Source organism: Cucumis melo, chromosome 2, assembly GCF_025177605.1.
Source record: "Cucumis melo cultivar AY chromosome 2, USDA_Cmelo_AY_1.0, whole genome shotgun sequence".
NCBI lineage: Eukaryota > Viridiplantae > Streptophyta > Magnoliopsida > Cucurbitales > Cucurbitaceae > Cucumis > Cucumis melo.
Genome location: NC_066858.1, coordinates 22,571,383 through 22,707,537, shown reverse-complemented (window position 1 = coordinate 22,707,537; position 136,155 = coordinate 22,571,383). Strand labels below are relative to the sequence as shown.

The window sequence follows — 136,155 nt, the reverse complement described above, 5'->3', positions numbered from 1 at the left end:
GGTTCAGCTTAGTTCCCGCCAAGCGGAAGAGTTCCTTCCAGAAATGGCTTAAGAAAACCTTATCCCTGTCAGACACTATCGATCTTGGATATCCGTGAAGCCTGACCACCTCCTTAACAAATGTTTCAGCCACCATCTTGGCCGAAAACGGATGCTTAAGCAACAGAAAATGCCCATATTTACTCAGCCTATCGACCACCACGAATATCACATCCCATCCCTTGGATTTTGGCAGTCCTTCTATGAAATCCATGGATATATCACTCCATATTGCGTATGGAATCTCTAAGGGCATCAGTAACCCTGCTGGAGATAAAGCCGATGACTTATTACGCTGGCAGATTGCACATTCTTCACAGTACCGCATGATGTCCTTCTTCATTCCCTTCCAGTAGATCTCTCCAGTCAACCGTTTATAGGTTCTTAAGAATCCTGAGTGCCCTCCGAACACAGAGTCATGGTATGTGTGTAGTATCGTAGGTAGCAATGTAGACTTGCTTGGAATCACCAACCGGCCTTTAAATTTCAACACCCCTTGATGTAGGGTGTAATGGGGTATCTCCATCCCTTCTTGGATTAGTCGGGTGATTTCTTGCAGCGCGGGGTCAAGTCTTGTTTCGTCCTTAATAATTTCCACGTCTATCATCGGGGGAGCTGTAATTTGATTCAGGTGTACTGCTGGAGATACCCTGGATAACGCGTCGGCTGCTTTATTTTCCAGCCCTGGTTGGTAAACCACTTCAAACGAGTACCCTAGGAGCTTTGCTACCCACTTCTGATATTGAGGCTGCACAACCCGTTGTTCCAATAAAAACTTCAGCGACCTTTGGTCTGTTTTCACTGTGAATTTCCTCCCTAGTAAGTAAGGTCTCCATCTTTGGACCGCAAGAACTACAGCAAGTAATTCTCTTTCGTATATTGGTCGTGCTCTGTCTCGCATACTTAGGGTCTTACTGAAATAAGCCACTGGCTTCCGGCATTGAGTCAGCACAGCCCCCACTCCCACTCCCGAAGCATCTGATTCAATTTCGAAAGGTAGGTTGAAATCTGGCATGGCGAGCACAGGGAGAGTCATCATGGCCTTTTTCAGCTTGCTAAAAGCGCCCTCGGCTTCCGCATCCCATTTGAACGCTCCCTTCTTAAGTAGCTGGGTGAGTGGTGCTGCTATGGCTCCATAGTTCTTAACAAATCGCCTGTAATAGCCAGTCAGGCCAAGGAAGCCTCTAACTTCCCTCACATTGGATGGAGTTGGCCAGTCACTCACCGCCCTTATCTTTTCTGGATCTGCTTCCAAGCCTTGTTCCGAGATGAAGTGTCCCAAGTAACTAATCCGTGGTTTGGCGAAACTGCACTTCTCCATATTCACATATAACTCTCTGTCTTGTAGTAGCCCTAACACCACTTCTAAGTGCTGAACATGTTCGTCCATCCCTCGGCTGTAGATTAGGATATCATCAAAAAATACCAGCACAAACCTTCTTAAGTATGGCTTGAACACTTGGTTCATCAGCGCCTGGAATGTAGAGGGGGCATTCGTCAATCCGAACGGCATTACCAAGAACTCATAGTGCCCTTCGTGAGTTCTGAACGCGGTCTTCTCGATATCTTCAGGGCACATCCTAATTTGGTGATACCCGGCTTTGAGGTCTAACTTGGAGAATACGCTAGCCCCCTTCAGTTCGTCAAATAATTCTTCTATCACTGGTATGGGGAACTTGTCCGATATCGTGACATTGTTCAGCGCTCGATAATCTACGCAGAACCTCCAACTCCCGTCTTTCTTCCTCACTAACAGTACAGGGCTGGAGTATGGACTCTTACTCGGCCGTATGATCCCTGAAGATAGCATCTCATCCACCAATCTCTCCATTTCTTCCTTCTGATGATGCGCGTATCGATATGGCCGTACGTTCACTGGGTCAGTCCCACTCTTCAGGTATATGTGGTGTTCAATGCTGCGCTGGGGTGGGAGGGTCGCGGGCCATTCAAACACGCGGGCAAATTGCTTGAGCAGGGTCGCTATTGGCTCCGCGATGACCTTCCCCTGCTCCTGATTCTGTTCTTCTTCCAACTTCCCGCATTCTAATGTCCTGCATTCAACTAGGAATCCCTGATCGTCAACTCCCCACGCTTTCACTAGATTCTTCAGACTTACCCTCGTTTTGATCAAACTTGGATCCCCTCGTATCACAACCTTCCTCCCCTGGTGATGAAAAGTAAGCACTAACCTCTTCCAGTCGACTTCGGTCACCCCAAGCGAATGAAGCCACTGCATTCCTAGGATCATGTCAACTCCCCCCAACTGCAGTGGTAGGAAGCTATCGGTCACCTTCCAGCCATCCAATTGCACTTCAACACTTCGACACATCCCCTTACCTTTGACTGCTGTTCCTGAGCCCAGGATTACTCCATAGTTTGGGGTCTCCTGCAATGTCAATCCTAACCTGGTTACCAAGTCCTCTGCGATGAAGTTGTGGGTCGCCCCACAATCAATCAGAATCACCACTTCTTCTTCTCCCACCTTTCCTTTTACTTTCATGGTTCCCGGATTGTTCAGTCCCACCACTGAGTTGATCGACAGTTCAATGTTTATATTCTCCACGTTCTGCACTTCTACTGGTTTCATCTCAGTTTCGGCATCAAAAAACTCTTCCTCCCCAATCTCCAGTTCCTCCCCTCCTTCTTTGACTACCAGCATTCGCAGCTCCTTATGCTCCTTTGTCTTGCACCGATGCCCTGCGAAATACTTCTCCCCACAGCGAAAACATAACCCCTTTTCCCTTCGAGCTTGGAACTCGGCGTCAGATAATCGTTTTGTCGGCCCTTCCCTACGGTTGTCTCCCGTACCCACCTCTCTCAGTGTTATCGTTCTCATTGGCCAATTTCCACTGACCGTTCCCTCCTTCGTGGCTGCTGCGATGGGGCTTCTAGCCTGCTGTTGTTTATGGCCGGTTTTGCTGTCATAGGCGCTGACCAGCCCGCATTCCCTTCGGACCAGCTCTCTGTTTTCTATCTTCAAGGCCAACTTCATCATTTGGGCCAGCCCAATGGGCTCCAGGGTTTCTACCTCCGACTTCAACCATGGATTTAACCCATTCATGAATGTCTCCTCTAGCACCACCGTAGGCAGGGAAGCCACCGGTGCCAGTAGTTTATCGAAACGGTTCCGGTACTCCTCGACAGTGGACTCCTGCTTGATCGTTAAGAATCGACCCACCAATGTACCTTCCCTGGTCGCGCGGAACCTCACCAGCATTTTAAGTTTCAAGTCATCCCAACCGGTGAAAGCTTCCCTCTCTTCTTGTGATCGGTACCAGTCCAACGCCGGCCCATCGAAACTGATCACTGCCACGGTAAGTTTTTCTGAATCCGTCAAGTTATGTATCTTGAAGTATCGGTCTGCTCGGAACAGCCACGAGTCAGGGTCGGTCCCGTCGAAGACTGGCATTTCAACTTTCTTAAATTTGCTCTGATCCACTGATCGCTCCTCCTCTGTTTTTACTTCTAACTTCGGTTCTTCGGCAGTCGCTGGATATATTGCTTCGGCCATGGTGACCTTGCTCGTGGACCCTTCTTCGGTCCTTCGTCCAGGAGAATCATCCTTAACGATTCCCTCAATATACTTCAGTATCACTTGCTGCTGCTGCGCCTGCTTATCGATTTGAGAGTTCATTTCCGCGATGCTTTTGGCTAGTAATGCTATGTTCTCCTCGATCATCGGCAGCCTTTTCATTTCCATCTCAACCGTCTCCAACCGTTCATCTGTTGCCTTCGTCATTGACATGATCTGCCCAGGTATGATGCTCTGATACCACAAATGTTAAGACACTACCTCGTCCCTTTTCTTTTACTTTCCAAAACCAGATTACAGCACAAAAATCAAGTATTAAGACACTTCAAAGATTAATGACAATATCCTCTCCAAGACTTGACAGAACAAAATTAGCTGGTGAAACAAAACACACACAAAATGTAACAACAAGGACACAGACGAAAAACAAGAACTCCCTCAATCCTTCCTCCCCTTCCTCTCCAACCTAAGGCTATTTAAGCACCAAAAATAAAACGGTAACCTGGTGTCACCCCTCCCCTTTCTGGAGGTGGCTGCTCCTGCCCTCTCTGCACCAAAAACATTCGTACCCCTCTCTGCCCTCCTGTTCCCTTTTTATTGCCCACGACTAACTAACTGTGGGTCCCACTTTCTGGTCCCCCTCCTCCTTGCTTTCTTCCCCTTCAACACGTGTTACCTCGGGGCTGGTCTCATGGCCATGATCCTTCTTGCCACTTGTCTCTCTTTCATTGGCTTCATGTTTCTTCTTATTTTTCCTATGGTATGTAAATAGGATTGGTGGCCTAGCAGAAGGTTGTTTAAGGCAGGTTCAGTTAAGTTCAAACTCATAGGATATCCTGAAGAGGTCTAGAATGATGCGTGTTCTAAAAAGAGAAAAGTTAATGCATTAAGGTTTGGACCGGCTAGTTAAATCTGTATATATCAATGGAAAAATTACTAAGTTGGGTTTGATCTTGCTCTTTGCAACATTTAGCATAAAAAACAATCCTAGCACCGTCGACATTACACAGTTGAAAAGTGTGTGCAGAGGAAGAACTTGTACATAATCTCATTTAATGACTCTCAAAAGGAGATTAGTAAGTTTAGTTTCTAGATGACAGTGCTATCTTACTTCTTGCATGCTTAACTAAACTATGCTCTTTATATACACTTATACATTATAGTATGATAGATTCGACATCGCACTAATGTGAGAATCTCTTATGCATGTTAGTTTGTAAGTCATACCAAACTAAAGAAGCAAATCAAAGGTCAAGTTCTTGAGGGGTTCATGATGACAACCGACCAAAATGAGATACAAGCACGGAAATATAAGGGTCTCAATTTTATAGAAATATCAATGTAGATGAAAATTAAGATAGTGACAAATATAACAATTAGATTCAAAATAATTAAGTCTATACAAAATTGTATATACATAAGAGTTTACCAATGATAGAAGTTTACCGATAAATAGACTTTGCTATATTTTGATTTTTTTTTAAAAGTGTTAGTTATACACTTTATTATCTCTAAAATTGTTATCTACAGTGATTATCTGAAAATAAATATAAAATAGAAAATTAGTTCTAATACATTTTTTTTATCACATAGTTTGATTTTAAAATATTCTTCTTGTAAATTTTTGGCTAAAGATTGAGGTGTTAATGAGTTAGAGGTATTGTAAAAGTATTTAAAGATACAAAATTGAGTTATTTGACTCAACAAGTTTGCTGAGTTTCTTTCTTTAAGAAAAAAATGAACTTAGCTGAAATCATCTTTTACTTTAAAGGTCAATCCCAACCGTGACTATTTTTATAACAAAACAAATAAAATTGTGTATCAATTAGACTAAAAGTACCAAAATTAAAAGTCAAAATCGAAAGAAATATATGATTCCAAATAATACTTTTACATAAAAGAAAAAAAAAATGGAAAAAGAAGTTGTTAATCGTTCTTACTGTGTTCAGTTATGGGGACTCAAATTAAACCGAAAGAAATGTTACACGTTACGGCCATCCGCAGCTCCGCTCCGAGAAAATTGGTGGCCGGAATCGAGGCCGGCCGTCCCTGTAATCAGAACCCTTCTCCATCACCCACCCGCTTTCCTTTCAAACTGAACTTTTTTTTACTTTCACAAACCAAATTTACGAATCTTCTCGTTGAATTTCATTCTAACCCACTTCACACCCTCAACATTCTCCCGTTTGCGCGTCTTTCTTGCTATGTTTCTGCTCTCTTTGACTGGTTAGGCCCATTCTACTTATACCCTTTTGTTATTATTATTATTATTATTTTTATGTATATACCATCAAACGTGCCTATTGTTTGTGAAACCTTTGTGTACAGAAAAGGGGTTTGTTGAAAATAGAATCTTTCAAAACTTATCGAAGAAATTAGGTCAATATCTTCTGCGAATAGGAAATGGGGTTGTGTTTTTTGAGATTTTGGGGTTGTTATTTTTTTGGTGATTTGTATGTGTAGAAGTAATTCGTGTATTGTTGTATGAGTGACTGATGAGATGATGACTTTCACTATAGGGATTCTTGGAGATGGGCTGCTCAATTCATATCCTATTACTTGTTTTTTCTTTGTTTAGTTGCGCAAGCCCATGATTATCCGTCTCCTTCTGTTAGATATCCTTGTGAAGATGTTAATATGTATTATGCTAATGTAGCACAGTTTAAAGGTGAACCTCTCAAACGTAAGCTAAATTCAATTGTTGCTGCTCATCATTCCTTGTCCTATAAAGAGGTGCCTTTTGTTTTTGGCAGAAACACATTTTGGTCCTTGAGGATTGAGTTGGGTAGTGCTTAGGCCCTTAATTTTCAAACTTGAAATTTTAACTACCATGGTTTGAAAATATGGTTTATTTTGTCCATGACATCAGTTTTTTTTTAACTGAGCTGATATAGTTGCCGTTTCTTTCCCTCCTGCATTGGTTGCTGGATTCCACTCACTCCTCATTGCCGACCTGAAACGAGGGAAGTCTCTTGCCTGCCCTTGCCCACAACTCACCTTCAAACGAGGAAGAGTTTCATATCAAGGGAAAAGGGTGAGGCAGGGTGACTACAGGCAGTGGCACCCTGGCAGGAGAGTAGTGGCCGATGGGGGGACGAAGAAAGAAGAGAGAAAAAAGATTTAAATTCTTCTTATTTTAAAAAAGATGTATTTTTAATAAAAAAAAAAGTCATGTTTTCATTGTGTTAGCTAATTAATGAAAAACTGATGGAATCTGATCGGTGTTTTCAAAGTGCAAGGTGCACTCTAAGGCGACAAACTTTTTAATCGCCTCAAGGCGAGAGGCAATAAAAAGGTGTTGCCTGTTTAAAGTGAAGCACAGTTAATAAAATAAATAATAATAATAATATAAATAAAAAATGCGTAAGATTAAAAATAAATTAACTCAAATAATCTTTGAGGAAAAAAAGTATTTGAAAAAAGAGAGAGAAATAAAAATAAAATTTTTCTACTTTGACTCTTTTTTTTCTTCAATTCTTCTTTCTTTCTTTAATTCTACGTTTACAAAACTTTGATACTTCTTTCTAATCCTATTAGAGAAGAATGTTTTTTTATCTAAAAAAAAGTTTAAGGAATTTAACCGGGCAAACACTTGGCCACCTTGAACGTATGCTCGAGGCAATTGAAAGGTGCAAAAGGCGAGCGTTTATTAGAGATGCTCGTCTTGGGTAATTGCAAGGCACTAAGACCTCGCCTCTCGCCATAGGCGAGCGCCTGGCTGCGCCTCGACGACACTAAAGCCGATAGAGACTAAATAAACCATTTTCTGAAACCAACAGAGTTAAAATTTCAAGTTGAATACTCAGGGACCTAATTGTTATTGAAACTCATATTCCAAGGACTAAAACTCCCTTTATTCTTTATGATGAACTTTTAGCTCTAGCTTTACTAGTTCCTCTTCTAGCTTGCCTATTTGGCATCTAACGCTCATCTAAGGGGATTTGGTGATTAGGTCTGGGATGCCCTCAAGATTCTTGATGCTGCTGATGTAGACAAACCAGAAGCCTCATCAGCAATGTAATTCTCATTACAGCTAAAACCACTTCAATATTTTTTGGTTTGTAATTTCCATTCATACAAATTTAACTATTTCATGCCATCATAACTTTTCCCGTTTTGGTGGGGCGGTCGTTTAGTTGGCTTGCACCTTAATATTCTACGTAGTTGATGAATTTTACTTGATTACCACAGAGTGGAGATATACTCACAAAGGATTGTGTCAAAGTCTCTAGCAGGGAAACCTGAGGGTTGGAACAGTAAGTTCCTTTGTAGAATAGTTTTTTAACTTACTATGCCATATGGTACATTAGTTTTTGAACTTACTACGCCACATGTCTAAACACCTTTATATCATGTCCTTCACTTTGATCTCCTGCTCTATAGCTTTCATTTTAATTAAACTTTCTTAGCAATTTGAGTACAGTATGACTGTTGCACACTTATTGTCGAAGATAGAACAATCAGTATGTGGTATACCAAGGCAAACTAACTACAGTATTTAGAGATGAAGAGTTATTTTTCCTTCATCTTTCCATTTTGTTATTCAGGGGAGCATTTGTGGCCTCGTTCTTATGGGCTTAGAAGAGGTCCATCCTTGACAGATTTGCACAATATCCATCCAGCAGATGCAAATGGTAACTAGAGAATTTTCTATCATGGCAATAAGTTGATGGAATTAGTTTGATATTAGTAACCAACTGAAGTTCGTGCAGTGAATTCCTCCCGGGGAAACAAATATTTTGGAGAATGCCAAGTTAAATCCCCTGAATGCTTGAAGCCAGCCTCCAAAGAAGCGGCTTCCGACACTGAAACCGATAAGGAAAAATGGGCACCTCCTAAGCGCGTAAGACTTTTTGTTTAAATTTTGGCAATACTGAAGATGGAATTTTTTCTTTCCCAGGAAAAATTAGTATTGATTCAAAATATTCTTTGATTGCTTTTTATTTATTTATTTATAAGATATTGGCATGGATTTGGGAGATGATCTCATATATTATAGAACATCCATGGCATATCATATGTTCTTATTCAGTTATTTGGGTGAGGAAATTGAAAATTTGCACTGTTATCCTTGAAACCTGAGAAGTCTCTGAATAAGTATACATATCACTATCCTAATTTATCGAGACCTCAAACACAGCAAAAATTATTAAATTTAGAAGACAGTGTTTACTTGAGTTGGCTTTTCTTATATATCATGATTTCCTTGTCTGCATTTGTTCACTGGCAGGTTAGAGGAGATATAGCAAGGGCAGTAATGTACATGGCAGTCTCTTATGGGTTTCACCTTTCTGATTCTCCAAACAAGGGTAGGATTCAAGCGGGAAAGAATGTAGTAATAGTACTTGCATTTTTTTTTCTTTTTAATTAATTTATTTTTATTTTTATTTTTTGCTTTTCTATTGTTTATGCAATGCTTTAATCTTGCATATACATTTCAAAAAATTAATTCTTAAGATTTTAATAGTGTCCCATTCATCCTTTGTAGGAAATAATGAAATGGGCCTACTTTCCACATTGTTAAAATGGAATGAGGGTGATCCACCATCAAGAGAAGAGAAGTTGAGAAATGACAGAATATGCAAGTTTTATCAGCACAATAGAAATCCTTTTATCGACCATCCAGAATACGTTGAGCTAATATGGAAGCAAATTTCTCCAATTCGTGAAAGCTCAAAGTTTCTCAAGGGAAGGCAATGATTAATGTATCTGATTAACCCACAAGGTGAGAGTTTCTTGTGGAGGAGATGTTCCTTGGTGATATTCATTTTTTTGTCTGCTTATTAAAAGAGAAAATCGTTAAAGTAGCCATGAAAAAAAGAGATTCTGATTTATATTTATTCACAACGTAATATGTATAATGTTAGGCTAGGCTTAGGGTAGATTTATTCTGTTTACTCTATCCTCAATGTTCCTTCTGTTAAGTGGATTTAGATGCAAGTTTAGTTATAAACTTATAATATAAAATGACAGCGAAAGATAAGCTGTTATTTTCTTCCGTTTAATAATTGTAGTTCTCATAGAATATGAAATCCTAGTACTACATTTAGTTGTCAAGGGGACTTGTAGAATACGTAATCCTATTTAGTAGTCATCATGCCTTGAACTCAATGTCTCTAAGCCCTTTATTATTTAAATAGCAGTTGGCACTTATTGACTAATAAGCCAACCTAGGGTGGTTAACCCGTTTAAAGTCTATTGAAGTCTGGAAATCTAAAATAAATATTCATCACCAAGAATCTGTAAAGTTAACATCTATATCTTCAAAAATTTGAATGCACTATCTCAAGATGGAATGTTGAATTGATGTAGTAAGCCTTATATTACTACGATTGCACTGACATGTAAAAGGTTGAAATGGAGGAGCAGTAGAAGAAGAGAAAATTAAATCAATCTTTTTTGTAAGAATAGTCTAACTTACTAGAGCGGTTCTCATGAAAATTGCGACACACCTATACCTTGTTGACATAAAAAACGAAGACTAAGTTAAAACTATATGATTGTTTCAATTTCTCCTCCAATGTGATAAAAATGAAATGGCTTACAAGTGAGAGAGCAAGTTTCGTTTCCATGACAAAATAGGCATTGGCATTGCCTTCACTGTAAAGGAGATGGAGTGGTATCTGCATAACTACTCAACGATAGATCTCTGTTCCTTTTGTGCCTTCTTTCTAAGAAAGCTGGTTTTAAAGGCGTTTGAACAATTTCAAACTTGTATGTTAGCATGGCAACAATCTCAGACATTGCAGGTCTTAGATTGCCATGAGGTTGAAGGCATAACAATGCAACTTGAATTGCATGTGCTACATTCTTCTCCAAAAATCCACCCTCCTTCATCTTTGGATCCACAAGTTCGATCAGTGCTGACCTCTCATATAGTTTCCATGCCTGCATATTAGTATCATTAAATACTCATTATCTCAATGCCTTAGAAATTTATTAATATTGGGCAATAGTTGTGGGATTTTATGCATACATATTCAGGAAGATACTGCATTTCGGTTGGTAAAGAAAGATTTGTGTTTTTCCTGCCACTGATGATTTCAAGCACAAGAACTCCAAAACTGTATACATCTGCCTTCTCTGACAGTTCTCCCCTAATTGCATATTCTGGCGCTGTGTAACCTCTGGACAAATGAAGAACGTGTGATAAAGCTATTAGAATTACAGAATACTATATCAAATTGTGTAGACTAGCCAGTGATTTATAAGATGTGGCCACGTGAAATCAAACGGAAGGCTTACAGAGTTCCAGCAAATGTAGTGCTTAGGTAAGCTTGGTCATCAGGGAAGAACCTGGCCAGCCCAAAATCACCAATCTTCGGTTGAAATTTGTTATCAAGAAGAATATTGCTTGCTTTGATGTCTCGGTGAATTATTCTTAGATGGGAATCCTCATGAAGATACTGCAACCCTTTGGCAATGCCTCTGATAATCTTTAATCTGGTGTTCCAGTTGAGGATTTGGTCACTTCCACCTGTTGTGTAAGAGTTGTGATGTTCAACTTATTATATTTGCAGGTAAACGGCAGGGAAGATCACATCAGATAGAGAACTACACTCCTGTGATTTACCATATATTATGAGATCTAAACTCCTGTTCTCCATGTATTCATACACCAGTAGCCGTTGAGGCCCATCGGAGCAACAACCAAGCAGGCGAACAAGGTTCTTGTGTTGGATGCTTGTTATCAGTCTGACTTCTGATAGAAATTCTGCTTCTCCTTGTTGGGATTTGTTAAGTGAAAGTTTCTTAATTGCAACTAACCTCCCATCTTCAAGTGTACCCTATAAAACATAAGTTCTCCTTTAGTTCTAAGCTAAATTGGAAAAATGAAGAGACCTCACAATTTAACAGGTGTTTGTTTCAAAAGTGAAAAAAAAAGGTCAAATCCAAGAATGGTGAACTTTAAGGCCACCATCTTGAAAGGGTATGTTAAGGATCCCAAACTGAAAAAATGAGGAGACCTTGCAATTTTTACAAGACACATCGGGTTAAGCATTTCATTTTCAATTAGTTTTGTAATGAAATCTATGTTTGTCTAAAAGAAAACCATACCAGATAGACAGGTCCAAATCCTCCCTGGCCTAGAAGATTCTTTGGGTTAAAATTCTTTGTTGCCTTTTTCAGTGTGTGAAAGTCAAAGTAACTTAAAGAATGCAGGTTATCGCTTAACAAATCTGTTGATGCTGCAACAAGAGATAAAAACATTTACTTCTTCGCAATTCGATAAGCAGTAATTTATAGTTTCTTCTGATCTTACAATTTAACTCTGTTTTGTTACCTTGAGTTGTTCCACTTTGTGTTAACAACTTCACCACTTTATTTTGTTTAAGAGACTTCCTAAAGATCAATATGAGAATCAGCAATATAACAAGCACAGCTAACATCCCAAGGAAGAAGCAGAAAACTGGAGACTGTAGCAGAGATGAAGAGCTCTTCATCTGATCTTTAGAGCTTCCTGTAACAACAGCATATGTAAAATCGAGTCTCTATGACATATACTAGAAAGTGGCTCCTACAATTTTGAATTTCTTGCCATGACAGAGGCCAGAGTTAATGTTCAGTTCCATATGTGGTAAGAACAAGTGTCAGAATGGGTGTGGAGTTTATAATTACCTTGAAGTATTCGGCGAGGCATCCCTGAGTTGGCCTGCAAAACATAAAGGAAGAAGCTTTCAATCAAATATTCAATTCAGGTTACCTCTTCTCTGTTTTATTGTCTTTGCTTTTTTAGGGTTGGGAAGTGGGCAGTGAAGCTGTGTGCTGAAAATGCTTGAGCTGAACAGATGATGACACAAAATCAACATAGTTTTTGACGAAAGAGGTAAACTGTGAAGTTCCCTTGGATATTACAAATTCTCATTTGGGTCTTATTAGCAGTTGGCACCTTGATAGAATTATAAACACCTTGATAGAATTATAAATACTCAAACTTTTCTTTTCCTTTTACTTTTTATAAGAAAATTACATTTTCGTCAATGAGATTTGGATAATAGATCAACTTCGTCTCTAGGTTTAAAATGTTAAAAGTTGCAAATTTGGTCCCTATAGTTTGTTAAGATCATAAATAGTCTCTACGGTAAGACTGATTCTAAGAGTGAGAACTATTAGCACTAGTCTTTTCAATATTTTTGGTTCTTACTCGCATGCTTTTTAGGAAATCGTCCAACATAAAATTGGTTCAAGTTCAACATGCTTAATTTTAGAGTATTTATGATTGAGTCATCGAAAATCTTTCTTAATCCATATTCTCATATGCTCATAGCTTCTCTCATTCGAATGTGTTCTCTGTTCATTCATATACCTCTCTTGAACTAGAGTGTTACAACTTATGAAGATTTTACTAAATCACGTGACTAATCACGAGACTAAATTCTAACTTTTTAATTCACAGGAAAGAAATTTTAGTTTTTTCCGAATCATAAGGATCAATCAACCATTTTAAAAGTCATAGACTATTGTCTTTAAAGTTTAGGAATTAATCGATTTTGGTCCGTGACGGTAGGTTTAAGTTAGTTGTTTGAATTGAAAAAGGAGGCAAAATATATTTATTTGATATCGTAAAAATGGATAAAAGGAGGATAGGGACATTTGTCTGTGGTATTGGACATTTAACTATGATGTTAGTAAGAATTTGTAATGTTATAAATGTGAGACACAAATGGGATTTGTTGTTGTCAACAACAGCTAATTGAAAACAACAAGGAATGTGTTTCATAATACGGCTATCTTCTTTGTCTTTCTTTCTTTCTTGTTCTTATGTTTCTAATATATATATATATATATATATATATATATATATATATATATATATATATATATATATATATATATATTAATTTAGTATTACATATATATAATATAGCAATTTTATTTAAACATTCCATATGAAGTAGTTGATCTTGTAGCCCTTTATTGACGTGGAAGAAAAATATGACTATTTGGGAGAGTTGGAATGGCTAAGCTCTTCCCCTCAAAGTTAGATTATAACAAAATCTTAAAAGGTGATTGTCAAATATAACAAAATTTATCAACGACAAGAATATATTTCAACTAATTTTCAAAATATATACATATAGTTTTTCTTTGTTCATAAGTTTTGGAAAATGTGTAACATCTTGACGTGAGTTTTGAATTTAGTTTCTATAGATTTCTAAGTTTCATAATGCTACGTTACATTTTTATCTTTGCATTTTGATCGACTTACTTTTATTTGGTGACTGGATTTCAATATACAGCTTATAATTTTGTTGGCCTCTAAGCAAAGCTCACTTACTCTTTTAGTTTTTGGCATTATATCTTATTTAATGAGTTAGAAAAATTATCATAGGAAAAAATAGTTTAATAATGATAAAGTTTAGTGAAAATTAATTTAATTTTTTAGAATTAATTAATATACATTCTCCCAAATAAAGATTTAATGAAATATAAAAAATAAAAGCGTAAAGCTTTATAGATTAAATGGTGATAAAATTCAAAACCCAAAAGTAAAAATGAAATAATCAATAAATAAAAAAATTCAAAACTTCAAAATAAAAGTCAAATATTTTAAAATTTAGGGAATCCAAACGAAAATTAGACATAAAAGCATGGGGACCCAAAGGGTAGGATACTATTCTTCGAATATAAACCACAATCAAATTCAAACTTCATCATTACAGAATAATTATAACTATAAATACAAACCATAATTCCAATATTTAAATATAGTATTTTTCTTTGGCATTGATGGGTTTTTCTTTATTTATTATTTCCAAACCATATTTCATAATGAGAGTATTTGCTTCAGTCTCTTTTTTTTTTTCTTTTTTTTTTTTTGTTGTCGTTGGGTGGTCAAAATATATTTTCCATTCTAGTAAAAGAAAAGGAAATTACACGTTGGACAGACACATAATGGTCAATGCATTGACTAAAACCAATGAGATTAGGTCAAAGTACAAAATTCCAAAGGCTTTGACTAATCATTTCATGAAGTCAACAAACTTGTCAAATCCAACATTGTTAGTGAAGACTTTCGACCGTAGGTTACACTTCATTTCTTAATCATATTTTTTGATTAAAACGTCAATCCCAATTAATTATCCCCCCCCCCCCCCCCCCCCCCCCCCAAAAAAAAAATCATCAAAACCAAATGATCACTTAATCATATATGATTCTCTCTTTCTTTGGATTGTGTTCATGTTGTGTCCCCTACAACAAAGCTCCTTTTTGTCCACGGCCTCCTTTTCATTAGGATCTCGAGATTTAAGAAGTTAAAAGAAAAAATTCCAATACTCCAATGATATAAATATCAATCTCATTCAACATTTAGCACATCATTAAATAATATACATCTTACTTTTTTTAAAGTTAAATTATAAATTTATACTCTATAGATAAAAGAAAATTAGTTCATATAATTTTATTAATTAAAATTTAATCCTTGTGATTCGATAAAAATCCTCATAAACAACTTCTATCATAGAAATTAATAAATTTTTTTATCAAACCCACGAATTCTAATTATAAACTATATGGTCAAATTAAAATTCTAACTTTCCCCAAATCGGTTACTTATGAGAATGTTTATCAAACCACATAGACTAGATTATTTCTCCAAATCACTTACGAGGATTTCACCGAACCATGAAGATTGTATTCTTATCGTAAACCATATAGATTCAATTCTCAACTTTCTCCGGATCATAAGGACCATTTTTCTAATATCAACACCCAATGAATTAAGATTGGAGCTAAAATGGAGAGAGAGTAAATGGGAAAAGTAATTTTTTTAAAAAAAAATTAGTTTATAGAAAAGTAGTTTGGAAATTGAATGCACACTGTCCACAGTTGTTTTGTCAGCTGCAACAAAAAACAGATTACTATTCAATTCCCTTTGTGTTTACAAAGTAGAATTTTCTAATTAATTTCTTTCTTTTCTCTTTTCCTTTCTGACCCATTTCAATTCAATGCCATTTCCCAAATATGGGATATTCATATCATATTGTTGAGATTTTCTTTTCAATTTTTTCTTCATATTTTCTTTCTCCTTAAAGCTTCCATCTGCCCTAATTAACTCCTTTTCTTCCTATCAACTTTAACTGTAATCACTTGAATGGCTGAAGGGGAATAAAAAGGGTGAAAGCAACAATTCATAATTCGAGTCTTTTTTTTATTTGGAACAAGAAAATCTTGTAAAAACAAAAGAGCTTTCTTGATTTCACTTCTTACAGAAATTAATTAGATTATATCAACAAAAGGAAATGAAAATTACAAAAACAAAATAGCTAATTAAGAAACATTTATATATATATATATATCATAATCATGCATGATTATAATCAAGATCAGCATAAACTATAATATTATATTATTGACTTTGATCTTGATCACTTGTTCTTTTTTCTCTCTACTTAATTGTGAAGTGGGTTAGGTCCAGTAGGAACAACCCTTTTATCTTCAAAATTGGTGCCATTATTATTATTGATCATCATCATCATCTTCTTAGAGCTCAAGAAGAAGCACTCACAACAATGGAGGTCGTTAGCGTTGTTCTTCGAGTACTTGCACCGGTTGATTGTCGTCTCCCCCGGTGTAGTTGTTAAGCTGTTTTTGTTGTCTCTAACACCGTTGTGACCCAAAAACAACGGCTTCCGAGCACCCGCGACGGAGGTAACACAAACGACTAAAACCGAAAGCCAAAACACCAAAATGCTAGACTTGGATAGTCCCATTGCACCGCTCATTTTGAAGAAAGTGAAAATTTGATGATTTGGAAATGATGGTGATCATGTGAAAGGGTGAAGACCCACAAAATAAAAAAGGATGATATATATGAGATTTATAGTTCTAAACAAAACAAAACAAAAAAGAAGAAGAGAATGGAGAATTTATAGTTGAAAAGTGACTTGTGAAGGGAGAAATTAAAGAGAGAATGGAGATTAAAAATTATAAGGCAAAAGGAATTGCGAGAAAACGAGAGAAAGGGAGAGTAGAAGAGGGTGTGAAGAACATTAAGTAATGAATAATTATGATATATGGTACCAATAAGAAGAAATAAACAGTAAAAAGGCCTTTTTTTGATACATCAAAATCTCTTGTCTGATCCAAAGAAATAATAATAATAAAAAAAAAAAATTCAAAAGGCCTTCACCAACCCTATTAATTGCCATTGGTGAAATATATCATTATATACAAAATTAAACAAGACAAGGATTTGTAATTGGGAACTGCAACAAAAGCTCAAAACACAACATTCTGTGTTCTCTCTCTCTCTCTCTCTCTCTCTCTCTCTCTCCCTCTTTGTTTTTAATTGTGAAGCATTATGATAATTTGAAAAAACTCTCATTTCAAGAAAAAAGCGTTTTTTTTTGTAAGGATGACCTAAACTTGAAAGAGATAATAATGTTGTTTGTCCTGGTTTTAGGAAGTAATGAAGAAGTTGATTCTTTGTCAATGCTAGTGTGGCACCAACAAAGTGTTAATTATACATACTACCTGTCGCACACCATTAAATGATAGTTGAGAATGACAAGCAAAAACATGAACAAAAAGAGGAGTGCAAGTGCAACAGAGCAGTATTTAGGAGGAGTGCGAGGGAGGAGGAAATGCGAGTATGAGAGTTCGGGGAGGAAGAAACGTTATTCTAGTTGTTTTGACCAAATGTCGTTGTTGTTGTGTCATGGAAGACTCACTACTTAGAAAGCAAAAATTTGGCACAACCTTATTGGTAAATCGTGCATATAAACACAAAGTTTATCTACTTTCATCGTAAATATATTTGGAAAGTTCTCACGCAAAACCTTCAAATATAAATCCTTTCGATGAATCAAAATAATTTTTCAATGTGAGACAACGTACTACTTGTTTTTTCCTTAAAATACTTTTGCTACATGACGAAAGCTCAAATCATTCTCAACACCAGCTAATGTACAAAATAATCTTTCATGCTTACTAAAATTAATAGATCATAAGATTCATACAGTGTATATAATTAATACACTCTTAGGGAGTTCTAACAATATAATATAGGGTCATATATATTTCATTATTTTTTACAACTTCGGACAGAAAACCCTCATAACAAGAAGTATATGTATATATATTTGTATTTATTGCTGAAGTATACTAATATATTTGTGTGATGTTCTCATCATATGTATTCAAATAAAAACCAACCCACAACCACAACCCTAAACACAACAACCCTACTACTTCCTACTTCTTCCCCTATCGTTTTTCTTATATATATATATATATATATATATATATATAAAAGGCATTAAAATGATAAAATCCTCTAAATAACCATTGAGTTATAATGAAGGAAGTTAGGATGTTTCAATGAAGGATTTTCACCTGCTCCCAAAGGAGCCATTAAAACCTGACATTTCAGACAAGAAAAAAAAAAAGAGAGTGCAGATTAGGGAAAGAATGGGGGAAGACGTTCATGGAGTTAATGAACACATAATAATTTTAATTTGCTTTGGTTTTGCATTAATAGTGTGTTGTTTATTTTGAGGTTTTCGATCGGCTTAGCCTCAATGGTGAATATATATATATATATATATATATATATATATATATATATTCATGCCACAATTTTATAGCATGGATATATCATCTAAAGATGGTTGTTTTAATTTACTTGAAATTATGTTTTAGGCAAAATTAACAACGATAATAAAAATAAAAAATAGTAATATGTGAATATGCATCCGGTCTATGTCTAATAGTTATTTTTCTATTTGCCAAATTATGATAAGATAATTTGATGGAAAGCACGAGGATAATTTGGTGAAATGTCTGAGTGTTTTAAGGATAATAATCAAGAGTATAATAATAATTTTTAAAAATTACAAATATAGAAAATAATATATTTCTTATCCCTCGAATATTCTTATAGTCTATGAGTATTGAGAGGCCAACATTTATAATATAGTTGATCAATATAGACTTCAAGGTTAATGGACTTTGAAAGTTTTAATTTGTTATATTTATATACGAATACTTTGAATTTAATTGTTTACAACTGTCTATTTAATATAATATTGTCCAAACTTGATCTTCCTTACTTGTGGATTTGAAATATGACAAAAATCCAACAAATTAGAAATTAACATTAATTGGGAAGAAAATTAACGATGCGAGCTTGAATACAAAACTGATCTATCTAGACTACCTACTCCAATGCCATATTAAATTAATCGATTAACCCAAAAGTTTAAGTTCGTGGGTAAAAATAAATTTAATATAATACAAAAAAAAAAAAAAACACACACACACATTGGTTAGGAAAAATATCACAACTTAATTCAACATTATTATATTATAGTATGTACTTTCTATTCATATATTATATTATAACTTTTTTCATTTTCCCCTGCTAGTCAATATATTCTTTTATCAAAAAGTTAAAAGGTTTTAATCTACCACCTATTTTGTGGTGTCCGATCCTCTAAAAACAAAACGAAACAAAATAAAATTATATATATATATATATATGAAACTTATAATAATTACGTTACAATTATATTCTTCACATCATTCATTAATCACTTCTTAAACGTACTAGAAGAAGGGAAAAGAAGTTACATTTGATTCTCTCGAATGGAGTATTAAAGCTAGCTAGTAGGTGATCAAACTTTAGAATCAATTTTCTCTAACCTAATTAAACATATGAAAAAATTAATAAATCATAATATAACTTTACCTATGGTCATAGGTTAAGCCAAATCAAATTACTTTGTGCCTCAAACTATTGTTACCTAAAATCACTCAAATTCAATGGGAAAAAAAGTAGAGATCAATTACCCATGTTCTTAGAAACCTAAGTGCTTTTAACTCATGAATCAATTATGTCCTAAGTTTTCATAAAAGTAATTTTATTAAATAGTTCAATGTGGCTCTAAAAAGTTACTTTTTCTCTCTTAGGGTAGTGGGTTACTAATTACTAGACATTAATTTTGATGTGGAAAATTTTGAGAGAAAGAGTAAGAAATAAAATATAATTTTTTTTTTTTGTCATTCAACACTAAAATTAATTTTAAAATGTCCTTACCAATAAAATCAAATTATTTTTTTTTCTTTTTAAAAATGAAAGTGTGTTTTAAAAAAAGCTGGATTCTTAAAAACTAAATAAGTATATATATAAATATAGTTCATTAAAATTTCTTTTTTTGAAAGAGGGTGTTATATATTTTCCACATTCAATTAACTAAGTTATCCCAAAAACTCAAAAGTAAATAAGGTTTAATTAATTAAGAGGATGTTATTATAAAAGGTGAGTGGGTGAGATCAGAATTTCTCTTTTCATTAATTATTTCCACAAAAAGGCAAAAAAATTAATTATTAATAGAACTTAATTAGCTCCATTTCAGCTGCAAAAATGATTAATATTTCTCTACAAGCTCTCAATTTCAAAGACAATATAGAGAGGCTTAGGGTTTGAGTTAGAGAAAATAAATGTGCTAGGGCTGCTATATATAATTCTTCTCAATTATTATATATTACTAATTTTCATAGCTTTTCTTTTTTAAGATATCCTTAGTGAAATCCATCATTTATTTTGATTTTATCAAAATTTACAATTTATTACTTACAAAGACTTGGATGTTATTGATGTAAAGAAAAAGGACTTAAGAGGGATATTTATGTAAGACTTTAAAGAATCGTTTAAAGCTAGAAATAGTTTTTTACATTATAAAAAATATCAATAGAAATAGATGAATTTTGAACCACATAGTCCCCTAATCGATAACACATATGTATATATATATGTTAATTGATCTATGCTTGTTTTGATAGTAAAACAAGTTTTATTTAAATGTTTATGAAGACAAAAAAGAGAATGTCCCGATTTTAAGAAAATACGTATGAAAATATTTAAAAGATATTGATGTGATAAATTTATTTTAAAAAATTCAAAAAATAAAAAGTTTATGAAAAAAAAAACATTTTAACTCACAAATAAATTAATTGGTACAAAATATTCTTGAACTTTACATGTAACATTTGATTTTTAGAATTTTCAAAAAAAATATTGTTCACGTTAGAATAAATTAAGAAAAATTCAATGAAAACTAATTAATAAATGATATAAATTCCTATATCTTGATTTAATTATAATTTTGTTTCTAAGATAGAGAAAAAGAAATGGAAACAAAGCAAACTCTTCCACTAGAGAGAAAAACACAAAGTATTCCTTTGTTCATGATTAAAAAAGAAAGAAAGAAAAAAAAGAATCAATAGTAATTGAAAATTTAATATTACTAAACAAATTGATATAAAAAAAATTACAAAATAGAAGGTCTGATTGAATTGATGATGTTATATCCTTTTCAACAAGTTAATTAGTTTTTCATTTTAAAAGAAAAGGTGATTCGATATTTTTTTTTATATAAAAAAACTCATAATTGTTTGGCCAAAATTTTATCCTGGAAAATTTTTAAAAAATAAAACAGATGAAATTACTTGATTGAATATAAAAAAAAAATTGATAAATTTAATTACATCACTTAAAAATGAATTTGGAGGTAATTAATGAGACAAAGTCACAATTTAATTAGTCCTTTTGTGGAGGCAATCATTTAAAATCAAAGAAAAATATTGGTCCCTAAAACCCAAAAAGTCTTTTTGTTAATTAGGTCTATACAAATTAGAGTAAGCTAAATAATTCCCACAAACTTTATAGAATAGCAAAATATTCACTTTATATTCAATGATTCAATAAGTCTAAGTTAATTAATGGCTCTAAAAGTTATTATTATTTTTAATTTACAATAAAACACAATAGCCCTCTCTCATATATATATATATATATATATATATATATATATATATATATATCTTTATAATATGATAGGGATATACATGATTCACCTTAAATTTTAGATTTATTTTATTCTATTTTTAGAATCTATGAGAAAAGTTTGATATCGTTTTCAACTTGATTTATATATTTGTTAAGATCTTTATTTCTAATTCTAATTCATATGAAGCTATATTAATTATTGTTCACATTTGAAAGGATGAAGATTTTATAATATATTTATTTTGAAAAAAAGAAAATAGAACAGATAATGACTAAATAGAACTAAAGAAGAGAATAAAAAAAAAAAAGTCAACTTATTTCAAGGAGGAAGAATGTCCATGCATTAAATAAATTAATTTAAATAAAATAAAATACCCCCTAGGTAGCAAAGGGGGGTAAGTTCTTTGAGGAAATTTCATATGTAATATGGACAAAGAAAATTTCATACCAAACTTCTCATAAAGTGAGAGAGAGTTGGCAAAATAGAGTCATGTTATTAGATTGAAGAGAAGACTAGCTATGATTTGAAAAGTCATAGTCAATATACACCTTCTAAGAAAAATGTATATATTATGCAAATGATGAGTGCAATATTTTTATAAATGAAATGAAATTTAAATATGAAATAATTGCAAATATAACTCTTCATGTCATATCCAAAAATATTAAAAAAATATAGAATATTTTAAAAAATATATGAATAAAACAAATTAAAATTTCGATTCAATTGTTAGAATCCATTTGTGATAGATTATATCCACGATAAAAGTCTATTAATGATAAATTTTATAACTAATAAGAACATTATCGACAAGTCTTTAATATTTGTAATTCTTTAAGAAACTAATAAATAACTTCATATATTTGAGAGATGTTAAATTATAAACTTTGTTACGCATATAATAGTTTTAATTGATTATTATGTAATAAAGAAGTTTCTTATAAGTCCTTCACCACAAATTTTCAACTAGTCAAACCGACTTTAAAAATCATTAGTTGATTGGAGTCTGTTTTTTGACCAAACCCCCACCGAATTGACTAAAGTCGGTTTAGTAAATGTTCAAACTAATCTTGACCATAGATGAGTAAATATTGGTCGGTTTAATTTTTTGAAATTTTTCGATTTAGAACTTTTCAACCAACACCAATCGTCGACCGATCCCTCTTGTTCTCCATCCGACCGAGACTTCGATTTGGTTGGTCGACTCGACTTTTCATTGTTTAGTGTGTGTGCTTGTCTGTGTCATGTCAAATATTTTAGATGGTATATAATTAAATTTGTATATTTTTATTAATTTCAACCGATTAACTAGTAATTTAAGATGATATCGTAGTAAATGGTCTAGTTTAGTATTCAATACTTTTGCATATTTCAAACCCTACAAGTGAGGGTGTGTTATAATATATATAATTAAATTTACCTTATCTACTAGTTTAGATGGTGTGATTTAAGAAAAATTACAAGTTCATTGATTTTGAGCTTTTAGCTTCGTGTTTGATTAGTTTTTAAGCTTTGAAACATATTTAATGTTTTCAAAATATTATAAAATGAATCAAAATATTTATAAATAAAGTAAAATATCATAATTTGTTTTTGGATAGATTGCGATCAAGTAAGTCAAACTACCCTGTGTCTATCATAACACATAAACACGGATAGTATGTCACAATCTACCATTATCTACTGCAAATAAACGATAATATTTTGTTATATTTATAAATATTTTTAAGAGAAATTATTATAAATAGCAAAATTTTGAAACTACTTACAAAATGTACCGAAGAAATTTCAAATGAGAGAATTTAATAATTTTACTATAGTTTATGAATAATTTCAATCTTTACTATGTTTGAAAATGTCTCGTTTTTTTAAATATTTTTTATTTCATAAATACTATTTAAATGTAAAGTTAAAAATTCAGAATACTATAAGATAAACTGCCTAATGCATGGTTAATTAATTGGAAAATATAGAAAATTGAAACTTACACGATAAACATTATATTATAAATATAAATGCAATAGAATATCTTTTAACTATTTCATAATTTGATATCGTTAAAAGTTAATTTTATTTATATTTATAAAATATAACAAAATTTTAGATCGTAGAAAAATAGATTCGGATAGAATTTAAAATTTTATTATATTTTATAAATTCTTTTAGTAGTTGTGTTATTAATTATAATTTTTTTATTTTTTTTTATTTTTATTTTAAAATTTTTAAAATTAGTGGATAAAATTGAAAGTTGATTAATTAAAGGCTTAAAAACTAACATGATGAAATAGAAAGTTTAAAATAAAAATTGATACAATAGGATAAAAATTAAAGAGTAAAAATATAAGTAGTTCTTTGTTGACATACCAAACATGTTTGTCAACTATGAAATTAAATGGTTTAATTTTCATTAAATTCAAAGTTATAGTAGCATTAAGATTGGAGAAAAAATTTTGATCTGTGCATGGATGATATCTAACTAAGGAAATTTTGATCTATAATTTTTTAACCCCACATTGTATGGTATAGTGTGATCCTAAAATTCATACCCATGTCAGTAAAAATCGAGGTTAAAAGTCTAAATATTAGACCTGATAGATCAAATTAAAACAAAATAGGCATATCAAAAGTAAAATTGTAATATTTGAAATTTATGAACTAGAATGATGTTAAACTCAAAACTTAAGGATTAAATGTGTAACATTTTGAAACATATAGGAATTAAATAAAAACCATTTCTGAAGTAGGATCGAAAGATTTATTGCAGAGTAAACTTTCTAACGCTATTGTAAGAATAATCTCATTTTAAAATATATGCATATAATTTTAACTTATTTATCAGAAGTTATCATGTGTCTTAATCAATTAACTTTAACTTGGGTTAGTAATAGATATTATTTCTATGAAATTTGTTTTAAAGGACAAAATTGTTGATAATATTTAAAATATAACAAAATGTTACGATCTATTATAGTTTATCACTAATAGGCAGTGAAATTTTGCTTTAATTATAAATATTTTGATTTATTTATTATATTTGAAGATCACCGGACTAAAAACAACTATGAGATAAATACTATATCATTTAAAAATAATTTACTTCAATTTTTTGTTTCACATTTTTAAGAATAAAATCGAATTTAATTTGATTTTGAATAATGAAAAGAATCTTTTAAAATGAACTTTTTTCTAAAAGAATATTAATGGTAGGGAGAATTAGAATGTGCAAGATGATATCTTTAACTTAGGTTGACAGACTTTTAACGTTTTCATCATACACTAAAATAGAAGAAAAAGATAATGTCTTAATCACAAAATTAGGAACGTACAAGGGGATCTAGCTAGAGAGGAGCTCAAAATTAGATACAAGACATACAATAATAGTCGGTAAGAAGAGACTATAGAAAAATCTTCTAGTTGAGCGAAATTAAGAAACAACAAAAAAATATAATATATTTTCGACACAATGGTTTCCTATCATTTTTTAAAATGCGGTTATTTCTTCCATGCATGAAAGGACCATACTTTTTCATCAGCAAAACACGACCATTTTAAAATGACTTTTAAATGACAAAAACGAGATTTTAATTATTTTGTTTTTGAATTTTAACTTTACAAGTGAAATCTATATACAAAAATTGCTTTTATCAATTGATTTGTATATTCTCTTATGAATTTTCAAATTTTAATTTAAATTTTTTAAATAAAAAGCAGTTTAAATTTTTTTTTTAAATTTAAAATTTAACTAAAAATTCATATACATCCATAAAAAATGAAAGAAACAAATTCCATCCATTGGATTTCTTTATTTTATTATCTACTACATATGATAAAGAAAATTAAAATTAAAAAAAAAAAAAAGAGTAGGAAAATAGTTTTTATTTTGAGAAATATTGTTAAAATTTGAAGAAAGTAAAGAAATGTTGAACAAAAAATTCCAAAGCCAAAAATAAAAACATAAAAAAGAAAACAATTATCAAATAACTCATACTTATCTTATAGGGGATGGACCATAATATATATCGAATAATGAAAACATTATTTCTCTATGAGCTTTTATTTATTTATTTATTTATTTATTTATTATTACAATTTTCTTTTACGAAAGAAAAGAAAAAAAAAACACATAATTTTACAAATAAAAAAGACAATATTGGCGATGATTACAAGGAATAATATATAAACACATACACACACATAATTATAATTTGTTGACATTATATATTTGGTCAAAGATTAGGTGCTTAATATTCAAAAGGCTTTTACCATACCAACCCATAAGGAATTTCCATAATCCCAAAATTAATATGAAAAAGAAAAAAGGCAAATTCTTTTTAATCTTTTTTAACAACAACAACAACAACAACAACAACAGCATATACACACACCCAAAAGTCCAAGTTTGATTTTAAAAGTTCCCATTATCAAAATTATATGTTTCAACTCAAAGATAAGAATATATATATATATATCTATATATATATATATATACACATTATTTCTGGCTTATTTGAGACCACATAGAGAGTGGGGGAAAAAACAATTATGGTCCAAAATTGTCCTTTCCATGAAAATATTTTGCAAGGCTTTTAAACCATTAAAGAAATAAAAGTTTCTGGTCCAAAATTGTTCATATATACATACCATAAAAATATGTATTAACATTAAATTTTTTGAAGAAGAAAACCATAAATACTCACATTTAGAGAGAAAAATTTAAAAATTGGTCCAAATTGTAAATAATAATAATAATAATAATAATGTTGAATTCTTGAATTTAATTCAACTACTAGAAGTTATTGTCCTCAAATTAAATTTATGAAAACTAGGGGGGCCAAAAAGAGATCAAAATTAGACCCAATTTCCCTCTCACTTTTGTTAGGTCTCATAACCCTAAAACATTTTACAATGTCATTCTTTTTAAATTTTCCTTTATCTACATCCCTTCTAAACATTATTAATTCAATTTAACTAACTTTGAAAAACCCAATTAAACCTCCCACAAAAAGAACTTGAATTTAGTTGTTATAATTTTCAAATTTAGAGACTATTTTCAAAGATTTTATTTTGGAGGATTTAGAGCTATTTCTAAATATAGAAAAATAAACCAAAATCTTTATAATTTTTTTTAAAAATAAACTGCAATATTTTGCAAATTCCTTTTGAGATCAAATTTGCAATTTAAGGAGAGAGAAAAATCTTTTTTGGGGGACTCGATTTTTTCAAGAATATAAAATTTTGAGATGATTTATAAATGATAATCTAAAAAAGGCCGTATGTTATTATTTGAATTGAATTATTCTTTCTTTGCTGTACTAAGAACACACAGCCGGAAAAAGAAAAAAAAAAAAAAGAAAAAAAGATAGAGCATTGTATTAAATTATTGTGGCGGAGAATTGGCGTCGACGGCGGCCGCGGTGACGGCGGCAGGCGTCCTCGTAATTTGGTCGCATGAAGGGCAAATAGTGAGCGTCGCGGCCTTAGGCAGCTGAATATACAATTGTGAAGCTCCAAGTTTAAGCGATCTTAATTCATTTAATTCTTTCTTCAACCTTCGATTTTCTTCGTTTAATCTTTCACAACATTTCTTCAAGAACTCACAATCCACTTCTGTTTGTTTCAGTTTCGTCCTGTTCATGAAAAACAATGAAATCTTTTTAAGAAAATTGGGTGAAAACAATTTCTAAATTTTCCAATATATTCTTAAATAAAAGGATCAAAGTGAATGGTAACAGAAACTGATTTTAGAAAGGGAGATAGATATAATGTTAAGAAAAAGAAATTGTGAGAATACCTTGCACGTCTGTTTTGAAACCAAACTTCCACTTGTCGAGTTTTGAGGTTTAATTGTTGGGCAAGTGCCTGTTTCTGAGCCTGCAAATCCATGCAGAAAACAACAACAACAACAATAATAATAATAATAATAATAACAATAACAATAATAATAAAAGATTCAATTTTCTCATTAGAAAACAAAAAAATAAAATAAAATAGGGGTATTCGACAAAAGTAGAAAGAATGAAAAAAAAAACAGGTAAAATGGGTACTAATTTTTTTCTTTTCATAATGGGTATTTGATAAAAAATGGAAAGAATGAAAAAAGAAAAAGTGAAATGGGTATTAAAAAAATAAAAAAAGATCGAAATTTTTCATAAAATAAATTGATGGGTATTTGATAAAAATGGAAAAGAATGAAAAAGGTGAAATGGGTATTAAAAAAAAAAAAGAAAATATAGATTTTCTTTCACAAAATAATTGATGGGTATTTGATAAAAATGGGAAGAAAAATAAAAAAGAAGAGAAAATAGGTATCGACAAAAGAAAAGGGCATACCGGATTCAATGTGGTGTGAAGTTTGAAGCTTTCTTCCAATAAAGTGGATTGTTCTTTAGAAAGCCTAAGTTTTTTCCTCTCCCTTAATTCTGATCCACTGCTACTAATCCCTTTATAATTATGATTAGTAGAATTAACGATATCGTTGTTGTTGATGTATTGATCTGATGATAATCTTCTAATTGATCCGAAGGAAGAATCTTGACGATGATGATGATCATAATTAACAATATTATTATTGCTTCTAATCCTCTTCATCAAATGATGATCATCATCTTCTTCACTTGAATTAACTTCATCATCATCAATTTCCATATTGTTGTTGTTGGTAATTTCCAATTCTTCTTTAGGAATGAGAGTGAAAGAGACTTGTTGTTGTTGATGTTGGTTTTTTTGAATCTTTTTTGGGACATATTGATCACCAAATCCCAAACCAAGGCTAAGCCAACTGATATTGCAAATTTCATCTTCATGATGATCTTCCATGGCAGCGATCTTGAGGAGCAGAAGAGAAAGGGGTAAGTGGGGGATTTTAAGACAGAAAAAAAAAAAAGAATTGGTAAAGAGGGAGAGAATGAGAGAGAGGTTTCAAGTTGGAATAATAATCAGTTAATTATTGAGGTTTGTGAGTTTAAAAAAGAGAGAGTAATTAATGACTTTTTTTTTTTAATTATAAAAAGAAAAAAAGAAAAAAAAAAAAGAGAATTTAATTAGGAATGAGAATATAAGAATTTTGGAAAGAGTAAAGGAGCATGCGTTAGAACTATGACTCCTAAGATGAAACCAAAATCTTCCTTAAATGCATTTGGACCCATATCTTTGTTTGACTTTATGTTTATTTTATATAATAATTTTTATATAATAATATATAATTTTGTTTTCTTTCTTTTTGGCTTCTTTAATCATTTTCTTTTTGCTGTTTTTAAGCATTTTCCAATCCACCTTTTACCCTCATATATACCCTAGGAATCATATGGTTCCTTTTCCCCTTTTCTTATCAATATTAATTCTATACAGAAAAAAAAAGAAACAAATTGGGTGTTGTCAAGTTGCATGTAGGTCCAAATAGTTGTCGAGAAAAAAATTTATCGCAGATACAAAGATTTTAGAAAAATCGAATTGTGTTTTTTGAGGAGGATGTATACGATGATAGAGATTAGATGCAACCTATGATTGTTCATGTGTGAAAAGTAAAAGAAATAAATTCTAAAATTGAAAATTTTGAATTTACGATAATTTTTAATTAAAAAGGGTTCATTTTAAAACGAAGTTTATTTTCGTTAATGAAAAAAGCTAAGGAAAAACTTCCAACTATATCACTATCGTGATAGAGACGTTACAATGATCGAAGATATAGTAATCGTAGAAAATATATAAATGATATGAATATAATTAATAATGAGTTTGCTGAATAAGTCATGATTTCACATGAGGGTTTTGTGTGTTTTTTTTTTTTTTAAATTTATTTTCTCCAATTCATTTGTAAGCGTTTTTACATTATTGGTTTGAAATAAAGAGTTAAATTTCAACAGTTTAAAAAATGGTAATTAGATGAAAACTGCCAAATTTAAGATTTTTTTTTTTTTTTTTGACTAAATAAGTCTCTTTTTCTTTCTTTGAAACTGACTTTCAATTATAACTTTTGATGTTTTGGTTTTTCTTTAAGTTATTGGATTTCAACTTTCCAACTCCAATATTTATGAGAAATTAATTATAATCCACTTATTTTAATTTCTTTTATTTTTCTTTGTTTTCATATTTGAAACTTCTTTTTTGCAATGATTAATTATATGCTCATTATATAATGTTTGTATTCCCATGGACATGTTTGCTAAAATACAGATTTAATTAATCTTAATTTAATGTTTGCTAAACTTTTCTTAGAACCATATTTTACGGTCTAATTTCATTAAAAAAATTTAGCATAGTTGATTTTTAACTTTTTGTTTAAAATATTTGCCGTGTGAAGGTTACGATAAACTTAATTATATGGTCATCAAATGAGATTGACGATTCAAACTCGATATGAAAATATATACTAGAATCGTTGATCGATATAAAGAAAAATGAAATATTTTGTAAATACATAACTTCATATGAAAGAAGCACAAATGTACACATACAAAGTTAGAAGTTTGTTATGTATATATATAAATTTATTTGATATGTGATATACTCTTCATGTAGTAGTAGTATTTTTGAAACTCGATTGATATATATTTGTTGCTAATATACATAAAATATAGGAATAGATAGACTTATATACTTTTTATTGGGTAAATCAAACAATACAACATCTCTAGACAATAAGTAGTTTTTTTCATAACAAAATTAGTTGACAATGAGTAAAAAACAAAACTTTAAACCTAAAATGATGACAATCGAAGAGAGAAGAAGATTCAAGAATTCAAAATAGTTACTAGAACCAGATTAAAAAGTTGATATTTAGGTATACATATATTTTACCACTGCAAAAAGTTGAAAGCTCAAGAAAAAATATGAGTGTGTGAAAAGGACAAAAATGGAAATATAGAAAAAAAAATTCAAATTTGAAACTTTTGTCATATAATGCAATGTTTCCGATGTTTAAAGATGTCAAGTATTTAGTTTGCCGTTTGATATATATTTGGGTTGTTTTCAAATATAACAAATAAATTAAAATATTTACGACGGTAGCAAAATATCAAAACTTGAAAAGATAAGATTTCAAAGATATAAGATGTCAGTTAGGGATCCTGTCTTGTCGGCCACTCTTTATGTCTTTCCATTTTGTAAGATTATTGTTGATACGTGTATTATATGGATAAATGATATCTTGGTGGAGATTCATTTATCTATATATAAGGAAACGTTATAAATATTTTTCAATAATTTTGTTATTTAAAATAATTTTTAAAAAATTATTTTAAATTGTAAATATATTGAAAAAAATATGTATTGAAACTACAACTACACATTTTTTAAATTATTTAATAAAAAATCTATATAAGCTTTCTTTTTCTCTTTTTTTATTAAAATAAGATAAAAAAAATTATATATTTACGAATTTATTTAATTTATCGTATCGTTAGTAAATTAGAAAATGTTATATTTAATTAATGAATTTGTATTAACATCCATTTTACTTGATTTAATTATTTTTATAAATCAAGCAATGTGAGCAGATCTTTTGGTCAATATTATATATATGAATTAAAAGAAAATTCATTAATAAGGTTGATTGCAACTTGATTTGAATTAATTGATACACATGTTTTATTTTCTTCAAATTAAGCAATGTGTTTAAATTATTTATTTGTTATTTCACTATCAAAACACTTTTTAAGATTAATAAAAAATGAACTTATTAAATTTGACCTCTCTATTGCCCACCCAATAAATTCTGTCATATATATGACAACTTTAAATTCTTTTTTGTTGGAGTAATTTTGTTCTTTCTTTCTATTATGAATAGAAAAGATACAAACATGATTTTTTTTTTCTTTCTTTAGACAACAAAATCTAGTTGTTGGATCGGAATTCGAACCTTTGAGACTATAAATTTGTTTAACCAACTAAAGCTATGTTCAAATTATAGACAATATTTGGCAAAGAAACGTATTGAAAAATACACATGACAAATCTCCAACATTATATGTTAAATAATTTTAGGTCGAAATGTATTAAAAATGTGCTTTGTGACAAAACATTTAAAATATATATATACTTTTCCATAAAGTTTAAAAGATAAAAAGATTCTGACCCAAAAGGGGAAATTTATTTAAAATATACATAATGAAACATCTTGATTAAATCCATATATATTCGAAACAAATTCTCTATTCATCACATTATTATCGTTTACAATTATTATTTGACTTTACCAAATATATTCTTATTTTTAGTTTTTTCTTACACAAAAAGAAGAAGAAGAAGAAAAAAAAAAAGGAATATGATAAGATTTGCAACAGAGAGTAAAAAGAAATTGGAATATATACAATATATAAAATATGTTTTATATTTTTAGGGTTCAAAGTGAAAGATGTGATGTTTGGTTCTTCAATTACGGATTTTAGACATCAATTATTCGATTTATTTTTTATTATTATTTTAAAAAAAAAAACAATTATTCGATCTAATCACAAAATTAAATTGCAAATATATGGAATATTCAACATAAAGTTTGGTAATAAAAATAAGTGAATAAGCCATAGATAATAATAACTAACCTTAACCATATAAGGGTTAAACTATTCAAACCACATTCTCTTAGTCTATTCCATAAAGATTAAAGTTATATAAATTCTAAATTACAATTGAAATTTTTTATTTTTCAGAAATTAATGTTGAAAATTTAGGTTTTAAAATTTGTGTCTACCTGGACAAAGAAATAAAGAAATAGAAGATCTAATAGATAAATTAATTTTTTTTAAAAAAATAAATTTTCGATATGAAATAAACATTGATTTCAAAACTTAATAAATAGATTTTTAATCAATGATATTTGAGAAAATAATTCTTTTTTTTTTGTCATAATTTCTTCGTTATAGCTAACAAAATGTCGAACTGGGTCTTTTATTATTCTTGTTGTACATTATTATTATTATTATTATTATTATTATTGTCATCATCGATTTAAATTGGCATACATTTTTAATTTAATTTTTTAAAAAGATTTATACTATAATAAAAATAAATAGTTTTAGTATTTTGTTATGTTTCTTTTTTTTTTCACTATCTTCTTTTTTCTAAAGTCATATTTATTTTGTCAAAAAAGGAAAGAAAAGAAAAGAAAAAAACAAGAAAAACGAATTTTCGTTTAATAAATTTAAAATACATCTTTTTTTAAAATGCGATACTCTTAGAAAACATAAAAGGAGAAAATTTTCTGTATTTTTCTGCATTCATTCTTATAGATCAAATTAATAAGTCCATACACTTCTCACAGTTCTTAAAGCATTTTCTTGATATGAAATTTGAAAAGAGTAGGTTTCGGTTGTTTGTTCTTCGTTTTAATTTATCATAAAAAAATTTTGAATGGGATTTCTTAATACATATTTTTGAGGAAATAATAACCAAATGTGGATAATCTTAAGAAAAACAAAGCAAAGGATCTTCATCATCAACAACTACTTAGTTACTTTTAAAAAGTTAATTAAATTTCTTAATCATCTAGTAAGGCCATTATAGGTATTAAATAAAATTAAGGGATAAGTTTAAATCCAAAAAAACAACAAAAAAAAATCCTTTTGGTCAAAATTAAAATCAGAATATATTATAGGGGTCGAGATTTGATAATATCTCTCTCACTTTACAAGATCATTGCGAGGTAACCCTTTGGTGTTCTTTTCTTCTTCTTCTTCTTCTTTTATATATATCTATATATATACCAAAAAAATATCCTAAAATTTTAGTCTAATCTCTATCGTTTTCTTCAATTAACTTTAAAATTTTACATTTTTATCTTTGTGTTTTTTAGAGTGTAGTTTCTTTTCTGTTTTTAGATTTCAAAAATATATTTGTAGCCTTAAATTTAGAATTTTGTTTCTTGTTAATCCTTTTATTTCAATATTTTTAAAAAAAATCATGGGTGAAAGTATAAATTTGGAACTGTTGTTGCAATTTGCCTGGTAAAACATCTGATGATCGGCTCGCGTAGTGCAGAACAGAAACATGTTATTTTATTCTTGTCTTCCTCGCCCGACCAACGACATTCGTGGAAATATTGACGAACCTACATTTATCTATCTCCTCACTCCTTCCAAAACTTGTATGTTTTTAGTGCCCAAATCCATGAATGAATGTATGGGTTTATAAAGTACTTCTACATTGTTTAGATAACAGTAACATAGAGATTAAAACTAAATATAACATTTTGAAACTAAAACAAAAAATTAAAATTAAACTTAAAATTTGAAAATATTATTTTTGAAACTTTTACAGAAAAAATAGGTTTCTTAAAAAAATAATTAAAAAAAAAAACAGGCTACTTATACTTCAATTTTTTTAAAAGAGTAAATATTTTGTTTATTTTTTCAAATTTTCAAAAAAAGAAAAAACTATTCCTTTTTTTTCTTTAATATTTTATCAATTATGGTATTTGAAGACTATACCTTTTCCCCAAAGGTTAGATTAGCAAAAATCAATGAGAGTTGATATGCATCTTTTTAATTGTGAATTTTAATCTCCTAAATGATTCTTCTTTTCAGTAATTATCTATTTTGTCATTGAAAAATCTTATATAATATTGGTTGGTTTTTGTCTAATGCTTTATTTGGGTTTTTAATATTCTTCAATTGATATAAAATTAAAATGACTATTTTCAAATATGACAAAATAAATTAAAATATTTACAAAATATACCAACGACTTATATTCTATCGATAAGAAGTACAAATAAAATTTAAAATTTTACTTATTAGGTAAGTATTTTTCACCAATTTAACCATTTACAATAAATTTCTAAATTAAAAAAATTTAAGATTTCATTGTTCATAAAATTGAAAATAGCATACAATAAATCAATTATTAAAAAAAGTTCGGTAAGTTTACATGAAAACAACAAAAGTAATAAATATTTACAACATTATAACAATTTAAGAAAAGCACACGAAGCTAATTACTTTTCATAAATTTCATATTTGTCCTTATTGAATTTTGATTATTGTCGAACGATTGTTCAGTTCTTCTTCTTTTTTGTGATTTATTATTCTCTTCTTCACATATTATTAATTTCTTTATATTATTACTTCTTCTTCTTCGTATTTCCACTTCTTATTTGTGATTTCTTCATTTCCTCTTCCATTAATTTTTCATTCTTTTTCATCTCTCATCTTTTTTTTCTTCTTAGTACAAGATCTAAAGGATATTAGTAAGATCCTGTACCAATATCTGAACTATCGGTTGTCTATCACAGATAGATAGAAATAAACCACTATCACTAATAAATCGTTTAGACTAAATACAAGGATACAAGATTATTTAGACTAGGTACAAAGTTACAAAATCGTTTAGACTGAATACAAAATCATTTTTTCACACGTGTATAAATATTCTATACAATATAAATATTATCACATTTTGTTCTATTTTTGAAAAAACCCAAAAAAATGTTTGCTAGGTCTTCTAACAAAAAGAAGAAAAAAAAGTTGATAATCGTATGGAAACAAAAAATTTAAAAATTTACTACACTTTCAAAAGATTAAAACTCTAACAAAATTCAAACATAAATTTATAGCTTCACTATAATATATATATATATATATATATATATATATATATATATATATATATGATAAAGATGTTAAAGTGATGTGCTATCTTCTATCCAAATTTTTCAATGCAAAAAGCTGCAAGTAAATAAATAGTTAATAAGTATACAATCATTCTGAAATGGAATATAATAATTATTAAAAAAAGTATTCACTATTAGAAAAATATTCCAATGCATATTTTGGGTTATTATAACTTTGTGTGATATCTCAAACTCCTTTATTTTCAACTTTTTTTTTTTTTTTTTAAATAGTGTAGAGTCGGAGTAAATTGTAAAAAGATAACAACTTAACTTACACTAATTATTAAAAAAGACAAAAATATATCATAAAATTTGACCATCATAATTAAACTTAGCTCAACCGACATTTGAATCTACTATTCTTAGTTGCATGTATGCGATTTTACGGCATAATAAAAATCATGTTTTTGTTCTAAATGTCAATTGCTATCTCCTTTTTTATTATTATTAATTTCTTTGAAAAGGTAACTTTTCTACATTGAAGGTTAAAAATATGGGTTTTATTTATTTATTTTTTTTTGTTCAAAAAATTGAGTTACAAAATTGTTTGGTTAATTTGAATTGATATATATAGTTGGTAAATAAAGCAGATTGACTGCATTTAAATTACTTTTATTAGGACTTAAATTCACATTTTTTTTAATATGTTGATTATTTGAATCTTATTCTTATTCCATATTACTTTTACTCACTACATTTTTTGTCTCCTTATTTTCAAACATTCCATTATACTTTATATGACTTTTGCAATAAAATTTTATTTAATCTCTTTTATGAATTATTTAATATAAACCTATAAAACGATTAAACATGAAAAAAGTTTCAAAAATGGCATTTAACTTTTGGAAAGAGTTCAAAAATATTATTGTCGAAAAAATACTATTATCGTTAGTTTTGCAAGTTAAAGACCATATAGTTTAGATTTCCACTGATATATGCGGATATTTTTATCGATATTTTCACATTTCTATGAGTTCAATATGATCAAGGTGACGACATCGTAGAAAAATCCTTGAATCACAAAGAATAAACGTGAAAAAGATACTAATATAAATAATAGACATGTTTACTTACTTGAAAATAATAAAATATTTATTTACATATTTAATTTTATTTTTTGAACTTTTTTATAATTTTTTTCAGAAATATTCATCGAAATCAAAATTTCCGTAAAGTTAAGACTTCAATATATCAATTAACATCAATATTTTAAACATTGATTAAAACATAAAACAAAGTTTTCAGAAAAAATCCTTAAAACATATTAGAACAATAACTAGCTAGTCAAATAAAAAAAAAAAAAAAAACCTCACACTAGATCTATCAAACTATCACCATGTAGTAAAATATATTTTTATCGGATAATTAACTATACGTTAATTACAATAATAACTATTGAGACTCGTGTTGTGTTCATGAATATCTATCATTACGTATTAATAGTCAAATAAATTTAAAACTATATTCTTAACATATTTTGATTTGGTAAGAAAATTGATGTAAATTAAAATTTGGATGTTTTTTTTTAACTTTTTTTAAGACTAAGAGTTTTTTTTTTTTTTTAACTTTGAAATAGTTTAGTGGTATTTTGAAACAAAACTTTAATGGTTTCTACTAAAAAACTAACGATAAGAGTATTTTTGAATTATTTTCGAATATTTTTAAAAAAAATTAAAGTTTAAAAATATTTTTGACACAAACAACAAAGTTGATGAGAGTTTTTTTTTTGTAATTTAACCTAACATTTATGGTAGATTTTATTGTTTAGAGTAATATGTGGATTATAAGAAGTGTTTGTATGCAAGAAAACACCAACGTAGTATCAAATAAGAGGGGATAAGATGGATAGATAGATAGAAAATAGTAAACATGCTAACGAAGAAAGATTTCAAATACTATTACGTCAGTTCACTATGATTTATAATATACTAACCAACCTAGCCCACTCGACTCAATTGAAGTTGGGAACCAAAAGACCCCTACACATTAAAATATCAAAGTCCTGATTTTATTGAAATATCGATGAAAATATAATTTTAGAAAATTTTATGAAAATTGATGAAAATTGTTATAATTAGTCTGCGTGACTTAAATAGACTATAATTGATCATTTCATAATTTCTATAAATAAGACAAGATTTAGATGTCTATTTGTCTATTATAAATTTATGCGTAAACATTGATGCGAGAGCAAAAGTTCTAAAAAGATTGGAAAAATAAATAGAATAATATAAAGTTTATGGATACCTTGAGATAAAATGACGTGAAAATTATTAAAGTTTTAGATGGTAAGAAAAACTCACATCCGGTGAAATGATGTAAAAGTTCTACTAAAAAAAGTTTGAACAACGTTAAAAACAAATATATCTCTTTTTGTGCTTTTTTTATTCTATTTCTCTATAAATAAAAGTTTCTAGTCGAAAATAAAGCTAAAATCGAGAAAAGATGGGAATTAGAAAAGTACACATAACAAAATTTAATCCTTTAATGGAAAATGACATTGGTGTGTGAAGCTAAAGATTCATGTGTCGTCAAGATTAAAAATTTTGAATTGGGTTCATGATTAGTTAAAAAAGAAAAATCAAAAGTTCCTCAACATATCATAAAATTTTCTAAGTTCTCTCGAAAACTCGTAGTTTCGACGAAATGGAAAAAATCAAAATTTTCTCAAAAGAGTTTGGAAGAGTAAAATTTCCTCAATCAAAATCTTAAGCCTTTCAAAATCTCAAATTTTCGAGATTTTGGTGGAAATTTTAAACCATGCTTAAATTCTCCAAACTTAATACATGGATAGCAAATAATTCTAAATCTCATCCTTCAAAATTTATAAATTAGTTAATGGAAAACTTTTTCTCAAAAGAGGAAAAAAAACAAAAACAAAATTAGATGGTGTACTACTTTAAAGATTTATTGAAAGTGTGTAAATTAAAATGGAACATTTGAAAGCAAGGAGAGACATCGTGGCAACGTCCCAAAAGTTCAGCATCTTAATTATGCAAGATGGTTCAAAATTATGAAAGCTACTGTAATTCGATGTGGTTTAGAGTTGGTATCGTTGATCCTCTCTTCGGTAGACTAGTCCCTCCACTGTCCACACCTTTATCATGGTTTGTTCGTGGGAGGAGTTAGGCCATGTGTTGATCATTCTTTAAAGAAGTGACATGCTCTTATAGGTGAGAATTAAGGGGAGCTAGTGGGTTGTTCATGATCAATTTTTCGGAGATTACATATAAAATCGCCAAAAAAGAAAAGATTGGGAATACATTGTTATAGGGTTTGAAAGCCATCAAACTAGAGTGGATTGAGGGCAATCCTCCTTTTTGAGGTGGTGTTATTTTTGTTAAGATTAAGATTCTATAGTGGCTCTGATATACTATCAAAGAAGAAAAAAAATTTAACATTTTTCCAAATAGCTTTAAAAGTTTAACACCCCTCTCTCGATTTTTGATGGGTGTGAACCACTGAGGGTTGTTTGTTGTGGTGTCATGCATATTCTATGTCTCGAAAAAATTAAGAGTGTTTAGTAACTAAAGTGTCAAGAACAGGCAAAAATATGTAGTTTTCACCATGTTCCAAGAGAAACAAACTGAGTTTAATTTTCTAAAAACACGTGGTTTTCAGTCTGTTTCGTTTCTAGGTTTACTAAAATGTAAAGTATAGATACCAAAATAGTATTTTAGCATGTTTGTAGAAAATTCATAAACTAAAACAAAATATGTGAATTTGGAAAACGATAGGTTTGATCCTTATTAACTTTTACTTGAAGTCATTCATACAATCAACCCAATTTACCTAGCCCATTATATAGTTCACTCCCAAGTCCCACCATCCAAGCAAATTGCCAAAAATATCAAATCAGAACTCTTCTGTCAAAAAATTAGAACCCTTAGTACATAGTCTGAATTGAAATACAGAACGTCAATCTTTCACGAACTAGTCCATATCTATTTATTATTAGATAAGTCTTGTCATTAGAGTAAGAAATTACAATATCACAAAGGCATGGAATTTCAAAACTCAGATCTGAAACTGCTCACATTCATGGAAATAAAACAAAAGAAAGTCATGTCATGAAGTCTGAACCGATGACACACTTATATCAGCTGATTAATTCACATTACCACTTCCCTTTCAAATCAAATTGTCACAGGGAATCTCCAGTGTAGCAATAAGTGATGTTAATCATGCAATAATCAATCATGTTTAAGAGCTGTAAAATGCTCACCTCTTTCAGTTCCATACATTTATTGCATACAGCACCAATTATCTCCCAAGGCTTCAAGATCCCGTTTTCTTTTCAAATTTACAAGCTTTACAACCTGAGCAGATTAGATCTCATAACAAAATTCAAAAAGTTCTGATCAATAGAATGGGTACAAAGTTGAAAATGACCCATAATTCATATTAGAAATGTACAGGAAATGACAGACATATTATCCCCCCCTTCCTTATTTTGTAATGGAATCCAAATATATCCTTAGGTGAAAAAAAATTGATACAAAGATAGAGTGAAAAGATTTTTTTTCCCCCATTTTTCTCTTTTATCATGAAAAAAAATGCAGGTTTATATTTCTAGAAAAGGGTATATATTACTCTGAAACTGACAGGATAAGGGAGGAGAGAGAGAGAGTCAAAGGGTTAGAAGAACCAAACCAAATGAGATAGTGAGGACAAAACAGGGACGAACGATTTGGCCATGAGTGGTTCTGTTTGGCATGGAACAAACACGTGAAATTTTAACATGAGTTAAGTCGGCCAAAAGAGTGTTAAATGGCTTGAAGCGGAAGTTGTTATCTGCATTCTTGGTTGGTATCGAGTCTATTTCATTTTGAATTAGCAACAAAATCATAAGCATGGGCTAGTCTTTGTCTCCCTTCTGCCATGGACCAATAATTGATTTTTCCCTCTCTCTCTTGCTAACTCTCCAAATGAGAATGCATAAAAAGCTCCCTCTATATAACGCAGCAAACCTATCTCTTTCCATCCCAAGATAACCTTATCTTTATTTGAGCAGATAAAGTTAGGAAATGAGATCCTCACAATTTATTTTCTTTTGCCTTCTCTTTACTTTCTTCTATCTTCGTTCAATGGATCTTTTGCATTCTCCACCTCGACTTTTCACCTCCGAAGGAAGACCTGCAAGAAAGTACCTTGGTACATCATTTTCCAACTATCCCAAATCCGAATATCACGAGGTATGCTACTTCTTTGTTTATTTTCTTTATATATTTATTTATTTCTGAATCTTTCAAGTACTTTTGACAATGGATTCCACCACCCTAAACATGCACTTTTGAGATTCCTTTATTTGTGGTCATGAATATGCCAAAATGCAGGTTCATGAAGACGAGTTCAATAGACCGTCTCCAAAAGATATGTCCTCCAACACACCTGAACATGAAGCAAGTATCAACAGCTTGGGGGAACTTATATACCACATTGACTATCATGGAGTGACAACACATCCGAATCCAACACCAAAACATCCATAGCCATAGGAAACATATCAACTTCTAAGATGAAATGAATTATTCATACATGTACTGCACTTCAAATACTCACTTTTGTTTTACAATCTATCAAATGCTAATTTTTTTCATGCTACAATTATATACAAGGTGTAACCTTCCCCCCAAAATCGACACCTAGTAGCAACAGGCTCCTTACCCAGAGAACCATTGCAGATAAGTCATGGTTGAGCGCCTTGAGCTTGCAACTTGCCAAAATATATGTGATTCTGTGAACATGAACCTGAATTGCTTGAAATAGGAAATGTCGTTGGGAGAGAACCAGAGACATTAATCACTCGTAGTTCAATGCAACGAAATCATTCCATTCGTATATTGACTTCTGACCTTTCTAAACCTCTTGAGCAACTTTTGGTAGCACTCCACAGCATTCTTAAATCTTACTTCCCTACAAAATCTAGATTTTACCTCCACAAATGTAGTTCCTATCTGTTCTCTATGATTAACACAAGTAGATAACAGATCTCTAATACCAATTGAAGGCATGGTCCATTTATCATCTTTGATGCTTTCTTTTCCATCTACGTTGAGAAGTCTGAGCCATCTCATGCGATGAAAGGGGTCTTCGTCTTTCTCAACTGAAATTTTTAGAGCAGCAAGCACTTCCGAGAATTTTGACTCACTACTGATTTTATCTAACAATCTACTGAAAGTAGTCTTCTGGATCAGGCCAAGCCTGTCATTAGTTTCTGAGGGCAAAGAACATGCTGCTACCAAGCAAGCCTTTCGAAAGTTATGATCAGAGACACTAATTAACCAAATTGCAAAGTGCAGTAGTTGTACAGACATAGTTCCAAACAAAGTATCACATTGCTTTGGGTTATGACTCCAATTCCAAGAATAGACTGCAGTATGAACAAATCCTTCCCACCTGAAGTAGGATTAGAAGGGTCAGAACAAAGTAAATAAATGATAAATTAGACTAGTCAATTCACTCCAATTTTTTGGGGCTTTTATGTTTCAAAAAAAAATTATCCGACTCACAAAATAGAGACCTCAAACAATTCAATAAATAAAAAAAGCTGAGAGATTTTGATGTTCATTGAAGTAGTGGTCTACAAGACAACAGGCGTCTTATTTTATCCTTGGTTTAAAATACAATCATTCTACCAACCTAAGCCAGCTAAAGTTTAAGAACAGAACAAATTAATAGTTTTGGCATATAACTGTGCAGATACAATAATAATAATGTAAAATGCACTTCCCAGTAAACTGAACTATCATAAATATTTACACAACCTGGAACTAGCAATGCAGCAGTCACAACAAACTTTAGGCTTTTACAAGATCAGTGATATATGATGATTATCAGCTTTCACAAGAACACAAACTCATAAAATAGCCCAAACATAAACATTTTTAATAATATGCATTTTTTGGCTAAGAATCATCATTGTAAAGAGCTTAATGATCATATGAAGGTTCTCACTATAAGACACTTCTATAAGCATAATAGCTGTCTGATGAAGTCCCATGGGGTCCATAAATTCAAAGTCCAGTTTTAGAAAAATGGAGAATCCAACATGCATTATGGGCGTTTATGCACAAATAACCATTATCATTGCAAGGAACACCTGCTTTTCCAGAAGCATTGGGTCCAAAAAGTTGTTTGTGTCCCATGGAAACAGGTCAAGGTTCCATACTTTACAAAAAGCATGTTGTCACAGCACATGACTTGTTCCTGAGTTGTCAGACGGTAAAATATAGTGGTCTATCAAAACAGACACTTCAAAAGATATTTGAACATTTTAATTATTTAACCTATTTGCTTCAAATTTAACACTTAGGACACACCTAAGTAAGTGATTTTCTTTGGAAAAAAACAATATCTCGATATTAGTGATGCAAGATGTCTCCGCTATTGTTTTCTAAAACTCAAGGTGCAATAAAGCGCAATGGACTTTTCACTTCTGGGGCTACCGCAAGAAAAAAGAAACAGGACTTTTTTGTGAGGTGCGCTATGTATAAAAGTACTACATAAAGAAGAGAAAGCATAGTTGAAGTGGAAAAATGAAATGAAAAAAATAAACCTTGAATGCAAGAAATTTGCTTTCGGGCTTAGTAAATTTAATTTTTTTAAGTTAATAAAGAAGGAAAAACTCTAATTATTAATATTTTCTAAAAATAATGAAAAAGCCTCAAGGCTCAGGGCTCGGTTCACAAAAGGTGTGCACCTTATATTGTGAGCCTCACCTTATGGCTAGGCACCAGAGATCTACGCCTTCACCTAGGCATATGCCTGAGAAAGCTTAATAAAACGCCGATCTCAGCCCCCGCTCCCTGAGCTGATTCAAGAGGCAAAGACCACTAATTCATTACAAGAATGCAAAGGCCACATCTTGAGTCATAAGAAGACCGGTTCATACATTATTAGCCAATAAAATACAAGGACAACAAGGACTAAAGCTTTAGACTGAAAAAAAAAAAAAGAGAAAAAAAATACTTTCATACAAGTGCTTCAAGAATATGAGAAGTAAGTGTAACTCGATATGATATTAATAAAAATAATAATAATTAAAAAAAAAAAAAAACATGACACTGGCACTAAGGAGAACACTGCAGTAAACTATACTACAGGAACAGCACACATGATCCAAGAGCAGAAGAAAAGCTGATAGAATTGTCACTGTTTAGCGTAATCAACAGAATATTAAGCATTCATTACTAAGTCTGAAAACATATGTTTTCTTCTTTCTCATTTATATGTCATACCCTTGATCCTATAAGAATGAAAAACGATTAATCTCTAATGGTTATAATGACCTGAAAATGTTAACCTTCAGAACTTCTGGCCAGTAACAGTCTAGACTTTTACATCATATATGTAGGCCGGCCCTCGATAGAAGTACCTTATAGTATTCACCAAATCAAAATTGCAGATGACCCTACAATATTTGGGTGTCAAGGTAACTCGTAGGAAATAAATTCCTACGTAGACAACCACCATGGATTGAACCCATGTCCTCTTAGCTATTGAGATTATGTCTCCTTTTTTACCACTAGGTCATCCCATGATGGTTATGACCTTAAAACACTAGTAGATTTACAAACAGGTAATCAAATAAGAGAACAAAAACTTGCGGAGATATCAATTTCAAGAGATTTTGAATTTAGTGACCATGTAAAAACTATTCAGGGAACACATCAGAAACTATTTAGAATTGAAAGACCCCTCAAGTGAATCGAGGAACTTAAATACAATCAATCCTCCTAGTTACTCGTAGGACTTTAGACATCCATTCAAGAAAACTTCTCCAATTTGTAATTATGGCATCTCAAAAACTATTCATCGACTTTTTCAGATTAAAGTTAATGTTAAACTACATGAAGTGAAACGTAATAGACCAAAAAAAAGCATAACTATTCAAATCATCTAAAATTCAAACAGAAGTTTCATTGACTTACTCAAAAGGAGGTTCAACCTCAATACCAAATGTAAGGTGTAGGGAAGACCCATCAGGACCACCACTTACAGTACGAGCCTCGTGAAGAAATCCTCTAGGAATATATAATACATCACCCTCTCTTAGGAAGAATTGTCTTCCAACTGCCAATGCACTCTCAACTTCCGAACAACTTGGGAATTCATGAAAATCATACAAGCGAGGTAAACGAATCCTTGGTGGACTAAAAACTGTCCACTGCTTGCTTCCAGCAAGCTGGCATACAAACACACAATGATCATCATAATGACGAGTCAAACCTTGAGAACCTGGAGGTGTCAAGTACATATTAGCACCTACAGATGGTTGACCAAACAGAGATGCTAAAGTATTTGAAATAGCAGCAATCTTCTCATGCCGAAATTCCATGCCACGCAGAGCAATTGTATAACCCTCTTTAAAAGCTTCTTCACATTTTAGAGCGTCATGTAACTTTAAGAAATGAGGACCCTTTATGCAGCATGGCTCAAAATTCTTCTGAAAGAAATGTATCTCTCTTTTCAAACACTGATCTGTTCTGAGGACCCGTATATCTTGCTGATAAATTAAAGGAAATCCCAATTCAGTTCTTGCCTCCTCTAAGAAATTATGTATGTCTAGCTCATCTGAGGCAATAGGACTACAAGAAACTAATCTTCCAAGCATTGGTGAAATAAAGGAATGAATTTTCTCAATTGAGGTTATGGACCCAACAAATGACCCGATAAAATCAGCTTCTTCATTTATTCTTGAGGATTTCTGCATGAGGCATGGTGAAGCTTCCCAGTGACTCGCCATGAATTCTTCAAAGTTTGACCCACTTAAACCCAATAAAATTTTAACCTTCTCCACAGGAAAAACTCTGCTAATTTGATCGGTACTCATGGAAAGCCTAAAAATACTCGCAGCCAAATCATTGGTGCTAATGTTGCTCATATCAAATTGCTCCTGCGAGCACTCAATTTCGTTAATTTGTATCATTTTAATACGCACTTCTATCCATAGATTTTTCAAAAAACCCATGAATGCTTTCAGATGGTAGCTTGGTATCTTTTCCAAATGTTTGAAATGACAAGTATTAATCAGAACTATAGCTGCATTCAGAATTGATATTAAAAGCTCATCTCCTTCATATCCTGCCTTCAAAATTGCAGAATTTTCGACATATACAGTGCCTATGGAAACCGACATCCCTGTAGAAGCTGAAACCTGAAGAAATGAAAATCTAGTAGATCTTAAGTTCAGTTATCCAAGAAAATACCCTAAACTAATCTAACTCTGATTGGCATCATTAACTACCATAACCAGCCACTCGTAATACGTGTCACCTTAATCATATTGGAAATGAATTATAGAGAAGCACAAAGTTCAATTTAAGTCATAACCTTTTTCCCCATGCGTTTGTTTTGAAATGCTTAGACGCAGGGTACAAAAACAAAATGATAAACGTAATTAAATCATAAGAAACAAAAAAAAAAAAACAAAAAAAAAATCAAGAAATGGGGAAAAACATGGGGCAGGAAGAAATCAGAATTAGACTCAACAGCAATAAAACACTTACATAAGACGCTGGATGGCAGAGAACTCCACCAAGCGTTGCCGCCCAAACGACGTGGTGGACAAATCCAGAACAGCATTACAAGCAGCCAACGCAACCCTTCTCTTAGAACACCCCAAGACAGAGATCAAAGCCCTCACAACCCCATCATCCAAAGCAATCACCTCATTCGTACGAAGGGAGAGAAGCGAAGCAGCACCCACGATCTCAGCAGCACAAGAAGCAATCCCTTGGCGCCTGCAAAAAGAAAAGGGAAAAAAAGAACAAATAAATTAAGAAACAAGGGGATAGAGATAGTGCAATCCAAAGGGAGCCAAGAGAAAGAGGAAAGAAATGGGTTACTCGGAAAGAATGAGAAGAGGAAGAAGGGAAAGGATTGGAGAAGGAAGAGTTTGAAGAGGGTGAGGGGACTGAGGAAGAAGAGCGGAATGGAGGTGGGTTAAGCATTTGGGAAGCAAGAAAACAGAGTAGGGATTGTGAGGAGTAGAGACGGCGGCGAGAAGAAGAGAGAAAGTGGTATTGACATCAAAATCGAAATGGGGTTGTCTCTTTCGTTTGGTTTTGGAAGTAGAGATATGGCTATGGCTATAAAGCTTCTTCTTTTTCTTCTGCTGCTGCTCCATTGGCGCACTCTGTGATTGTATGAATTGCGAATCCCGTCGGTACGAACTGCGTCTTCTTTATATATAAAGACCTCGTCTCGCCGTCGCGGGTAGTAGATCCCATTTCTTTTTCCTTTTCTTATAAAAATTTCAAGTCAGCATACAAATTCTTTTTAAAATAATAATAAAATAACAAAAATTCTTATACATAACCAAAAAAAATTTAAAAATATAAACGATCGTATCCCCTTGTCTAAACGATCTCGTAGTCATAAATGACCTTTGACTAATCTTGTATCCGTGTATAATAAATAATGTGAAGTAGTCTTTTTTTTTTTAATGATATAATTTAAAATAAAAAATAACCTAGTTTCAAAGAAAATATTCGTTATAATTAAGAAATTTTGTATCCGTTACAACTTTTCTTTTTTAAAATATTAAGTGTTATATAACTCGTTAAACTTGAAAATGTTAGCTTTCGAATACAAAATCCTTAACATTGTCACATTTTTCCTCTTTCCTTTTAGGTTAAAATTTTTTTATTTCAATACTTAATAATTTGTAGTAGAAATTTTTTAGTTTATAATATCAATAGTTTGAAAACTAATTAATATTCTTACTCCTATGGTTAATTACTATATATAAGTATATCAACGATTATGTTTTGTTTATTTTTTCTTTTTTTGATGTTTTTTTTTTCTCTTTGTATTTTTTCTTCTACATTTAAATATAGAAAGAAATCTTTAATAATTAATCTACCTTTTTTATACTCATTCTACTTTTTTTAGCAATTTTCTTTACTTCTTCAATTATCTTTGCCTAAATTTTTAAAGAGAATCTAAAATAAAAAAAAAATAATAATTCAAAGATGAATGTGACGAATCATAAAATAGAAAAATGTTTGAAATATTACGAACATCGCATGTTAAGTACTAGTATTTAAAAATGTCCCTAAATAAAAGTTGTATTATTGCAAATTTTCTTTTTAACGAATTTATCTAGTTGATAAGTTTTTTTTTAAAATAAATGGTTAGCCTGAACTAACAATAAAAAAAATTATTTTCTTCACAAACGTCAATTGAGATAGGCTCATTTTGAAAAAAAAAATGCCAACCATATGCTTATGTTTATTAACTACTTGTTATCAAAAAACAATCTTTTTTTTAGATCAATTATTAAATATTAGTTTATTGTTAGATAAATTTGATTTTTCACATTTTAAAAAACTAAGCTAAAAATAAAAAATTTCTTTTCTTCCTTAAGAAAATAACTATTTGAAGTTTTGTTTTCAATCTGTTTAACGGTTAGAAATAGACTATTTCTGATCTTACCTAAATCCTTACTATTACTATGAGAACTTCAACATAGATAATAGATCATATGCGAAAAAACTGCAAAAAGTACTTTAAATTTGTACTCAATAATTCCCTAAAAAGATGTAGATATTTTAATCCACACCTATAACAACTTCATTAAATAATTTTTCATCGGGACAAAATAATATCATATAGTGGTCAATTTATCCTCGCATTGAAGAATATAATTAATAAGCAGTTGATTCAAGCAAAAATACAATCTGTATGTGCAAAGATATCTGCTTAGAATTGAAGGTACGATTTTAGAGATGAATCACCTTATCCTATTCCTCAATACCCAGGAGTTTACTCAATTCTCCACTCTCATATGCTTCAACAGTATCTGAAAATCAAGGTCTCAATGAGTTAGAAAGTACTTTGGAGAAAAATATATTACAAACAATAAGTTGCCAAAGAAGAGCCAATTACCATCTGATCCACCTATGTGTTTTCCATCGATAAAAACTTGAGGTACAGTGTGCCTTCCGACAAGTGCACTTAAAGCATCTTGAATGGCACTCCCATCATCTACGGGATAAAGATCCAAATTCTAGGAATTAACTAAACTAACTTTAATTTATGAGTAATAGAAAAGCATGGAGAGAACAGTAGGATATAGAAAGACATGGAAACAAGAGCTATGATATGTATATATGTCTAATGGTAACAGTTTTGCCAGACCATTTAGGGAATTGATCCCAAAGTTTCAATTCGATCCCCACCCTGAAATGAAATGAAAGAGAAGAGAACTAAACTAAAGAAGACAAAGAACCTGTATGAACTACCAAAAGATAAAATAAGATTTTGATAATTTCTTACTAAGAAAATATTTCAAGAGTTATGGTTGAATTTGTGCTCAAAGTAAAGTCTAACACGAATTGGACTCGTAATGGACAAAACCAAACCCAAGGCCGATAAAGGCTAAACAGAGTCAACCAGGGCCAATCAGGCCAAGGCTAAGGTAAGTTTGTTGGCCGAAGGGTGTGGAATTTTTTATCCACATTCCACAGGATTTACCTGGCGAGAAGAAGCTGATCTAGATCATCTTAATCTGAGGAGGAGAAGAAAAATCCAAGGTCATCCCAGTTATATGATGAAGGGGTAAGTTAACTCTCACTACATTCTGAATCCACTAAACTAACTTAGACATCAAGGGTGGTTCATTATATTTTGCAGGTCACCTCGTTTCTGAATCGAAAAATTGTCCACATGTGCAAGTTTGGTGAATCTTCCTTGCCAATATTTGCATCAACACCAAGCCACATTAATTGGTCGTACTTTTCCTCTACCATCAGCGACTTTTTGGCCCCTTTCCTTTTTGAGGATCTCATATTTGAAAGATGAAATAACTGTAAGACCTTAATAAGACACAACAGTTACTTCTTTCATTGTCAATTGGTTTTGAGATGAAATTCTATATAATTTAATATAGTATCATGGACCAAGACCTTAAAGCTCATCCAAACAAACTCAAAAATGGTGAACCCAAGACGACCCCATCTTGAAGAGCATGTTGTGAGTTCCACATTGAAAAGAGAATTTTATCCAAAGGGAGTAGAAAAGTCCCTAAACAAAATGTTTAGTTTCGAATTGGCAAAGCGTTTAACAAAGGATCACATCACAGGTCTTGATACAGAAATATTGCAGCTCCAGGTAATCCTCATTGCGAGAGGTTGGAAGCAATACTAAAACTAAGACGGGTTCTCTTACGGTTTTTGCTGTTCTTATTTCTAAGTTTCACTAAAGTTTATCTCAATCATTTACCTAGATAGTCTCTTTGAATAATGAAACTGAACCAGAAAATAACAGAAAATGGAAGGAGAAGTGAAGCAAAGGGATAACAAAAAAGTAAAGGCGGCATTTAGTTAACACACACTTGAGCTTTAAAAATCTCAAATATACAAATATCAACTGAAATATCAAACTCCAACATTTTCGTAACTTGGAGTGAATAATCTAGAACAAGATTTTCAAATATACTCAGTTTCAATAGATTCAACCCAAATTCTACAGTAATAAAGGGAGTTGTAACTGTTACTTTTCATAATCATAGAGTAAACAAGAAGAAGGGAAATTGAGTAAATACCCCTCTGATCCAACTCAACAACATGAGGAACTTTGTTCAAATCCTTGAAAACGGCTTTTGCCGTTTCACAATACCTGCATTTTACAATTAGAAATAATTAACACCAGGAATTTCAACGATTCGAACAGAACTTTGAAAAAAGCAGAAAATAACCCTTGATTCATTAATCAACCCTGAATTTGAACACACACAACAATATTAAAACAATTGACGAGAAGAAGAAGAAGAATGAAGATACGGGCAATAGGATTTGGAGAAGATGACAGTCTGGTGGGAGGCGATGGTTTTCTTGACGAAGAGTGATTCAGGTGAAGATGAAGCCATGGCGCGTACCGTGGGTATCATCCTCATCCTCATTGTCACCACCGTGGCTGCCATTGATACAATACGATTTCCCGGCTGCAACAAAGGTTTTCTCGATAAGGCTGCTCCCGTCGGCGATTAAATTTGGAATTTGGTCAACCTAACTGTTGACCTTTTTTCTTTTTCAATTATTTTTCTAGTGATAATAATATTGCTTTGCATTTTAGAATTGATTTTTTTTAATTTTGAAAAAATATAAACAAAACCAACCATTTTAATGATAACAATATTGTTGTGTAATTTATTATAAATGGATTCGTTAACTTACCTTAATTTTTATAAATATAACAAATTATTAGAATATTTTAAAGTCAATATTGTTGTGTAATTTATTATAAATGGATTCGTTAACTTACCTTAATTTTTATAAATATAACAAATTATTAGAATATTTTAAAGTCTTTCTCCTTTTGTTTTTTTTTTACGACCGGATAGTAAATAAAAAATTTTAAAAGAATCGTTGATTGTATAACAAAAAGAAAAATTAGAAATCGGTAACCAAATATATTAGTTGACGGGGCATTTTGATATTTTCCATTACGGGTATTTTGGTATGTTCCATTATCTCTGGTCTTTAGGTTTTCTGTTTCTATTTTTTATTTCTTATGCCTTCATTTTATCATTTTTCGTAATTTAAGTTTCAGTTTAATAGCATAGAAACATAATCGTAATTTTCATTTAGATCCTAATTTTTTCCCTAAAATTAACTCTCATCTTTTCTTTTTTTTTTTTTTTTCTTTTTACGACTGGAAATTTTGAAACCCAAATAGGTATAAAAGAAAAGGCATTTGCTTAAGAGAGAAGAAGGAAAAATGTATGATAAAGAGATCAGGTGACAACATGGGTCTCAATTTACAAGGCTAATAGCACCATCATGAATTTTGTGGGTACATGTCGGAAGCAACCATGATAGATCATGAGTAATTTATAGAAACACTAGATTTGAAGTGTTCATTTTGAATCCTTAAAAACCAAATAAACATCATAGACTAAAAGTAGGTCAAGAGTAAGCAATTTTTATGTTATATATATAAAAGATAAAATGTTTAATGCAAAAGCTTTTTGGTAAAAGAAACTAATATAAAAATTATAAATTTCAAGATTATGTACAAATAGTCTATAAACATTATTACGGTACTTTGCACTGCATAATCAACCATTGATTGCTAGGTTACCTTCAACCACTAGCTACGGAGATATAATCGACAAGAAAGTTAAAAGGTTCAAATCCTTGCTCCTAAACCGATGTCGATAAGGTCAAATCAAAAACAATTTTTTGAAACATTCATATCAAGAGTCGTTCAAAAGAAAGGACTTTTAGGGCAAGTAGAAGAAAAAAAAGTACACAAAATGGAAGGACCAAAAGAAACTAGAGGGGCAAAAATGGTTCAATCTATTGATTAGTGTTCGAAAATCCCCTTACATTAAAAGCAAAGTTATCACTGGTTTGATACCCCCCTATATCAGAGACAATTTATCCTCCACTATTAAGAGTTAAAATTGAACAACTAATCCAAGCAAAACATACTCTGTTGGTGTAAAGATATCTGCTAACAATTTGAAAGTTTGAGTTCAAAGATCGGCTTTGTGGTCTTCCTTGATGCCTAGTAGTTTACTCAACTCCCCACTCTCATATGCTTCGACAGTATCTGGAAATCAGGGTTTGAATGAGTTAAAACTATTTAAAGGAGAAATATATATTAGTAAAACATGGGCATGTTTGATAACGTTCTTGTTTTCTGCTTATCAAACAAGTTTGTCTCTTGAAAAATGAAAAACTAGAACAAAAAACAGAAATGTTATAGACAGTTAGACGTCAAAGAAAAACCAATTACCATCTGATCCACCAATGTGTTTTCCATCTATGAACACTTGAGGTACAGTCCGCCTTCCAAAGAGTACACTTAGAGCATTTTGAAGGGCACTGCCATCATCTGTGCAATTCAGATTCACATTCTAGGGACAGTTAACTTTTAGGTTATGAGTAATAGAATAGCATGGAGATAACACTGATATAAACAGATATGGAAACAAGAGCTAGATATACGTCATACTGATAATCGTTTTGCTTTATTTTTTTCTTTGAAACAATGGCTTTTCCTTGAAAAAGAACAAAAATAACAAAAGAGCATATAAAAACCTAAGCTTGCATAAACTCTTAAAGAAACCACTGCTTTCGTTGATAATCGGTTTTCCAGGCAGTTCAGAAAATTAAACTTTGAACCTCCATATCAAATAAAAAAGAAGAATTTGAGCAACAAAAGACATTTGGTAACAGTCAACCCATGGTAGCACTTGAACGGATAATATTTTTTTTTGCATTATGTTATATCTACTAATACTTTGGGCCTGATTGCTATATTTACAATTGTCCCTTGTCTAAATTTTTCTTAGTAAATTAGACGTTTCACATTTTAAGCACCAACTAACCAGACACACTCGTGTTCACCGTTACTCACTTTCATTGCTGCTTTCTTCCTCCCTCTACCATCTCCCACTCTTTGCCCTCCCTCTCTTAACTCTCAAAAGAACACACATAAATTAAAAGGAATTTCCTTCCAGAAGGACACACTTCCTAACCCATTGTTCAGGGGGTGGATCTGAGTGTGTGATTCTGATTAGGTAGCTTAATTTGTATCTTTTTTCATCTTAAGTACATTAACATGTGCAAGGTGGGTGGATTCAAACTTCGGTGAATGATATACTTCTAGCTGTATTCAAATCGACTGAAAGTATTTGAAAGAATGGATGATCCCGAACAAACATGTTAGTTTCCAATTTGGGAAGCATTTAACAGACCATCAGGTCACAATACCTAATACATAAGTACTTCAGTTAAGGAGTCACCACTTCAAGACGCTAGCGGCAACAAAACTAAGCACAGATTCTCTAACTACTCCGTAACAATTAAGTAGAACATAGTAAGGAGAGAATAAGCCAGAACAAGATTTTCGTATAAAATTGACCGACCATCAAGATATAAATAAAGGATCTCAAAGACAAGAAACAAGCACACTTAGTTTCAAACAGTAGCCAGTGGAGTTATTGCTATTTACCACAAACAGAACAAGAAACAAGAAAAAGAATGAGGAGATTAAGCAAGTACCTCTTTGATCCAGCTCAACAACATGAGGAACTTTGTTCAATTCCTTGAAAACAGCTTTTGCCCTTCTACAATACCTGACATTACACAACGACAACAATTCATTCATCAATCCACGATCTGGTTCTAATTTAAGAGCAACGTTATTTAGATCTGCATATTGGGAGTATGAACAAATCGATTTAAGAGAAGGAAGAGAAAGGAGAATGAAAATTACGGGCAATAGGACTTAGAGAAAATGACGATCTGATGAGAGGCGATGGCGTTTTTGATGAATGATTCTGGGGAAGATGAGGCCCTGCATAGAGACGCTATGGCTACGGCGCAGACCATAGCTGCTGATGCCGTCAAAATCTTCCTCATACTCACCGTCGCCGCCATTGATCCAAATTCCGGACAACAACTAAACTTTTTCCGGTCAGGTTATGCGTTCGGCTTCGGCAATTAATCGCTTCGTGAGTGTACTTTTTTTACTGAATATCCCTTTGTATATTTATGAATATTCAAAGTTCAACTTTTTTTTTCTTAAGTTGCAAACAAATAAATAAAATGATATTATTTTTAAATACGAAAAAATGAACCAAAATATTTATTACAATGAATCGTATTATTTTAAAATATTTAAAAATATTTTTAATAATTTCATAACTTAAAATAATTATTCTAATATTTTCTATATTTTATGGTAATAATAGAAAGTAAAAAGAAAACTCAATTCATGACTTAGTTATGTGGTAGTAATAGTAATTAAAAGAAAAGAAAAACATATTCTCAATTACTAATTAAATAGGTTATAGGTTGAATCCATAGTGTCCATTTATCTAGAATGTTACGGTTAAACAGATTATCCCATGAGATTAGTCCGAACACTCACGAATATAAAAAAAAATAATATGTCAAAAAACAAAAAAAAAATCAATATTTTCGATTTCTATCCTTTTAACCCTAGATGCTAATGATAATTACCGATTTTAATTTCAAACTACAATTTTAATTTTAAACTACAATTTATTTTGCTAAACTTTATTTTAGTGATCTAATGAGTTTAAGGAGAATTTTACATTGTTGTTTGTCTAAATTAGTTGGTAAGTTATACAAAGTTGAACTCAAGGTTAAAACTACAATATTTCTATAAATTTATTGTAAAAGTAGATGAAATTAAGAATTTATGGTCTAAATTGAAACTTAGTCTAGTGTTTGCTTGAGACTAGTTTTATTAAATTAATGGATGTAATTTAACTTTGTTTGTGGGTGATGCAATTTTTAAGGAGCTGAATGGTTAAATTTAATGCTATTTTATTAAAAATAAATGTTATCTACTTTTTGTTTTATTTCAATAAAAACAATTATGGCCTAAAATAATGAATTCTTTCTTTTAAATTTTTTGAGTAACCCTAGACTATCTTTGACGACCACCTCAAAATGATGGAAGATCTAACTATTTATAAAGTTATGTGTAGTGTGGATTGGGCTTAGTTGGCGAAGGGTCTTATAGAACTTGATCAACATTATTTGTTTTGTGTTTAGTCAATTTGAATTTTGACACTCGGCCAACACGTCATGGATGAACTTTCAAGGATCAAAGTGTTCTTTCTGAAATTTCATACACCAAATAGATACTAACTTTAAAAACAATTTTTCATTTTTATTTTTTATCTTTTCATATATTGTAAACTTTATAAATAATAAAGTTTATAGGGATTTTTTTCCCCTGTTATTTAACCTTTTTCGCCTCAAGGTTTATATAGCATTTACAAATTTAATAGTGTTTTGAAATAATACATGGAAAACATAAGACTAATTTGTAATTTGTAACTAAGACTAATTTGGAAGGTCTTGTATCTTCGTCAACATGGAATTGATAAGGTATTATATAATCAATAAAACACAATTCAAGGAGGTGATAGTCCTTTGGACTATGTTTGACATTGTTTACCTAAATTTGCTATGAGAATCAAGTGTGAGTACCACCATTTTTTGTTGCACCCAATCATGATATACGCTCTATTTTTTTCACTTTACACCATTTAACCTTTTCTCTCTACCTTCATATTTTATTGTTTACCATTTGTTAAGCTCTCCCTCTTGCTTCCCCTCCACCATCTAACTTCTCTCTTTCGCTTTCCTCTCAATTTTCCTTCCTCTTCAAACAAATTATATAACAACTCCAAATAAGGGTGAACATGATAGATCGAAAAATCGAGTCGACCGACCAAATCAAAGTCGGTTGATCGAAAAACAAGAGGGGTTGGTTGGGTTGATTTTGAAAAGTTTCGAATCGAGAATTTTCAGAAAGTATTTGTAAGTGTTAGAATAACCCGACTGACTGACCCTTACTCATCGATATCAAAGTTGGTTTGACACTTTACTAAACCGACTATGTTCAGTTCGGAGTCCATTTTTAAAAAACCTTCACCCGACCTATAGTCAGTCCTAGCCCCAAGTTTAGAAAATGAGAGGAATCATGAGGAAAAAGAAAGTATGGTTAAGAAAGAATTAAAAGAATTGAACATTTATACCTATACCAACAAGGTGAACATCCTTTTCGATGGTTTGATCATATAAAATCTAAAGTTAAGTGTCCTTAGCTTATAACAATTCTACGTTGATTCCTATGATTTATGTGACAAATAACAAAAAACATGGTGAAAGAATCAATAAGATAGCATATTCTTAGGTTGCAAGGGATGCATGAGAGTGTCAGGACGTTACAAATACCCTCTAACATTACTACTTTCTCCTCTACAATCTAAAAAAACAAAGTACTTGTCAAACTTTATACACATTTTTTTCTCTTCACGATATTGCACTTTCCATGAATTGTTAGAAATGACTTATGGGCTTTTGCCCAAATAGCAAAGTCGGGTATTTTGTCCTACATTGATAACCTTTGAAGTGAGAAGTGGGTATATATTCTTAAACCTTCAAAGGAGATTTCAAATTAAGTTGGTGGTGTTAATATAACCTTGTCACCTCATGCACTCCACCATCCGTTCGATTTGATGGATGAGCTTGAGCTTGGGCTTGGGTCATTGCTACATCGTTTACACAGTTATGATGACCAGCCCGATTTTTTATGTTCAATGTGCGCATCGACATTCACTCCCCTCCTTCACTTCTCTATAAATTGGAGGGATCTCATATGGTTTCAACACAACAAAACGTTCTTCCAATTCCTCTTCTCTTATTTCATCTCTTATTTGGCTTTCCTCTCCACGTTTTGAGCATTTACACACGGTTTTTTGTCTCTATTCCCTGTTCCGATGAGTACACGTCAATACTCTGAAGCTGTGTTAACCTTGGGGAGCAACCGACACCACGATCAGTCGAACTTGCTTTCAGGGCAGTGGTTTGTCATAGCACAACAATTATTTTGATCGATAGTCTCAAATTTCCAATAATCTAAAAGCAGATATGTCGATCAAGACCTTCAACAAAATTCTACCTAACCTGTCTAATCTAGAGCCACTTGACGAAACGAACTACTGTCGTTGGTCCAAAAAATTGTTGATCTTTTTTTAGCAGCTAGAAGTCGACTACGTCCTTACCACCAATCTGTCGTCTGATTCTCCAGCTATCACTCTAGCACCTTCTGATCCAGAATCATCCACAAGACCTTCTACTACTGCCACTGACCAAGTGAAGAAGGACCTAATGATCGATCTTGATAAGTATACAAAGGACAACAAGACTGTTCGTGGGCATCTGTTGAACCATATGTCAGACTCGATGTTCGACCTTTTCGTAGCTCAAAAATCTGCCAGGGACATCTAGAGCACCCTGGAATCTCGGTATGGAGGAGATGATGCTGGATGGAAAAAATATGTTGTTGGAAAGCGGCTGCAGTTCCAGATGACAGACGACAAACCAGTTGTGGAACAAATACATGAGTACGAGAACCTGGTGGCAAACGTTCTATCTGAAGGCATGATGATGTGTGAAGTACTTCAAGCAAATGTCCTGCTGGAAAAGTTTCCTCCATCATGGAATGACTACCGTAATCACCTTAAGCACAAGAAGAAGGATCTGAAACTTCAAGAACTAATCAGTCACATGCGCATAAAAGAAGCCAACAGACTGAAAGATAAGTTAACCTCAAAAAATTTAAATTCAGTTAATGCTAACTTAGTTGAATCTTTTGTTGTAAATAGAGATAGGACCATGCAGGATAAAAGACATAAGGGGAAAAACTCAGAGAAAAGACAATTCAAGGCTCCTAGGGGACAAATCAAGAAGAAGAAGCTAGCTTGTTATGTATGTGGAAAAGGACACAAATCATGCCAGTGTAACCAAAGGAAAGGGAAACCAAACCAGAAACCAACACCTCAAACCAATCTAGCAGAACAAGACGATGACGTCATAGCAGCTGTTATGGAGGCCAACCTGATAGAAAACAAGACTGACTGGATTCTCAATACTTGAGTCTCGAGACACTTCTGCACCAATTGAGAACTTCTCCATGACTACAAAGATACTATAGATGGAGAATGCATATTCATGGAAAACTTAGCCACTGCAAGAGTAATCGAGAAAGGGAAAGTTATTTTAAAGTTAACTTCTGAAAAAACTCTATCTCTTAGTAATGTTCTATATGACTCTTCCCTGCATAGGAACCTGGTGTCTGGAAGTCTGTTGAATTAGGTTGGGCTTAAGATTGTACTGGAAGGTGACAAGGTTGTCATCAGCAAAAATGGAGAATTTATCGGTAAGGTATCTGTCCAATGGTCTGTTTGTACTTAACACTGTTTTCATGAATGCAAATGTTTCTAGTTTCACCTACATAGTTGAATCTATTAATTTATGGTATGGTAGACTAGGACATGTGAACTTTTGCATCAATTAGGAAGCTTGAAGACATAAGACTTATTAATACTTCTGAATCGCATAAAACTGGTAAATGCCCTGTTTGTGTAAAAAGTAAGTTCTATAAGAAACCTTTCAAACTAGTCGAATCTAGAACTACTAATCTATTAGAATTAATTCACTCTGATCTGGCTGATTTTAAAAACACTACTAGTAGAGGTGGTAAAAGTTACTATGTATCTTTTGTTGATGATTTTTCTAGATTTACTAAGATCTACTTAATAAAAACAAAAGATGAAGCTGGTAGTATGTTTTTAAAATTTAAAGTAGAATCTGAAAATCAGTTAGGAAAAACGATAAAAAGATTAAGATCAGATAGAGGTGGTGAGTATTCTGATAAAACTCTTAAAGATTTTTGTGAGTCAAATGGCATTGTTCATCAATTTACTGCTCCTTACTCACCACAACAAAATGACATAGCATAACGAAAAATAGAACTCTTAAAGAAATGATGAATGCCATGTTGTTAAGCTCTGGTCTATCTGATAATATATGGGGGGAAGCTGTGTTGTTTGCGTGTTTTGTTTTTAACAGGGTTCCCTACAAAAGGCTAGACAAAACTCCCTATGAACTTTGGAAAGGACATGCACCAAATCTCTCCTATATGAAGGTCTAGAGATGTTTGGCTAAGGTATCATTTCCTGCATTGAAGAAATCTACGGTAGGGTCTAAAACCTTTGACTGTGCATTTATTGGCTATGCTCAAAATAGTGCTACATATAGGTTTATGTGTTTAAATGATAAAATTATAAATGAATCTAGGGATGCAGAATTCTTTGAGCATGTGTTTCCGTTAAAGCAATCTATGTCTGTTCCCTACCTATTTAGAAGTATGCATGATCCTGAAAATCCCTTAATTGTTAGTGAAACACCTGTTTCTGAAACTGCTAATACTTCAAACTTAGGATGTGAATTAGAACCTATGAGAAGTAAAAGACAGAGAACTGAGAAAAGTTTTTGTCTAGATTCCTAAGCACCTTTATAGTGGAAAGGCGCAATGAAATTGACTATAATTTCACAAACTTGTTTTTAAAAGATGAAGATCTTAAAACTTACCAAGAAGTCCTGAACTCTATAGAGTCAAGTATGTAAAAGAGGCCATTAAAAGTGAACTAGATTCACTAGTCATGAATCAAACATGAGACTTAATGGACCTTCCAAAGGGAAGCAAGCCAATTAGGTGTAAGTGGACCTTCAAAAGGAAAACAAAACCAATGGGTCAACAGAAAGATACAAAGCTAGATTAGTGGTGGTAGGGTATACTCAAAAGCAAGGTATTGGCTACTTTGACACATATTTTCCTGTAACTAAGATAACCACAATTAGGGCCTTAATTGCATTAGTTGCCATAAATGGTTTTCTTATTCACCAAATGGACGTAAAAATTACCTTTCTAAATGGTGACTTAGAAGAAGAAATTTATATGACATAACTAGAAGGGTTTAAAATTCCTGGTCAAGAAAACAAAGTGTGTAAACTTAGAAAATCTCTATATGGTCTCAAGCAAGTTCCTAAACAGTGGTATGAAAAGTTTAATAATACTTTGATAAACAATGGATTTAAAGTAAATTCCTCAGATATGTGTGTTTATTCAAAGTTATTTGGAACTGATTGCATATTAATATGTCTATATGTTGATGACATGCTGATTTTCAAAACAAACATGGAGTTGATAAATGATACTTTGTTCCTTTCACCACACTTTGAAATGAAAGACCTAGGAGAAGCAGACGTAATTCTTGGTGTTAAAATCAAGAAAAACAAAATCGGTCTGTCCCTATGTCAATCTCACTACCACTACAAGAAATATCAGCAACAATAGCATCAACAAAACGCTATAGATGATTTTCGATAGCATTTTCGAAATGCTGTCGTAGCCGATGTTATTGAAAGTCCATGACTTTTCATAGCGTTTTTTCAATGCTATGCAAACAGCTATAATATGTCGCAAGCGATAGCATAAATATTATGCTCTAAATGCTTTTTATAACGTGAGGAAAAACGCTATCGAAACGTTTTTATAACAGTTTTTATTGCGTCGAAAAATGGCTATAAACTTTCAATAGCGTTTTCAATAACATTGGAAAAATGCTATAGAAGACGTTGTATAGCGTTTTCATTTGCGTTAGAAAAGCGCTATAAAAAGGTTTTAATAGCGTTTTTAATAACATTTCAAAAATGCTATAAAAGATTTTGTGTAGCGTTTTTTGTTACTTTTGAAAAGCGTCATCAAAATCATTCAATAGCTGTTTGGAAAAATGCTATAAACAATTTTTGTTCCGTTTTATTATGAAGGTTGTCGTCGCAATTTGCCATACTATGGTCTAATTCACATTCATCAAAATATACAATCATAATTATAACCAAAATATTCAAATTTATAACATACAAAATCATCAACACTAAGTTTCAAAGTCTTTAACTATTAGAACAAGTAAATTGTTAATTCAATTAAAATGACTTCATAACATCAACACTAAGTTCTAAAGTCCCAAAATTTTAAGAGGATAAAAAAAAGATGTTCAAATTGTAGCAATTGTTAAACTAACATCAACACTAACTTCATAACATCATGTATGTGTTGCTCCACTATTTTCTTCACACATCAATCACCTAACAAAAAAAATAAAAAGAAATATCATTATCTAATTCTAACAATAAATTATTAGTTGAAGAACTTAATAAATACCTAATTCACAAAGTAAATAAAATTTCTTACATAGTTTGACTTTATCCATTGGCCATGCTACAGTAGTGCCCAGAGCATCATCAATAACAATAATGTCAGAGGTAGCCCTCCATAAGAAGGAATTTGGTATTTTTCACCGTATCAACCCACACACGAACTGCATTGGGGCCAAGAGGTACATGGTGAACAAGAACAGATGGATCATTGGAAGACCATCTACCTTCAGCAATGACTTCTCCTGAACCAAGACAATCTAGTAGCAAGCACTTATGGGGAGTGTTGGTAGTAACACTCTTTTTCAACAATATTATGGTTAGAAAATTCTCAAACAATAATAATTTAAAATAGCAAAGATGATTAGATTTACCGGTGGAGAATTTATGATTGGAGTAGGAGTATGAGTACGAATATGTGTCGATGATGGTACTCTTTTAACAAGATGATTAGAATTGTCATCACTTGTTTTTTCCTATATAAACAACAATGTCAAAATGTGCTACAAACAAAATTTAAGAACTTTTAAGAGTGTTAAGACAAATTTACCATGTCCTTTAATAAGGAAACTACCACACTTTTCAACTCATCTACATCCGAAGTAAGGTTGTCACATTTTTTTTCAAGAGATGTAATGGTTTTATCTTTGTGAATTGATGTAGACACCTTCGATAAAGTCACACCAAATCCTAGTCCTCTTACATAGCCTTGATCGGGCCCAAGAACTCTACTAATTGCACATCAATTATACTACTTGAAGAAGCCACACGATTTTGTTCAATACGCTCCTAACCAAAAATCACATTAAGTATGCAAAAGTCATGGTGGATGGGGGGTGGGTGGAGGGGCATAAGACAGTCACAACAAGCAAATTACTTAAAGGAAAAAATCTACTACTCAATGAACAGCAACTACTCAATGGCCAGCAAGCTAACAAGAGTTTAAACATAAAAAATGGCAGCAACAACACTACTCAAAGAAGCCATACGATTTTCCTCAATATGCGCCTAACCAAAAATCACATTAAGTATGCAAAAGTCATGGTAGATGGGGGGTGGGTGGAGGGGCATAAGACAATCACAATAAGCCATTTACTTAAAGGAAACAATCTACTACTCAATGAATAGCAACTACTTAATGGCCAGCAAGCTAATAAGAGTTTAAACATAAAAAATGGCAACAACAACACTACTCAAAGAAGCCATACGATTTTCCTTAATACGCGCCTAACCAAAAATCACATTAACTATGCAAAAGTCATGGTAGATGGGGGTGGGTGGAGGGGCATAAGACAGTCACAACAAATGGCAGCAATAACACTTAGTCATAATATTAACTATGCAAAAGATGTGGTTACCCATCTATAAAATATGGCAATAACATACTAAGAAAATGATAGCCACTATGAAGTATGACAGCAACTATAAAATATGGCAGCAACTATAAACAATACAAAAGATAAACCAACCAGAGTGTCGGCCACTTGCGAGTTCATAGGTGTTCCATCTTTCTTCACATGTGCCTTCGTCCAAACATCTACTCGTGTAATCGGAGTTTAAGGAAAGTTTTTCTACATTGAAACACAATAGTAAGTTATATATTAGCTACATATATATGCTAAATATAATAATGTTATTAATTACATAAAATTATACCAAATCTTCAGCTAGTCGAGCATAGCGTCTACGACTACATGTGTGAGGAAGTTGCTTCTGTTTCATATCTTTAAATTTCTTGCTCTTTGCCTAAAAATCATACTCAACGAGATATGAATGAAGATTTTAAGACAACTTGTTTCTATACCTTGAACCAAAGAAATAAATGGCATCCACTTTCATACTACAAACATACCTTAAAGGTTGCACTGGTTTATGTTTGATGAAGTTATTCCAATCATGCATTGAAGAAATGTTATCTGGTTTGAGTTTATTCAACTCCTCGTCATTTGAGGCTTCCCCAATCTTACTCACTAGGCAAAATGTGCTTGCTCTCCATAGTCCACCCATCTTTTGGAATAAAAATTTATTTCACCATTCATCAACATTATATCGTGCCTGAATAATAAAAGCAATTAGGTAGTGATCATATAAAACTCATTATATAAATATATAACTATAAATTACGTACTTGAATAGAATGCCACAATATTTCTTTTTGTCTCGTTGAAATTTTCTTCCAAGTTTCAACATTCACTGACACCACTTCTCTGACTAATGTACCCAAGAATGAGGACAACCCAACTGATGTTTCTCCAATAGGTTGTCCATATCCCTTGTACCTTATATCTAGTTTCATTTTTGGCTCCATAGCTATTGTTTGCATCTTCGTACGACCTCTAGTCTTTTTGGGACTTGGTTCCTTAGAATGAACTTCCTCACAATCCACATTTTCATTTTCTTCCAACTAAGATTCAACCTCTTCAACGGGTAATTTACGAACAGCTGATCTAGTACGACCAGCAGGATAGTCTAACGGCCTATTTGGTGGCCTTCTAGCCAGTGGATGAATGATTGCATTAACATGTGAAGATGGAAGTGGAGTAGTAGCTTCCTTAGGAAGTGGGTCAGGAAGAGGTAATGTTTCCCTAATCTCTCTCTCTCAAATGAAGAGCTTCTCCTTCATTCTCCTCGTCATCAATAGAAGGTTGAGTAAGTCCATATTGCATGACTTTGCACTCCATGATGTTTTGACCAAGGTTCGATCTGATCGTCGCCGTTCTAATATATGTGTTGTGGAACGAGGTTTTCTCGATTTCTTACCAACGGTTTGTCCACTTTTTTCCTTCTCAAAATCCTAAAACATAAAGCATTGAAATTAATATAATAATATATGTACATATATGATATTTTCTATATAAATATATATTTAAAGATAACTTACATGCATATTTGACTTCATGTCTTAGTCAATGGTTGAAGCTCCCGACTCAAATAGTTCACACACAACCTGAAAATAAAAAAACACTAGCATGCATAGTAATGGTTCAAGTCTAAAATATATGTAAAGCGCTACAAGTCGTAGAATAAAGAGAACACTTATATATATTGATTATCCATATAAAATATATGTAGAACGTTACAAATTGAAATAGTTCATAATGCACACAACCTAGCAATTGTCTGTACATATTTAGAAAATGAATGGCTAACACTACATTCACAAAAAACCAACTAATATTATAAAATGAATGGCTAGCACTATATTCACACAAAAAGCCACTAACTCTATACGAGTGTAGATTCATAAAATGGCCAAAAGTGATGTGTTAGTGCATATTTACAAAATAACCGTAAGCCGTAAGTTATCATAATAAGATGCCTTTACAATCGTCCCGTGAATTGTTGCGCATTCAAACTCATCATCAATATCATCAAGCGCTAGGGAGGATCCGTCACCCACAAAGCTTGTATTAACATTCTCATCATATTTGTCTAATTCATGAAATCCTCTCGGTGGTGCTTTCAATACAATATACCAAGGAGAATTGTCATTTTCTCTTGCATAAAAAACTTGTTTAGCTTGTGATGCAAGAATGTATGGTTCGCTTGAGAATTGACTTTGGTTTTGATGCAAATTAACAAGTGTAAATCCATCGTTAACTTTAACACCATTATGGATTTTTGCCCAATCACACTTAAACATTGGAAGCCGGTAGACATAGTAATCTAATAAAATTATTTCGGTTAGGACTCCATAATATGTAACCACATCAATCTTTGGAGATCCATCTCCATCACTTAATCTACATATTGCACTTGCATCAATTGAAACATCACTATTTTGAGTCGATCTTTCTATGCTTTTAATATGGAACCTTTGACCATTTATAATATAACCTGAAAATGACATTGCGGTCTTGTGTGGTCCATTTGCAAGCCATTTCGATATATCTGAGTCTTTTGTGTTACCAACATCCAATGAAATCTGTTCCAATGAAAAGCTATATATTTAGATGAATTCATGATTGAGACCATTACCATAAGTAAGCAAAACATTACCTTCTCTTTCAACCAAATAGGAAATTGTTCTGAGTGAACCTTCATTACTTGAGTGTCATCATTTGCAAGTCTTTTATTTGAAAGGATCAACTCGTTCCTATGCATTCTAAAATATTTTATGTATCACTAATTAACATTCGAATACAATCTTCAAAGGATGATAAATAGTGTATAATTGATACATCACTCACTCTATGTATGGTTCAACTGCTTTTATGTTAAACAAGACATATTGATGTGCAAGGTTGAGCACTTCATCAGATAATGTAATTCTCTTTCCAGTAGATATTGGACGTCCTTCGAGAATGATATCATTATTAAATTCTTCATTTCGACGTTGTTTATCATCAAGTCTTGTTGAACCTTGAACACAATTCTTATAAAAGAGGATGCATTCTTCGGTAAAAAACGCTCTGCAATGCACCCTTCTGGACATGATTGATTTCTAACAAACCCTTTTAGAGTCTTCATGTACCTAAGGTTAATATCATAACTATTATAAGATACTTAAGACGTTTAGCTGTAGGTTACCTATAATAATGTATGTTATGAAAATAACATACCTTTTGAATGGATACATCCAACGAAATTGAACGGGTCCACACAAACGAACTTCACGACCCAAATGAATGACCAAATGAGTCAAGATGTCAAAGAATGAAGGAGGAAAATACCCCTAAAAAAGGCATAGTGTTTCGATTACCTTCTTTTCAATTTTCAACATACTTTCTCGATCAATTACACGTTGGTAGATTTTATTAAAGAATCCAAAAATTCGTGTTATTAAATGTCTCGGGCCCTTTGGAAGCATTCTCCTAATGACAACCGGTAGAAGTTGTTGCATTAGCACGTGATAGTCATGAGATTTTAATCCCATTACTTTGGTTTCCTCCACTGAAACACAGTTCGAAATGTTTGAACTATAACCATTAGGTACTTTCAACTCGTACAACCTCTTGCAAAACAGTTATTTCTCTAATTTAGACAAAGTGTGTAAAGCTAGATGAAGGTATACTCGACTCTCGCGTTCTACTGGGTGCAAGTCTTGTCGTATATTCATGTCTTGCAAATCTTTACGAGCATTGTATTCATCTTTTGATTTTCCATTAATATCCAACAATGTGCCTATTATGCTCTCACATACATTTTTCTCAACATGCATGTCGTCTAAGTTGTGGCGTAATACAAGTTCCTACATTAGCGTAAAACAATTCAGTGCATTACCTAATGTACAATGGAAGACTAGTCAATTAAACGACATTAGTGACAAAATGTACGTACCTTCCAATATGGTAAATCAAAGAAGATGGATCGTTTTTTCCACATTCTTTTCAACTCTTTTTGTCTCTTTCGTTTTTTCTTATCAACTTTTTCCATGAAATTTTGAAAATCTTTAAGTTGGGTATCGATTGCATTCTCATTTGTAATCCTAGGAACTTGTCGGTCTTCAACTTTGCCATCAAACCATGACTTCTTTCTTCTATACGGATGAGATGGAGGTAAAAAGCGTCTATGACCCATATAAACTAATTTCTTATTGTGGTACAACTACTGAGAATGTGTGTGCTCCCCACAAATTGGACAAGTCGTCTTGCCCTTCGTTGTACACCTAGCAAGATTTCCATAAGCAAGAAAGTCATTGATTGTCCATATAAGCATAGCTCTCAAATTGAAGTTTGATTTGTTAACTACATCGTAAACTTCAACTCCATCCCATAACAATTTCAAGTCATCAATTAATGGTTGCAAGAAAATGTCAAAGTCATTGCCAGACTGTTTAGGACTAGGAATCAGTAAAGTTAGCATTATATTTTCTTTTGACATGCATAACCAAGGAGGTAGGTTGTATGTCACAAGCATGACTGGCCAACAACTATACCCACTACTAAGATTAGAGAATGGGTTGAAACCATCAGTTGCAAGACCGAATCTCAAGTTTCGTGGATTATTCGAAAAGTCGGGCCACTTTGCATCAATTGAGTCCCATGAAACAGAATCAACTGGATGACGCATCTTTCCATCACAATTTTTATGGTTCATATGCCATGTCAATAATTCAGCTACATCATGCATTTGGAACATTCGTTTCAATCTTGGAATCAACGGAAAGTATCTTAACACTTGTGTTGGAAAACCCCGTTTCATTCTTTTCGTGCGTTTATCCACCTTCCATCGAGAATGCCCACAAATTGGGCATGTCTCTAAATCTTTATTCTCTTTCGTAAACAAGCAACAATCATTTTCACAAGCATGAATCTTTTCATATCCTAGATCAAATACTTTTAAGAACTTCTTTACTTCGTAAGTAGATTATGAGATAACATTGTTAGGGGGTAGCATATCGTGCAACAGCTCTAAAAGGCTTGTGAAACATTTATCGGTCTAAGCGTTAGTAGCCTTTATCTTATATAAAGAAACCACAGCTGACATTCTTGTATATTTTGTACAATGAGGATACAAGGAAGTGTTTGCATCTACGACTTTTTCATTAACATCATCGTTTACGAATGGTTCATCAACCTTTTCATCGCTCATGAAAGAAGTGCTACAAAAGGGTTGACCATCAAACATACACTCTACTGGCACTTCTTCACCATGATGGTACCAAAACCTATAAGTAGGATCCATTTCTTTTATAACCAAATGTTCATATACAACATCAAAGGTTTGATGATTCATGTTCCTAGATGTCTTGCATGGACACAAAATTTTGTCTATTCCACCCAACATATTCTCTACTTGTTTCACAAAGTTCCATGCTCCCCTCAGATATTCATTGGTTGCTCTATTAAAAAGATCCAACTTTGCAATTAATATAACTAAATATATTAATCTATTTTAGTTACTTAAAAAATTGACTTTCCCTTGCTTGTTCAAATGAACTCAATCTTTTTGAAACATCATATCTTCAAATTATTGCTACAATAATAATGTGAAATGTAATTGAGAACCAACTCTACCCAAGGTGAAATTGAAGCAACTAGCATACGAAGGTAACATCAACAAATAATCACCATTAACACCAACAAAGTAATAGTCACCATCACCATTAAAAAAAAACTATCATAGTAATGACAAATAAGCAAAGACTATATCTAAGACTTTAAATTCAAGTGCAGTCATGATATCTAAAAGAATGATACAAAATAAGTTCCAGAATTTCCACAAAACTCAACATTTATTTATTTGGGACCTATATGCACATATATTTTAAAGTAAATTTCAGATCGAGAGTACTAAATTATGCTAACCCAAAATAAATGTGGACCAAAAAAAATGACACCAAAAACAATCTTATGTTCGTATAAACACTTTTAGTCAAAATGAGATAAAATGATAAGCAGTAGCATACTTCATGGATATAATCATCACAGAAAGGTTTGCTGTCATCATAAGTATAAATGGATTGGTTAAGGTTGGATCTTTGCCTTCTAATTTACTTAACTTTAGGTCGCGGGGAGAGGACGGAGCTTACTTAACATAATAATAAATGATAAACGCAACGAAGCCTCCACATTTTGATTGTATGATATATCCAGTTTAAACATAAACACTTGTGACTTTGCTTTTGGAACCACTCAGAAAACCTCATACAAGTGAAGGCGATTGTTCTCGTTTATATACCTATGACCACTCTCTTCTTTCTAGTCAATGTGGGACTTCGTTTGCAGCAAACAACAAAAGTGATTGATTATCGTTATCCCACTGTTTTGACAATACTTTGTCAACTAAATTACAAAAAATAATTATCTAACTTTTTCCTCATTCTTTCATATGATGTACTCATATTCTTTTAACCTTTAACCTTGTATAAACATTTCAAAACTACATTTAAAATAGAAATTCACTACAATGTTAAACAAAAATTAAAACTCAAAGTACAATCATATCATTTTAGGTCATCGTTACCCTCAATTGAAGTCTCGACTTTTTTATAAAACTAGATTTAGAGATTTAAAATAAGTGAGAAAAGGAAAAATAGAAGCATTGATATTGGCCCATAGGATGGGTTACAGATATTCGACATCACCATAACGTTGAAAAATGAAATATGAGACTAAGCTTACCTAACAAAACATGTCTTCCCATTCTGTCCCAAATATTGTTAACATAAAACATTGATTACATCATTTCAAGTCCAAAATCAGATAATGCAATTGGAAGACATAAAAGAGAGATTAAACATAATGTATCCCAAACTAAAATACAACAAATATCAGAACACACACATATACAGTTTCAAAAATCTACATGCAACAGTTATTCTATAATGTAATTTTAATGAAATAGCCTACTCTATAAATAGTTATTCTACTAGCAGCTGACAACTCTCTTCTTATTCAACATATAATTGGTAAGTTTTTTTTCCCTGTTTGTTTGTTTGTTTTTTTCCATCTCTATCAAATCATTTTTATTGCTCTTTGGTATATCTAATCTACCTATACCATATCCATGGCAAATGACAGAAAATTGATGAAATTGACTAGTCATCTTGGAGTAGTCCTTCCATTTTGGATATCATTCACTTTCATGATTCTTTTGTCACTTTTCATAGATGTCAACAAACTTTTTTATTGTCCATGTTTAGTCTTGCTCAAACTTTAGAATAAGAAGAATTAATGAGATACAAACAAAATTATCATAAAATTAATGAAAAGTGAGAAATCAACTTTCTACAATTTTACTATTTTTTCAAAAGAAAACAAACATTATATTTTAATTGAGTGAAATCTTGAGAGGATATATTACAACAAGATATCTAATAAATATAATAAAATATAAAAAGTATTATATGGTACCTTTAGATTATATTTTGTTGGCAATGGCGGCTAACTAAAAGTATATTGAAGAAAATAATCAAATGTTGCAGTTAGCAAAACAAGCGAGCTATTAAGAAGAATCATAAATTATAGCCTTAACCATGTAGAAAACATCATTCTAGCTTCAAGAAAATGGAAAGAAAAAGAGGAGAAACATTCAAAGTTGACTGAACGAAGCTAAGGTTTTGGCAATTTTGTGTTTATTGCAGAGTTTTCTAACTGGGTTGAACATGTGGGTGTGGAGACAATGGAAATTGATGGTGTTTTCTCTTTTCTTCTTCTTCTTCTTCTGTTTTTTTTTTTTTTTTTTGGTTGTTTGCTTTGCTGCCATCAGGACAGAATTGTTTCTCTGCAGATCACTGCTAGAAATCAATGAAATCACAGATAAATAAACATCTTTTTAGAAGTTTGCACAACAAACTTTGGTCATTTCTGATACTTTTCTCCTTCTCTTTTTATCCCAATACTCATTCCAAGTTGAGAGTTCTTGTAGAAATGACCTTTAGATAGGCAATATCACTATGATAATTCCATAGATAGTTTTAATGCCTCATTCTTCGAAAATCAGCATTTGTTTTGAACTTCTTGACCTTTTCTTTGTCGAATGAGTTTGTAAATTACCTTCAGTTCTTGAGTTCTTTTTACATTTATATATTTAGGTTCATTTTGATTCATATACTTTCAGCATGTATTTTCTTATACTTTGAATTTTAGTTCATTTTGGTGCTTGATTTTTTAAAAAAGTGACAATTTTGGAGGAAAATTAAAATGAATGGATTAAAACAGAGTCATTTGTTGAAAGATTAAAACAACCATTAAAATAACACATATACACATCTAGCTTCTATGTATACATATGCATACCTAATTTCCATAAGGGTTCAAGAAAAAACAAATTGATACAAACATAAGTCTTGGGAATAATCAACATCAACTTAATTTTTTTTCACAAATATCCTTGCCAATACTCAAACATCAACTGAAAGGTTTTCCATAAACATCAAACAACTAAAGACAAAATAACCTACATTATATTCAACACAAACACCAAACAACCACAGACATCAAACAACCACAAACAGAAAAAAAGATAAACTAGTCAAAGAATAGACAAATTAGGGCAACGGAAAGATGATCGAGCATACCAGATGAAGATGGATTGATAATCCGGAAGATCCCTTCGCGTCAAACTTATGCTACTCTACCTTATTATTTCGTGATAGGCAGAGGGACTTCTAGAAATAGATGGAGCTTGGAAACGAAGGTGATGGACTAAAGAGAACAGAGAAGACGAAGTAGGAGATTTGAGTTGTCGAGAAGAGAAGAGAAACGATGGAGAGAAGATGATGGAGAAGAGGATGGAGAGAAGACGATAGAGAAGACGACGGAGAAGACGATGGAGAGAAGAGAGCCAACGGGAGATCGATTACTTTTAGGCGTTTGAGCTCCAAGTTATTTTTTCGCCCAAATCTTTAATTTCCCGCTTTTCTTTTATTTTTCTTTTTAATAACACTTTGGTTATGTTTTTAATTTCATTACTCTTTTTTTTCTCTCGCCCGCTTTTCTTTTCTTTTTTTTTTTATAACATTTTATAATACATGTTATTAAAAAATGTTATTGAAAGCCTAATCTGTTGTAGTGTACGTGGAGAAAATATTAAAGAAATTTGATTCCTTTGATGTTTCTCTAGTAAGAACTCCCTATGATGCTAGTAAACATCTTAAGAAGAATAAAGAGATAGTGTGTCTCAACCTTAATATGCAAAAATCATAGGTAGTTTTATGTATTTAATAAATTATACTAGACCTGATATTGCATATGTTGTTAGTAGATTGAGTAGATATACACATAATCTTGATAGATACCACTGGGATGCTTTACGCTATATATTGAGATATCTTAAAGGGATGTTAAATCACCGTTTGCACTGTAACAAATTTCCTGTCGTACTAGAAGGATATTGTGATGCAAACTGGGTCACAGACAATCATGAGGTTAACTTTACTAGTGGGTATGTATTTTTGCTTGGGGGTGGAGCAATATCTTGGAAGTCTGCAAACAAACTTGTATAGTTAGATCCACTATGGAATCCGAGTTTATAGCATTAGAGTTGGTAGGATAGGAGGCTGAGTGGATCAAAAGCCTACTAGGAGATGTACCATTATGGGGGGCATCTATGCCTATGTCCATACAGTGTGATTCACAAGCTGCCATACGTATTGCCAAGAACAGCGTTTATAATGGCAAAAGTAGACATATACGTCTTAGCATACAGTTGTGAAACAACTGCTGAAGGAAGGAACTATTTCCTTAGAATTTGTTCGATTTGAGAAGAACCTGGCTGATCCTTTAACCAAAGGACTAACGAGGAAAGTGGTTATAAATTCTTTAGTGAACATAGGCCTAAAGCCCTTCGGAGGTCCATAGCACTTGGTAATTGGGTGGTCTATTGCGATAAACTTGATGGTCTGGAGCCCCTTATTAGGTGGTCTGTTGCGATAGACTTGATAGTCCATAGCCCATTGTGTGGACAATCCTTAAATGAACTTGATGGATGATACAAAAACCTTTGTTGGGTCTATATTTGGTATGGATAATATTGAAATCTCCATAGCTCTTTTTGAGTGGTTTGATTTGGCAAACTTGATGGAGCATACAACGTGATAGTGAAGGTGGGGCCGCCTTCTATGAAAAAGTTTAAAGGTCTCTTTCTAAAGCTCTCACGTCGACCCGTGGTTCATTCTATGTGCATGGCCATAAAGGCACAAATCTACATTGCAGAAACAAAAACTGTAACTAGGGATAGAGCGTGTCGTAAGGGTCTCAACCAATGTTATAGGGAGTTCAAGATACAATTTACTCTTTCTAACAAGGTTGTTGCCTTACTTCACTACACATCAATTCAAATATTCGGATATTTGTGTCTAAGCTTAATATCTCTTCTATGCTCAGAACAAATTCCAATGAAATCTCATTCTTCTTAGCCTACCCGGTAACTTTGCTACTACAATCATTTGTGGGGGATTGTTAGAAAGGACTTATGGGCTTTAGCCCAAATAGCAAAGTTGAGTATTTTGTCCCACATTGATAATCTTTGAAGTGGGAAGTGGGTATATATTCTTAAACCTTCAAAGAGGATTTCAAACTAAGTTGGTGGTGTAGTATAACCCTGTCACCACGCGCATGCCATCCCCGCCGTCCACAGTTATTGATAGTCTCAAATTTCCAACATCCCTCGCTTTAGTTTCTTCCAATCACGAATTTGAGTTCCAATTGATATGTGATTTCATCAATCAATTCCTTTTCGCTCTTCCTTTTGGGCTAATTCTTGCTCTTACCATGCCTTGCTTTGTATTTTGAATTCGAGTATTGATCTATATAAGATTTCATTGCCGTCACACTATTACTTCAATTTGTACTCTTTTGGCAGAAACCAAACATGCATGTTGAGTACTTCTTACTCTAATTTATCATTATATTGCAAACCAATATTGTTGTTATTTTATATATATTATTTCATTGTATGTATTAAAAATATGAATCTTTAGTTTTTAAAAAATATATATAAGAAAAGATATTACGGTAATTATTAAAATCATCTCTAGTAAATAAAAAGGTGTATAATTATTTAACTAAATAGAAAAACCAACCGACCACCCAATCATAGTCTTATGTATGTGAGCATAAGTCACCGTATTATTTATTCTTTTTATAGAATAAGTCTTCATAATACATTTCTATCCGTAAAATAAATGAAGTGTAGAAATTTAGACCATACTTTAATACTTGAAATCAAATCAATTTCATTAATTATGTGATATGCATTTGAAGATTTGAGGGTGGACTACATTGTTTAAATCCCAAACTTAGAAGGAAAATAGAAAGGGGTCTTTTTAATCAATGCATACTTAATAACAAAATTGTATAAATTTTCAAAGAAAAAAAATTAAAGAAATGAGGTGGAATTTTAGTTGAGATTAGTCAACGATAATGATAATTATGATAATGGAATAAGAATTACATAATTGGACGGCTTCTCATGTTTTCCTTTCTCCCGTGATGTACGGTTTCTTAGTTTAAAATAAAATTGAGACCTCCATGTGATTTTATTTCTTTTGGGAAATAACAAACCAAACAAACAACATCTCATAGATATTATAAGAAATTTGCATCAAATAAAATCCACACCAATTTAATTGTTATATAATTCAACCATAGATTAAAGAAAACCCTAGTGGGTGTCTATCCATGTGCTTAAGAATCGTAACCTATAGTACCAATTTTAGCATTTTGCTTTTCCAATCCATATGGTTGACTCTTTAATTACCAATAAACTAATACCCAACTTAAATGGATCAACTAATTTTTATATATTTGCTTTTACTTTGGTGGGTAATTGATATAGCTTCCCTTTTAGATGAGAGTTAGATAAATTGAGTTGCTTACATGTGTAGATGATATCGTCGTTTTTTTTTACTTCTATATTTAGATTGAGTTGGTCGTTGAACTTTCATGTGTTGTTAGGATAGGGAATTCTTCGATTTCTTAGCAATGTTTGAGCCTCCGACTTATAGACGATAGAGCGATCGAGTTGTTATAATAATTCACACTCCATATTTGGGATGACTACAAATTATAATTATTACGGATATTTCTCACTAAGACGATTAACTTTTATAGTACCATTTCAATACCATGTTTATTATTTTTTGATAAACCATACTAAAATAATTTGAACTTCAAATACATATTATTATAACTTTCAAACTATAATATAATTCACTTACTTATAATGTAAGTTGGATAGGTATAATAAATATGTGTTCATGTTCTTAATTAAAATAATGATGAAAAAAAGTAAAATATATTTTATAAATTTAGTTCAAATATAAAAATGGAAGGATTAAAAAAAATTAAAATAAAATAGCATAAAATGAATTAAGGTACATGTGCATTTAAATCATTAGAAATGCATTAAAAAAAAAAACACACATATTAATATATGGTAATATATTGAAGACAATATATGTGATATAATTAATTAGTTTGTATTTTTAATTTCTCTATGCATTTTCTCACTATAAATTTAATTAATAATTAAACAGGTAAGTGAATGATCAGGACTTGAAGAACCTCACAAATAATAATTAGAAAATGGAAAATTTACTTGTGTGCATCATTTGATTGGGATATATTATTGTTGTTCAAATTGTCAATAGAAAAACTATATAATAATTAATTTCAAAATTTAAAGAAAAGGTTGAAATTTTGGAAATAAAAGAAATTATTGATTAGGTAAAATAATTAGTACATCAATGATTTGAATTATATGATTCACGTAATTAAGGGAATAATTATTGACTTACATATATTGTTTGCCTCATAAAGTTTCTGGTTTAATTAAATTACCTATCTGGTCTTTATAAAAAGATTAGGTTGAATAAACTCATTTCAAACCAAATTACTATTTTATCCTAACATTTAATTTAAAAAATAAGTTATTTTAAAAAAATTAAAGTATTTGAAAGTTACTCTAAATTATTTTTTTAAATGTATTTTAAATAATTTTTACAAAAATAAATTAAAACAAAAAATAGTTTTTTTGAAAAATATATCTTTTTAAATCAATCAAAACGAACTCTTATTCGACTCTCGAAAGCTTTAAAAGCATAGAGACCAACGTGTAATTATTGATTACACACCCAAATATGAAGACCAAAATGAGATTACAGCCAAATAAGAGAACTAAATTGGTAATTCCACCTCTCCAAAATAAGAAGAAATAATTAAAAAAGCATTCAAAGGTTATAAATTAATAATATGAGTTTTTTTTTCTTTTTATTTTTTTGATAAAAGAGTAACAAAATGAATATTCTCAATTTGAAATTTAATTGAAGGATTGAGGCAAATGGGTTGACTTTGTCAAATTGGGCCAATAACAAATGCCTACACAATTATTCTATTCAATTAATATTTAAATATCTATATATATTCCTTTTAAATATAAGAATTTCTCTAAATATTATTTAAGATCGAACTTCAAAAATTAAAATTTTGCTATATTTGGTATATATAATCATACAAAAGACACCAAATATAATTGATAAAAGAGTAATTTAGTTTTTTTGAAAATAAAAAATCAAATTAGTATTTAAATATAATTTTTTGAGTTTAGTTTTTCTTTAAAAGAATAAATTAAATACGTGGGAGTAGGAGAGGTTTATTGTTTTTTTGGCGTTTGACAAAACGTCAGTCACGTACCAAAGTTTCCTCCTCCGTACGTCTTTCTTCCTATTTATATTCTTCTTCTCTTTTCTTTCTTCCTTCATTCATTCACTCACCGCTTTTTCTTTTCTTCTTTTCTCTCTTTTCGGCAGAGAAAAATGATGTATGAACGCCATCACTTGCAACAGCATCAACAGCAACAACAAAGATGCAGAAAGATTAATAATAATAATAATAATCTTCTTCATCAACATCATACGACCATGAATAATATGAAGAGCTTCACAAGTAATGAACTACTACTCGGTGATCATCATGAAGCAGCAGACAAACCCTTTGAGATGGTGGATTTAGACTTGAGTGGTTTATCTCTCCATTCTCTCCCTAATCCCACTATCAATCTCGCCTCTATTTCCCATCTCGATCTCTCTAACAACAATCTCCAGGTAATATATTCTAAATAAATAAATAAATAAATAAATAAATAAACTCTCTCTTATCTTACTGAATTACGTTCGAATTTCGATGTTCTTTTTTCTGATAAGGACAAACTCCGTTGAATCCTCGCTGCTCTCCTTCTAATAATGTTTGTTTGTTTTCGTCTATTGTATCTTTCTTTTGATAGCCACACCCTCAACTCTCATCTCTTTCATTAGTCAACATTTGCATTTATTTCCATCTCTTTCCTCTCTCTCTCTCTCTCTCTCTCTCTCTCTCTCACACACACACACACACACACACACCTTATAATTTTCTTGACTTGGGCGCTCATGTCGATGTCTTATCTCTTACTTAATGAAACGATTTTGATTTTCGTAAACCATTGAAATTGTGTGGTTAAATTGTTATATACTGTCATGACTATCGTATATAGTTTTCGATTGATTAAGATGTATAACGGTTGATAAATAATTAGGGTTTTTGATTTTGAAGGTGATACCGGAATCGTTAACGGCTAGATTGTTGAACTTGGTGAGCTTTGATGTGCACTCAAATCAACTGAAATTTCTCCCAAATTCCATTGGTTGCCTTTCAAAACTCAAAATTCTCAATGTTTCTGGCAATCTCATTGTCTCTCTTCCTTCCACCATTGAAAACTGCAGGTAATAATTAATTTCACTACTCTCTTATCATAAATTTATTTAATAAGTCTACTACATGTTTTTAATTATTATAATACAAAGCATGTATTGTTTGTTATAATTAATATATATATAAACAAAAGTATATGATCTCAACTTTTAGTTTATAATTATTTCATTGAAAAATACTCTTCTCTTTTTCTTTTTTAACAAAGAAAAAACAGAATTATTATAAAAAAAAAAAAAAAGAGAGAGAGAGAGAAATAAACAAAGAAAGCTTATCACCAAACCCTCAAGGTTGTATTCATTTTTGTCCAATCTCCCCCAGTTATCTAATCATAGTTGATTATGTGGCAAACTTCTTTTTTTTTTTTCTAAATAAGAAACTAATTATGTAATTTATAAATATATATATATATATATATATATATATATATATATATATATATATATATATATATATATATAATGGTGTCTTGTTTTCAACATTAATGGCTTCTCTTTTTTGTTAACTGACACATCAGCATCAAATACCCTAAACCAGAATTTGTTTCTTCTCTTCTCTTGCAAAATATTCTTAAATATCTTTTTTGGCCTTTTCTTTTTCAAATATCTAATATATTTCTTTATTTTCCATTTCTACTATATGTTTTTTTTAAAACATTTTGTTGATAATTAATTGATATTTTTATGCTCCTATAGTTTAGTTTCTAATAAAATTTCCTCCCTTCTATAATAATCTTTATAATAACTTAGAAACATAAGCTGTTTGTTACAAAAGATATATTAAATAAAATTGGAAATGAAGGGAAAAAAAAAAAACCTAGGAACATTATCTATAAGCTTTAAATTCATGGTATGACATCAAATAATGAGTATGCCGGCAAGTAAATTAAATTACCTAAGTCACATATTTCAAGTAAAAGAAATTGATATTTATATTGCATAAATAATTTAAAAATTAATTAACAAATCGTAGGAACAAAGAAATTTTTATTCATTGGGTTTATGGATTTTTCACACCTAATTTAAATTTTAAAAAATGGAAAACTAAAATTCGATGGCTAATTTGTGTCTAATAATAAAGCAATAAAATTTTAAAAGCACCGAAAAATTCAATAAAAAAAAAAATTCAAGTCCAATTAAGATCTATGAAACAACACAAGAATCTCTAATGACTTGTGACTTATCATTAATTAATCATCGATTGCTTGCTAAAGATGATTACTCGTGATTGAGTCAACTAAACACTAATTAATTTTAATCCTTCTGTTTCTTCCCTATATTTTTGTATATATTTTTTATAATTTAGAATTTACATTTTAATTAGTAATTTTTTAAAATTAAAAAGATTTTTCTGCAACCCATTTGAGATAAGAGTTTAATTTTGCTTGTTCATTAAAAAATATGACTAAAAATTTATTGAAGAGAGAGATTAATATATAAATAATAAAATATGGTGTGTTCTTAAGTGTCAAGAAATTTGTCGATATGCTTTTATGAATTTTCCATGCAATTGAATTAATTTGCATCGGTGGATGTGGGGAAAGAAAACGCCATTTAATGCTAATTTTAATTCTTTTTCCAAAACAAAATATATTTAAATATATATTATTAAAAGTGATAAAGACCAAAGAATAAGTCAAGAAAAAATTCGTTGTTTTTAATTATTACGTAACTTTTCCTTTATATATGAAAAATTTATAGACCAACAATGATATTAATTTCCATATTCCCTAAATTTAATTTTATTTTTATTTTTCATTTAGTTTAATGAATATATTTGAAGACTTGGTTGCCGTCCATTATATTGTATTGTATTCATTTATTTCTATTTCTTCTATCTCTATAGTTTTAATTTTCTTCTTATCAAATATCACGAATGTTGACCATTATTAATTTTATAATTGACTTATATTTTCAAACATTTTTATTTTAATTTAGAAATCCACACTTGTTGTCTAGATTTTTGTACTTCATTTAATACAAACTTATTCGGTGGCTAAATTTAATATATTAATTAAAATGTAGTATATGATATCAAAAGTTAAATGATAATTGTTTCTTTTTTTTTTTCTCTCTCTCTATGGACAGATCTTTGGAAGAGTTGAATGCCAACTTTAATCAACTAACAAGGCTACCAGACACCATAGGCTTTGAGTTGACTAATCTCAAGAAGTTGTCGGTCAATTCCAACAAGCTTGCTTTTCTCCCCCACTCCCTCTCTCATTTGACCTCCTTACGGGTACTCGACACACACCTCAACTGCCTACGATCGCTCCCAGATGACCTCGAGAATCTCATCAACCTCCAAGTTCTCAACATAAGTCAAAACTTTCAGTTCCTTCAAGCTCTTCCATACTCGATCGGTCTTCTCATCTCTCTCGTTGAGCTTGACGTCAGCTACAACAGGATCACCTCCCTCCCAGACTCCATTGGTTGTCTCAAGAATCTCAAGAAGCTCAACGTTGAAGGCAATCCTCTCACTTCACCCCCACCTGAGGTTATCGAACAAGGCTTAGACACTGTGAGAATGTACTTAACCGATAAGATGAATGGAGTTATTCATAAAGACTCTCACAAGAAAAGGTCGTGGGTGGGGAAGTTGGTCAAGTATGGAACTTTCAGTAGCAGGGGTAACAAGGTTAGTCGAGAGGAGAAGGAGGGGTTCATCATGCCAGAGTATCGATCAATCGATGGTCTAGCATCACCGAGGTACATGGGGATGTTCTCACCACGCCGCCTGTTCTCACCTCGACACTCATACTCAAAGTGAACTCAAAAAATCATTCAAAGAATGTTTGAAAGATTCAAGTGATCAAGTGATAATGAAGTCAATAAGATGTTGTATAGGTAAGTTAGTGATAAAGAGTGTGATAGTTATAGATACCAAAAAAGTAGGGTTTTGAAGTAGGGAAGTGTTTAATTTTGTTTGTTAATGTTTGTTTAATATATAAATGCATAATTGAAAGACAAATGTTGTATATGATCTTTGTAAAACTTGAACAACTATTTGTTCCCTTTTGCCAACATCTTGATTTGTATTGTTTTCTTCCTAAATTAATTAATCGTGCGAATTTATTTATTTTTCCGATTGGAATTTGTTTAGGTGTAATTACAATTATTAAAACTAGTTTTTATTTATTTATTTTAAATATGGTTTAAAATAACAATATTTTACATTTGGAGAGAAAAATATGACATGTCTATGTAAAAATATAATAAATTAAAAATAGAAAATAAATCAACAAATTAAATACAAAAAGATGTGTGTAATTAAACATAAAATGTCAAACAATTGCATCTTTTAGGTGCACATAGTGATGAACATGATGTGTGATTTGTTTCCCCAATTTTCTACTACTTTATTTTTTTGTACTTTCTCTCATTTGTCAATTTTCAAAAGTTTGAAAATTGAACTCTAAGGTGCTTTCATTGAAATGAAAAACCCAAAGAAAAATATATCATTTTCATATCCAAACTTTTCACCCAAAAAATCATCCTTTTTTATATATATAATTAAAGATAATTAAATTAAGAAAAACCCTTTTGATTAGGTAATGTATTGTTTGAAAGATTTCAATTTTCTATGTTCTATATCCCCAACTATTTGAGAACTTGAAGAAAAAAAGCAATTATCGTGAAACACATTTTAAATTAAAATTTTCAGTATCCTACTTTGATTTATTATTTCCATTCGTTTTACTAAATTTAAAATAGTAAATTATCAAAAATAGAATATTTTAAAAAATATTTTGTATCTTATAAATTTTATGTAAATAGTTTGTCAAACTTTTTTATTTTTTAAAAAACTCTTAAAAATCGTTATTTTATTGACATTATTTTAATTAATAATAATTTTATTTTGGTGTATATATATTTTAAGAGATTCTAAGTTTGAAAATTATGAAAAGTTAATTTTTCAAAAAGCAGATCTTTTAGAAAAAAAAACAAAACAAAATTCAAACAAAAAATTGAGAAAATTAAACCATTACCCACCACAATTTTTAAGAATAAAAAAAAAACTAAAAACCAAAGCTAACCTAGAAAATTGAGTCGATACATTTTTTTATATTTACAATTTTTAAAAAAATTGTCATACAATTAATTTTTATATCGTTAAAATTGCTAATCATTATAATTATTATAAGTCTCGACTAGACTCGATATTTTCTCTCTTTTCCAAAACGATGGATCTACGACAAATGAAAAGAAGATTTTATTTGTTTATTATTATTATTATTAGAGTTAAATATGGGATAGAAAACAATGATTAAAAATATCAAAATTCCATATTTGTTGCGGTTGTGATAAAAAAAATAGAAATATAAACGAGGGGCCATATTTGAATTTAGAGAAAATAAAGGGGGGGGGGGGGGGGGGGTCAGGGAAAGAAAGAGAGAGAGAAAAAAGAAAACGTAACGGCGGACTTTTCCGTCAAATAACAACTTTTGTCAAACGGTTGAGAAAAAGATACAACGGTTCATATGATACTGTGGGCGAATCCAATCTCATCTCATCTCATCTCATCTCATCTCATCTAATCTAATCTTCTTTTATTTCCATTTATTATTATTATTATTATTATTATTATTATTATTATTTAATTTTGTTTTTATCAAAAGAACATGAGGATTTGACTTTTAAAAATATTCCTTTTCATAAAATAAACTCAACCTACTATTTTCTTTTTCTTTAATCTTTAAAACTATTTTTATTACATTATTCCCAAGTAATTGTAAGGTTTCATGATTCTTCAAGTTACTTTAATTAATAAGCTTCTGCAAATTAATTATTATTTGCAACTTGAGATTATTTTGAATTATATTGTTTTAAGTTTGGAAAATGATTTAATTTATTACTATTCAAAATCCAAGTAAGTTAGACCGGTAACAAATATCAATTCTAGTATCATGGAGTATAATACCTACTACAATTGCTTTTCATTATTTGACATATCATGAAAGGAATCGTTAATTTATTTAATTTTTGCTTAAATGTTATTTTTGACCGCATCGTGGAATTATAAATTTTTTGGTCAAAGTATAAGTAATTTTCCAAAATAAAGAAATGGATGTATGCATTTTTTTTTTCTTTTTCCATAATGAATTATGATGGAAAAGACCTACTAGCTTCAAGGATTTTTTTTTTTTTCCTTCAATTATAGTCAACTTGTTCAAACTTTTTTGTACTGAATATCACCCAAAAGAAAAAGAGAACAAAATTCTAAAGAAGCACTTTCAATCATGAACATGGGTGGATATCTTTTACCATCTTTATTTTAAAAATGATATCAAACTCATGGCAAAGACATATTAAGAATAAGTTTAGATCATAATAGAAATCAAAAGTTAAAAAATATGGTTTAGATTTATGAAATAATTTAGAAAGTTGACACAAATTTTATATTGGGTGTTGGGTAGCATATATGTTCAAATGATTGATATTTAACTAGCTAGTAGCTAGCATCATCCAAAATGGAATATCTCACACAAATATATGTTTTGTCGTCGGCCAATACACTCTACTACTGGATAGATTAGTTGTGAATTAGCTAAATGATATCGATGAAAACAATTGGACTTTGTAACATTATCTTGATTATGGCAATGGGTTATGCTTATATACCAATACCAACCGTGTTCTATCTAATTGAATTTTGTCAAACTCCGTAAATGGATTGGATCGTACATGTTATAAGGGAAAGATCTCTTGAGATTGTTACTCCTACCCCTTGACAATTGTTGATGTCTCCTCATTTGATTAAATTAGTCCATAATATAATATTGTAACGATAGAATTCAAATTCCTAGTTATCGAGATAATAAATAGAAATTACGTGGAATATGAATAAAATAAAAGATTGAGTATAATAATAAATTGATGATTTGGAGAAAGACATGGTTGGTGCTTATCCATGTGCTTAGAACCGTACCTATATTGTACCAATTTCAATTAATATTCCAATTAGTTCCACCAAATCCTTTTGTTTATGTTTGTAATTTTTTTTTTTTAATTTAAATTCGTTTGCAATAATATATAATAAATTAAATTAAAATGATTGACTCTCTATGTATATTTGAAATAATTATGGATTATATTACATCTTTTTAACTACCAAATTGTCATTTATAATTCAACAATCTCTATTAATTCCATTACTTTGACTAATCATCTAACCCTCAACCATAATTAAAATATATTGGCCGTACATAATTAATTTTATGTATAGTATTGTTTAATTTATTACTAATCATAGGTTTAAATTCTCAATCATCATATACGTTGAGAAGTAATAATATAAAATCAAGAAAAAAGAAAGAAGTTGTCATTTGATATTGGAGAAGTGATGAGTTTGGGATTGCTTAAAAGTATGGATGACAATGTCCCTTTGTTGACTTTTATGTTCAAATTGAAATGAATGTGATAAAATCTTATTTGTCACAAGTTTGTCTAGAATGGGAATATATTTTGTCTTTTTAATTTAAAGTTAAAACTAGATTTAAATAACTAATATAAACATAGTTTAATTAATTAAAGATATTATTTATTTATCAAATTAATTGGTTAAAATGCAAAATACAAAATTGATTAAGATCGTTAATTTCTTTTAATTTCAACAAAAAAAAAAAGAAAATGGAATTAATAAATGTGATCACTTCTTTTAGTAAGGCTTGAATTAAGGATGATTCATATAAAGTTCTTCTAATAATAAACTACTAAACACAATATTTATTATTGTTTAGTTTTACAAATTTAGTACATATATACATTTAGAGGATGGATAATTCTAATTTTGGTTGTGCTTCTTTGGTAGAAGGCCCCCCACCAATCTGTCTAAAAGTGAACTCTATGTATGTATATATATTGCAAATAGTTTCACGTATCGTTGTAACGGTTTTTCTAATAACTTTGATTTAGCATTTAAGAGAAATCAAATGACCTAATAATTACTCAAATAACTTATACTATGTACACAGTCCAAATCGTAAAAATTCGATTGTGTTAGTTTTAGCTATTAGTATATGTGTGACAAATTTAAATATTTTAAGTTATTAAAAATTATAATTAAAATAAATAAATAATCCGATGATCTAATCTAACTCAAATTTCAATGGTTAGATTGAGTTGGACGCCCTATTCAAATCATCTAAGTAACCAATTCGATCAACCGGCCAATATTTTGAATTGTTCCTAGAAAAAATTCAACTCAACTCATGTACACATTCAATAACGTTTAATCCCATATCACAAAGGGATTGATGAGAGATTCTTTTATAAAAAAAAAATTGATTTTTGGAAATGACAAAGGTGGTTGACTTTGAGAAGTTGGAAGAGTAAGAAACGCCAACAGGATAGATTAAGTAGAAATATTAAGGAGATATATAAAGTGAAGATGAATGTTGTTTTATTAATTGTTTGTTTTGATATGTATTGACATAACACACCTCATTTTCTCCCTCTCCCTACATTATTCGTTTTTTTAATATTATATATTTATTATCGATGACACGTGGAACAGGAAATTCACTCGCAAATTTTGAGATTAATAGTAAAAGTACACGTAAGTTTTGTTATACTTATTATGTATATTGATATCACTTAGTCGCTTCAGTCAATCACTACTATAATTTGAAGTAACAATTGATGTCTTATATGCTCAACTTTCTACTAACTCCACGGAAATCATCCATTATATGAAATTGGACCTTGTTATAGTTCGAAGGTGTTCAATGTTCTCGTTGATATATACAACTAGGGTACTACTACATGGATCCTTTATAATGCTACCTAGAACTTAAGTACGGTATCCCTAGACATTACCAGAACTTTCTTAGTCGTACTACTACATGCAAGTTCTCCACTATATCTCTAGATACTACTAGTCATCTCCACGATACTAGCTAGTATAGGTTTTTCCATGTTACCACTAGGGTAGTAGAAGATCTACGATCTTTGATCATAAACAAAAATGATCAAATTTTTCGATTTATACATGGTTTTAAACAAATTGAAAGTAAAATGGACAAATAACCGAGAACATTATCTATGAACTCTAAATTAATCATAGCATGACATCAAATGCATATGCCGGCAAGTAATTAAAAGAAGATGTCATTTAAAAAATATATATATAAGATTAAAACATTAGGTAAGAGACAAATCCAACAAAATAAACATATAATAATAAATTAGTAAATTAAAAAAGACAAAGTTTATGAAGTAACACCAAAACCTCCAATGACTTATCACTTATCATTATATTAATCATTGATTTTATTTACAAAAGATAATGTTCCTGCCGTGATTAAGTCAACTAATTAAATGCCCTTTTTTCTACCTTAATATTGATGATTAGTATTATATATATATATATAAACAAAATATTATTATTTTTTTATTTAATTTAGCTTTACGTTTTGAAATGAGTTTCATAGGAACCATCTAGATCAAAATATTTGATATTTTTATAACTTTCTTTGGTTATATTTTTCTAATATTATCATTGGATCTAACCTCGAGTTTAGAATTTGGAGACTGTTTAAGATCTTAATAAGTATGATTTAAATATTTTTTTTTCAATTTTTTTTCCACTTTATTAGTCGTTGTTTCTTGATTATTCAAATTTTGCTATTTATTTATTTATTTTTATATAAAATCACAATATTTCTAGTGATTTTTCTAAAAGTTTTTTGTACATGACTTTTTAAGTTTTTTGTATGAAATTTAGAGCATGATTCGGTGTTTCAATTCTTTTTCGACAAAAATGGTTGAATTGGCGACATATTATTGGACGAGTTGAATGCAATTTGAGTTAACTAATCTTAAGAAGTTGTCGGTCAACTATAATAAACTTGCCTTCCTCTCCCATTCAATCTCTTTTGTTGCACTTCGGTCTTCAATGCAAAAAATTGTTCAAGTCCGGCAAATAATGATGATAGAAACGAGCAGCAACTGAACGGATTGTTAAAAAAAAAAACAAAGACTGCAAAACAGAAACTGGATTAGTGAAAGGCTAAGTCGCGGAACACGCTCTCTTTAAGACGTTTCGCGGTTCTGCTCTGAATCGTGCAAACAGAATTATGACTCGTCGTCCTCAGGATAAAACAACCATTTTTCGTCAATTAGTTTCAATAAGTTTTGCACAGAAACTAATTAGAACCGAAACACTCAAAAAAGAACAGCTCGAAAAACTTAAGCATGACATTATAGAGACAGACATTGCTCGATGAAGATGTTTTTAAAAAAATTTCAAGTGGGGGATTGATAGTAAAAAAATTTCAAGTGGGGGATTATTGGATGAAAAATTATAAGGAATTATGAAACGTTTATTACAAATTAACTTTGTAACGTTTAACGGTCAAAAAATTAATTTGTAATAAACGTTTCATAATTCCTTATAATTTTTCATCCAATAATCCCCCACTTGAAAATTTTTTACTATCAGTCCCCCACTTGAAAAATTTTTAAAAACATTTCCATCGAGCAATGTCTGTCTCTATAATGCCGTACTTAAGTAAAGGTATCTGGTTGACTTGAACCTTTACGTAGTGACAATAGTTTAGAGTATTGTAAAGTAACTCGTAGTTTTGAACTTTATTTCTAACGCTATTGCACACACAACATTATTTGAGTGAATTTCTAAAATAGCCCGTGCTTTATGGCCTTGCACGTATATCCCAGTTTAGTGAATGCTCTAAGAATCTGCCCAAAATTTCATAGGAAGCGGCCCTCACTTCCACATTCACAAAGGTGAATCTATCAAGAGTACTCCTGTAGCTAGGTACCTTACTTGATATCAAGTATAGATTTCATTAAGAACAAAGTTCAGCCTCATCATACGCTTCAGGATGTCATGCTAATCACTAAACCATAAGAATGAGACTTTTAAATATTTAGCATGATTCTTATCTTATTACTTGTGATCAGTTATTACCCATTGAACTTGTTTCTTGGGATCTCCAATCTTTCAAGTTGGGTTTACCTCACAGTAATTCAAGTTTTAATAGACTTGAGTCTCATTCTTTCTTAGGTTTTAAAAACCTTTTCTCTAGCAAGTCTTTTCGTCAAAGGATCAGCCAAGTTATCGTCAGACCGTACATAATCCACTATCACGCACCAGTAGTGAGCAATTCTCTAATGGTACTGTGCTTACGACGTATCTGTCGTCTCTTACCATTATAGTAACGATTTTGAACTTTTGCGATAGCTGCAGTATTATCACAATGGATTAGTATGGCTAGTATCAGTCTTTCCCATGTGGGAATCTCTGATAATAAGCTTCGAAGCCAGCTTGCTTCTTCACTAGCAGCAGCTAGTGCTATCATCTCCGACTCCATCGTTGACTAAGCTAAGATTGTCTATTTCTTGGATTTCCAAGCCACAGCTCCTCCTGCTATATTAAAAATATAGCCACTTGTAGCCTTTGAGTAATCTGAGAGGGAGTTCCAATCAGCATCGTTGTAACCTTCAAGTACAGCGGGAAACTTGTTATAATGTAATCCTAGGTTTTGGGTTTTCTTAAGGTATCTCATTACTCTCTCTATCGCATTCCAATGTTCTAGACTGGGTCTGCTGGTAATCCTACATAGTAATCCTACGGCGTAAACTATGTCTGGTCTAGTGCAATCAGCAGCATACCTCAAACTACCTATGATACTAGCGTACTCGGTTTGGTTAACACTGTCACCAGTGTTCTTGAATAATTTCACACTAGAGTCATAAGGTGTACAAGCCGGTTTACTATGAAGTAGTTATACTTCTTTAGAATCTTTTCTATGTAATGAGATTGATCTAAGAAAATTTCATTTTCAGTTCTTGTAATTTTGATGCCTAAGATTACATCAGCTTCACCTAGGTCTTTCATGTCAAAATTTGCATTCAACATAGATTTTACATCATTTATGACGTGCAAGTTTGATCCAAAGATTAACATGTCATCTACGTATAGGCATATGATAATACATAGCCTACCTTCAGTCTTATAGTAAATACATTTTTCACTTTCATTTACTTTGAATCGTTTTGACATGAGTAAGTTGTCAAACTTTTCGTGTCATTGCTTAGGAGCTTGTTTTAGGCTATAGAGGGATTTATCTAGTTTGCAAACTTTGGATTGAGGCCGTGAACTATGAAACCTTCAGGTTGTTCCATGTAAATCTCTTCTTCTAAATCACCATTTAGGAAAGTTGTTTTAACATCCATCTGATGGATTAAGAGATTGTTTAGGGCAGCTATAGATATCAACACTCTAATAGAGGTGATTCTAGTGACCGAGAAAAAAGTATCAAAGAAGTCTATGTTTTCCCTCTACCTAAATCCTTTTGCTACTAATCTAGTCTTATACTTATCTACTGATCCATCAGATTTGAGTTTCTTCCTTAAAACCCATTTGCAGTCTATAGCTTTACATCCAGGGGGTAAGTCAACTAGGTGCCAAGTTCTATTGGATTCAAGAGAGTCCATTTCATCATTGATAGCTTCTTGCTATAAATTGGCATCTATTAATGATAATGCTTCTGTTAGATATTTTGGATCTTTTACGTTGTACATTTCGAAGTCTTCTCCAAAGTCTTTTACTGTTCTAGCTCTCTTGCTTCTTCTAGGTTCAGGATCTTCTTCCTTGTCTTGAGTTTGGATCCTAATTGAAGGTAGACTACTGGAACTTGAGCCCCCACTAGTTTGACTATATAGGCCCCCACTATTTCTAGATTTAAAAGGAAATTTGTCCTCGAAAAAATCTACGTCATTCGATTCTATAATTACTTTGTTTTCTAAGTCATAGAATCTATAGTCTTTACTATTTTCAGCGTATCCTATGAAGACATATTCATAGACTCTACTTGCTAATTTCCTTCTTTTTGGATCAGGTATTCTAACATAAGCTAGACAGCCCCAAGTTCTAAGATAAGTCAAGTTTGGTGTTTTATGTTTAAGGACTTCGTATGATGAAGTTTTACTGTTAGATTTAGGAATCCTATTAAGAACATAATTAACAGTCTTAATTATTTCACCCCACCAAGATGGTGCTGCTCTTGACTCAAGTAAGATAGCAACTACTAACTCAGTCAAAGTTCTATTCTTTCTTTCTGCTTTTCCATTCATTTTAGGAGAATAAGGCGCAGTAGTTTCATGTATTATTCCTTTTGAGTTATAAAATTCATTGAAAGCAACTGAATCATATTCAGTTCCTCCATCACTACGAAGTCTCTTAATTCTTTTGTTAAACTGGTTCTCTATTTTAGTTAAAAGACTTTGAACATTTCATAAGCATCACTTTTATTTTTAAGCAGATAAATAAAAGTGTAGTCAGAACAGTCATCTATAAAGGTAACTACATACCTTTTACTGTTTCTAGTTAAAGTGCCATCAAATTCACATAAGTCAGAATGAATTAATTCTAAAGACTCTGTTACTCTAGTTACAGACTTATGCGAGGTTTTAGTTATCTTAGCTTGACTACAACATGCACATTTCTCAAAATCATGCAGAGATAACTTAGGTATAAGATTTAATCTACTCATGTTACTAATTAATCTTTTATTAAAGTCTAGCATGCCAAACATTGAAAGAAGTCAACATGTAAGCAAAAAATGCAATCTTATTAATTTCTAGATTCAATTTGAACATGCCATCAGTAGCGAAACTCTTCTCCATAAATACATTGTTTTTAGTTAAAGTAAACAAGTCTGATCCTATGGTTTGTGTGAATCCAGCTTTGTTAAGGAGATATCCGAGACCAAATTCATTCAAATTTCTGGAGTATGCAGAACTTCCTTCAGCACAAGCGTCTTGCTGGATGTGAATTTCATTTCTACTTCTCCAATACCAGCCACGTTGGTTGTGTGATGATCTCCTAGAAGAATATTTGTATCCTTAAATTCATTATATTTTCTAAAAAGACTAAGGTCGTGGCAGACATGGCGGGATGCACCGGTGTCTAGCCACCAACCTTTAAACCCCCCAATCACATTAACTTCAGATATCATAGCTACTAATTCATCTTCTATCAGGTTTGCCTGCGCAGGAGGACGACTCCTGTTTCTACAATTTCTAGCTAAATGACCAGGCTTATTACAATTATAACAAACAATTTGTACCATACTTTTGGACTGTGGGTTGTTTTGTTTGTTAGATTCTCGTTTCATCTCGTTTCCTTTCGGTTTCAGGTCCGGTTTCAGAACTGCAGTGAGCTTCTTTCTGAGGATAGCGTTCACCTCTTCTTTTTTATCATGCTTCCTTGCTTCCTCCTCTATCCTTAGCCTCGTGATTAGACTTTCTAGTGAGAACTCCTTGGTTTTGTGCCTTAGAGTGTTCTTGAAATCCTTCCACAGTGGAGGTAATTTATCAATAATAACAGCAACTTGAAATTGATCATCGAGTGGCATACCTTCACTGATAATCTCATGGGCTATTTTCTAGATTTCATGTGATTGTGCCTCCACGGATTTGTCATCAGTCATTTGATATCTCAGGTATCGACTGATAGCGTACTTCTTCGACCATGCTTCTTCAGTATCGTACTTCTTTTGTAGCGCGTCCCACACTTCTTTTGCAGTAGTCATGGTACTGTAATAATCATATAGTTCATCAGTAAGACCATTAAGAATTAGGTTCTTACAGATGAAGTCAGTTTCTGTCCAGGTGGCGAGGTTCTTCAGTTGTTTTTCTGTAGGATCTTTTTCTAAAACCTCCGGCTTTTCAGTAGTACAAGCAGTGGCCACCTTCTTCAGCGTGAGGAAAAATAACATTTTTTGTTTCCACCTTTTGAAGTGTGCTCCTTCAAAACGGAATGGACGGTTGAGATCAAAAGACATCAAGTCGGATTGGATTTGTCCGGCCATCACAGCAGAAAAGAATGTCTTAAAATTGTTGTTGCACTTCGGTCTTCAATGCAAAAAATTGTCAAAGTTCAGCAAATAATGATGAAAGAAACGAGGCAACAATTGAACGGATTGTTAAAAAACAAAGACTGCAAAACAGAAACTGGATTAGTGAAAGACTGTGTCGCAAAACACGCTCTCTTTAAGACGTTTCGCGGCTCTACTTTGAATCGTGCAAACAGAATTATGTCTCGTCGTCCTCAGGATAAAACAACCCTTTTTCGTCAATTAGTTTTGCACAGAAACTAATTGGAACCGAAACACTAAAAAAGAACAGCTTGGAAAACTTTTAAGAGAATGAGAATTTGAGAGAAGATTGTTTGTTGTGTGTTGTGAGAATGAGAGTGAGGAATCTATTTATAGTGGTGGAGAATTAGTAACTGTCAAAAGAATTTAATTATGAAACATTATAAATTTTTATTAATAAAACTTTAACGGTCAAAAAATTAATTTTATAACGTTTAACGGTCAAAAAATTAATTTTGTAATATTTAACGATCAAAAAATTAATTTGTAATAAACGTTTTATAATTTCTTATGATTTCTCATCCAATAATCCCTCATTTATGACTTCCCTATGGGTGCTCCTCCTAAGTCACCTCTCTCCCAAACTCTATTGGGCGTCTCAATAAGCTAAACAAGGAAGGAAACCCTCTGGGTTCACCCCACCTACATGATCAAGCAGTGGATAGATGCAAGGAGGATATAGTAGAGCGATCAGATGAATGGAGTCCACCGAGGGTTGTAAATGAAGAGGTTGTGGGTGGTTAAATTGGTCAATTATGGGATTTTCAACGACAAAGGCAATGTGATGAGGAAAAGAGACTGGAAGAAAGAATGGTTGATCATGCTAAAGTATCAATAATCTATCAAATTATCAATGGTCTCATGTCGCCAAGGCACATGGGAAGTGTTCTTTTGTTTATGTAAATGCAAAGGCAGTGTGTAAGCAGAATATATGATAAACTTGAAACTTTGTGAAAGTTGAGCTGATTGGTCCTTTATGGCAACATAAACATTTTATTTCTGTTGTTTTACTTCTTAATACACATGAAATATTGTTTTAGAAGGATCCAACATTTTGCGTTTTTGAGGTAATCCTGTCGTTATAATTATCAATAATCTAACAGATATAATGGCATTCCAACGTAAACTTACATAAAAGAAAAACGCACATTTGCGGTGAATCAACTGACATTGAAGTAGGAAGTAGCAAAACAATTCCCAATTTTCATGAATCTAAGCTTTAATTGTGTAACAATTCAATCTTTCTATGTTCGTTTATAAGCATATTTCATCCTTGTTTATTGATCTACATCAGTACACAATCCTATCAAATTGTATGAAAGCAATTATAATCGGAGTTAAATCGTTATAAATTTTATAACACATAGACCAATTTGAACCAATAACAATTAAACAAAAAAAAAAAAAAAAAAAAAAGTGGAAAAGAGAACTTTGATCAACTGAACCAATCACTGAGAAAAAGAACAAACATATAAGATTCATAAAGAAAATCAGTCAACAATACATCCCTTATTAGTGAATCAAGAATCCTAGGTTCCAATTTTATGTATAGTACAATGGGAGTATGAGGATTTCAACCTCCAATGTCAGTAAGGAGTACTGACGATTGCAGTTGGGTTAACGTCCAAATTTTTAACAAATACCATTAGGGTTCTCTGCATACCAAAACTATCTGATAGCAATGGTAAAAAATTCAAGGCTCCCACTGGAAGATGAGATCAAATTCAAATAGAACTAAAAATGAAAACTCAAAATGCTGCCATTTCCACTCGTAACTAATGTAATCAACACTCTTCACTAAAACATTTGGCTGAAAGAGTGGTGCAGAAATGCAAGAAAAAGTGTACAGAAAGAGGTATCTAAGGAGATGAGAGATCAGTCTCCTAAATCCTAAACATGAGTTACAAAATGGGCCATGTGAAAGGTTTTGACCATGGAACATATGCAAGTAACTTACACTGCCAACACAATCTTCTATCAAGGTCAAGATGTCATTTACATGATCGAATAGCAAAAAATCATTGCTTTAAATCAATTAAGAGTTAAATCATATGGTTTAGATATCACTGATATAACAAATTCGGAAAGATATACATTAATGAAAGCAGAACAAGGCTTTAGCCAGTATACTTTTGAAAAGAATTTGCTTACTCTTCGAGTTATACTTGATAAAATGTATTTGACAGTCCTTTTAACTGTCATCTATAATTCTATAATGCTAATGACAGATCATACAGGTAACAAGTCAATTACCTAAACAACAAGATCACATCAAGCTATCATACTCCAAGGAGAAACAACATAAGCAATGCATCAAACTAGTAAAAATAAAGCCTTTAAACCATTATTAGTCTAAAATGTTTGGTTCATATCCTTCGTAGAGGTTTTTGAAACACATTATCAAGGAGACAAGAGTACAGATAAGAATAATTCCAGCGAAATGATAAGTTAAGCAAGCTGAGGAGGCTAGAAAGAGCCTACAGAACAAGATTTCATCTTTGTTAGCACTGAAATAAGTCGTATGCAGAAAAACTCGGCTTAATGTGTTAATAATGTACGCACATTTACATTTTCACATACTACAGTATTACAAACCTGATTAATCATAGAATAGCTCAACCAAATCAAAGCAAAGTAAACAAGAGCCAAGGAAATGATTCAGACAGCAACTTGCTCTTAAATAAGAAACACATAACAAAAGCCTAGTTCATTGATAATGTTATAATGTGTAACATCAAATAAGGCTTCCTACACAGAGAATATCAAAAGCTGCAAAAAAAAAAGTTCTTTCATTCCTCGAGACAAAAGGGGGGTTTCAAGTAATCCGACGTAGATCCTAAATTTCTCTACTATATATCAACGAAGGTAAGCAGGGATCTTAATGCGGATGAAAAGCATACTCATTACATATGCAAGAACAACAGAAGAAATCCCAGCAAACGCATACGAAACCTTGACGCTCTTGGCGCGATTCCGATCAAGAGCAAGGTCCATCATCACAATTCCGATTCCACCCAGTACGAACATGAACCCAGACGAGAGCCCCTCGATGATGTATTGGCCATTGACGCGACCCGGAAGAAAAACCACGGGTCGGACGGATCCGGTCGCCGGGTCTTGAGTGGATCCGATGCCGGGAGGCTCGACGATTACATCGTAGACGAAACCGGAGACGACCATGAAATAAGTGAGGAGGACGAGGGCGTAGACGGTCATTGGAGAAGGGAGGGTAAAGGTCGGAAGCTTGAGGCGGAGGCGCGGAGGACGTAGGAAGGAAAATGGGAGAATACGGAGGATATGGAAGATGGGGTCGACGGAGGAGATCGGAGAATCCGCCGATGCGGCGGAGGAAGAGATCTGAGCGGAGGATTCGGATTTGGGAGGCATTTTAATCGGCTGGAGTGGATTCAAAGATCCTCCGCGGTGGGATTTGGTGGTGTGTGATTTTAGTTGGGGTTTCTTCTTCTTCTTCAACTGCGAGTGTGGCAAATAATTGTTGAAATTTAGCCTTTGTTTTCCGTAATTGTAGAAATTAATTTGATAAATAACACTTTTTATAAACTAATTTGATAAAAATCATAAAAATAAATAAAATGTATAGATTTATTTTTCAAAAAAAAAATCAAAATGGCTATAGAACGAGTCTAAAACTATTTTAACAAAAAAAAATGAATTTTTTAAAATCTGCATTATTCCCGATATACAATATCACTAACATCTACGAAAGTTATATTAGATATTTCACTAATGAAAAAATAGTACATTTTCAAATCCTCTAATTGTCTATGCGATATTAGTGAAATCATTAATAGACTAACATTATTTATATCATTAAAATCAATGGCATCATTGATACATGGATGTAATCGATGAACTAATATCATTGGTATCTATCATTTCTATTGACAGCACCAACGCACATAAATATTATCAATAGACTATTGATACCTAATAAACTCGCTTCACCTAAACACTATAATAAATCAAAACAAATTACTCACTTGGATGCAATAAGATATAAATTGCAACCAACTAATATTCATGTTCAAAAATATAACAATGGATGATTGAACCAAATCACGATAAAATCCATGGTCAAGAATGAACTCATAATCACAATCAACGTGTTGGTCCTGAGCTAACCACCTTTATTAATAATTTGATTTTGTATTTTAATTTTTTTAAATCAAGTTTATAAAGTCTATGTCCACTTACAAAATTGTTTAGCTTGTTATTCAATTTTTATCAATTTTTTTTAAAAAAAAAAATCAATTAAGCACTTTTTTTTTTTTGCAATTCTATCATCTATGTTGTTATAATTATGATAAAAGTAAAAGGATTTAAATCATAAGTCTTGTGGATATTAACACATTGATAAACCAATTGAGTTATGTTCAGTTTGACAATTTATCACTTCTACCATTATTATTTTGCACAAAATGCATGGACAACATTTTAAAAAAATTACAAATATAACAAAATCTATTATTGATATGTCCTTATGATTGATAGACTTTTATTGGTAATAAATTTTTATTTATGAGTAGATAGATTTTGATATACATCCTTTTGAAGAAATGCAAATCACCTCCAACATTTACCTAAACCTAAGTTACACGTCAGATTTGTTAGCAAGTTTTAGTAATTAATTAATTAATGCTTTTATCCAACATTTTTAAGCAACTCAACAAATTCATTTATTTAGGCAATGTTTAATCATATTAAACTAAAATCCACACCAATCAATAATTAATCAAAATTTCTGCCACTAATTAATAATTAAATTGTATGAACCTCTTCAATTTAAAATAAAAATGATTGAATATATGAACGTGTTAAAATAAACAAAACTCCCATAAAATTAGATAAAAAAGACAAAAAAGTTTAAGATTTAAAAAGCACTTCTTTTGAAAACTATTCAAATTCCTATAAAGTGAAGGAGGGAAGTTTTCTTTTAGAGCCTTCATAGTGTAACACAGTTAAGAGAAGCTCTGGATGGTTGGTAAGTCAGCTAAAGTGCTTTCAAGTTGTTGCAACAATTGAATTTTTCAAGCAATGATTTGCTTGTTAACAAACTTACAAATAACAACCCTTCTCTCAAGCCTTTTGGTTTAACAATTGTCAAAAAAGAATCCAAAGCCTATCTATCTTGAAATGATAACTAACGTCTTTATTTGCTAAACTATTGTCCCATTAACCTTCCTTTATAACATTTGAAATCTAAAATTATCTAATGTATAATGGCCCTCAAACTTCCTAATGTAAAAGAGAAAAATTAAGCTCTTAAAAGGTTTTATTTTGATGGAGTGATGATCCAAAGTTTAAGGTAAAATTTCAATAATCCAATTTTCAATATTAATGCAATATTTTTTATTTTCTTACGTGGAAAATAATATAGTAAATAAATCCATAGGAAAAAAAAAAAGGTTGGAAGTTTGAAAGGAAGGTGTGGGCTATGAAGAATTATCCGGCGACAGCGAAACGAAAGGCGAAGGCGCGTGAATTTCTCCGTCTCTTTCTCAGACAACTGCTTCCAATTTCCGCCATTAACGCTCTTCTCTTTCCCCACGTGTCTCTTCTTCTTCTCCTCTCTCTCTTTCTCTTTCTCTTTCACTTTCACTTTCACTTTCACTCACTCATTCATTCACTTCACTGGGCTTTTCCCCCTTTTTCCCAATTCCTCCTTTTAGCTTCTTTGTTTTCATCTATTCTTTGTCATCATACACATTCCAACTCCATTTCAAAAACACCCCATTACCCATCTTCTTAAATCTCACCCAAATCCCATCTCCACCCTTCACATGCCTCTTCATACCCCTCATTGAGATTCATTAAGCTGCAGCCGCCTATTGGTTATTTTCGTGATGTTCATCAAATTCTTATTCAAAAAGGATGTCCGCAAGATTCTCAAGCGTAAAGATAGCGATGCCGGCCAAAGGGGTACTTTATCTCTTTTATCCCTTTTTTTTTTTTTTTTTTTATAGTTTTGTGGATTTCCATCCTTATTTTTCGGAATTTTGCTTATCAACTGCTTGTTCGATAGAGTAGAGCGCTTTAAATCAATGTAGAAAGCCCCCAATTGGGAAAGGTTTTGCTTTTATAGAAGTATAACCACTTCTCAAATTAAGTGCTCTCCGTCTCTTTTTCTATCGCGATGAAGGGCGTTGCGTCTTTGATCAGACTGGCTAAGGGCTTTGGTACTCCATTACCATACTAAAATGCATTTAGTGACCCTTGGATTTTTTTATTGGCATTGTGCTAATTCGTTCTAGTGAATCAGATCTGGACTTGTCTTAGCAATTTTGGTTTTGAGTACACGGGAGCTGCTATGTTAGGGTCTAGTCCTCTGTTTTTTGATGTTTAACAAAGTGGAAGTATTAAACTGGTTGTTCACCGTGAAACCTTCCTCCTCATTTTATTGATCTCCACCATCATTGTATTTTGCATGTGCCAAGATAATGGGTATCGAACTTTTGTACTCCAAAGAACGAACGAAAGATCCCCACGTTATTGTGTTTCAACCTTCTATTGTTGCCTTGTACTTGGTTCAGTTTGTCATTCCATGAGGAAGTTGCTTGAGGGTATGTTTGGGAGTGATTTTGAAATTGTTCAAAACGCTTCCCCGTTTGAAATCACTCCCAAACATGCTTTTAGTCTTTCAAAATTGGTATGACTGAAGGCACACTTGGAAGTGAGTTTGAATATGACAAAAAGTGATTTTAACAATTTTGGAATCTCTCTCAACCATGCCCTTAGTAGTAGTGTTTTGATAGATTACTTTGTCCTACAATTGTTCTTTCCTTAAAGATTCTTTTGATGGAATTGTTTTTTACTGGTAATAGTTGATTTTAGGAAGTCAATTATTTTTGTAATATAGTATAGTATAAGAAATCAGTCGTTTATTACTACATGAAGGTTCTTCAATCCTGAAATCTTCTTCCTGTATTACTTTCCAATTTACATTATTGGTCAAATTTGTAATATCAGGAAGATCACTGGAGGATTTGCGTGGATCATTATTTAGCAAATTTCGCTCACCTGAAGGTGCCAAGCGTCAGCAGCAACGTTCCTTTGGTCCTGCTGTTGCTCTTACATTCAATTTCTTTGTTGCAGTCAGTATTATTTTCATGAATAAATTGGTTGGTATTCCAATGCCTATCTGATTTCAATATTTTAACTTTAAACTGCACTGGATTGTCCTCTTCCCAGCCGGTAACTGTGGTGGTTTTTTTCTTCCTCTGTGTTGTCTCAGGTGCTTAAAACTGTCGGCTTTAAATTCCCTATATTTCTCAGTTTTATTCATTATTTCATTAGCTGGATATTGATGGCTATTTTCAACTTTTTCTCTATCCTTCCCGCATCTCCTCTATCCAAGACCACCCGTTCATCTACTCTACTTACACTTGGTTTAGTTATGTCCCTATCTACGGGGCTTGCCAACGTGAGCTTGAAGTATAATAGGTGAGAGTCTACAATCCTCTTTTCCTTAATATATTGTTTCCTGATATTCTGAATGCTAATATCAATTCTCCAGTGTGGGCTTTTATCAGATGGCAAAGATTGCTGTAACTCCATCAATTGTACTGGCTGAATTTTTATTATATGGAAAAAAAGTTTCTTTCTCGAAGGTAAAACAAACTCCTTTTACATATTATGTGCATTTTTTAGACGTACTGACTCTTTCAGAAGCTGTCATGACTTACCTATTACTGTATCACAAACTGTAAAAAAGAAATTTTAGTTATACCTTGATCGTTTGTTGTCAACTCTTTCAAAAACAAATTTTACAAAGATATCCAAAAATGTCTAAGAAGTTGTTACTTTTCATTGGTGAGATGCCTAGTGTGCCGTAGTTGATTACATTTGAGATTAGCTGAGAGATGATGAAATATATTTTTGAAGTATTGTGCTTGAGAAGTTGCATTAGAAATTTCGTCTAGCATTTTTGTTAATGAGAACATTTTAAATGAGTGGATGAAGGAAAGATGCATATTACATTTTAAATATCTATGTCTTGCTGGGTCATTGGCATTTAATCAAACCCTGACAAACCCATCTCGTCATGGGCTGGGAGGGGGCTTTGTAATCGGGCAAGGTCTAGGAATCAATGGCTTTGCATTCCAGTTGCATATAATTTTTCAATTAAACTGCAATTCAAATGCAAAGGGTGCAGTTGAGGCTTGTATTAGGGGTGAAGTGATATAACATTGTTATGGGATTGATCTTCCCATGACAATAAGGTAGTCTTCTGCATGCTATGGGTGGGACACTAAAGAATTCATTTAAATTAAATGGACCGAAGTCAAGCTCTTTAACATAAAATGCAAATATATGCAATAGGTTATCTGTTCAAATTTCGATGCTTTTAGATTTGCCCTTTTACTTTAGTTTTGTGGTCTTCTGAAGAAAAGAACGGTAAATATTAGCAGAGAGAATTATACATTCTTGTTTGCAAAGGCTTGGGATTTGAATAACAGAAGTGTAATTAAGATGAGAACAACTCTGAAACTATGTGCCAGGCTCCTTCCTTAAGCTTCCTTCCCCATTCAATTTACTGATTAGAGATAACTGTGAAGGGTTTTTCCTCTCTCCTTGCAGTTTAACAGCTCCGGAGTCCAAAATGTTTGTCTGGTGTAGTCATTCTTGTAGCTTCTGATGTATTGAGTATTTTTTCCTTTTTTTGGGTGATAGTGCTCAATGGTCTATGTTATGCATTAATATACCATTAGCCTTCATCCAGAATTCTGATAAATTCTCTCTGTTGCCAAGGTCCTAGCACTTTTGGTGGTATCTATAGGTGTTGCTGTAGCTACGGTGACTGATCTGCAGTTTGATCTCTTTGGTGCTTGTATTGCATTGGCATGGATCATTCCAAGTGCAGTTAATAAGATTCTTTGGTCCAGTCTGCAACAGCAGGAGAATTGGACTGCGTTGGCGTATGTCAAATACCCCATTAAGCATTTTATCATTTATCTTCTTATCTTTTTCATGTTGCATACCATCAAGGGATCGAATCTGAACTTGAAACTTTTTTCATAGGTTGATGTGGAAGACAACTCCTGTTACATTGTGCGGTTTTATTGCTTTGATACCTTTCTTAGACCCGCCTGGTGTTTTATCTTTCAATTGGAGCTACGATAATACACTGGCTATTCTTCTGTCGGCCATTCTGGGTTTCTTGCTTCAGTGGTCTGGCGCCTTAGCACTCGGGTACGTGAAATATCACAACTATTCTCAGTTTTTCAAGCAACATATTTGGTCGTAGTATATAACATCACCGTTATCTATGCTATTAGATGCACTGTATGTGATAAGGGGCAAAATAGTGTCATATATGCGGTTCCAAATTTTATCTTGTCCTGTAACCTAACTGGCAATGTGTAATTTGAGAAGCATATCCTTCTGGATTCCAGTGAACTTTGAATATGATCGTAGGCTTGTTAATTGTAAATCATTGGATACTTATGGAAATTTAAAGCTCTGTGATGGTTTTAGTTTCTTACCTATGTGTCACTCAAAGAAACCAAGGGAAGTTGTTTCTTTTACCCCTTGTTTCTTACTATACACATCCTATCTGTACCACCATAAGGCCATTAAAATCTTGTTTAGTTCCATGCATCATTTAGGGTTTGTCATATGATAAGGAGATCAATAGTTAGTGTATGATAAGAAGGTTCATGAATGTTTCATGCATAAAACTAACAGTTTCCAAAGAACTTTAAATTACTGCCTGATCTGTCATGTTTAGGTAGAAAGTTAGCTCAGCCATGCCTTACTGTAGGCTATTTCTCCATACTGTTTGGATGGAATTAAATATGGAGAGTAATATATTGTAATATCAAGAGAAGTTACAATATACCCATAACATTTCGAGATGGTCTATCTCTCTCTCTCAAAGTCTTACAATGGGAACTCTGACCATAATGATCCACCTTCTTTTTAAGTCCACAACTCCTCCCATTTATAATCAATTAAACTCTAACTAATTACTTTTACGAGTTACACCCATAATAGTTCTACCAATATTACCAATGTGTATCCTTACTAGGACTGCCATGCATCGTAGATTGATTTCCATGACTTCGAGGTTAACTATTTTCAGACTACCTAATTGCCCTTGTGATCTTCTATTGGTGCTGAAAATTTTCTCTGAGATGAGGTTAGTTTGTTCGTCGTGTATGTATGTGAATTTGGATAACTTTTCCATATGTTTGGAATAATCAAAATATGAATATTAATTTATTTGAAAGGATTGATACTCCAAGGTGAACTACTGGTATATGGTGAACTTTAAAATTTTATTCTTGGAAAATCTGTCTTTCAGTTGGTGCTTGCCATGTGATGGAAATATATTATTGACCCGATTGTTATAGCAGGCGAGTGCAATCATGCAGAAGCACCTAAATATTTATTCTCTGGATTTTCATCCATTTTGTCCAACTGCCTAGCATGAATTTGTTGAATGTTTGAGTCTGTTGTTTATGGTCCAACCTTTTTAAACTAAAAGCTTAATTTGAAGCATTGGAAAGTTGTCTCTTACAGTTCATTTTTATTCTAAAGTGATAGGATTTAAGGATACTAGCCTGATGACCCCAAATTTCAGTACTTTGAGGTATATATGATCTGCTTTTAAATTTTAGTTTTTTGAGTTCTACAGGGCTACCTCTGCTGTCAGCCATGTCGTACTCGGACAGTTCAAAACGTGCGTCATTCTTCTTGGGAACTACTATCTGTTCAATGCTGATCCTGGCAAAACTAGTATATGTGGTGCTTTCACAGCTATAATGGGCATGTCTGTTTATACCTACCTTAACTTGAGACAGCAACAGATCAAAACATCTAAACAAGCTTCCACTTTTCCAAAATCTAAGCTCAGCAAGGAAAATGGAAGCACTCATGACGAGAAGTTAGGGGAGGAGTCTGTTTGAGCTAGGAAATGGGCAATTTTATTGGCATGAAGTCAAGGATATCCTGTGGATACTTCGGAGGCGTTTCATTGATTTGTTTTTAGCTAACTCTTTCATTTTTATGCTGTTAGAGATTAGGGATATATGCATGTTAATATGAGTACACTGCTTAATTTTTGGCTTCTTAGTAATTTGTCAGTCAGGATCTGGAAAGCAATTCTCTGCTTCATAATCTTTTATTCTCTTGCAATTTTTTTTCCTGACTTGTAGAGTCGTTAAACTATTAACTATACAATGTAGAAATGAAATATATATTGAAGAAGCAATTGCAATTTGCTTCTTTCTTCAATTTTGATGTTCTAGCAACTCTTTGTTGATTGTCTTGCCTTCAATATGTAATGATTAGAATCATTCAATTGGTAATAATTACTGAACATGTTTTGCTAAATGAAGCATTGGGATGTATAAGTTGAAGAAGATGAAATCTTCCCAAAAAAGATTCTTCCTTTGGTCAAGCTTTAATAGAAACTTAAGAACACTCCTGTCCCCTCTATGTATTACTTTTGCTTGTAAGATAAAAAGTTTCTTGACCATTTGTTTCTTGTTTAGTATGCTTCTTTTGATTCCTTTTGGCCTGTTTGACATACAAACTCTGAACACCTTCGAATCTGATTCCTTTTAGTATGCTTCTTGTTTAGTGCTTTGGGGAGGGGTCTTCTCAACCCCCTGCCATTAAGCTGTTTTTGCTTGTGTATTGAATATGTTATCTGGCTCTCTCAACGATTAATTACAGGGATCTTGCTATATGCGATATCAACCGTAGGATTTAGAGTACATTATCTCTAAATCTACTGATGCTTTTGAGTTGGTAATCTAATATTCTCTCTTTAATAATTAACTACTATTTCCCTTTATCTGTTAATGCAACTAACACATTGTTAGTGAACTATGTAAATTTTTATATCAATATTCTATCATTTTTTGTTTGTCTTTGATATTTGAATTCTTAACTCGTGGACTGGAATGTACATGTTTGTCTAATACTGGTTGGAAAACGATGAGATGAAAGTGAAGGCAGTGAAAGCAATGATGAATGATGACTATGGAGAAAATGACAGAAACCAGTGAATAGAAACAGTAAATCCTCAGGAAGAAAAGATGACAAAAATACAACAAAAGAATATGTTGAAGAACTGAAGGGCCCAATTCTTGAAGGCAAATCTGTGGAAAGTACAAATCCTATTTGGTTTTGGTTTAGGGTTTTGAATCAAATAGAGAGAAAAGCAGAGCACATGGGGCAGATGGGTGTCGGCATTGATGTTTACACACTCTTTCCTTTTTCTTTTTAAAAAAATGATATGATGTCTTCTTGTTGTTTCAAACCCTTTCATTTTTTTTTCTTCTCTAAAATAATACATCCAATAGAATGATGACTTTATATAAATTCAATTGACTTTTCTTTTTCAACTCCCAATTTCGACATGGAACTCAAAGGTCTTCCTATGATACTATGTTTTAACCACTCAGAGTTATGGTGAAGCTAAGATTAAACCTCAATTGATCACGACAATATTTATTTTTTTAAAAATCATATCTATACATCTATTTTTAAATTTGAACGGTCTTTAAATTAAAGAAGTACAATGTTTATAAATCTATTTTTTTCAAAGGGACCTGAAGATTTATAAATATAAAAATATGTCTTTTGTTTCTAATCATTTTTTTTTATATATATCTATAAATATTTTCAGTAATTTTATCATTTAATGACGGATAAAAAATCTATTTTTTCAAAAATAAAATATCACAATTGAAGAGAGATTTTTACACAAGTAATTAACGAGTTAGAATTATACCTCTTTGCTTTGTCAATACGAGGTTGGATCAATTAATTGTTATATATACATATTCTAAGTTGTATGTATAGTTTGAAAAACAAAATAAAATAGAATCTGTCAAGATGGTAGAATGAATTGTCAAAGACTGGTGGTGGCCTTCATGGGTTCTAATCTAATATGTATACAAAAAGAAAAGAATATATTTTTCCAACAACCATAAGACAAAAACCCAAAATTTGAAAATGTATATTTATTACTTCAAAAAGATTTCTTTTAAATTAAAAGAAAGAAAGAAACTGAGGTGTGATTGCAATGAAAAATCTCATATCAAAGCCATAAATTTAATATGATATTAATTTGATTATTAATTGCTTCATTTGGAGGGTTATGTTCAGAAAAGGCACATGCATTTCTTCAATAACATCCAACTCACAACTTTGCTAATTCATATCCTCTCCCATCCAAATGCTTCTTTAACAATATTAATCTACTATCAATTTCAATTAATATGGATAAATTATGACTAATTAACCACATGGGATACTTTCCTAGCTTTGTGTTTTAATTAATTGCAACCTATTTTAGTCTAAGAGAGAAGATGATTATAAAATAGCAAAGATGATTATTAAATGGTTTTATGGTAAGTTATAGTAATTAAAAACTTCAACTATTATAATGGATAATTCTTATAATATCTCATTTCATCTAAGACAAGTTAGAGGTTCAAATGTTCATTTAACGTGTATATATAATTGTAAACGTAAATTATTGGTTGAGTTACTTCTAAGTACTAAGAAGTAAAATGAAATGAAAAAGATAAACAGAGAAAGAACAAATCTATGGTTGGTTGAAATTAGGTAAGAAGAGAGAGAGAGAGAGAGAGAAAAAAGAATTCAAAATTGGAACTTTTGGGAATTAATTTTCAAACAATACATATAAATGTAATATATTTGTGAGGGTATTAACCCATTGGTCACATAAATAATCAATCATCCTTTAGAGAAGATCACTATATACTTAGCCTAATGAGCTCCTTCCCCCTTTGATTAAATAAATTAAACTAAAGTCTAACCCTAATCCTAAACCTCTCAATAAATGTGCTCATCTCATAAATTAATCTTAATTTGTCAAACAAACTTATACTCCCAAAAGCACGTAATATAGTATCGTAATTGGTAAGGCAACCAACATTCCAAATATAACCCTGCACAAATGTACACGAAAAAAAAAAGTACCGTTAGTCATAATTAAAAGTAATACAAATACGAAACATAAATTCAACGAGACATGAACAACATACGAACACGAGTATATTTAGTGTATCGTTTCTAACAAATGACATTGAATTTGTATATTGTGTTAAATATACGTATTAAGCACGTTAGCTAGTCAAATTAGAGTATTTGTGCTCGTTATAATGATAAGAAATAAGGAATTAAACTTACGCTGTGCTAAGTATATCTGCATGAACATTGTACTCTTTGGCAAATACAAAAGGAACAATCCCTTGAGGAAGTGCAGCCTATAATAATGTAATGAAGAAGAAAAGAATATGAATGTTATATCATAATGTTTAACGAAGAATCATTATCTTGATTATGTAATTAGTGATGGCTAATTGAAATTAAGGATTCACCTGAACAATTGCAACATGAAGAAGAACTCCACGAAGACCAACAGCAATGGAAGTCGCAGCCATAACAGCAGGGCCTGTTAAGAACCTTACTGCCATTGAAAATGTTGCAACTGATTTTCCACAAGCTATGATCTTTGGTTGTAAAGCCATGAACAGACCTGCCAACGGGGTCGATTTGATTCGTCAAATGATCAATGGAACTAGCTCGAGTTGAAGAAAATGAAAATGACATGGAAGAACAAGATGAAATACGTACCAAGACTAAACATAGCCATTCCCAAACCAGCATCTGATAGAATTGAGATGGATCCTTTTATGATGGTAGGCATTTCAATGTGCCATCTGTAATCACATCAGATCAACAACAATGCAATTAGTCTAGATATCGATTTGTTTATGATAAAGTAGAATGAACTAAAACTTTTTGGTCGAGCTACGAGTTCACTGCTTCTGAAAGGGTTGGTGTTTCCAACTATTATAACCTATGATATTACTATTTAAATACTCTCTTTATTACGGTGTTCACTATTTCCTATAGGTTCATAGTTTGCACTTTAAACATGGGCTATCAAAACTAAAATAATCTCTACCAATCTTCGGTGTATACGCGTTTTTTTTTCGAGATAGAGTGGGAGAGTACTTGTAAGAAACGAGGGACCACGCAACGCCGAGAAGACTAGAATAGGTATTCGGATTTCTAATGAGCTTTCTCCACACCATGATGAGAATGAGGCGAGTCATGACACTTGCAGGAGGCATATGTTGTTTATTGTTCTTATTTTGTTCAAAATCTTCTTCTTCCATGTTCATCTTCTTTTGGAAACCACTATATGGAGATCCATTATTGTTCCCTCTAAACCTTTTCTTTGATCCTTCCTCCATTGATTCTTCATCTCTATTCTTCCTTCCTGGACTCATATTTTGTATCACTTCTTGCAGCCCTGCATTCCCACAATAAACCGATAAATATTACGTTATGTTAAGCATTGTGCACGTAAGTTTGAGGTTCAGTCTCTGACCTTTTGCAGCAATAGCTTCTTGTTGAGCTTTGGAAGCATCAAGGGCAGCAACGTCGGCGGCGGTAGCGGTTCTATTTACGGCGTGTTTGAGGTTTCCTTCTGAGACAGGAGAGGCACTTGAGCTCCAAACAAACATGTGAAGCTCCTTGTTATTGTTGTTAGCTGTGGAATTTGCACCTCCATGGCTGCTGTTGGTGTTGTTGTTATGATCTTTCTTCTTCATTTGGCCTCCACTTGAAGAAGCTGAAAACATGGGGTTTGGTGGTGGGTAAGATGGCATTGATCCTCCATTGAAAAGCTCTCCACTCATGCTCCTCCCTCCTCTTTTCTTCTTCAACATCTCCTCGTCGAAGTTTGACGTTCTTGGCGTTACTCCTTTTGATGATTGCAACGAGTAAACGTCGCCTGCATCGGTCAAACTCAAAAGCTTAAACAAAATTCTAACCATTTTCTTATCATTATATGAAGTTGGGAGAAACTAGAGCAGATCCAAAAAGGAAAATTATCATATAATACAAAAAGAAAACGACATTAGAAGGATCCAAATTAACAACTTACTATCCTGATTTAACTTATGAATACCTTGAAAACTATTGGTGTATCCATGTTTAGGACTAGCAGCTTTACTAGCAAACATGGCATAAAAATCCGTTTGGTTGAAGCTAGAAGCTCTAGGTGTCGGCTCTCTGGAAGACTGAACGGAATAAATCTCAACGCCGGTGAGATTCGAAGCTCTAGGAGTCATGGAAGTCAACGAGTTCAAACCATGAGACTTAAAAGAAGAAACCATAGAAGAAGCTGCAGATCTTCTAACAACAACATGAAGCTTCCCATCATCACCAATCTCAGCATCCGCTTGCAATTGCTCTCTCCCATTCAACGAAACCACATCGGAATCGACACGAAATGAAGTAATCGATCCAGCCGTCTCCGGGAACTGCTCTGTTATCAAAAGCTTAGCTCCTCTGTATTCGAACATGAAGAGCATTAAAGTGTACCAAATTATGCTTTGCAAAACAACAATTTGGACCATAAGATTGCCAGAGAAATCTCCATACATGGCTTTAAGAAGAGGGATTCCCATAACGAGAGTGTTGGGGAGAGTTGAAAGGGAAAACAGAGTGATCATCCATTCAAGAGTTCCCTGTTTTGAGAAGCTCTGCCATAGAAACAGAGCAAATAGGATGACAACCTTTTGGAGGGAATCAGCGGCGATGAATTGGTAGTTCATGGCGTAGGGATCGTTGGAGGAGATGAAATGGAAAGAGAGTAATGGAACGGCGAAGACGGCGACAAAACGATTGATTCCGGAGCATTGATCGGGAGTGAAGATCTTCCACCATTTAACAGAGCCATAAGCTAATATCATTGCAACATATAGTGGAACAATTGCTGAAAATACATCGTATATGTCTTTTCCGGTGATCATTTTTTTGTTTGATTTACAGAGAAATGTAAGGAAGAAGAAGAAGAAAGAAGAAAGAAGAAAGAAGAAAGAAGAAAGAAGAAGGAGAAATGGATTGTTTGCTTTTATTAATATCTTTTTCCTCAATGTTTGGGTCACATGAGGATGATGGAAGAGAAGGGGAAGAGGGAAAGAGAAAAGATTTGGATGATTCTCTATTCTTTATATACTCAAAACTCCAAAGTTCTAACCCACTCAACTCGATGACAATTGACATAATCTTTCATCTTTTAAGATAAAATCATACATAGCTCAACCAATTATATGAAGAAAATAAAAACTCTAACGAACATGCAAGTGCGTTAGTAACTATAATCATGCTGGAAAATATAGCCCATGTATTTTTTAATATTTTATATAAATTTTAAATCTATTATGAGATAATTATTAACAAGTTTGGGTTTGTTCGCTTGGAAGTACACTATGGTGGAACTTGAGCCACTTAATTTGAACTTCAACCTCTACCAATTTTATTGTTTTCTCTTTTACATTAATATCATGCACAAAAGAGATTTCATTTTTATGCCTATCTGCTTGGGGTTTTGGACATTATAAGTCAATTTCATGCACATGCATATGCTTTGGTATCATTTAAGATTTAGCACATGTACGCTTGATTCTTAGAGTTTGTACACATTCAAATCTTTTCACATTTACATGTACGTATTTTTTAAAATTAATATAATTACGTACTCTTGCTATTTTTTTTTTTTTTTTTTTGAAAGTGGTCGCATAAGTTTACTGTTAAAGATTTGATACATTCCTTATTAGTTAATTTCTTTTATATACGTCTTGAATGAGGATACCGTTGAAGAAATGGAGAAGAAGAAAGGTAGGTCAACACATAAACCGAGGTAAACAATTAATGTGAGAGATTTTTAAATTGAGTGAGAGAAAGATTGTCATTCCATACTTAGGATTTGTTTTAATTTAGTTTTCATTTACATTTTATGGACTTTCTTGTTGAACTCTGCCTCAAGTTGACTTCACGTAGTTTACAAATTACCAAATGTTAGATTTTAATGTTGTAAACTCAATATAGATTGAAAAGCAATTAGTTTCTTGTTTGTTGCTTGCCATCGGTAGTTTATGAGATGTCCTATAAAAGATGTGATTTGATTTTTAGATATGGAATATATTCTCTGTCTTACACTTTAGTTCTCAAATGGTAGATATTCATATTCATACTAATATTATAATACAACTTTTTTTTGGAGAAAATATATTATATAGACCTTTTTGTCTTTATGTCAATCAAAGTTTATATACATATATAAATACACACATTAATTTTTAACGTATACTTTTTATATGTAACAATAAACAAACTCATTCATTTGATACAAGGAATGTGAAGAAGAAGGAGAAAAGGGGGAGATGAACGGTCTGTTTTTGTATTTTTCTTTAATGTTTATTTTGTATTTGCAAATAAAACGGTGGATTTACTATAGGTTCGGTCCCTCAATTGTATGTTTTTAATATAATATATTATTAGTTAGGTCTTTCTATACATAGTTCAAACCCTATTCCTTACACTTTTTCATATTATTTTTACGGTATTATATGAAGCTTTCGTCAACAAAATTTCAAGATCCACAAATGTTTACGAATTTTTTAAAATCTTGGAAACACACTAATCCCTTATTTCAAATTTGTGTTTAGGAAAATTCTCTTGAAACGCACTTTATTTTTCGATGACTATATTACTAAAAATATATTCTACTCTATGACGTACATGATGGACAGTTTTGTATCATTGCATGTGTATTAGAGATGGAAACAAACAATAGTATATCAATTTTGTGTTAGGGACATATAACAAAAATCGAAACCCATATCCAAATGTGAAAAATGAGAGAAAAGCAACAATATATCAGTATACATACACGTCGACTAAGCTCGCGTAAGAGTTTGTGTTGATGTCAAGGGTTACCACCCAGTAAGTTTTTGATCTGACAACAAATGAGAGAAAAGATAATGAAATAAACATTGTGTCAAAAAGTCAATCGAAGGTACAAAGTGAGTGGTAAATGGTAATTAAAGAAGGGATCAACAGTAAGCAATGGCAGGCAGTTGTTACGTTGGTTGCTTTGTTTAGAGATCCAATGAGAAAGAGGGATGCATGGATGCGTTAAGAAAGGACATATTCACATATATATATATATATATATACATATGGTGTGTTAAAATAATGAGTGAAGGTCAGAGATTGTCGTTGAAAGAGAGATATGTATTTGTTTTAAAGGAAACAACATAGTCGGCGCCACAGTAGGGAGTTTTATTCAAACCCATGCACATGCATCACTTAAACACTCCCTTTACACCCAAATTGTTCTACTTTATTATAATAACAATAGTTTTCATTTTTAACAAATTTGTTAGAAAGCTAAAAAATCAAAACAAACATTTACCTGATTTACTTACTAATATTGTGTGTTGGCTACGAGTAGAATATAAAATAATATAAGTTATCGTAGAGATGTCAATAAATTTAGAGAATTTATATAAGATTTCATATAGCAAAATATTACTATTTATATTTTAGATAATTAGCGGATATTGAATAATATTTTATTATATTTATAAAATATTTGATTTAATTGATTATATTTCGGAATACGAACTCACTTTTAAAATTTATTGAAAATAATGATATTAAAATTAGACAATAAATATAAATGCTCAAAATAGAATAAAGAGATAGATTTCAATATATATAGATTAAAGAAATGTTTCGTGAAACTTGAGCCATTTAATTTCAAGTTCTATCTCACCAATTTTATTTATTTCTTTTAGTTTAATATTTTGAAAGAAAAACAAAATCTGCAATATATGCTTATCTTCTGGGAGTTTTACAAGTTTAAATCTTCCAGAGATTACACATGACATAATATTTTTAAAAACATTTTAATAATAATTTTATATCAACTTACTATTATTATATTTTTTTTTTTTTATCTTTTATTTTCTTCTTCAGAGTGTTCATATAAATTTAGTATTTAAAACATCACCAAAACGTTGTATAAATGGAGAGAAGAAAAGAGTGTAGGTCTACGCATGAAATGTGACAAATATATTTCCATACTCGAGATTTGTTTAAGTAGATTTCATTACATAATACATATTTTCCTAAAAGACTTTCAAATTATATCGTTTACTTTCAATCATAAAATTCATATGTATGTGTGTATATATAAATCGAAAAAGGTTCTGGACGTTGGGAACTAATCTAACTTCATTTTTCTTTTTTCTTTTTTACATCCCAAATGGTTGATTTGACCCATTAATTACTATATTGTTGTTGTTATATAGTGTGAAAATCAATTAATTTTTTTTAGGAGATGTGTGCTATAACAGATGTGAGATTTGGAATATATTCTGTCTTCATTTTAGTTCTCAGAGTGTAGTATTTATATTCATATTCATATTATAATACAACTTTTTTATATTATAATACACGGTCGATGTATATAGAGATCTTTTTAAAAATATAAAAAACTGTATAAAATAATTCAAAAAACGGAAAAAAAAACCAGGGATCCACAATAAAAAATATAAAAATATCATGTCAACCACGTGTGTAATATATTTGGTACACAGTCGTTTAGCCAAATATAAACTATTTATCTTTTCAATTCTATCGTGTTTAATTTGGTTATACAAATGATTTTTTTTTCCAAAATTTCTTACACGATGCCTTTGTTAGCTTATCATTTATATTTGTTTTCATGATCATTTATTTTTTCAAGATTATTTGGTACATGATCGTTTAAATTTGGCTAAACAATTTTTTTTTTAATTCTTTTAGTATATGGTCGTTTATATTTTGCTAAACGGTTTTTTTTTTAATTCTTTTGCTACACAATTATTTAGATTTAGCTACTTCAATCTAAAATGATTGGGTTGCCCTAATTTAAACGACGTAAAAAAATATAAGAAAAAAAGAAAGACAATGGAAAGAAATCGTAGCAAACCAAATCTAAACGACGTAAAAAATAGAAGAAAGACGATCGAAAGAAATTTCAACAGAAAAAAATCATAACGAAGAAGAGAGGAAAGATGGAAAGATAAACCTAAAATATTTAAAAAAATGACTATACGGACTTTGTTAATAAGACGTAAATATTTGAGTAGTTTGTTATATTTACGAAAATTTTATATGGGTTTTAGATTATTTAAATATATCCTTAATAATTAAAATTCAAGAAATAAATTCGTTTATTATGATTATGTTTTCTATATTAAAAAAAAACATTGTTTATTGATACAAGATTCTTTGAAAGATTGAATCTACCTTAAGGTCTATGAAAATAATTAGGAAGAAAATTAGGGATTTTTCTTTTTTAATTCAAGTCAGATTTAAATTTTAATTAATTCCAATGGAAATTAAAATCATGGAAAATATAATTTAATTCTTTTTGTCATAAGTTCTGGATTAGTTTTTTTTAAATGCTCAAGTTTTGTTTTTGAATATTTTAATTATTCGTTAAAATTTTAAAAATGTTTTATTTCACATTTTCACAGTATTTAAATTTAGGAATTTTTTTAAAAATAGAACAAAGTACGAAAATATTTATACTATATAAAACAATTTTTAAAAAGAAAAAAACCCACGAGTCCACTATATGAAATAACCAAAATATCCAACAATTAATCAATCACATACTTGTGAAAAAAATGATTTTGTACCCAGTCTTAGTGATTTCGTACCCAACTTAAACGATCTCGTAGTAAGTCTAAACGATCTTGTACGATTGAACCAATTCTAAACGATTTTGTACCCTTCTACCTAGTTTAAACGATCCCGTAGTAAGTCTAAACTATCTCGTAGCAAGTTTAAACGATCTTGTACCCTTGTACAAAATATAAAAAATCTTGTACCCTTCTACCGAGTCTAAACAATCTCATAGTAAATCTAAACGAACTTGAAACTAGTCTAAACGATTTGATCTTGTACCAAGAAGAAAAGGAAAAGAAGATGAGAAACGATGAAAAAGAAGTAATTTTGGAAGAGGAAACAAAGAAATTGATAAATATTTACCTAAATAACCATAATATTGTAAAATGAAAAATAAGTAATAGTATGAAAAAATTAATAATATAAAGAGGAGATGAATAAATCGTAAAGAAGAAGTAGAAAAAGAAGTGAAAAATGGTAAACATTATTCAAGGACAAACCTGAAATTTTTGAAAATATCGTGAACTTTTTATTTTGTTACACGGCCCATAAATATTTGGGTTGTTTGTTATATTTATGAAAATTAACCTTAAATTTATTTACTCAAATTAAAAATATTTTTTTTGGGCAAATTTAAAAATTAAAAAAAAAAAAAAAGAAAGAAAAGATTTTAATATTATAGAATAGTTAGTAATAAGAAAAGTGAAGCAAGATTTTGGTTCATTTGAAAAGAGGTTCTTGCTTTTAAAAGAAATTTTAATTAAAAGCAAAGTAGATAATAGATTTGAGCATTTTGTAGGTAAGGACACTTTGTTAGGTAAAATTCAATCATATACCTTCCATTCATTTAAATATTTTTGTAGGTATATACTTTTTTGTATATACAACATAAACACACCATTAATTCATTTTTAAATCCTATTCACCTATTAATTATTTTTGAAAAAATACAAAAAATAAAAATAAATAACTTTATTGATAATAATTCACCTATTAACTTATTATATTATTATTATTTAGTTTTTTTTTTCTTTTTCGATATGAATAACAAACGGAGAGGGCAACGCCCAAGGTTTTGGGCCTTGATGAATCTGGGCCCATAGATTTAATGAAGTCCAAAGGCCCATAGATTTAATGAAGTCCAAAGGCCCATTAGAGTTAGGACAGTAAAAAGACCCTTTTTTTTTTAAGAAATTAGTTTCAAAGTAAAATTACTTATTTTTTAAAGTGAAATTACTTTAAAAAGGCTTTTTTTTTTTTAAGAAAATAGCAAGAGGACACATATAAATGAAATGCCAAAAATTCACTCTCTCAATATATATAAAAGAGATTGGCTTAATTAAATTTAAATAGCACAAATAGAAAGATGAAACAACGATAAAAATACTTAAGAACTAAACCTCACTACAAGAAATCGGGCTTTTTCCGACGTCGAAAAAGACGTCGACATAAAAGACGTCGGGAATAAGAGGTTCTCCCAGCGCATAAAGTAAGACGTCAGGAGAAAAAGTTATTCTCGACGCATAAAGTAAGACGTCGGGAATAAGAGGTTTTCCCGACGCACAATTCATGCGTCGGGCACAAGACGTCGAGAAATAAGGGATATTTCCGACACCGACCTAACGCGTCGGGAAAGGCCGTCGCAAAATAAAGGGTATTCCCGACACCGGCCTAACGCGTCGAAAAAGGCCTAGGTATTCCTGACGTCATAAGTAGTGTGTCGGGAAAAGCCTCACGTGGAAAATAAGGGGTATTCCCAAGGCCTAGGTTTTTCCGACGCATGGTTTTTCCGACGTCGTAAGTAGTGCGTCGGGAGATCCCATGAATATTTATTTCGTTTCTGTTTTACACAGAACTGAAAACGAAAAGGAAAGGATTCGAAGAAGAGTGAAACATTCGTCGTCGTTCGTAGCTCGCCGCCATCCGTTCCATCGTCATTGTTGTCCCTCGTCGCGGCCGCAACTTCAGCTTCAGTCTTCCTCCATCCGTAGCTCGCCGCCAACATTCTCTTTGGTATCTTTCAAGTTCTTTTCTCTCCATTCTCACTTTTTCAGGATCCCATTTGTCACCCTGTAGCTAAGTCAGTCAATGACTTTCTAAACAAATATATCTTAAATGAATATATTTTTTTATTAAAACAACTTTCATTGAATGAATATGTGTGCGTCTGTGCATCATAGGGTTAGCCTAACAGTGGACAAACAAGAAAAATCTCAAGTTTAACGAACCTTTTCAAGTGCTTTTTCTCAAGCTTTCAGTATAGTGTCAGCAAAACGGTTCCTTAACAAAGCTGCACGATAAAGCCTGTCGAGGGATCCTTTACCGATGTATTTTTCACTTCCCCCGACATTTTTCGGCGTCGAAAAAATCTCGATTTCTTGTAATACCTTCTCCCAAAATGCGGAGGAGAACCAATCGAAAATCACATAAACATCTCTTCCAACCTCTTCAAAGTGAGGTTAACAAAACAACGTTTCCAACACACCCATACATAGAAGCTGCTCTAGTACAACAGTAGACGACACCAATTGGTAGAGCGCAAACACCAACTGAACCAAAAATATAATTAAACAAGGATCGAAACAAAATATGTATTTAGATAAGGATTATTAAGAAAAAATCTTTTGATTAGAAATATTATACCAACTAATATGTCAAAAACATAGCATAATTCATTGAATTAGGATCATAACAACATTAAGTTGAAAATTTGGAAATTAAAAGTCAAAATTATTCTAAAAGAAGAAAAAAATTGTCAAAATATTTGAATAATAATTTCTAATAGAATCATTTGTTGATAAACATGAAAGTTAAAAAACTTAGACTTTTCATAGAATCAAAAGTTTGGAATTTTCCTTTTCCATAAAGTAATGAAATTAGAACTTCTTCTTCTTTTTTTTTTTTCTTTTCTATTTAAACATGATTATTCGATAATTGACTTTTTAACAACATCAAATATGCTTTAAGGATTTAAACTAAGAACGTTAAGTTTATTAATGGAGAATAATATAAATTTTTTATAGCATACTTTGATTTAGATATTAGCACTATATATTATTCTTTTTATTTTTTAAACTTAGGATCGATTTTTGTTAATTCTATATCGTTTTCTTCCTTAATAATTCATATGGATTAGATTCTCTTTGTAATAGGAAATATATTTTGTTTCCATCTAACACTGTCAATTTCCACCCAATATTGTCCAAGTATATATTCATGTCATTCTTGAAAAAGAAAAAAAAAACCCTATAAGATGTTATTTCTTTATTATTGCTTTAAATTTTGAATAATACGCGTGTTTACTCTTTAAAATTTTAAAATAAATTTATATAGTGTTCGACAATTAGATTTAAAATGTTTATAAGTAAATTTTTTAAAGGTTATAAATAATTTATAAATATAACAAAATATCATAATCTATCCGTGATAAATCAAGATAGACTACTGTATGTATCTATTATAGAGACTAAGATAGACATGTGTCTATCTTAATCTATAATAGTCTATCATAGATGACAAATTATAAACTACGATAGATTGTGATTCACTTTTATATATTTGAAAATAACCCTATTTTATACTATTTTTCCGACTTTCAATAACAATTGGGAACAACCACCAAATTGTTTGTCTTGGTAACGATTTTTGTTCGTCGTCTTATATGTTATAATTACATAAAGCTACGAAAAACCTCCATTAAAAGATGTATGTTTTTTTCTTTTCGAAATCGAAAATAGATATTGTAAAAGGTAAAACGTCATTATTTACAAGAATGTCAATGACATCTAAAACTTAGATGTAGTTGTAGTGTTAAAAGACTTTTAAGGCTATTTAAATTCTAGGGACTATAAAGAAAACTACATGTTTTTATAAACTCACAAAGCCCTAAAACACTTCTTCCATTATTCAATCTCACAACTAATTAAGACAGTCTATTATGATTATTATGTTTAAGTTGAAATTAATGTGAGGGAAAACGAATAAGTTGACTTTTGTAAATAAAAATAGATTAGGAAAACCTAATTAGATAACAATATTGTCAACTAAGACTTTAATAATTTAAAACCTAATTCAGACCTAAAGATATATATGGATGGACAGCAAAAAATGTTTGATCAAAATAATAATATATATATATATATATAATAAATTCTTAATTTATTTTATATGTTTATATATTTGAAGAAAAACAAATGCGGAAAAGTTAGAAATATCTGGTCTAGGGTTTTGTTTGTGTCAACGCCTTTGAGTTGCTCCATCCCATGTGTGCTTTTTAATTAAAAACTTTATTCTAAAATTTTAACATATGGTTTTAATTCATTCACTTGTCAACCAAAAATGGAGTAGGTCAACAGTTTCACCTAAATCGGCCGCCCCCCCTCCCTATCTTTTTACCTTAATTCAACTTTAGATTTCAATCACGTTATTTTTTATATATGGTCGTCTACACTCACTCGTTCTAATTTTTAAAATAATTGTTATGGTTGATGATAACTTTTATCCATTTTAATGTAATGAGTTTTTACTTCTTGGTATCTATATCAATTTAAATCTTAAACTTTCGGGATTTTATTAATTTAAATCTCAAATTAATAATTTAATAATTGTATCAATTTCAAGCCCTAATCTTTTTCTAGTAGTATCATTTTAGACCTTGAACTTATATGGATGTACCAATTTGAATAAACTCCTCGTTATGTTTTTTTCTTGACACATTTATAAAATTTCAGGGTTTAAATTAGTACACGTAAGAAAATTTTAAATTGATACAATTATTAATTAGTTTAAGGTTTAAATTGATAGAACTTTAAAAGTTTGGGGCTTAAATTGATACAACCCTAAAGTGATATTTGTCCTAATAATAAAATTAAGTTATGGTATTTAATAAAATAAATAAATAAAAATTTTAAATATAATAAAAAAAAAAGAAACTATTTACAAAATTTATCAAATTATCTGTATTCTATTTAATTTTTTCTTTCTATAAGCAAAATATAACAATTTCTTATAAATAACAAAATAATAATATTATTATATGAAACAATCTTTTATAATAAAATATATTTAAAATAGTATATTAGTACAATTTTTTTCTAGAAAAAATAATTGTAGTATTTTCCAAATAAAATACATCTAAGTGTATGAAAATTTAAATCTCTTACCTTAGGAAAAAAAAAAGAATTGAAGATAAAATATAAAAGGGATGCGATTTCAAGAAGGGTTTAAAATTTATAGATTTACTATCTACTTAAAAAATAATATTTAAAATTTTCTTTCTTTTATAATTATCTTATATATGTAAAAAATCTGATTGTACGTGCACTTCGTCTATTTTTATAAGGAAAATTATTGACTCTACAAACATCTAAATGTCAAAGAAACACGTAAAAAATTAACAGAGATATTTACTATTCTCTTATAATTTTTTTATAAAAAAACTAAATTCTTTAAATTTGAATTCTTACATCAACTTAGTATTTTTTTTTTATTATTAGTACCATGAAGGAAAAATAATTTAATGTGTTTAGTAGATAAATCTTAGATTGAGTTGGTATGATGTGACAAATGGTCAAATAAACTGATGAATAGATTATATGAACGTTCGGCCACATAGTGTTCATAATAAAAATTAAATCAAAGAATGATTTTACCTAAGTTTTTAATTATAACCCAAACTTGAAAGAATTGAAGAACTAAATCAAAGTTATACAAAACATGTAGAAGGTTATATTATTAAATTCTTAATTGATGTATTTTAATTTATTAAATTGGTGATTTCTTTTTATAGTGAAATTTTCTGTTTTAATTTAATTTTCTATTAAAAATGCATGTAATTCGAGCAAAATTGAAAATCCAAAAAGCTTTAAATTTAATAATAAATGAATTAAGAAATCAAACCTAAAAACTATATCAATTCCTCTTAAATGTATTAAATTCATATCTTCATAATCAATTTGACCAAACACAATTGGTAATTTACACATAGTGTTTGTTAACTTTCCTATGTAATTATTTATTTTGAGATAATTAACAAAAAAAAAACTAAAAAAAAAAACCACTTGGTTTATTAATAAATTTAATTAAGTAACTTTTGATTCTAATTAGTTAAGAAATGAATAAACAATTTACATTGACTTTAGAACAAAGATCTAGTTTTTGAAAGAAGAGATTTTTTGTTTGGTAAAATAAAAGGAATTCAAAACACACAATAATAATTTTAACCCAAATTGATTGTCTTTTTCATTTGAGCTGTTTTTCTTTTTTCCTTTTCCATATAAAATAGTTTGATTTTGTTTGGCATTTGGCAAATTGTGATTTATATAATATAAAGTTTGATTTTTATTTTAGTTTCTTGGTGGTTTCCTATAGTGCTTCTATGGACCTTATTTTAATTTTTCTTGGAACAAAGTGCTCTATGGACTTAATGATTAAGAATATGTGCATGCCATGTAAAGACACACTTTTTTATGCAAAATGCACTATTACTCTTTCTTTTTTTGATTTATATATCTCATCCCCACTTGCATTCTCCAATGCTAATAAATAAATATAAAACATAAAGATTTTTCAAAATATCACATTTTTATGTATATTAAATTTTGAGTTTGGTTTCAATTTATTTAAAATCTTACCATTTAAGATAGAGATTAGAATAGATTTTTAAGTTTTTAATTTTTAATCTTTGACCTTTCAATTAAAATAATTAATTAAGTTGTATTTTTTTTTTTTTCATTTCTCTATACTAATTCTAAATATTTATATTACAATTATCTTAAATATAATTAATAAACATTGACGTCAATACTAAAACAAATTATTTTGTAAAAATTGAAGTTAAAAATATAGATATTGAAAAAATTTTAAAGATTAAATTAAAAAAATAAATTATAATAATCTATAATACAAGACTAAATTGAAATCAAACTCAAAATTAAAAATAAAAATAATTACATTGTCAAACATAGAAGCCATAAAATCCACACCCAAAATCTAAAATAATAAAAGTTAATTTTGGAGTGAGTATTTATCTATAAATAATAATGTTTCTTTCTTTTCTTTTCTTCTTTTTAAGAATTGAATAGTAGTGATGATTATAAAGCTTTCAAAATATCTAAAAAATGTAATTTAATGTATAAATCAGGGAGAAAAAGTAAAAATAAAAATTGGTATTTTCTTTTATATGATATTTACTGTGAGTCATTTTTAAAAATAGTAAAATAAATTAAAATATTTACAAAACATAATAAAATTTTAAATTATATCGACATCAATGACCAATACTAACAAATATTAATAAACTTCTTTTATGAGTGATACTGATAGATATGGATAATAATTTTTATATATGGTTTTAATTTTTTTTATGGCTTGAATATAATTTGATGAACAATAATAATATTTGAAATGGTTAAAATTGAATTCCTATTTTAGAGGATGGTCGGAAGGATTTTACTTCCAAAAATACAAAATTTTCATTTACTTTTTCTTTTCTTTTTTTTTTTTTTTTACTTTTTCCATTTATTTGAGAGTCAAAACTTCAACTTCGTCTAGAAGAAAATTAAAAAAAAAAAAAAGAAGAAGAAGAAGAAGAATCAAACCTAGGAAAATTAATTAAGCAAAAAAAAAAAAAATATATATATATATATTAAAAATAAGAAGAAAAAAAGAAAGAAAGAAAGAAAGAAAAGGCTCGACTTTTGGGAAATTGTCAATGTTGACCAAAGAGAAAAGGAGAAGTTTCGATGGGTTAGGGCCTGCAGTTGCATACCTTGACTTGGAATCTTTCGGATTTAATAATAATAATTATTATTATCTAATTTAAAATCAGAAACATAAATTTGAAAAATATATTAATTGAATTTGCCTTTAGGAAAGAAAGAAATAGCAATTAATTAAAAGAAAAAAAAAAAAAAAAAAAAAGAGGGGAGTTGACTTTTGGATGTCCAATGTTTCTTTGTAGACAAGTTTTATTGGTTTTTCTTACCTGCTTTTGCCTTTGTTGGGAACCACCCACTACCACCACAACCTCCTATACTATGCCTCCACTTTTCTTTTCTTTTTTTCTTCTTTCTCTCTTTTTCGGAATTTTTTAAGTCCTACTTTCATAATTGTCCCAATACTCTACACTTCCCTACATAGAGTTATTACTATTTTTCTTCTTAATTTTACCTCTTTTTTTTTGGCGAAAATTCAATCAAGAAAATTAATTGTCTAGATCAATTAATATTGTTAGGGGTGCGATCTTGTTCGTGTTTATTATCTTTTTGTTTAATTTTTGGTTAGCTTCTTTCGTTTTATTATATTAATGTAATCTATCAAATAAAGATGTCTAAGTTTGTATTGTTTATATTCTTTTATCTTCTCTGTCTTCCACTCCATGCAAGTAAACACAAACAAAATTTTCATTAAACTATTTGGAAAATAGAAAAAAGTTATTTAGGGAAGGCAATATGAGTTGACCAAAATTGCATTGACTTTCTTTTTTCCTTCACCACTCTGTTTTATAAAACCCTCCCTCCCTTTACTCTTCCTTCCCTAAATTACACTTCTCTCTCACATTCCAATCCTCTTCTCCAAATCCATGGCGGTCGATCTCGCAGCTTTTCCGACCATCTTCGACGATCAAACCGCCATTGAAGAAGCCGCCACCGCGGGCTTACAAAGCATGAACCATCTAATCCATCTCTTGTCCAAACAACAACAACAACAACAACAATACCACTCCGAATCTCCTAATAACATCGATCTCAATTCTTCTCTTCTCACCGATTTCACCGTCTCCAAATTCAAACGATTGATTTCCCTTTTAAACCGAACCGGCCACGCTCGGTTCCGCCGTGGACCTTCCGATTCTCCTAATCCCGTTCTGAATTCCCTCGATCCACCTCAGAAAACCCATTTCTCTAAACTTAATTTCTCCCCTGTTTCGAAAATCCCTGAGTCTAGAGATTCCACTACTACCTCTTCTTTTGTGTCTACGGTCACCGGCGACGGTAGTGTTTCTAACGGTAAGCTTGATCTATCGGTCTATACTACGCCGCCTGCCAACGGCGGTAAACCGCCGTTGGCGATGAAGAGGAAGTGTAATGATGTATCTGGATTTGGTTGTAAGGTTCCTAATTCGAAGCTATGTCACTGTGCAAAGCGAAGGTATTGATTGGGCATTCTTGATTTTTCTTTTTCGTTTGGGATTTGATTTGGGATTTCGTTAACTGATTTGAATTTGAATATAGGAAATCTGGAATGAAGAAAACTGTAAAGGTCCCGGCGATAAGTTCTAAGATCGCTGATATACCCTCCGATGAATACTCTTGGAGAAAGTACGGCCAAAAACCCATCAAAGGCTCACCTTATCCTAGGTAATTCTTCAATTTTAATATATATCTTAATTTGTCATTCATTTTGAAGTTAATTCCGAAAAGAATCGGTCAAATATGAATATTTTTGTAATTGATGAAATTGAAAGTAAAGGAAATTGGAATGGGTCAAAGTCAAAAGAGTGAGGATCATTTCAAAGAAAGAAAAGGAAATTAATTTATGTAATCGTTTTGAATTTGGCAGAGGGTATTATAGATGTAGCACCGTGAAAGGATGTCCGGCGAGAAAGAAGGTAGAAAGAGCTCGAGACGATCCGTCGATGCTCCTCGTAACCTACGAGGGCGATCACCGTCACCCGCACCCTATGGTCGCCGACGCCAGCGTGGGTGTCGTTTCCTAAAAGAGTTAGAAAAAAAAAGAAAAGAAAAAGTGTCGAGGAATCAAACGCTTTTACCGATTGGGCTGTAACGCTGTTTCTTGAAGATACCTGGTGACTCTAGAGTGAATTGTAAAGTCAAAACTAGCCTCGGAGTTCACGAAGCAATCGCGCTGGTCCAAGTCAAACCCTCGTTCGGAATCTCAACGAGGTGGAAGGGTATCGATGTAATTTTGTTAAATGTATTATATTATACTTTCTTTTTCTTTTTTTTTTTCTTTTTTTATTGAAAGCTAATTTGACCAAACAATATGGGGGGTCCCACATGGTTGGACTTTTTTTTCTTTTTTACTTTTATTTTTTTTATTTTTATTTATATTTAATAAAACACAAAAATGTTATACTTTTTAATATATTGATGGTTGGAAACTTTGGAAATTCCATAATAATGGCTTTATATTATTTTTCCCCCAACTATTCGACTTCTTTTCTTTTCTAAACAGTAAATCAGTCATTAGCAGCAAAAGAAAAATACAAATTTACTTGCATGTTGCATGCATCTTTATATATATATATATATATATATATATATATATATGTAACCAATAGCATCTATCTTTTACAATAGTTCAATCACAAAGATGACACAACTACAACTATTTTTATAAAGAAAAAAAGTCGAATGACCATAATCTAATCTTGAGCTAATAGTATAAGTTTTATATCATTCTCAGTGAGCTATGCATATATTGACACAGTGAAATAAATTTTGGTAATTCAATAAATATAATATAAAAAAAAAAAAATTAAGTAGAGAGGCTTTGAAGCCAAATTGTAAGGAATAAAGTTTTTTCTTTTTCATAATTTTTTTTTTGTTATATAGGTAAACATAATTTAAGAAGGAAAATTAATTGTATTTGAGTAGTTTGATTCATCATTTACTTGGTAATGAACAAATTTTTACTTGGTGAAAAAATCCCACATCTCTCCACCTTTGGTTAATTACATCTTTATTTTGTTATATATTGATCATTTTTGAAGAACCCTAAGAGTAAGACCTTCAATATAACGTAACCCACTGTTTAATTTCAATATAAAATCATTCCAACAAATCTTTGAGATTAACTTACGAATACTAAAACAAAAAAAATCTATATGTCCACCCTTTATTCAATATATATTTGAATTTCAAAAGTATAAAAACATGTTTTTAAAACTTGTTTGTGTTTAAGAAAGATATAAAATCATGAAAAAAATAGATGTATATCCATTGAAATTGATTTTTTTTGTGTTTATAAATATTAATTTTAGATTTCGAATAATTTTCTAGACGCATACTTATTTTCTTAAGGGTTTTTCTCTTTTTAATCTTTTTTAACATTCTTTTTTCATCCATTGTTTCTATTTTTTTTCTCTAGCAAATACACGTTTGAGTTGAGTTAATTATGGGAGCAACTGACATACACAATTTAGCATCGAGGTCGCATCCATTTTTTCTTTCAAAATCATGAATTTCCCATGACACAACAACAATTAACATTTGGTCTTCATGATAAACACTCAGAAAGTCAATTCAAACACACACACTTAAATTTTCAGAAAAAAAACATAATCAAATATTAAAAGTGAAATTATTAGCAAACGTAATTAATCTCGAGTAACCGTTTACATTATATTCAAATTTGGTTATAGTACAAAATGTAAAAAAAAAAACAAACATAGGTAATATCTAAATTTATAATTAGAAAATTGATTTCTGATTTTTTAAAAGAAAAGAAAAGAAGGAGGTGATTTTGTTGATAATATTGTTTTGTGGGCCATCGGCAGATTCGTGGCTACATCCCAACAAAACCGTGTGGAATATTTCCTAAAGTTTTCATTGTTAGATTTAATTTGTCTTTTCCAGCATTGACTTTAATATGAATATGTATTTGTAGCTAACTAACAAACATAGAGGATGAAGGTAAATACGTACATAGGTATCATTTGGACATCATCAAAACAGAGACCAAGAACGCCTACTAACCATGCCTTCTTGGGCTTAAAAAAGTTATTGGGCCCATGATGAAGCTTTATACTGGCCCAATAACTTTTTTCTTTGGACTTTAAAACCTCCTACTTAATAGTTCGGCCCATGTTTGCAACATTAATTAAAGTAATCATAAAAAAAATCAGTTTAGCAAAATGACCCACACCCGACAAAAAGTTGATGTCATTTGATTAGTTCCATTAATTTTTGCTTTCAAAGTACTAATTATTTCGATTGATATATATAAAGAAATGATTAATAACATATTACCCGCCAAAATTTGAAATTAAAAAACCCCACTCACAACCATTACTCAATACAATCATTCATAATGTTCCTTTTCTATCTTTCTGTATAGACTAAGATGTCCAATCATAGGTAAGGATTAAGATATTAATGTCCATATTCATATCAAGATTTCATTTTTATGGATATATCGATTGATAATTAAGTTGTTTTTACTTTAAAACTTAGTCATCAATATTATTACTAGTAGTCGTATTTGCATTGAACAAAATAGATAACATTTTTTTTTTGTATGTTTTACGAGTATATGTAAAAGATGTTGGAATATCTATGGACATTTAACCTAATTAATATCGAGGTGAATATATCAACCTATCCATTGATATTTTCATGTAATTTGATCTTAAGTTATCAAATAGCAAACTTTATATATATATATATATATATATATATATATATAAACAAAAAAAATGTGTTGAATATTTGCGTTAGGGTTTTGATGAGTCAGTCTATTTTTTTTAGATGTTATATAGAAGAATATGAAAGAGCAATCTATTTTATGCATTAAAAATGACAAAAACAGAGTGGGAAACCCCATGTGAGGAGTTTTGGCTAAACAACAAACCCACCCAATTTTATTTTTCTTTTTAAATCATCACTTAAATAGGTAGAGATCTTAATGAAAAAAAAAACCCTATAGAAAAAAGAAGAAAAAAAAAAAAAAAAAAAGAAAAGAAGGAGCTTTAATTTTGAAATAGACAAGTTTTTCATAGGATGCTTTAAGGGTCTCCCTCAACACACTCTCTCTTCATACATCTTTCTATTCAACATAATGTTTGTCTATTAAAATTGTATATGATGTATTTGTGTACTTATATGTGTGTGTGTTTGTTTAATTTTTCCTCTATTTTTCTTTGGTTGGCCCACTAGGGTTTTATTTATTTATTTATATTCCCCTCTCATATTGTTATTATTGTTAATTTAATTAGTTTTTCTATCTCTTTCAATCACACATAGGATTCTTTATCTTTGAGAAAGACTTGAAGAAAAACACATTATTATCAATTAGGTTACTGTGTTGACATATTAATTACTTCTTCCCTTTAAATTACATTGGGACATAAAGATCAAGAAAAAAGAAAAGAAAATAAAAAAGCTTTAAGTCTTTTTGCTTCTCAAGATCTCAATTTGACTTGCTGTGAAAACTTTATAACTCAACTTTTAACCCTAATTTAAGTTATCAATGTCTATTATATACTTTTCTATGAGGTATGAGAAAACCCTAAGGTCATTATTTAGACAAAAGGAAGAGAGGTGGTTTTAGAGATGAAGATCTCAAAACATATATTTGGTTGGAGATAAAAAGAAAAGAAAAAACAACAACAACCTCAAACCTCAATCATGTAGGGTTTTTCTGCCACCAATAAAGGAGAAGTTATCGAGAGACATATTTATGGAACAATCGATAACTATTTGACTTTTGAAAATAGCATCTAATATTTTTTTTATCATCATTTTTTTCTATCGGTTTTATCCTTTAATATTTGAGTTCTTAGTCAAAATTTTAAAAAATACAAGCTTTTAGAATCTAACAATATATGGTTTTTTAATCCTTTTTTAAAAAAGTTAACTTTTTAGCCGACGATGACAAGAACTAGTTCTTAGAAAACTAGTAGAATAATGTCAAAAACAAAAAATCAAGGTCTCATTTGTTAAAATCTTGTTAGTTATTTCGGTTTTTAAAAATTAAGCCTATTTTCTTTCATTTTCTTACTATGGTTTGTGTCAATCTTAAGGAGAAGTGTCATATTCTTAGCCAAATTATAAGAACAAAAACAAAATTTTAAAAACGGCCTTTTTAAGATTTCAAATTTTGACTTCGTTTTTTGAAAACACGGATCAATAAAATGTAGATATCAAAGCAAGAAATTTAAAGGTGAAAGAGGTTTTTGTAGACTCAATTACCAAAAGTCAAAAACCAAATCGTTACCAAACAACGTCTAACCATTTTGTTTTTGGTTTTTGAAAACTAAATATGTATTTTCTCAATTTCTTACCATGACTTGCATTGTGTTTGATTAAGAAGTTGCATTCAATTGTCAAAAACAAAAACAAGTTTCTAAAAACTTGAAAACTAAAAAAGGAATCCAAAGATCTAATCTTAAAAAATCATATGGTTGCTAAACCGATCCAAATAATTACCAAATAAACGTGCTTTGCTTTTAAATTTTTTTAATTTTTAGTTTTTCAAAAACTTCCCTTGGATTCACAAGACATACCTCTATAGTATATATAGATAAAACATACAAAAATAAGTCATATAGTTACAAAATAGGACATAAGTTTCCAACTCTCATAAATGATGGGTATATATAGTACACACATATCTATGGTTTAAATTATTTTATTTTTTATTCTAAAGTCTAATATTCTTCTCATGAATCTAATGTGCATATGTCATCAAAACACTATGTGGGTTCATTTCATTTAGACTATAACTTAAAAGAAAAATGATAATAAATTGTGTAGTAATTTATTTAGACTTTTCTACTTTGTTTGTATACACACCTCCTCTTTTTCATATGAAAGCATGTTATCCTAAGGCAGCTTTTGTCTACAAAGTGTTTGCTTAATTATTAGATTAACTGAGTTGGATCTTAATTAATTAGGCAATAATCCCCTTTTTTAATTAAAGAAACCAACTACACTTTTAATTTAATTAATTTGTTTGTTTAAGACATTCTAAGCAAAGATCATCATCATCATCATCATCATCATCATCATGTGTTGTTCTTCCCATAGCTCCAGTGGTCCCTAATTTATAATTAAGTTCTCGTGATTTTTAAAAATTACATACTTAACAAGATCTCAAAATTATATAATTAACACTACCTAGTGTGTTTAAGATTAATCAAATTTAATTTTGACTAGCTAATTTTGTGATTTTTTCATACTTATTTTTTACTAGATGCTCTTCTAATTAAAAACATAACATTACATATATTGTCTTAATTAATTTGCATTATAATAAATTTCCACTAAACAATCAGTACCCCTTCTTGATTTATGGGTGGCCAAAGTAAGTTTATTTTGTTAACCACATTCCAAACTATTCCTTGTGGCATGGTTATAATTAAATGTTGTAGAGTGTGGTTGGATAGACTTTGTGAGTGGCTATGGTTCGACTCTACATGTAGCTTTGGAAATATGTGAAAAATGCAAAATGTTAAATGAATATAAACATATACACTACACGACGATACACTAATTAGTCATCTTAATTAATTTCGTACGTACATTAGTATTATTTGTCTCAAGTGATTGTGTGCAAGGTGGTTTTCACCTAAGTTGAGACCATGTGCTTGATGGCTATATATATCGTCGGACGAGTATTTTCATCTAACTTAAATTAGTTATTTCTTCTAACCTCACACAAATTAGGTCTTTAAATATATAATTAAGGTAGAGATATGACTACCTGTGATTAAACATTAAACAAGATATTTGTTTGTTTGGGGAATAAGAAAGAAATTATGGATGAATATAATGAAAATAAATAGTGAGAAATTGATAGATTTTGTTGAAGAAGAGAGAACGAGTTGCCAAATTGACCAAATGTGAGTTTGTGTATCTTGTTTTTCTTTTTTTCTTTCATTCACTTTTTGATCCCCTGAAAAGAGGAATAAAGCCAAAACATAACTAGAAAACAAAGAGGAGGGCATCTCTCCCACACCCATTACCCAATCTTCTACTTTTGAAGTGGACAAAATTCATCAACTTTTTACATAAATGAAAAAACAAATAATAAAGTTTGAGAAAAATAATAATAAATGTCTTAAAGAGTGAAGCCAAAGAGTAGGAAAATTAAATAAAAGTAGAGTGAAAAAGAAGGAAGTAGAAGATGGAATATGTACAATATAGATTTGTGTGTGTGTGTGTGTGTGTGTGTGTAAGTAAGTTAAAGTATAATGGAGACAAAGAAGATGAACAACCCCTTCATTTACTGTTTGTCAGTGAGTTTAAAGGCTGCTCTTTGGCCTTTGTTCCTTCCATACTATTTCATCTCCTCTTTAGCCTTCCACATCATATATCATTTCTCTTTTCTTCCCTTTGACTCTTTATTTCCTTTCCCCCTCTTTTCATCTTCAACCCTAGTTTCTACACTGAGAACTGTTTACCACAAAAATTGAAGCTAGATTGCTATTCAAAAAACCCTAACACTTCGAGATTAGTTAGAAGTTAAAGTTAGGTCATGTAATCACCTTTGAGCTTCTTTTCAACCTAATTGAAATATATCTCGATAGATCTAATGATTTATCTTTGTATCTTTTATATCTTGTGTTAAAAGATGATGACGTATGAGAATATTGCTAAATTATTATTATTATTTTCACTTTTAAGTAAGAAAAAAAAGTCAAGATACATTTAGTAACCTCACTTCCAAACAAAGAGTGATGTGTTTCTCTCCTAGGGTTAACCCCACTAAAATAAAAACAGTATTTGAATTGATGATAGTCCCCACCCCATGTTCTCTCCCTCACATATATCTCTATCTATTTCTCTCTCTCTCTTTCTTTCATCACCATTTCAGTTCCCCTTCTCATCAACTTTACCCATTATTATTATTATTCAATTTCCACTCAATATTTCTCCTCCAAACTTACAAATGGGTATGGAAATTCTAGATGAATTCTCTCCACTTACACCATTATCTTCCCTTCAATTCATCATCCCCAAACATAAAACAGAACAACAACAAGAAGATGATCAAGAAGAAGAATGTCTCACTCCCACCGCCGCCGCCGCCCGCCTGAAGCCCGCCATCATCTGTCCGCCGGCGCCAAAGAAACCTCGTCCTCCTCGAAGGAAATTGAACTTTCTACCACCTCCATTCTTTGAAGCTCCACAAGATCTCAATTCTGTCTATTTTCAGCTCCATATTCCTTCCAAGAAAATCAAACCCATTCACTAATTCTTGTTCTTTTTTCTTTAATAATTATTGATTTTAACATGGGTATGTGTATAACTGAACAAATTCATGAAAACCAACCATTGTATTTCTAATTCATTATCTCTTCCTCTCTCTATATATAATTTTATTCCCTTTAAAGTTTGTAAACTCTTTTTTTTTTTTTTTTTTTGGTCAAGACCATTTTTCTTCCCTTTGTGTTAATTTCAATGTAATTAAGACTATATATTTATGTAATTTGTCAAATCATATTCATATTTGCTTATGATCTATTGTGTGATTTTGTTTTTATTTTTCACATAATTCTTATAGATCCAAAGATTATTAGAAATTCTAATTAGTTCAATTATTGAATTATCTTTTAGCTAACTTTTTTTTCTTTCAAATAGTTGGAGTTAGAGATTCCAATTTTTAACCTCTTAATTGAAGATTATTATAAATTTTGGGTGAATTATTGAAGTTTATATGTTGAGTTAAGAGTTAGAGTTTTCTTAGGCTTTTAAAAAGGGTGTAGATCCATTTTTTTTACTCTTTTAACATTGATTAAAGGAAAAAGATAACTAAAACCAAGCTGGAAGTTGGGTGTGAGCATGTGAGGGTTAACTACTCATCTTCACTGTCAAAATTGACAAATATTTGAAAACAAATATATTATTACTATTTATAATAATTAAGTTTAAAGATTCTTTTTGTATTAATTTTTTTAAAAAAAACAAAAAGAGAGAGAACAATGAGATGTACAGGAAAAAACACAATTGGGATATATTTGGATACAAATTTAGAGAAAGAAAAGAAAAGAAAAAGGAACGATCAAATAATTACTATTCATGTTTTCTTCTTCTTCCTCAAATCTTGGGAGTGAAAGTTTCTGTGTAATTTATTTTGTATAATTGTGTTCCCCATGCCTATAATATTTTTTGGGATTTTGGTCTTTAGAATTATGAACTTAAAAATTAATAAATGTCATTTATAGTATTATTTTTCTAATATATTATCATTAATGTTTGAGTAATTCGATATGAAAACAATTCAACATACATAAGAGAATTAATAACTTAATTGTTTAAATGTTTTAGTGTTAATTAATTAAATTTATGCTATAACGACATATATATAACACTTGAAAAAATTGAAAAAGATTAAAAACTACTTCAAACTTTAGGATTTGTCCAAAGTGGGATTTTGGAAATCAAAGTCGTAATACAATGAAAGAGGAAATTGTTATTTAAGATTATTATTTAATACAAGGAAATTTCATAACTATTTAAGATTATTATTTCTCGAAGAAAAATAAGAAACAAAAATAAGAACTTGTTTCATAGATTATTATTGTACTATTTTCCTTATTATTTTTTTTTTTTGGTTTTCCTTTGTTTCATAATTTTAATGTAATTTAAGAGTTTAATTGCATTGGATCATAAATTCCACACAATGTTAGAAAATGAAAAGAACATCTAAATGGATAGAATCATTAGTAAAAAGTTATTATGAATAAAATTTCTAAAATTCAAAGGCTACAAATTAATAGTAGAAGACAGGTCAACCCCACCAGATTAATCAACAAACATATATACCTTATTTTCATAGAATATATATATATATTAGAATTAATTAATATCCGAAGGTATATATATACAAATATAAAGAATGAAAAAATGGGTACTTCTTAAAATATAATTGAACTAAAAATTGGAGAATAAATTTTTATATGTACGTATGTGAGTGAGATGTCAAATCAATGAAAAAAGTAGACAAGAAAACTCTGAATGACCAATACAATACAGATTGAAATGTGATAAGAAAGAAGTACTACCAAAATAATAATAATTATATAACTAAACTTTTGGAAAGAAAAATTATCCATTCAAAACAAATCCAACTTAAAGACAAAACATTTTGTTTACTTGTAATTGACTTATTCTTTTATCTTAGAGGAGGCATGGTCGTCTTTGGTATGACATATATTTTCCGACTAGTTATGCCATAGTAAAACCTCCACCAATCTTCTGTAGTTTCACAACTATAACGTTATGAGAGTACAAAAGAAATTTCAATTTTATTCTTCGACTTTCTAGTCTTCTTATAAAAGGTCGGTTTTTTCGACTAAAAACATGGTTATGGAAATTGCCAAAAGCTTATTTTGGTTAAGCATTTTGTTAGACTTGACCTAAACCAAGGTAGAGGTCAAACACATTGATTGATTTTGAACCTATTTTGGTCCTTAGGATGCTACTTAAGGCCCAAATCATATCATTCTCGCAGTCTTGTCCCTTGTGTTCTTTTTTATGTTGGTTATGTTGTGCTAATTTAAAATTACTCTTCACAAATGTTAGTTTATTTAAGGAAGTACTTACCATCAGATCAAAATTGTAAAAATCTTTAAAGTTTAGGAACTACTTAATGATAACCCAAAAGGTAAAGAAGAGGATAAGACGAGACTGAGAAAGAAGTTTAGGGTTGGGTTAGAAAGGTATAGGTTTGGGCCTGTTGAATTGTGGGCCTCTAAGGCTGGGTTAATCGATTGGGCTTCATTGACTTGGGGTGTTTTTCTCTTAGAAAATTATAGTTTGTTTATTATTGATATTTATTATTATTATTATTATTATTATTATTAATTTAAGATTGAATTGAAATGTAGAGGAACAAACTTTACAAACATATTGTAATATAATTTTGTTAATTAAAATGGAATTATGATCTTAAACTGGTTGATTAACGTTATCTGAATAAGACCTTTTCCACAGCAATCTATTGAACGGATCAAATATTAATTAAATAAAAACAAATGGATTATATCTTAAACTTCAATTAAATATTTCTTTGTTTGAATTTAATTAAATTATTCATTAATTAAGACTTAAATGTTTTTTAATTTCCTTACGCTGACGTGGAAGTTTTTTGCCTTTCTTCTCACTCCATCCTTCGCTCAGAGTCAAAAACAGGCGGAGAGCTTTTCCCTTCTCTTTGCTTCAAATACCAAATTTCCACCGTCGTCATCGCCCCCGCCCCCGCCTCCACCACCACCACTACCGTCTTCTTCACCAATCCGGCACTCTTTTTCTACAGATCGAACCTCCAACGCCTTCTTCTCCCAGAAATGGCGTATGTGGATCATGCGTTTTCCATAACAGACGAAGACATTATGATGGATTCTCCATTCACCGTCAATAATCGCCCTCCTATCAAAGAGATCGCTCTTGCCGTTTCTCTTCTCGTTTTCGGCATGATTGGAATCATCGTTGGTGCCTTCATGGCCAGTAATCGAGTCGGTGGTGATCGTGCTCACGGTACTTTTCTTTATCTTTTTTTTTTTTTTTTTTTTCCTGTTCTTGCTACAATTTTGCCCTAGTTCGTTCGAGGGTTAATTTTTGGTTTGTTCTTCAAAAATTTTCAGGAGTGTTTTTCTCGTTGTTGGGAGGTCTCTTGTTTATTCCAGGCTTCTATTACACAAGGATTGCGTATTATGCTTATAAGGGTTATAAGGGTTTCTCCTTTTCCAACATACCCCCTGTCTAAATTCTCAAAGTTCAACCAGTTCCTTACATTTGTACAGATTTTCTTCCACTCTTCCTTTTCTATGAAACTGTATCCGTTTACTATAGTTGAGGAGTGAAGAATTTATGTGGATTTGCATTGTGCATTATCAAGATAGTCCTTCTTCTGTTTCTTGAAGTTTTTCTTTGTAGTGGTCGGTGACATAGCCGTTTCAATGAATGAAGGCCTATACATAATATAATATACATAGTAAATTTCTGATCAGGTTTTTCTATCTCTATAATCTGAAATTTTCCTACTTTTTGCCCTAGTCTGTTAGTTTGTTGGTTTGAACACATAGTTTATGATGTATAGAAAACAATGAATTAAAAGAATTAAGTTAGCTTGCTAGATTCAAGTCGCTCCAGGACTTATCTAGCCCTAGGAGAGATACTAAGGAGGTTTTCAACTTTCTAAAGAATTAAGGAGGTCTTTATGGAAATTAGTTTCATACATTGACATCTGTCTTTTGGAAATTAGTTCATACGTTTGACATATAGCCTCTTGCTTATATCTTATATCATGACATACAAAATGTTGTGAATTTGTTGCACAACCCATGCTTGGCCTCTTGCAGTAGATGAATGAGTGAAGTGTTTTTTGTGTTTACTTTCTTGGTTGGTAAAGATGCTTTGTGGAGTGATATGTAGATGTGCTAGAAGACTATTGTTTTTGTGATAGGACTTGTCAGTGTGAAATGAATTTTTAAGGTATTGGTAATTAGAAACTAAAGTTTGGTTCTTTATGAAACTTTGGATGAGCAATTAGTGTCCTCGGGAAGTTTTATTCTTCATGAAACTTTGGACAAGTAATTTGTGCCCTCGGGAAGAATTCTTATTCTTCAGTTACTCACATTGCGTATCAAGATATGTTTTGTTCAAAATAGAGGTTTGTAGATTTTTATGTTCCATTATTTTCCAATTTGCATAAATGCGAAATACTTTGGAAATTTAACTGTCCTAACTAAGGTGAGATGAGATGAATGAGGACAATAGTGGATGAAGTAGTATGTACAAAGTTGGGAAACTAGTTCAAGTTCTTTATACAAACAGCTCAAGTTCCACACAGGGTTTGGTGCAACTTTCGGCTTTTGAATTTACTATAGCATGAAGGTGCTAAAAGAGCTAACATGGAGGGTACAGCTGAGTACATAAACCATTATTGTTTTGCTTGTTTATTTCATATTTTGCTTTTTATTTCATAAATATTGATTAAATTTCAATAGTGCACCTTTTTTAGGACATAATAAACACAAACTCATTCAGGGTATTAGTTGCCTTTGGAAGTTGGTCAAAATTGCCCATCCATGACTCTTTAAGCAGCATGTCTACATGCTGGCTGTTTAGCTTTTCTCTGGATATGTAGTTATGGCTAGGACAATAACAATCCTTTGCTGCATTGTTATAGTCTGTAGCCTTCAAAGTTGCTTATGTGCTCTGCTGGTTTACTTCTGCCAAAAATTGTTGTTCAGGGGAAAATAAACTGTCAGCCTATATGTTCCTCCAGCTCTACTTTTGATTGTATAAATTAATCGGATTTTTCTTGTAGGTCTTTTCATCTTCAGAATCAGTTTTAAGGATTCCTGATAGTCAAACTTTTGATACTATATTACCCCTCCATTTCTAGCCTCGTAGCTCCAATTTGATGGTGGAACTTCTCATATCCTCGTTAGTGCATATATATATATTTCAAGGAGGAACAGGTTGAACATTTCTCGATCATAGTAAGAATGAAGCACATCCTTTTTCTATCACATTTCACATGGATGGTTGATGTTGATATTGATTAAGTTCCTTTTTTGTGTTGGAGATAAACTTAGTTCTTTAGCCTCTGTTTTTTACTCCTTTAGTGTGCTATCTGATCTGCTAGTTCAATTCCAAGAGTTTCATATATACTGGGGGTGGTTTATTTGCAAGATTGAAACTCTGTAGCTAACAGTCCTTGAATTGGATTGTAACTAACTAGATGGCTTGCCCCATGTTTAAAGGCCTCTGGGTTGGTTCGGTTTGCAGAAAAATCAACGTAGCCTTACCCATTTTTTGACCACTAATAAGTCCGTCAAATTTGGACTGGAAAAGGGTGCCTTATTTATGTAGATGAAGTTATTTGAGCATGAACTGAATCCAGGGGCTGGGACACTTTCTCCATTATACATGTAGTCAATTATAAACGTGGATGTTTGTTTGGTGGGGATCAAGCTTTTGATATATATATATATATATATATATATATATATGCTTATAGAATGAAATATATGTATATTGAAAATTTTGATTAGTTAAAACGCTAGCACAATTGTTTGAACGTTTGGTTCGAAATAATTGGAAAGGGGAGTGCGTAAGGACTAACTCAACTAATCTAATAAGTAAGGATCCTATTTGATTTTTTAGCTAAATTAAAAATATATATATATATATATGTTTTAAATTTTAGGTTGGTTTTTGAAGTTATGGATAAAAATTAGATAACAAATTAAGAAAACAAAAGATAACTCGTAGGCTTCATTTTTTAAACTAAAAATAGAGAATTGAACAATTACTTTTAGTTTTTCTTTTAAAGATAAGTTTGTGGGAATGAATAAAACAATTATGAGGTATTTCTAAAAATAGAAAAAAATTAATAAATTATTCATATTCAATAAAATCACTAAAATAAAAAAATTAATTATACGGAAGTATGAATGTTTTCTGAAATGTTCCATTTTTTTTATAATTTTATATGATAATTAAAATTTAAATTAAAAATTAGTTTTAGAACTTTTTTTCAAAAAAGTAGTTCGAAATGGATCAATTCCTTAGGAAAGGTTAAAATATAATTTTGTCACGTATTCTTTTTAGATCTAAATATAGGTTTAGAACATAAATATATATAAGTTTGAGCATGACTACGTGTCGCTCAGTGGGGTTCATTTGTAGGACACGTGTTACCAAAGTTAGGCTTAAAATTGGTCTATGTGTAAAGAGAGACGGTGAAGAAGAAATTCATGAAACAAACAATGGATGTGAATAAGAGTCACGAAGAACACAACCAACCCCTTCAACAACAACAAAAATCCAAATCCAACGACGACAGCGGCCCGGAAAATGAAGCCATGGATCCCACGACGAAGCTGTTGATTCGACAAGCAATTGTAACCGGCGACGACAACAACAATGGCGGCGGATCGGAAACTCGCAGCGCCTCGGAGGTTTTAGCCTTCACTAGATCAGTCGACAAAACCGACTCTTCTCTCGAATGATGTTTTTGTGTTCTGTTTGTATGTAATAAAATAAATAGCAAGTTTATGAGATTTACAATAAATATAAGATTCTGTTGAAATTTATGAGATTTTGAGAATGTAAAAAGCCAAACGAATAATAAGTGATATATAATAGTAATGTGAATAATGAAAAAAAAGGAGATATGATTAAACAAATAAAAGATGGTTTAAATGTTTTGGTCCAATTAAGTAAAATGTTGATGTGCCCAACTCCATTATGTTTGACCAAAAAAAAAGAAAACCATAGTGGCAAAGAAAAAAGAAAGTATGATATAGAAATTAATAGATGTTGGTTTTACTTTTTGTATCTTTTG

General features: G+C 31.1%; 11 protein-coding genes and 1 long non-coding RNA gene across 14 annotated transcripts; 6 read left to right on the top strand and 6 right to left on the bottom strand.

Moving 5' to 3' along the window:
- The first annotated feature begins 5,450 nt into the window (after positions 1–5,450).
- LOC103494346 (uncharacterized) lies at positions 5,451–12,494 on the top strand. 3 transcript variants are annotated; one of them, XM_051080977.1, is made up of 9 exons: positions 5,451–5,797; positions 6,091–6,304; positions 7,524–7,588; positions 7,763–7,827; positions 8,119–8,205; positions 8,284–8,414; positions 8,802–8,880; positions 9,060–9,296; positions 11,908–12,494. In XM_051080977.1, the coding sequence occupies exons 1-8, from the start codon at positions 5,523–5,525 to the stop codon at positions 9,269–9,271; spliced, it is 1,128 nt and encodes a 375-aa protein (XP_050936934.1). In that variant the 5' UTR covers positions 5,451–5,522; the 3' UTR covers positions 9,272–9,296; positions 11,908–12,494. The 3 variants fall into 3 exon arrangements, with proteins under 3 accessions (XP_050936934.1, XP_050936933.1, XP_016901404.2); XM_051080976.1 differs by lacking the exon at positions 11,908–12,494 and adding an exon at positions 11,092–11,558 and having other exon boundaries at positions 5,452–5,797; XM_017045915.2 differs by lacking the exon at positions 11,908–12,494 and having other exon boundaries at positions 5,455–5,797; positions 9,060–9,579.
- Positions 10,089–16,287, bottom strand: LOC103494217 (cold-responsive protein kinase 1-like). The gene is made up of 8 exons (XM_008455312.3): positions 16,003–16,287; positions 12,191–12,224; positions 11,856–12,032; positions 11,630–11,760; positions 11,145–11,358; positions 10,817–11,048; positions 10,548–10,698; positions 10,089–10,459 (listed from the first exon to the last, which is right to left on the bottom strand). The coding sequence occupies exons 1-8, from the start codon at positions 16,285–16,287 to the stop codon at positions 10,169–10,171; spliced, it is 1,515 nt and encodes a 504-aa protein (XP_008453534.2). The 3' UTR covers positions 10,089–10,168.
- Positions 16,288–26,618: 10,331 nt separating this feature from the next.
- Positions 26,619–28,294, bottom strand: LOC103494220 (homeobox-leucine zipper protein HOX18-like). Its single transcript, XM_008455316.3, has 3 exons — positions 27,697–28,294; positions 27,158–27,237; positions 26,619–26,993 (listed from the first exon to the last, which is right to left on the bottom strand). Exons 1-3 carry the CDS (start codon positions 28,180–28,182, stop codon positions 26,744–26,746), a joined length of 816 nt encoding a protein of 271 aa, XP_008453538.1. The 5' UTR covers positions 28,183–28,294; the 3' UTR covers positions 26,619–26,743.
- Positions 28,295–38,899: 10,605 nt separating this feature from the next.
- Positions 38,900–40,576, top strand: LOC103494222 (uncharacterized). Its single transcript, XR_538607.3, has 2 exons — positions 38,900–40,164; positions 40,306–40,576. It is a non-coding gene; the product is annotated as an uncharacterized LOC103494222 (long non-coding RNA).
- On the bottom strand, positions 40,442–46,227 carry LOC103494221 (uncharacterized). The gene is made up of 4 exons (XM_008455317.3): positions 45,820–46,227; positions 45,481–45,714; positions 43,903–45,144; positions 40,442–41,368 (listed from the first exon to the last, which is right to left on the bottom strand). The coding sequence occupies exons 1-4, from the start codon at positions 46,098–46,100 to the stop codon at positions 40,783–40,785; spliced, it is 2,343 nt and encodes a 780-aa protein (XP_008453539.1). The 5' UTR covers positions 46,101–46,227; the 3' UTR covers positions 40,442–40,782.
- Positions 46,228–47,503: 1,276 nt separating this feature from the next.
- Positions 47,504–53,478, bottom strand: LOC103494224 (monothiol glutaredoxin-S10-like). The gene is made up of 8 exons (XM_008455319.3): positions 53,204–53,478; positions 52,990–53,063; positions 51,719–51,817; positions 51,459–51,532; positions 49,759–49,961; positions 49,521–49,594; positions 47,864–47,962; positions 47,504–47,777 (listed from the first exon to the last, which is right to left on the bottom strand). The coding sequence occupies exons 1-8, from the start codon at positions 53,365–53,367 to the stop codon at positions 47,719–47,721; spliced, it is 846 nt and encodes a 281-aa protein (XP_008453541.2). The 5' UTR covers positions 53,368–53,478; the 3' UTR covers positions 47,504–47,718.
- Positions 53,479–75,553: 22,075 nt separating this feature from the next.
- On the top strand, positions 75,554–79,687 carry LOC103494347 (plant intracellular Ras-group-related LRR protein 6). The gene is made up of 4 exons (XM_051080975.1): positions 75,554–75,627; positions 75,728–76,021; positions 76,509–76,678; positions 78,752–79,687. The coding sequence occupies exons 2-4, from the start codon at positions 75,734–75,736 to the stop codon at positions 79,431–79,433; spliced, it is 1,140 nt and encodes a 379-aa protein (XP_050936932.1). The 5' UTR covers positions 75,554–75,627; positions 75,728–75,733; the 3' UTR covers positions 79,434–79,687.
- A 13,534-nt stretch (positions 79,688–93,221) lies between these two features.
- LOC103494225 (uncharacterized) lies at positions 93,222–94,075 on the bottom strand. The gene has a single exon (XM_008455321.3). The coding sequence runs from the start codon at positions 93,952–93,954 to the stop codon at positions 93,424–93,426; it is 531 nt and encodes a 176-aa protein (XP_008453543.1). The 5' UTR covers positions 93,955–94,075; the 3' UTR covers positions 93,222–93,423.
- A 1,993-nt stretch (positions 94,076–96,068) lies between these two features.
- Positions 96,069–101,823, top strand: LOC103494226 (nucleotide-sugar uncharacterized transporter 1). The gene is made up of 7 exons (XM_008455322.3): positions 96,069–96,507; positions 97,555–97,706; positions 97,820–98,028; positions 98,102–98,195; positions 99,337–99,503; positions 99,607–99,777; positions 101,225–101,823. Exons 1-7 carry the CDS (start codon positions 96,432–96,434, stop codon positions 101,493–101,495), a joined length of 1,140 nt encoding a protein of 379 aa, XP_008453544.1. The 5' UTR covers positions 96,069–96,431; the 3' UTR covers positions 101,496–101,823.
- Positions 101,824–104,218: 2,395 nt separating this feature from the next.
- Positions 104,219–107,543, bottom strand: LOC103494227 (auxin efflux carrier component 2). The gene is made up of 7 exons (XM_008455323.3): positions 106,550–107,543; positions 105,968–106,372; positions 105,589–105,889; positions 105,205–105,290; positions 104,949–105,106; positions 104,758–104,834; positions 104,219–104,516 (listed from the first exon to the last, which is right to left on the bottom strand). The coding sequence occupies exons 1-7, from the start codon at positions 107,394–107,396 to the stop codon at positions 104,450–104,452; spliced, it is 1,941 nt and encodes a 646-aa protein (XP_008453545.1). The 5' UTR covers positions 107,397–107,543; the 3' UTR covers positions 104,219–104,449.
- Positions 107,544–120,217: 12,674 nt separating this feature from the next.
- Positions 120,218–122,217, top strand: LOC103494228 (probable WRKY transcription factor 11). Its single transcript, XM_008455324.3, has 3 exons — positions 120,218–121,260; positions 121,344–121,469; positions 121,672–122,217. Exons 1-3 carry the CDS (start codon positions 120,692–120,694, stop codon positions 121,826–121,828), a joined length of 852 nt encoding a protein of 283 aa, XP_008453546.1. The 5' UTR covers positions 120,218–120,691; the 3' UTR covers positions 121,829–122,217.
- A 9,637-nt stretch (positions 122,218–131,854) lies between these two features.
- On the top strand, positions 131,855–132,807 carry LOC103494229 (uncharacterized). The gene is made up of 2 exons (XM_008455325.3): positions 131,855–132,335; positions 132,443–132,807. The coding sequence occupies exons 1-2, from the start codon at positions 132,146–132,148 to the stop codon at positions 132,562–132,564; spliced, it is 312 nt and encodes a 103-aa protein (XP_008453547.1). The 5' UTR covers positions 131,855–132,145; the 3' UTR covers positions 132,565–132,807.
- The last annotated feature ends 3,348 nt before the right edge of the window (positions 132,808–136,155 follow it).

Excerpts from the sequence above, each read along its gene's own strand:
- LOC103494225 (XM_008455321.3), bottom strand. The coding sequence starts at position 93,954 with ATGCCTCCCAAATCCGAATCCTCCGCTCAGATCTCTTCCTCCGCCGCA.
- LOC103494227 (XM_008455323.3), bottom strand. The coding sequence starts at position 107,396 with ATGATCACCGGAAAAGACATATACGATGTATTTTCAGCAATTGTTCCA. Across the intron at positions 106,373-106,549 it reads ATACACCAATAGTTTTCAAG|GCGACGTTTACTCGTTGCAA; the intron begins GTATTCATAAGT and ends TGACCGATGCAG. Across the intron at positions 105,291-105,588 it reads TGGTCCCTCGTTTCTTACAA|ATGGCACATTGAAATGCCTA; the intron begins GTACTCTCCCAC and ends ATGTGATTACAG.
- LOC103494229 (XM_008455325.3), top strand. The coding sequence starts at position 132,146 with ATGGCGTATGTGGATCATGCGTTTTCCATAACAGACGAAGACATTATG. Across the intron at positions 132,336-132,442 it reads CGGTGGTGATCGTGCTCACG|GAGTGTTTTTCTCGTTGTTG; the intron begins GTACTTTTCTTT and ends AAAAATTTTCAG.
- LOC103494217 (XM_008455312.3), bottom strand. The coding sequence starts at position 16,287 with ATGGGACTATCCAAGTCTAGCATTTTGGTGTTTTGGCTTTCGGTTTTA. Across the intron at positions 12,225-16,002 it reads CCAATTTTGAAGATAAAAGG|GCCAACTCAGGGATGCCTCG; the intron begins GTTGTTCCTACT and ends TATGTTTTGCAG. Across the intron at positions 11,761-11,855 it reads ACAAAGTGGAACAACTCAAG|CATCAACAGATTTGTTAAGC; the intron begins GTAACAAAACAG and ends CTCTTGTTGCAG.
- LOC103494224 (XM_008455319.3), bottom strand. The coding sequence starts at position 53,367 with ATGGCGGCGACGGTGAGTATGAGGAAGATTTTGACGGCATCAGCAGCT. Across the intron at positions 49,595-49,758 it reads TTCTCCAAATCCTATTGCCC|GTATTGTGAAACGGCAAAAG; the intron begins GTATCTTCATTC and ends TGTAAAATGCAG. Across the intron at positions 47,963-49,520 it reads TGTTGAGTTGGATCAGAGGG|ATGATGGGAGTGCCATTCAA; the intron begins GTATTTACTCAA and ends TTTATCCCGTAG.
- LOC103494226 (XM_008455322.3), top strand. The coding sequence starts at position 96,432 with ATGTTCATCAAATTCTTATTCAAAAAGGATGTCCGCAAGATTCTCAAG. Across the intron at positions 98,029-98,101 it reads GTGAGCTTGAAGTATAATAG|TGTGGGCTTTTATCAGATGG; the intron begins GTGAGAGTCTAC and ends TCAATTCTCCAG. Across the intron at positions 99,778-101,224 it reads TCTGGCGCCTTAGCACTCGG|GGCTACCTCTGCTGTCAGCC; the intron begins GTACGTGAAATA and ends TGAGTTCTACAG.
- LOC103494347 (XM_051080975.1), top strand. The coding sequence starts at position 75,734 with ATGATGTATGAACGCCATCACTTGCAACAGCATCAACAGCAACAACAA. Across the intron at positions 76,022-76,508 it reads TCTCTAACAACAATCTCCAG|GTGATACCGGAATCGTTAAC; the intron begins GTAATATATTCT and ends TTGATTTTGAAG. Across the intron at positions 76,679-78,751 it reads TCCACCATTGAAAACTGCAG|ATCTTTGGAAGAGTTGAATG; the intron begins GTAATAATTAAT and ends CTCTATGGACAG.
- LOC103494220 (XM_008455316.3), bottom strand. The coding sequence starts at position 28,182 with ATGGAAGATCATCATGAAGATGAAATTTGCAATATCAGTTGGCTTAGC. Across the intron at positions 27,238-27,696 it reads TTCACACCACATTGAATCCG|GCTCAGAAACAGGCACTTGC; the intron begins GTATGCCCTTTT and ends ATGGATTTGCAG. Across the intron at positions 26,994-27,157 it reads TTTCAAAACAGACGTGCAAG|GACGAAACTGAAACAAACAG; the intron begins GTATTCTCACAA and ends TTTCATGAACAG.
- LOC103494346 (XM_051080977.1), top strand. The coding sequence starts at position 5,523 with ATGGGGACTCAAATTAAACCGAAAGAAATGTTACACGTTACGGCCATC. Across the intron at positions 5,798-6,090 it reads GTTTCTGCTCTCTTTGACTG|GGATTCTTGGAGATGGGCTG; the intron begins GTTAGGCCCATT and ends CTTTCACTATAG. Across the intron at positions 8,415-8,801 it reads AATGGGCACCTCCTAAGCGC|GTTAGAGGAGATATAGCAAG; the intron begins GTAAGACTTTTT and ends GTTCACTGGCAG.
- LOC103494221 (XM_008455317.3), bottom strand. The coding sequence starts at position 46,100 with ATGGAGCAGCAGCAGAAGAAAAAGAAGAAGCTTTATAGCCATAGCCAT. Across the intron at positions 45,145-45,480 it reads TCTGCCATCCAGCGTCTTAT|ATTTTCATTTCTTCAGGTTT; the intron begins GTAAGTGTTTTA and ends AAGATCTACTAG. Across the intron at positions 41,369-43,902 it reads GAGGTTGAACCTCCTTTTGA|GTGGGAAGGATTTGTTCATA; the intron begins GTAAGTCAATGA and ends ATCCTACTTCAG.
- LOC103494228 (XM_008455324.3), top strand. The coding sequence starts at position 120,692 with ATGGCGGTCGATCTCGCAGCTTTTCCGACCATCTTCGACGATCAAACC. Across the intron at positions 121,261-121,343 it reads TGTCACTGTGCAAAGCGAAG|GAAATCTGGAATGAAGAAAA; the intron begins GTATTGATTGGG and ends ATTTGAATATAG. Across the intron at positions 121,470-121,671 it reads AAAGGCTCACCTTATCCTAG|AGGGTATTATAGATGTAGCA; the intron begins GTAATTCTTCAA and ends TGAATTTGGCAG.